At 45.7% G+C, this 144179-nt stretch overlaps 3 protein-coding genes across 3 annotated transcripts; all 3 read left to right on the forward strand.

The window, feature by feature from the left end:
• Window positions 1-1628: 1628 nt before the first annotated feature.
• LOC306940219 (extracellular calcium-sensing receptor-like) lies at window positions 1629-33817 on the forward strand (the record flags this gene model as incomplete). Its single annotated transcript, XM_079525242.1, has 15 exons — window positions 1629-1919; window positions 3355-3441; window positions 4041-4316; window positions 5340-5558; window positions 12547-12642; window positions 13043-13165; window positions 13334-13447; window positions 25866-25999; window positions 26117-26342; window positions 27632-27718; window positions 28561-28759; window positions 29632-29852; window positions 32372-32599; window positions 32690-32813; window positions 32904-33817. Exons 1-15 carry the CDS (start codon window positions 1635-1637, stop codon window positions 33815-33817), a joined length of 3333 nt encoding a protein of 1110 aa, XP_079381368.1. The 5' UTR covers window positions 1629-1634.
• Window positions 33818-56448: 22631 nt separating this feature from the next.
• LOC306940220 (extracellular calcium-sensing receptor-like) lies at window positions 56449-60806 on the forward strand (the record flags this gene model as incomplete). Its single annotated transcript, XM_079525243.1, has 6 exons — window positions 56449-56454; window positions 56556-56717; window positions 59361-59588; window positions 59679-59802; window positions 59893-60378; window positions 60475-60806. The coding sequence occupies 6 exons, from the start codon at window positions 56449-56451 to the stop codon at window positions 60804-60806; spliced, it is 1338 nt and encodes a 445-aa protein (XP_079381369.1).
• Window positions 60807-110189: 49383 nt separating this feature from the next.
• LOC306940221 (extracellular calcium-sensing receptor-like) lies at window positions 110190-131332 on the forward strand (the record flags this gene model as incomplete). The annotated part of the gene is made up of 7 exons (XM_079525244.1): window positions 110190-110205; window positions 126900-127042; window positions 129706-129933; window positions 130024-130161; window positions 130309-130611; window positions 130714-130723; window positions 130820-131332. The coding sequence occupies 7 exons, from the start codon at window positions 110190-110192 to the stop codon at window positions 131149-131151; spliced, it is 1170 nt and encodes a 389-aa protein (XP_079381370.1). The 3' UTR covers window positions 131152-131332.
• Window positions 131333-144179: the final 12847 nt, after the last annotated feature.

Consider the following 144179-nt stretch of genomic DNA (forward strand, 5'->3'; position numbering starts at 1 on the left):
AATTGAACAAGGTGGACCCTCTTGTAAACAAGTGTAATGCTTAATTGGGTCGTCCACTCACAGTTAACAGTCTTTGTATTGAGTTTGTGCTTGAAATGTATACTGTAATTCTGCAAACTGCGTTCACTTCATGGGGCTTCAGTCCAATGGCGGCTCTCTTTCATAGACTTCTATTGAGAATGGGGACAACCAACTGGGCCGGAAGTTGGCAGTAATGCATTGGACTCAGGGCAACAGCCCAGCTTTAATGATCTTAAATCCCTTTATTTTAGATTGTTTTGTAGTAATAGTACAACATAAACATTAAAGAGACTTTAGTTGTTACTGTACAATACTTAAAAACAGTCATGTTGCACACACATGCCTAAATGGCTCTTATTTGCGCCGCCCTCGTTGAAAACCAGCTTGTCTCAGTTCAGGCTGCATGAACAGCGCTCGAGCGCTCGGTTTCTGCCCCCTCAATATCCTAACTCTTCTATTAGATGGCTCTGGAAAGGAGGAAGCAGAGGTACAGTACACACACACACACACACACACACACACACACACACACACACACACACACACACACACACACACACACACACACACACACACACACACACGCAACATATTGTTGCATCACAGGACATCATCAAATTTGGTATGACAGGAATTTCTATATGTTTAGCCCTGCCCCTATTTCTGCCTCTGCCCATGCAAGATTACATAGTGGCATTAAGGTGGCACAGGGGATGGCACAGCGCTGGGTATAAAAGGTAGCAACTGGACAAAGGGTTTAGACAGAGGAGAGGAGTCAGAGGACGCATAGAGTCATGAGGGTTTCTCTAGACACACACCTCCTGTACCTGACCTCGATGATGTTGTTCTCTTCAGTCTCTTCTTTGTCTTCCTCACCTAATTCTTGTGAGTTGCAGGCACAGTTTGATCTCAACAGAGTGTACAAGGCTGGGGACTTGGTTCTGGGCGGCCTGTTCACTATACACTCCTTCTCTGTCTTCCCCGAGCTGTCTTTCACCGCCAAGCCACAGGACCCCACGTGCTATGGGTGAGTATGTGTATGGGGACGCGAGTTATCCTACAGATACTTTTATAGGGGGTATTATTATGTATGGGACGCGAGTTATCATACAGATACTTTTATAGGGGTGTTATTCAATGTTTACTCCTCATTTCAAGTATCGCACAATAATACAACAACAAGCATGCGAACAGGGAACTTGTTTTGATAGTTCCAGAGGATTATCTGATTGATTGATTGATTGATTGATTGATTGATTGATTGATTGAAGTATGTATTAATTAACAGTATGCAGAATGGGTGCATTTCAAATGAAAGCACAACTCAGTACAAAGACTGTGGACGGCACACTGATAAAGCATTACACTTGTTTACAACATGGTCCACCTTTTTCAATGCATCAGAACATTTCGATACTGTATGTACAAATATACACTTCTATATAAACAAAAAAGGTGGACGTAAAAAGGGGGAAAAACATATACATTAAGAGGAAACGGGGGTGGGGGGGGGGGGATTTTACTGATTATCTGATTTCTACAACAATAAACATATTCATGGTGTAAAAGTGACATGTTGTGTTGTGTTGTGTTGTGTTAGATTTGACGTGGAAATGTTCAGGTACGGCCAGACCATGGCTTTCGCCATCGCAGAGATCAACGGCAGCCCCAGCCTGCTGCCCGACGTCACCCTGGGATACAGTCTCCACGACACCTGCTACTCGCTCGGAGTCGCATTCCGCGCGGCGTTGTCGTTGGTCAGCGGCAGAGAGGAGCGGATTCGATTGGACGAGAGCAGCTGCGCCGGGTCGCCTCCGGTGCTCGGTATCGTGGGCGCCGATTCCTCGACACATTCTATCGCCACCTCTAGTGTTTTAGGTTTGTACAGAGTGCCCCTGGTAAGTTTGATTGATTGATTGATTGATTGATTGATTGATTGATTGATTGATTGATTGATTGATTGATTGATTGATTGATTGATTGAGTGATTGATTGAGTGATTGATTGATTGAATAGTGTATTGAACATACATGTATAAACAGCAACAGAGTTCAGTCAAGCACTCAGTTCAAAAGGGATGGCACCAAAAAGAAAGTCCTTGCGGTCTTGTTTCCATTTATGCCCTATATGCAATCAATTCATAGACATGACATGAAGAACAACAACATAATTCAATATCATCAATTACAACAAAAAAATCTAAATCATTTCAGCTTGCTACTGTACTTGAATCCCATGGTACCATCACCACTTTTTGACGTGCTTGGTTATAACAATGTATATTTGTTCCTGTTTGAAATGATTAGCCCACTCGTATAGGCAGTGCATGTGAGCAGAGAGGGCAGATGTTGTTGTTTTTTATGTTTACGGGTGCGGCAGGTTTTCTCCAACATAGTGCATTTGTGTTGGAGGTTTGAATCTCTGCCCATAAGGCTGAAAGTAGGAAATATGAACCGGAGTCAACAATGTGGGAAACTCAGTGTTGACTAAATAATTAAAATAAGTCAATCATTTTAAAATTAAAATAAAAACCATGGGCCTCACTGGCCCCAAAATACTATATTCTTTTACATGTTTGAAGTGTGAAATAAGTGTACATGCTTTGAACATATGCTTTAAACATTTGACATTAGTTTTTCTATACAGTATGTTAATGTATAGCTCCCTATGTTATATTTTTAGTTTAAGAAGATGTGTGGTAGAAATTGCATTGTATTTGTAGCAGCGAGCGAAATCTACACGAGTAGTATTGAGTGATTTTGAGCAGAGCACGGAATAATGTATTTGGGCAGTGAGGCGTACAGTAGCATTTGCTGTGTGTTTTAAAACCCATTTTGGGCGGGAACCCCTTTTGGTGTTTCAAGCATTATGTTATACTTTAGCTATTGAAAAATAGCAGATCTACAAGCTTTGAGTTAAAAATGTTCGCTCTGAAAGAATATACAGTATATTCAAAGATTTGCGCCACATTTTCACGATTTTTCAAAAATAGCAGACCTACAAGTTCATAGCACGGCAACGTCTGCTATTTTTGAAAAATCGTAAAAATGTGGCGCAAATCTTTGAATATATATTCTTTCAGAGCGAAATTTTTTAACTCAAATCTTTGCTTCTGGGGGGGGGGGGGGGGTCCCTGGAACAACATATTTTCAGATGGGGGTCGGTGGCCAATTATATATAATTTTGAGGGTACTTGACATGAAAATGCTTGAGCACCACTGATATAGAAACATGAGGTATTTCAGAAAATTGTCAAGATTTAGAAGACTTTTTTTTTTTTCCGACGTCAGATCGAAATGGGTTAATTACATAACAGATGTTTTGTTTTCGCAGGTGAGTTACTATGCCATGTGTTCCTGTCTGAGTGACAGGAATAAGTACCCGTCCTTCTTTAGGACAATTCCAAGTGGGGCCTTCCAGGTGAATTTCTCCAGACAAAATATTATGATGGCATAATATCAAGCAGTACATTTTCCCACTGACACACACATGACAAAAGAGTCCCTCGAGTGCAGGGGTGTCCAAACGCTTTTAAAATGATTGAAAATATTGAAGTCCTAATAAGTCATACAGTGTACAAATATCAAAGCAATAGCAGTATCAATATTTTGTTGTTGTCAGTGTAGCCAAATGTAAGTCACTGGTTTTTTTCCCAGGCTTTTTTCTCACATGCACTGCATGGCTATTATGTTTACAGTTTAATCATTTGTATTATAGGCTACAGTATATATTCTTTCTTTTCTTCTTCTTTTTTTTCAAATGGCAGTGTAGTCAAATGCAACCAGATGTCAAAAGGTCTCTGTATTACAATAAATATGCTTCTTTCACCTCTAGAGAATGAAACAACACGAGGAACAAGCCGTTTATATAGGAATATATATATATATATATATTATATTGAGAAATAGCCTATTCGTGCAGGTCAATTTCAAAACACTGACTATACTGGTGGGCCATTAAAAACCAACAAACAAACAAATAATTCAGGAAGGAGGCCATATATAAAATCTGCCCACCAGGTGCGAGCTGTGCTCCAGATCCTGCGGCGGTTCCAGTGGACCTGGGCTGGACTGCTGATAGGCGACGACGCCTACGGCCGCAACGCCGCCCGCATCTTCCAGTCCGAGCTGCGCGACGCCCGCTCCAGTTCTGGCTGTCTGGCCTACCTGGAGGTCCTGCCCTGGGACAGCGACCCCGCGGAACTCCAGAGGATCGTCACTGTGATGAAGACCTCCACGGCCCGCGTGGTCATGGTGTTTGCATACGGGATCCACATGTTCAACCTGTTGCAGGAGGTTCGGTTCGGGGGGGTTTGATACGTGTTTGATACGTAAGGGTCCATATGTGACCAAATTTGACTGAGGGACTGCCATTAGATTCTTTTGAATTTTCGCTTTTTCATGTCATAGCTTCAAATTGACATATTGGTTTTGGCAGTTTTGGAGATATGGCTTATAGAGTAATGTCTTGCAGAAAACAGCGAGTTGAGAAAACAGGCTTGAAAGGTTCACTTCTGTGGACTCTAAGCTACATGTTTAAGCATTTATGTATGTACATTCGTCGAATTCAGCTTTGACACTTATTTCAGACATGCTCTAGTATGTGAAGAATCTGCCTGTGCTATTAACTCAGAAAAAAATAATAATAAGTTTTTCTCTCTGGTGAAAAGCTGGAATTTGAGCGATGGCAGTCTCTCAGTCAAATCTGGTCACATATGTTCAACCTGTTGCAGGAGGTTCGGTTCGGGGGGTTTGATTGATACGTGGGAATTTAGGGATTCATAAGGCTGTCTTCAGATGAAGCGTGTGCACGAGCGTGAAGTCCAACGTATCGTGGTACCAAACCCGGCAGTGACCGCCCGGGTCTGTCGAACATTGGTGCAACAGACCCGGCAGTTTTGTTTTAGATTATATTGTTATAATGGCGGCGGTGGCGGTTGCTCAGGGGTAGAGTGGCCGGATGGCAACCGCAAGGTTGCCAGTTCGAACCCGGGCTCCCCCAGATAGTGTTGAAGTGTCCTTGAGCAAGAGACTGAGCCTCTGAGCCCCTAATTGCTCCTGATGTGCTGGATGGTGCCTTGCATGGTTTCCGCCGCCATCGGTGTATAAATGTGTGGGTGAATGTAATGCACAATTTATGTAAAGCGCCTTGGATAACGGCGCTATATAAATGCCCCATTTACCATTTATAATGTATAATATGTCTTTGATATAACTTATGTTTCTGGGAAGTTTATAGAACACTGGATTATATAGCTGTGCCATTTGCCTTTTTAATATATTACTAATACATTATTTTCCCAACAACACACTCAACAGGTGGTGAAGCAGGACGTGAGCGGTCTGCAGTGGATAGCCGATGTGTGCTGGAGCACAGACCCCAACCTCCAGACGCCTGGCCTCAGGCCCTACCTGGGGGGAACGCTGGGCATCGCGGTCCGTCGTGGAGAGATACCAGGTCTCAAGGACTTCTTGTTAGAAATACACCCTGACAATGACCCTGGCAACAGCCATGAACATAGCATAGTGAGTCCCACGGTACTGTTCTTAGTTCTTGAACATAGCATAGTGAGTCCCACGGTACTGGTCTTAGTTCTTGAACATAGCATAGTGAGTCCCACGGTACTGTTCTTAGTTCTTGAACATAGCATAGTGAGTCCCACGGTACTGTTCTTAGTTCTTGAACATAGCATAGTGAGTCCCACGGTACTGTTCTTAGTTCTTGAACATAGCATAGTTAGTCCCACGGTACTGTTCTTAGTTCTTGAACATAGCATAGTGAGTCCCACGGTACTGTTCTTAGTTCTTGAACATAGCATAGTGAGTCCCACGGTACTGTTCTTAGTTCTTGAACATAGCATAGTGAGTCCCACGGTACTGTTCTTAGTTCTTAAACATAGCATAGTGAGTCCCACGGTACTGTTCTTAGTTCTTGAACATAGCATAGTGAGTCCCACGGTACTGTTCTTAGTTCTTGAACATAGCATAGTGAGTCCCACGGTACTGTTCTTAGTTCTTAAACATAGCATAGTGAGTCCCACGGTACTGTTCTTAGTTCTTGAACATAGCATAGTGAGTCCCACGGTACTGTTCTTAGTTCTTGAACATAGCATAGTGAGTCCCACGGTACTGTTCTTAGTTCTTGCACATAGCATAGTGAGTCCCACGGTACTGTTCTTAGTTCTTGAACATAGCATAGTGAGTCCCACGGTACTGTTCTTAGTTCTTGCATAGCATAGTGAGTCCCACGGTACTGTTCTTAGTTCTTGCATAGCATAGTGAGTCCCACGGTACTGTTCTTAGTTCTTGAACATAACATAGTGAGTCCCACGGTACTGTTCTTAGTTCTTGCATAGCATAGTGAGTCCCACGGTACTGTTCTTAGTTCTTGCATAACATAGTGAGTCCCACGGTACTGTTCTTAGTTCTTGAACATAGCATAGTGAGTCCCACGGTACTGTTCTTAGTTCTTGCATAGCATAGTGAGTCCCACGGTACTGTTCTTAGTTCTTGCATAGCATAGTGAGTCCCACGGTACTGTTCTTAGTTCTTGAACATAGCATAGTGAGTCCCACGGTACTGTTCTTAGTTCTTGCATAGCATAGTGAGTCCCACGGTACTGTTCTTAGTTCTTGAACATAGCATAGTGAGTCCCACGGTACTGTTCTTAGTTCTTGAACATAGCATAGTGAGTCCCACGGTACTGTTCTTAGTTCTTGCATAGCATAGTGAGTCCCACGGTACTGTTCTTAGTTCTTGAACATAGCATAGTGAGTCCCACGGTACTGTTCTTAGTTCTTGAACATAGCATAGTGAGTCCCACGGTACTGTTCTTAGTTCTTGCACATAGCATAGTGAGTCCCACGGTACTGTTCTTAGTTCTTGCACATAGCATAGTGAGTCCCACGGTACTGTTCTTAGTTCTTGCATAGCATAGTGAGTCCCACGGTACTGTTCTTAGTTCTTGCATAGCATAGTGAGTCCCACGGTACTGTTTTTAGTTCTTGAACATAGCATAGTGAGTCCCACGGTACTGTTCTTAGTTCTTGCATAGCATAGTGAGTCCCACGGTACTGTTCTTAGTTCTTGCATAGCATAGTGAGTCCCACGGTACTGTTCTTAGTTCTTGAACATAGCATAGTGAGTCCCACGGTACTGTTCTTAGTTCTTGCATAGCATAGTGAGTCCCACGGTACTGTTCTTAGTTCTTGAACATAGCATAGTGAGTCCCACGGTACTGTTCTTAGTTCTTGAACATAGCATAGTGAGTCCCACGGTACTGTTCTTAGTTCTTGCATAGCATAGTGAGTCCCACGGTACTGTTCTTAGTTCTTGCATAGCATAGTGAGTCCCACGGTACTGTTCTTAGTTCTTGAACATAGCATAGTGAGTCCCACGGTACTGTTCTTAGTTCTTGCATAGCATAGTGAGTCCCACGGTACTGTTCTTAGTTCTTGCATAGCATAGTGAGTCCCACGGTACTGGTCTTAGTTCTTGAACATAGCATAGTGAGTCCCACGGTACTGTTCTTAGTTCTTGAACATAGCATAGTGAGTCCCACGGTACTGTTCTTAGTTCTTGAACATAGCATAGTGAGTCCCACGGTACTGTTCTTAGTTCTTGCATAGCATAGTGAGTCCCACGGTACTGTTCTTAGTTCTTGCATAGCATAGTGAGTCCCACGGTACTGTTTTTAGTTATTGAACATAGCATAGTGAGTCCCACGGTACTGTTCTTAGTTCTTGAACATAGCATAGTGAGTCCCACGGTACTGTTCTTAGTTCTTGAACATAGCATAGTGAGTCCCACGGTACTGTTCTTAGTTCTTGCATAGCATAGTGAGTCCCACGGTACTGGTCTTAGTTCTTGAACATAGCATAGTGAGTCCCACGATACTGTTCTTAGTTCTTGAACATAGCATAGTGAGTCCCACGGTACTGTTCTTAGTTCTTGAACATAGCATAGTTAGTCCCACGGTACTGTTCTTAGTTCTTGAACATAGCATAGTGAGTCCCACGGTACTGGTCTTAGTTCTTGCATAGCATAGTGAGTCCCACGGTACTGTTCTTAGTTCTTGAACATAGCATAGTGAGTCCCACGGTACTGGTCTTAGTTCTTGAACATAGCATAGTGAGTCTCACGGTACTGTTCTTAGTTCTTGAACATAGCATAGTGAGTCCCACGGTACTGGTCTTAGTTCTTGAACATAGCATAGTGAGTCTCACGGTACTGTTCTTAGTTCTTGAACATAGCATAGTGAGTCCCACGGTACTGTTCTTAGTTCTTGAACATAGCATAGTGAGTCTCACGGTACTGTTCTTAGTTCTTGCATAGCATAGTGAGTCCCACGGTACTGTTCTTAGTTCTTGAACATAGCATAGTGAGTCCCACGGTACTGTTCTTAGTTCTTGCACATAGCATAGTGAGTCCCACGGTACTGGTCTTAGTTCTTGAACATAGCATAGTGAGTCCCACGGTACTGTTCTTAGTTCTTGCATAGCATAGTGAGTCCCACGGTACTGTTCTTAGTTCTTGAACATAGCATAGTGAGTCCCACGGTACTGTTCTTAGTTCTTGAACATAGCATAGTGAGTCCCACGGTACTGTTCTTAGTTCTTGAACATAGCATAGTGAGTCCCACGGTACTGTTCTTAGTTCTTGAACATAGCATAGTGAGTCCCACGGTACTGTTCTTAGTTCTTGCATAGCATAGTGAGTCCCACGGTACTGTTCTTAGTTCTTGCATAGCATAGTGAGTCCCACGGTACTGGTCTTAGTTCTTGCATAGCATAGTGAGTCCCACGGTACTGTTCTTAGTTCTTGAACATAGCATAGTGAGTCCCACGGTACTGGTCTTAGTTCTTGAACATAGCATAGTGAGTCCCACGGTACTGGTCTTAGTTCTTGAACATAGCATAGTGAGTCCCACGGTACTGTTCTTAGTTCTTGAACATAGCATAGTGAGTCCCACGGTACTGTTCTTAGTTCTTGAACATAGCATAGTGAGTCCCACGGTACTGTTCTTAGTTCTTGAACATAGCATAGTGAGTCCCACGGTACTGTTCTTAGTTCTTGAACATAGCATAGTGAGTCTCACGGTACTGTTCTTAGTTCTTGCATAGCATAGTGAGTCCCACGGTACTGTTCTTAGTTCTTGAACATAGCATAGTGAGTCCCACGGTACTGTTCTTAGTTCTTGCACATAGCATAGTGAGTCCCACGGTACTGTTCTTAGTTCTTGCACATAGCATAGTGAGTCCCACGGTACTGTTCTTAGTTCTTGCACATAGCATAGTGAGTCCCACGGTACTGTTCTTAGTTCTTGCACATAGCATAGTGAGTCCCACGGTACTGTTCTTAGTTCTTGCACATAGCATAGTGAGTCCCACGGTACTGTTCTTAGTTCTTGCACATAGCATAGTGAGTCCCACGGTACTGTTCTTAGTTCTTGAACATAGCATAGTGAGTCCCACGGTACTGTTCTTAGTTCTTGAACATAGCATAGTGAGTCCCACGGTACTGTTCTTAGTTCTTGAACATAGCATAGTGAGTCCCACGGTACTGTTCTTAGTTCTTGCATAGCATAGTGAGTCCCACGGTACTGTTCTTAGTTCTTGCATAGCATAGTGAGTCCCACGGTACTGGTCTTAGTTCTTGAACATAGCATAGTGAGTCCCACGGTACTGGTCTTAGTTCTTGAACATAGCATAGTGAGTCCCACGGTACTGGTCTTAGTTCTTGAACATAGCATAGTGAGTCCCACGGTACTGTTCTTAGTTCTTGAACATAGCATAGTGAGTCCCACGGTACTGTTCTTAGTTCTTGCATAGCATAGTGAGTCCCACGGTACTGGTCTTAGTTCTTGCATAGCATAGTGAGTCCCACGGTACTGGTCTTAGTTCTTGAACATAGCATAGTGAGTCCCACGGTACTGTTCTTAGTTCTTGAACATAGCATAGTGAGTCCCACGGTACTGTTCTTAGTTCTTGCATAGCATAGTGAGTCCCACGGTACTGGTCTTAGTTCTTGCATAGCATAGTGAGTCCCACGGTACTGTTCTTAGTTCTTGAACATAGCATAGTGAGTCCCACGGTACTGTTCTTAGTTCTTGAACATAGCATAGTGAGTCCCACGGTACTGGTCTTAGTTCTTGAACATAGCATAGTGAGTCCCACGGTACTGTTCTTAGTTCTTGCATAGCATAGTGAGTCCCACGGTACTGTTCTTAGTTCTTGAACATAGCATAGTGAGTCCCACGGTACTGTTCTTAGTTCTTGCATAGCATAGTGAGTCCCACGGTACTGTTCTTAGTTCTTGCATAGCATAGTGAGTCCCACGGTACTGTTCTTAGTTCTTGCATAGCATAGTGAGTCCCACGGTACTGTTCTTAGTTCTTGAACATAGCATAGTGAGTCCCACGGTACTGTTCTTAGTTCTTGCATAGCATAGTGAGTCCCACGGTACTGTTCTTAGTTCTTGCATAGCATAGTGAGTCCCACGGTACTGTTCTTAGTTCTTGCATAGCATAGTGAGTCCCACGGTACTGTTCTTAGTTCTTGAACATAGCATAGTGAGTCCCACGGTACTGTTCTTAGTTCTTGCATAGCATAGTGAGTCCCACGGTACTGTTCTTAGTTCTTGCATAGCATAGTGAGTCCCACGGTAATGGTCTTAGTTCTACACCCAGAAATGAAGCTTGGTTAGCATAATATGTGACCATACCATTAACAACCTGTAGGCCTATAAGGCAAAAATAATCTACATTTCATCATTCTTTAAGTATATAAGTATAGCATGTGACGTGTCAAACTAGGGATTTTTCGTCATTCTGAATCCACTCCAAGCATTAGTTTCTTTTGCACAAAAAACACTCCTTGGGCTAAAAACGCCCATAGCCGTCATCACAAATGTGATGAGGTCAGCACATTTATTTGGGCAGGTGCTACTTGTAGCTACTCCTACAGTTTTCACACGAGTTATATTATGTAAAGTCGACTTCATATAGGGAATCATGTGCTTGCATTTTGCTTAACAATATTATGGTTTGTAATTTAATTGATATTACGGTAATTTAGGCTAAAGTGTTCCCATAGTAGACATGAACATATGTGACAGTTCCCATTCAAGTATTCTTTTCTTCTTGGATGACAATACAAGGGCTACACACTCTTGGTAGGGAGTAAACTTGGATGACACTACAAGGGCTACACACTCTTGGTAGGGAGTAAACTTGGATGACACTACAAGGGCTACACACTCTTGGTAGGGAGTAAACTTGGATGACACTACAAGGGCTACACACTCTTGGTAGGGAGTAAACTTGTATATGACACTCAATGTAATTCTTCCGCAAGAAGTATTCTACAAGTTTAAGTGTATACATAAAGAGAGAGAAAGAGAGAGAGGTGGGTGTGTGTCTTCATTGTGTTTCTTCAGGTGAGGCAGTTTTGGGAGCACACATTTCGGTGTAAATTTGCGCCCCTTCCGCCAGAGTGGGTGCATGCAGGTGGAAGGGTGTGTAGTGGACAAGAGGACCTGGCGACATCAGGAACTACCCTTTTCGATGTGTCTGACCTCAGGCTAGAGTACAATGTGTACAAGGCTGTGTACGCTCTGGCCCACGCCCTCCATGACATGCTGCAGTGTGTCCCAGGAAGAGGGCCTTTCCCTGGGCACAGCTGTGCCACTCTGCAGACCATACAGCCATGGCAGGTGGGATATGACTTCACAGTTTACCTATAACTATATGTATAGTTTGAATTAGGGATGTAATTACATAATTACATAATTAGGGATGTAATTACCACAATTTCTGTGTTAGCCGATACCGGATACCGATACCAGAGAATAATAATACAAAAATAAAAAATATCTTATTTTGAAGTCCACTAACCGGGAATAGTGTTTATAGCTATATATATATATCTTGTGTTGTGTTTATAGCAGACTCCTCACTCAAATGTGCACAAGCAGTTTGGGCAACTCCAAAGCAAACTCCACAGGAGTCATATATATATATATATAGTCATATATATATATATATATATGACCAAATAAGGGCAGATCCGATTACCGATACAGTATCGGGAAATCTCTAGTTTGAATCTAACTTAGACATTTTCTCTTTTCTCTTACACTTATACCGCTTGACACTAACTGTAGTAATGTTTGAAGCAGTAGTTCCACGGAAGCCTTAGTACGTGAAGGCCAATATTTTAATATGCTGAAAAAAGTCCAGAAAATGAATGATTCCCCCTGAGCCAAAGTTGAATAGTCCATATAGACAGAGGCTTCGACATAATAGAGTTGAACACTAAATACTAAATATTGAATACAATTCCTGTCAATGTAACTGTTGTGTATATATTGTATACATTTTTATGTATCGTCATAGCTTGTTTATTACTTGGAAAAGATCAACTTCACCACAACATTTGGTGATCGTGTGTATTTTGATGAAAATGGGGATTCTTTACCAACCTATGATGTCATGAACTGGGCGTGGCTCCCTGGCGGAAGCGTACAGGTTCACAGTGTGGGCGTGGTCAAGAAAACTGCCTCCGCTGGTGAAGAGCTCATCCTCGATGAAGACCGGATCTTCTGGAACTTTGAATCCAAAAAGGTCACTTTTAGCATCCTTACGTAACTATAATGTCAAGCTCATGCTGGAAATGCAATTTAGTTTACACTGAACATTGATCATTGCTACGGTGCCCTGTAGCCTCCACGGTCGGTGTGCAGTGAGAGCTGTTCCCCTGGAACCCGCATGGCCAGAAGGAAAGGAGAACCTGTCTGCTGTTTTGACTGCATTGCTTGTTCTGAGGGAGAGATCAGCAATGAGACTGGTAGGTTTAAATCATGTATACAATGTGCGGTTACAATGACTTTAAAACATAAATAACAATAATAATATTTCCATCCAATGATACTGGTACGTGTCTGTAATGTTAGACTCTACAGAGTGCACCAGTTGTCCAGAGGACTTCTGGTCCAGTCTCCAGCGTGATCACTGTGTCCCTAAGATCATGGAGTTCCTCTCCTACCATGAGGGCCTGGGTATCTCCTTGACAACCATCTCATTGCTAGGCACACTTATCTGTGCCATTGTCCTGGGAATCTTCATCCATCATCGGAACACACCTATGGTGCGCGCGAACAACTCAGAACTCAGTTTTCAACTTTTGCTTTCACTCAAACTCTGTTTCTTGTGTTCACTTCTGTTCATTGGCCGTCCCAGACTCTGGACTTGTCAGCTGAGACATGCAGCATTCGGGATCAGCTTTGTGTTGTGTATCTCGTGCATCCTGGTAAAGACTATGGTGGTGTTGGCTGTGTTCAAGGCCTCAAAGCCTGGGGGTGCAGACATCATCAAGTGGTTTGGTCCTATGCAGCAGAGAGGAACAGTCCTGGTTCTTACTTCCATCCAGGCAATAATCTGCATAGCCTGGCTTGTGTCTGCCTCACCAACTCCTCATAAAAACACACAATACCACAATGATAAGATAGTCTATGAGTGTGAAGTGGGATCAACAGTTGGTTTTGGAGTGTTGTTAGGTTACATTGGTTTACTGGCACTCCTCAGTTTCCTCCTAGCATTCATGGCACGGAATCTTCCAGACAACTTCAATGAAGCAAAGTTAATCACGTTCAGCATGTTGATCTTCTGTGCCGTGTGGATAGCCTTCATCCCTGCATATATCAGCTCTCCAGGCAAATATGCAGATGTAGTGGAGATATTTGCTATTTTAGCGTCTAGTTTTGGCATTCTGGTGGCACTGTTTGGACCAAAGTGTTATATAATCCTTTTGAAACCCGAGAAAAACACCAAGAAGTCCATCATGGGTCGAGGTGCCACCAAGACATAGAAACACACATTCAATGACAAAATTATGTTTCTCTGTCTGCATTTTATACCAATAATACCAAGTGCATAATTTATGTTTTATTGCTGGTAACTAGAGGTGCTCCGATCAGGTTTTTTGGGACCAATCCTGATCACTGATTGTTTCTCTCACGATCGCCGGATGCCGATCTTGTGCATAATGTAATAAAATGTAATATTTCCAAAATTATTATATGTCAAAACCCACGTCAAAACTTTTCCTGTGTGTGGGGGGGAGGAAGGGGAGACTGGTTAGGCCTGTTCCTGTGTGTGGGGGGAGGAAGGGGGGAATGGTTAGGCCTGTTCCTGTGTGTGGGGGGAGGAGGAAGGGGGGAATGGTTAGGCCTGTTCCTGTGTGTGGGGGGAGGAAGGGGAGAATGGTTAGGCCTGTTCCTGTGTGTGGGGGGAGGAAGGGGAGAATGGTTAGGCCTGTTCCTGTGTGTGGGGGGAGGAAGGGGAGACTGGTTAGGCCTGTTCCTGTGTGTGGGGGGGAGGAAGGGGAGAATGGTTAGGCCTGTTCCTGTGTGTGGGGGGAGGAGGAAGGGGAGAATGGTTAGGCCTGTTCCTGTGTGTGGGGGGGAGGAAGGGGAGAATGGTTAGGCCTGTTCCTGTGTGTGGGGGGAGGAAGGGGAGAATGGTTAGGCCTGTTCCTGTGTGTGGGGGGAGGAAGGGGAGAATGGTTAGGCCTGTTCCTGTGTGTGGGGGGGAGGAAGGGGAGAATGGTTAGGCCTGTTCCTGTGTGTGGGGGGAGGAAGGGGAGAATGGTTAGGCCTGTTCCTGTGTGTGGGGGGAGGAAGGGGAGAATGGTTAGGCCTGTTCCTGTGTGTGGGGGGAGGAAGGGGGGAATGGTTAGGCCTGTTCCTGTGTGTGGGGGGAGGAAGGGGAGAATGGTTAGGCCTGTTCCTGTGTGTGGGGGGGAGGAAGGGGAGAATGGTTAGGCCTGTTCCTGTGTGTGGGGGGAGGAAGGGGGGAATGGTTAGGCCTGTTCCTGTGTGTGGGGGGAGGAAGGGGAGAATGGTTAGGCCTGTTCCTGTGTGTGGGGGGGAGGAAGGGGAGAATGGTTAGGCCTGTTCCTGTGTGTGGGGGGGAGGAGGAAGGGGAGAATGGTTAGGCCTGTTCCTGTGTGTGGGGGGAGGAAGGGGAGAATGGTTAGGCCTGTTCCTGTGTGTGGGGGGGAGGAAGGGGGGAATGGTTAGGCCTGTTCCTGTGTGTGGGGGGGAGGAAGGGGAGAATGGTTAGGCCTGTTCCTGTGTGTGGGGGGAGGAAGGGGAGAATGGTTAGGCCTGTTCCTGTGTGTGTGGGGGGAGGAAGGGGAGAATGGTTAGGCCTGTTCCTGTGTGTGGGGGGAGGAAGGGGGGAATGGTTAGGCCTGTTCCTGTGTGTGGGGGGAGGAAGGGGAGAATGGTTAGGCCTGTTCCTGTGTGTGGGGGGGAGGAAGGGGAGAATGGTTAGGCCTGTTCCTGTGTGGGGGGAGGAAGGGGAGAATGGTTAGGCCTGTTCCTGTGTGTGGGGGGAGGAAGGGGGGAATGGTTAGGCCTGTTCCTGTGTGTGGGGGGAGGAAGGGGAGAATGGTTAGGCCTGTTCCTGTGTGTGGGGGGAGGAAGGGGAGAATGGTTAGGCCTGTTCCTGTGTGTGGGGGGAGGAAGGGGAGAATGGTTAGGCCTGTTCCTGTGTGTGGGGGGAGGAAGGGGGGAATGGTTAGGCCTGTTCCTGTGTGTGGGGGGAGGAAGGGGGGAATGGTTAGGCCTGTTCCTGTGTGTGGGGGGAGGAAGGGGAGAATGGTTAGGCCTGTTCCTGTGTGTGGGGGGAGGAAGGGGAGAATGGTTAGGCCTGTTCCTGTGTGTGGGGGGGAGGAAGGGGAGAATGGTTAGGCCTGTTCCTGTGTGTGGGGGGAGGAAGGGGAGAATGGTTAGGCCTGTTCCTGTGTGTGGGGGGAGGAAGGGGAGAATGGTTAGGCCTGTTCCTGTGTGGGGGGAGGAAGGGGAGAATGGTTAGGCCTGTTCCTGTGTGTGGGGGGGAGGAAGGGGAGAATGGTTAGGCCTGTTCCTGTGTGTGGGGGGGAGGAAGGGGAGAATGGTTAGGCCTGTTCCTGTGTGGGGGGAGGAAGGGGAGAATGGTTAGGCCTGTTCCTGTGTGTGGGGGAGGAAGGGGAGAATGGTTAGGCCTGTTCCTGTGTGTGGGGGGAGGAAGGGGAGAATGGTTAGGCCTGTTCCTGTGTGTGTGGGGGGAGGAAGGGGAGAATGGTTAGGCCTGTTCCTGTGTGTGGGGGGGAGGAAGGGGAGAATGGTTAGGCCTGTTCCTGTGTGTGGGGGGGAGGAAGGGGAGAATGGTTAGGCCTGTTCCTGTGTGTGGGGGGAGGAAGGGGAGAATGGTTAGGCCTGTTCCTGTGTGTGGGGGGAGGAAGGGGAGAATGGTTAGGCCTGTTCCTGTGTGTGGGGGGGGAGGAAGGGGAGAATGGTTAGGCCTGTTCCTGTGTGTGGGGGGGAGGAAGGGGGGAATGGTTAGGCCTGTTCCTGTGTGTGGGGGGGAGGAAGGGGGGAATGGTTAGGCCTGTTCCTGTGTGTGGGGGGAGGAAGGGGAGAATGGTTAGGCCTGTTCCTGTGTGTGGGGGGAGGAAGGGGAGAATGGTTAGGCCTGTTCCTGTGTGTGGGGGGAGGAAGGGGAGAATGGTTAGGCCTGTTCCTGTGTGTGGGGGGAGGAAGGGGAGAATGGTTAGGCCTGTTCCTGTGTGTGGGGGGAGGAAGGGGAGAATGGTTAGGCCTGTTCCTGTGTGTGGGGGGGAGGAAGGGGAGAATGGTTAGGCCTGTTCCTGTGTGTGTGGGGAGGAAGGGGAGAATGGTTAGGCCTGTTCCTGTGTGTGTGGGGAGGAAGGGGAGAATGGTTAGGCCTGTTCCTGTGTGTGGGGGGAGGAAGGGGAGAATGGTTAGGCCTGTTCCTGTGTGTGTGGGGGAGGAAGGGGGGAATGGTTAGGCCTGTTCCTGTGTGGGGAGAGGAAGGGGAGAATGGTTAGGCCTGTTCCTGTGTGTGGGGGGAGGAAGGGGAGAATGGTTAGGCCTGTTCCTGTGTGTGGGGGGAGGAAGGGGAGAATGGTTAGGCCTGTTCCTGTGTGTGGGGGGAGGAAGGGGAGAATGGTTAGGCCTGTTCCTGTGTGTGGGGGGAGGAAGGGGAGACTGGTTAGGCCTGTTCCTGTGTGTGGGGGGAGGAAGGGGAGAATTAGGCCTGTTCCTGTGTGTGTGGGGAGGAAGGGGAGAATGGTTAGGCCTGTTCCTGTGTGTGGGGGGAGGAAGGGGAGAATGGTTAGGCCTGTTCCTGTGTGTGGGGGGAGGAAGGGGGGAATGGTTAGGCCTGTTCCTGTGTGTGTGGGGAGGAAGGGGAGAATGGTTAGGCCTGTTCCTGTGTGTGGGGGGAGGAAGGGGAGACTGGTTAGGCCTGTTCCTGTGTGTGGGGGGAGGAAGGGGAGAATGGTTAGGCCTGTTCCTGTGTGTGGGGGGAGGAAGGGGAGAATTAGGCCTGTTCCTGTGTGTGGGGGGAGGAAGGGGAGAATGGTTAGGCCTGTTCCTGTGTGTGGGGGGAGGAAGGGGGGAATGGTTAGGCCTGTTCCTGTGTGGGGGGGGAGGAAGGGGGGAATGGTTAGGCCTGTTCCTGTGTGTGGGGGGGGAGGAAGGGGAGAATGGTTAGGCCTGTTCCTGTGTGTGGGGGGAGGAAGGGGAGAATGGTTAGGCCTGTTCCTGTGTGTGGGGGGGGGAGGAAGGGGAGAATGGTTAGGCCTGTTCCTGTGTGTGTGGGGAGGAAGGGGAGAATGGTTAGGCCTGTTCCTGTGTGTGGGGGGAGGAGGAAGGGGAGAATGGTTAGGCCTGTTCCTGTGTGTGTGGGGAGGAAGGGGAGAATGGTTAGGCCTGTTCCTGTGTGTGTGGGGAGGAAGGGGAGAATGGTTAGGCCTGTTCCTGTGTGTGGGGGGAGGAAGGGGAGAATGGTTAGGCCTGTTCCTGTGTGTGGGGGGGAGGAAGGGGAGAATGGTTAGGCCTGTTCCTGTGTGTGGGGGGAGGAAGGGGAGAATGGTTAGGCCTGTTCCTGTGTGTGGGGGGAGGAAGGGGAGAATGGTTAGGCCTGTTCCTGTGTGTGGGGGGAGGAAGGGGAGAATGGTTAGGCCTGTTCCTGTGTGTGGGGGGAGGAGGAAGGGGAGAATGGTTAGGCCTGTTCCTGTGTGTGGGGGGGAGGAGGAAGGGGAGAATGGTTAGGCCTGTTCCTGTGTGTGGGGGGAGGAAGGGGAGAATGGTTAGGCCTGTTCCTGTGTGTGGGGGGGAGGAGGAAGGGGAGAATGGTTAGGCCTGTTCCTGTGTGTGGGGGGAGGAAGGGGAGAATGGTTAGGCCTGTTCCTGTGTGTGGGGGGAGGAAGGGGAGAATGGTTAGGCCTGTTCCTGTGTGTGGGAGGAGGAAGGGGAGAATGGTTAGGCCTGTTCCTGTGTGTGGGAGGAGGAAGGGGAGAATGGTTAGGCCTGTTCCTGAGTGTGGGGGGAGGAAGGGGAGAATGGTTAGGCCTGTTCCTGTGTGTGGGAGGAGGAAGGGGAGAATGGTTAGGCCTGTTCCTGTGTGTGGGAGGAGGAAGGGGAGAATGGTTAGGCCTGTTCCTGTGTGTGGGAGGAGGAAGGGGAGAATGGTTAGGCCTGTTCCTGTGTGTGGGAGGAGGAAGGGGAGAATGGTTAGGCCTGTTCCTGTGTGTGGGGGGAGGAAGGGGAGAATGGTTAGGCCTGTTCCTGTGTGTGGGAGGAGGAAGGGGAGAATGGTTAGGCCTGTTCCTGTGTGTGGGGGGAGGAAGGGGAGAATGGTTAGGCCTGTTCCTGTGTGTGGGGGGGGGGAGGAAGGGGAGAATGGTTAGGCCTGTTCCTGTGTGTGGGGGGAGGAAGGGGAGAATGGTTAGGCCTGTTCCTGTGTGTGGGGGGGAGGAAGGGGAGAATGGTTAGGCCTGTTCCTGTGTGTGGGGGGAGGAAGGGGAGAATGGTTAGGCCTGTTCCTGTGTGTGGGGGGAGGAAGGGGAGAATGGTTAGGCCTGTTCCTGAGTGTGGGGGGGAGGAAGGGGAGAATGGTTAGGCCTGTTCCTGAGTGTGGGGGGAGGAAGGGGGGAATGGTTAGGCCTGTTCCTGAGTGTGGGGGGGGAGGAAGGGGAGAATGGTTAGGCCTGTTCCTGTGTGTGGGGGGAGGAAGGGGGGAATGGTTAGGCCTGTTCCTGTGTGTGGGGGGAGGAAGGGGAGAATGGTTAGGCCTGTTCCTGAGTGTGGGGGGAGGAAGGGGGGAATGGTTAGGCCTGTTCCTGAGTGTGGGGGGGAGGAAGGGGAGAATGGTTAGGCCTGTTCCTGTGTGTGGGGGGAGGAAGGGGAGAATGGTTAGGCCTGTTCCTGTGTGTGGGGGGAGGAAGGGGAGACTGGTTAGGCCTGTTCCTGTGTGTGGGGGGAGGAAGGGGAGAATGGTTAGGCCTGTTCCTGTGTGTGGGGGGAGGAAGGGGAGACTGGTTAGGCCTGTTCCTGTGTGTGGGGGGAGGAAGGGGGGAATTAGGCCTGTTCCTGTGTGTGGGGGGAGGAAGGGGAGACTGGTTAGGCCTGTTCCTGTGTGTGGGGGGAGGAAGGGGAGAATGGTTAGGCCTGTTCCTGTGTGTGGGGGGAGGAAGGGGGGAATGGTTAGGCCTGTTCCTGTGTGTGGGGGGAGGAAGGGGGGAATTAGGCCTGTTCCTGTGTGTGGGGGGAGGAAGGGGAGACTGGTTAGGCCTGTTCCTGTGTGTGGGGGGAGGAAGGGGGGAATGGTTAGGCCTGTTCCTGTGTGGGGGGGGAGGAAGGGGAGAATGGTTAGGCCTGTTCCTGTGTGGGGGGGGAGGAAGGGGAGAATGGTTAGGCCTGTTCCTGTGTGGGGGGGGGAGGAAGGGGGGAATGGTTAGGCCTGTCACAAAGATGCAAACGATATTAAAGCAATAAGCTACAAGAGGTCTCAGGTTACCGTGTATTTTATAAAACCTTCTCAGCCATTATAAAATACACGGTAAGCTGGGACCTCTCGTGGCTTATTGCTTTTCTAAAAGGGTTCAAAACATAGCAATATTAATATCATAGAACTATTCCTAATTCACACAAGTAGTTACACTTTGTGTCCACCAGAGAGCCGCTTCCTTGTTTACTCAGGGAGTCCAGCCAGGCTTTGTGCTTGACAAATTTAGCCAAAAAGCAAAGCAAAGTTACTATATTTACCCAGGGTATCTGGGCTAAACTCAAGAACTTGTTTCCAGCCAGGCCCTGCTCATAGAACATTTCATGGTAGTGGTTCAATGCCTTGCTCAAGGGCACTTCAGCGGTGGTAATTTTAACGTGTCAGACCGCTGATTCGAACTGGCGACCTTCCGGTATCAAGACCGCTCCGCAATCCGTTCGGCCACCGCTGCCAAACAAACACTTAGAGGAAAAACAACTTACGTGTTAGGTCAGTCTCATGGTAGCCTACCTGTCATATTTGATTGAAATTCATAATCTTTTAATCCAGATTTAGCTGATTATGTCTGTGAACATCACCTCAAAAACGGTAGCATAGCAACTTAACGAACAGCTGTTCTCAGAGCGAGGGAATTAATAGGAGGCGCTTGCTGTCTTTACAAGGCCGCCTGGAGACACCCATTTACAGTCATATGAGCGTGGGCGGTGCTTAGACACCTGCACGGCCAGGGTTTGTAAAGCAATCAAGCGCTTCCCTTCCCTATAGTTCAGCTACAGAGTTGCGGGATCACTGTAACACACCTGGGATTGATCTAAACTGATTTAAGGTGTGGATTATCCTGAGATTTACTACGTGGTCTAATCAGAAACCAGCCAATCAGAATCAAGTATTGGGACTAACCGTTTCAGACGGTACTACATAGGCCTACTGTATTAGATTGACTTTTATACCACTTAAAACGTATCAAATATCGTTTTCTCCAGATTGGGTAAATTGCAGATCACCGATCGAGTCATTTGGAGTGAAAATCTGTCGATCACCGATTGGTGGCCGATCGATCAGGGCATCTCTACCCTTGTCAATAGATTCAGCTGTCTGCCAGCAGTGGCGTGCACAGATAGACACTAGGGGGTGCTAGAGCACCCCCTGCCCTTTTGGCAATGTGCCCTTTTGAAAAAAGAAAAAAAAACTTTTCAAAAATAGCAGACCTACAAGCTCATAGCGCGCCACTCGGTGGCGCGCTATGAGCTTGTAGATCTGCTATTTTTCAATAGCTAAAGCATAACATAATGCTAACACCAAAAGGGGTTCCCGCCCAAAATGGATTAAGGCAACCGGCCGGTTCCACGCGCTGCACAAGGTGCCCTTTTTTAACTTGAGCACCTGCCCCTCTAAATGTCTGTGCACGCCACTGTCTGCCAGATTAAACTAAAAGCAGTAATCCAGTAGATTACATTCAGATGTCTCAGTCAGCCAGATTAAACTCAAAGCAGTAATCCAGTAGATTAGATTCAGCTGTCTCAGTCAGCCAGATTAAACTAAAAGCAGTAATCCAGTAGATTAGATTCAGCTGTCTCAGTCAGCCAGATTAAACTAAAAGCAGTAATCCAGTAGATTAGATTCAGCTGTCTCAGTCAGCCAGATTAAACTCAAAGCAGTAATCCAGTCAGAGATGCAAACATGTTACATCATTAAAATAATCATTACCCTCCCTTAAATGTGTTGATTTCAGACCTACAGTACATGCATATTAACCAAAACATTGCTCTCCTCCATTCTCAAAGTACCACCTCGGCCAGGTAAGAGGCATCCTATGTGTTACCATAAGATTGGACAAATAGTTCTTCATTCTCAAAGTACCACCTCGGCCAGGTAAGAGGCATCCTATGTGTTACCATAAGATTGGACACATAGTTCTTCATTCTCAAAGTACCTCGGCCAGGTAAGAGGCATCCTATGTGTTACCATACGATTGGACAAATAGTTCTTCATTCTCAAAGTACCTCGGCCAGGTAAGAGGCATCCTATGTGTTACCATAAGATTGGACAAATAGTTCTTCATTCCAAAGCACCATTGGTTGGACAGCACTCAAAAATATACACTACTGTGTGTGTGTGTGTGTGTGTGTGTGTGTGTGTGTGTGTGTGTGTGTGTGTGTGTGTGTGTGTGTGTGTGTGTGTGTGTGTGTGTGTGTGCCGTGCCGTGTGCCGTGCCGTGCCGTGCCGTGCCGTGCCGTGTGCGTGCGTGCGCGCGCCATTTGTCAGACTGTACTGGAATCCTAACCACACAAACCTATAATGTTTCTGATTATAGGGAATTCTGAATTATAGGCATTGGGCATGAGATGAAAGCATCATGTAAACTGGCTAAACCAGTTTCAAAGCCCTCTCTGTCTGCCTGGGACAGAGCATGTTTTGGGTGGGAATGCAGTTGGCAGAATGCAGTATTTTTACGATCTGTACCACGTGGAATTAATGGACAACTTTAGTTTTTTTTTTCAACCATTAGACAAAGTAAAAGATCAGTGTTATTTTTTTTTTCATTTGCTGCTTTCTTTCGTTTTAGCGATTTTAGCTATTTTTGACAGGGCATTCGAACATGGGGCTAAATACGTTATTTTTTACTTTTACGGTGATTTCTTTATTATTATTTACTATAGTCCTACTAGACCCCAGGAAATTACATCTGGCCACAAAAGATCAGAGGATCTACTGAATGTGAAAGGGGAGGTGCTAGCGGGCTCCCATACTGTGTGTAATATAGGCTCAATAACCTCCCTTTCACATTCAGTAGATCCTGTGATCTGCTGTGGCCAGATGTAATTTCCTGGGGTCTAGTAGGACTATAGTAAATAATAATAAAGAAATCGCCAGCACATTTAGTAAAAAAGGACGTATTTAGCCCCATTTTCGAATGCCCCCGCCCCCCTGTCAAAAATAGCTAAAATCGCTAAAACAAAAGAAAGCAGCAAATGAAAAAAACACACTGATCTTTTACTTTGTCTAATAACAACCTAAAACATGAGCCTTGGTTGAAAACAACTAAAGTTGTTCTTTAAAGGGATAGTTCAGATTTTTTAAACTTAAGTTGTATGAAATACTTGCCATTAATATAGTGGTTGCAACTGTATTAATTGATTGGCCGAGTCCCGTGGTGGGAGTTCTGCTCTGGTTTTGGTGAAATATCAAGTAGTTCCGGTCATTTTGTGGGGGGCACTGGGGGCCACGCAGTAAAAGTAAATTAATCCACAAAACTAACGTAATTTGTATTGTTGACCTATTTCTAAAATATTAGTGCAACTTGCGTTCTTTTTTTACCCCTCTATCACACAGAACTATGTTTTTTGTGTCCATATCACTACGCCCAAAAAATAGTTCCATGTGATAGAGGGGTCAAAGTTGAACGAAAGTCGCGCTAATATTTTAGAAATAGGTCAACAATACAAATTACGTTCGTTTTGTGGATTCATTTACTTTTGTGCCCCCCCACAAAATGAACGGAACTACTTAATATTGACCAAAACCAGAGCAGAACTCCCACCATGGGACTCGGGCAATCAATTAATACAGTTGCAACCACTATATATTAATGGCAAGTATTTCATACAACTTAAGTTCAAAAAATCTGAACTATCCATTTAAACTCTAAAAGCAAGTGGCTGTCTGAGGAACAACTACAGTTGGAGGCCATCGATATTGTCCTTTTCTTTTTGCTGAGGTTTGCGTGATCTGCGCAAAAGGACAGTTAACCCATTTTGGGCGGGAACCCCTTTTGGTGTTTTAAACATTGTTATAATTTAGCTATTGAAAAATAGCAGATCTACAAGCTCATAGCGCGCCACCGCGCTACGAGCTTGTAGGTCTGCTATTTTTGAAAAATTGTGAAAATATTTATTTCAGAAAACTGGAGGATTTAGAAGGATTTTTTTAAATTTTGAGGTCAGGCCTAAATGGGTCAAATGATAAGGGACAATATCGGTGGCACCCAACTGTATATACATATAAGACTCTAAGGGCAGTATTATGCGTGTCTTAAGTACCAGGTCTTATTACTTAACTTAAGACCTGCATGGAGGCGTGATCAATGCCATTTGGCTATTCTGAGTGGCCAAACAGCATTGACCACGCCTCCAGGTCAATGCCTCCCGAGTCCACACGTTGTCGAGTCCGTCGGCCCTACGGTTGTATTTTTTTTTTTTTTTTTATTCAGCACAGTATAAAATCAATACAGTGAACATATAAATATAAGAAGGGTAAAGTGCTAGGCTGAGGCAAAAAATCCCAAGGGGCTTATACGAGGCCTCTACCTGTAAAACACAATGAACCATCTTATACGAGGCCTCTACCTGTAAAACACAATGAAACATCTTATACGAGGCCTCTACCTATGTAAATCACAATGAAACATCTTATACGAGGCCTCTAGCTGTAAAACACAGTGAACCATCTTATACGAGGCCTCTACCTGTAAAACACAATGAAACATCTTATACGAGGCCTCTAGCTGTAAAACACAATGAACCATCTTATACGAGGCCTCTACCTATGTAAATCACAATGAACCATCTTATACGAGGCCTCTACCTGTAAAACACAATGAAACATCTTATACGAGGCCTCTAGCTGTAAAACACAATGAACCATCTTATACGAGGCCTCTACCTATGTAAATCACAATGAAACATCTTATACGAGGCCTCTAGCTGTAAAACACAATGAAACATCTTATACGAGGCCTCTAGCTGTAAATCACAATGAAACATCTTATACGAGGCCTCTACCTGTAAAACACAATGAACCATCTTATACGAGGCCTCTACCTATGTAAATCACAATGAACCATCTTATACGAGGCCTCTAGCTGTAAATCACAATGAACCATCTTATACGAGGCCTCTAGCTGTAAAACACAATGAACCATCTTATACGAGGCCTCTACCTATGTAAATCACAATGAACCATCTTATACGAGGCCTCTAGCTGTAAATCACAATGAACCATCTTATACGAGGCCTCTAGCTGTAAAACACAATGAACCATCTTATACGAGGCCTCTACCTATGTAAATCACAATGAACCATCTTATACGAGGCCTCTAGCTGTAAAACACGAGGAAAGTGCGTGAAAGATTTCACGTAAATTGCACGCTGTGTTCATGATTTGAGGCTTTTTGTTCAAAACGGGCCAATCCTGCAAACTAGTAGCCTATATGTGAAGAGTCTGCCTGTGCTATTAACTCATTTTGGATAAAAAAAATAATACATGTTTTTTTCTCCTCTGGTGAAAAGCTGGAGGTTGCGCGGTGGCAGGCTCTCAAATCTCACGTCAAGTAAATAATATAGATTGTGGATATAGACTAGTGAAGCAGGTTTTTAGTGCAACACATCTGCGTTATATTTAAAATGTAGTTTATTTGCCCGGATCTGAGTGCAGCAATCTTGGGCTGGTCCCATGGTCACTTTTATTTTCTTTCATTTCATTTTAAGGCATGGGTATTAAAAATATTTAGTATGGGCCTGGGCCGTGGCATAGACTGTACATTACATTCACCCATACAACGATGGCGGAGGAAACCATGCAAGGCACCAACCTGCACAACGGGAGCAATTAGGGGTTCAGTGTCTTGCTCGAGGACACTTAGGGCCCTATTTTCCTTACCTACAGTATAGAGTGGGTGAATAGTTGTCGGTGTAATCCCACGGTGAGATAGTGTCATTGACATTCCTACTGTATGCTTAGCCCTGCCCCTACTTCTGGCTCTGCCCCATATGTTTGTTGTGAAAGACTGCATATACTGGCACGGGGGATGGCATAGCACTGTGTATAAAAATGAACCAAATGGACCAAAGGACCTGGGTTAGACAGAGGAGGACATGTATACAGTCATGAGGGTTTCTCTAGACACACACCTGTACTTGACCTTGATGTTGTTCTCTTCAGTCTCCGCTTTGTCTTCCTCGCCTAATTCCTCTTCTTCTTGTGAGTTGCAGGCACAGTTTAATAATCTCAACAGAATGCACAAGACTGGCGACTTCATTCTGGGTGGCTTGTTTTATATCAACCTGTATCCCGTCTACCCCGAGATGTCTTTCACCGCCAAGCCACAGGACCCCACCTGCTACGGGTGAGTATATCACACGTACAGTAGGCAAGCAACAGAACAGGTAACTTGCTTTCATGGTGTATATTTTATGCAAAGACAATATTATTTGTGGTTACAGTGTCATTTTGCCTGTTATAGTTTTAACATCGAAGGCTTCAGATGGGCCCAGACCATGGCTTTCGCCATTACCGAGATCAACGGCAGCCCCAGCCTGCTGCCCAACATCACCCTGGGATACAGTCTCTACGACACCTGCTACTCACTCGGAGTCGGATATCGTGCGGCGTTTTCGATGATCAGCGGCAGAGAGGAGCGCTTTCAACTGGACGAGAGCTGCGTCGGGTCGCCTCCATCGCTGGGAATCGTAGGTCCCGATTCCTCAACAAACGCTATCGCTATCTCTAAAATATTAGGTTTGTACAGGGTGCCCCTGGTAAGTTCCATAGCCGAACCCAGTTTTACCATCACCGATTTTATATATCTCTGCTGTCGGGAAGATACCACCTAACTCCAAAATGTTCAGGAAATCATGAAATTAAGAAAACCATATATTTTTTTTAAACAAAGCAAAACAGCCTCATCAAAGTTGGTGTTTGTGACTTTGTATATTGTCAATTACTTCCATGAGAGGGAGAGAGGTGGTGGAGTTAGCTGCTTTAGCAGACAGTTTGAGGGTACAATGGAGTTAAGAGGTTTTGTCCCAAGCGCTTTATACTATACTTTCCATTGGTTCAATACTTTTGAAACAACACACAGGGTGTTCAATAGCACTGATTTATGCAAAAAAAGGTCAAAAACCTAAAAAATGGAGTAAGGTGGTTTCCTCCCGCCAGCATGGTTAATGGTATATTACTTGTTGTTTACAGATCTAAAACACAATGTACTGTATATACAACTTTAAAGGCAGACTATAACCTTCTTTCATTTGAGCGTACAGTGAAGAGGACACAGAAATTGAATGTAGGGTACCGCGCTATGAGCTTGTAGATCTGCTATTTTTGTTGCGGCCGGGTGCTCAAAAGGTTAGAGTGCAGTGCGTGTTAAACATTAATTCTTTGCCTGGAAACTAAAGAGTCAGGTTGGCATCGAGGTCTATAATGTAACGTCTCTTTTATTTTAACCTGTGTGGATTTTCTCATTTCTGTGTAATCCACAGTTGCATTGTTTATTCCTGTATGTTTTCATCAAATGAAAACGGGGATAGATTTATACTTACGCGCTCTGACCGATACCGACAATATGCCTCCCCGACCCACTTAATTAAATTGTATTTCATTTGGAGCAGTGAGTGAAATCTATACAGAAGCGATGACAATTTACAATTCAGGCATTTAGCAGACGCTCTTAATCCAGAGCAATTTACAGTAAGCAAGAACAACACATGGTAATACATCACGTGCATAGAAATATATCTGAATAGAATATATCTGTACATTGAAACCAACTAGACATTATAGAATGATATAGAATGCCAGGTCAATAATGACATGGCATCTGTCTACACATGCATGCTATCGACATTAGGAGTGATTTTTTTAGGGCTGTACCGATGAGACATTTTGGCCGATATAATTCATTGCTGTTATGGAAAATGTGTGGAAAAGAAACGTGGTATTCCAGGACAAAACGTGTTGTGGTTGTTGCCACTTGCAGGTGAGCTACTATGCCATGTGTTCCTGTCTGAGTGACCGGAAACACTTCCCTTCCTTCTTTAGAACAACCCCAAGTAACGCCGTCCAGGTGAACCTCAGACAATAGATCTACCATTCTTCTTGCTATCACGTATAGTATTAGGGCATTCACTTCTAGTCATTTTTACTAGTTGACTAGTCGTTTAACTACCTATTATGTAAAAATAAAAAACTGTGTACATATAACTATATAACTATAACTATACTAACTATATAACATATAACTACGTGACTAACATATAACTACGTGACTATAACTATAATCTACCTGATCCTGAGGCCTACAAAATCGTGTTTTACTATAGTCAACTAGTACCAACAAGGTCGACTAGTGGATCTACTAGTCGACTAGTTGAATAGTGGACTAGTTGCTTAAAGGAGAATTCCATGCTAGAAGGCTTTCTTACCTTTCTTACCTTTCTTTGTAGTCGTTACGTCCCCACCAAAGAGGTCCAGGTGTTTTTTTGTGCAAAAACTCCTTATTGGCTATTTCCCCTACCATAAGCCCTCAATTAATTGCATTGAATTGAATGGGAATTGAATGGGGCTATGGGGTGTTGTGCAAATTCGCTTATTTCCATCGAAATAAGTAGTAAAGTGTGCCGCTTGGGATATTATTTACATTATGAAGAGAGGATATATACAAAAAAATTATAATTTTGAGCGATGGAAATAAGCAAATTAGCACAACACCCCACCTCCTCTAGTCAGTGAGTGTCATTGATACAGAATATCAGCGCTCATTTGTGTGTGTGTGTGTATTCCTGCTGGAGAGCAGGAGAAGGCCTTTGTGCAAATCTACAGTACGTACAGTATAGGAGATTCATTGTGAATAGCCTCAGCACTTATTATATCCCTCCATTCTTTATCCAGGCGCGATCAATACTCCAGATCATGAGGCAGTTTGAGTGGACCTGGGTAGGATTCCTGTTCATGGATAATGACTATGGCCACGACTATGCCCGGATCTTCCAGACAGACCTGGCCCAGTCTGGACTGGGTTGTCTGGCCTACCTGGAGGTCCTGCCCTGGGACCACGAGCAGTCGGAACTCCGGAGGATTGTCACTGTGATGAAGACCTCCACAGCCCGTGTGGTCGTTCTAATTGTATACGGGAGCTATTTGGTGAATCTCATGAAGGAGGTTAGGGCTTTTGTTTCATGTTAACTTAAGGAGTAATGTGGAATCTGAAATGAGTCTTGATTATTGAAGACATGGTTTTATTGTTTTAATAGGTTGACATTAACCCATTCTGGACGGGAACCCCTTTTGGTGTTTTAACTAAGCATTATGTTATACTTTAGCTATTGAAAAATAGCAGATTTACAAGCTCATAGCGCGCCACCGAGTGGTTTTATCTCAATACTTCTCTGCACAAAAAAAACTGAATCTCATATCACTGCTATAACGAATAGTTATATTGTTATAATGATAGTATTGTCTTGTCTTATGAACTACAGTGTAGGACGCGTATCGTGGATTTAAGCTGTGCTCATTATTGGCCTTTACATTTCCTTTTCAAACACAACCAACAGGTGGTGAAGCAGAATCTAACGGGTCTGCAGTGGATCACAAACGAGCCTTGGACCGCTTACATCGGACCCCAGAATCCTCACTTCACTCCGTCACTAGGGGGCAGCCTGGGTCTTGCCATCCATCGTGGAGAGATACCGGGTCTCAAGGAGTTCTTGTCGGAAGTGCACCCTGAAAAGGACCCTGACAACAGCCATGAGAATACCTTAGTGATTACTTCCTTTAATTTAGTATTTAAGCTGCCATCTTATTTCAGTCTATTATTATTATTATTATTATTAATAATATTATAGTTATTCACTTTGTCATAATGATGTTTGTCTCTTGTTTCTTGTGTACATTCATTCAAAGTTTCTTAATCGTGTTTTCTTCAGGTGAGGCAGTTTTGGGAGCAAACGTTTCGGTGTAAATTCGTGCCCCTTCCGCCAGAGTGGGTGGACGCTGGTGGAAGGGTGTGTAGTGGACAAGAGGACCTGGCGACGGCAGAAACTACCCTGTTGGATGTGTCTGACCTCAGGCCAGAGTACAATGTGTACAAGGCTGTGTACGCTCTGGCCCACGCCCTCCATGACATGTTGCAGTGTGTTCCAGGAAGAGGGCCTTTCACTGGGCACAGCTGTGCCACTTTACAGACAATTAAGCCATGGCAGGTGGGACATTAATTCACAGTTTACATGTTTCTAGATCAATTTGATCATTGGACATTGGTCAAAATGAATAAATGAAAGAAAAACCTAGCAGGATGAAAACGGTATTAATTGCCTTAGTGATGGTGATGTACGTGTGACACTAATATGATTTGCCTGAGTGACATTCTTCAGTGTTAAAGCAGAGAGAGGGTGTGAAGCACACTTGGGCTTCCATGATGCGCGGCAAAAAGCCGCTCGTGGCAGGCGTCGCTTCCTGGTTTTCAGACAGCTGGTGGATGGAAATGAAGCTCCACCCATGCGGCGGCAGAATGCCGCGTCGGCCAGATTCCCCGGAAGCGGCATTCTGCCGCGTGGGTGAAGTTTCATATCCATCCAGCGGCTGTCTAAAGACCCGGGAGAGACGCTACTGTGTGCCTGCACTGACAGCAAACGAGTCTCTTCCAGCGGGATGGCGTGGTCATTATTCTGAGCACACTCCATGGTGTTGACCATACCATAAGGCAGGGGTTCTCAACCCGTGGGTCGCGACCCCTCGGGGGGTCGCCAAATTATTTTAGGGGGTCCCCAAATTATTTTCAAAAAAATGTGGGGGTCGGGAGGGGGCGGGGCGGGGGTCCCGAGACATTGCCAAAGCATTTCCGGGGGTCCCCGGCCAAAAACGTTGAGAACCCCTGCCATAAGGGATGGCATGGTCATTATTCTGAGCACACTCCATGGTGTTGACCATACCATAAGGGATTAACACATTTTGTGCCCAAAACGTCTGTGGACATCCTGGGTATTACCGCACGTGCATAGCCCAAGACGTCTGTGGACGTCTTTGAAAAAAAAAGATATATATATTTTATTTTTATTTTTATTTATTTATTATTAAAAAAAATCAGAAAAATCAAGACACTTTTTTTTTTTTTTTTAACATGTGGTGCCAAAGTTTGTGTTTTCGCCATTGAGAATGCATTTGGCGTTTAAATTAAATAACTCAGAAACTATAAAACATTTCAAAGTAAAAAGTTCCAGCATGTGTCTCCACAGTCAGCTGAATTATAAAAAATGTGAATGGATTTTCTAGGTGAAAGTGATTTTGGGCAGTTTTGCATGGGCTCTCAATGTGGTCATTATTCTGAGCACACTCCATGGTGTTGACCATACCATAAGGATACCATGGTCATTACTCTGAGCACACTCCATGGTGTTGACCATACCATAAGGATGGCATGGTCATTATTCTGAGCACACTCCATGGTGTTGACCATACCATAAGTGTTGACTCTATTGAAGGGTTGCTCTAGGATCCATCCTGAAGGAAATGGAGTGTATGTTTGAACATACTTACTTTTACTTTAAGGGTTTTAATTCTTTTTTCACCTAAACATCATCATTGATGTTCATTGTTTAGTCTTGCAATGCCATTGGTCATGATATTTGCATATAAATACCCCCCACAGAGGCACAAATTTACACCACTTCAAAATCTCTGGACTCAGTGCAATTTCTAATCAAAATTGACCTATGACCTTTAATCTTTAACCCTGATAAAAGTAACTAAAATGCATGTAATACATATATTTGTGTGATCATTAGAATGTCTAGAACATGTATCATGTATTATTGTGAAAGATATCCACCGAATGTAAATTATTAATTTATTATTATTATTTTAATAATTATTATAAATTTGCATAAAATGTTCATTAAACTTTTTTTTTTTTTTTTTTAACATATTTTTTTAACATAAGTCCTAGTAGTACAAAGTAGTAGTAAGGTTGAAATCTATTTTTTGCAAGTAGTCTTAAGTCGGGTCTTACAGGGTTAACCTCACTAATACTATGCCCAAACAGAACCTTATAACTTCACAAAAACAATGCCCTAAACTATAACCTTACTCCTAACATTGAAGGGCAAAACCACTTTTTGAGGTTTGAGTTGAGTTGAGTTACCTTGTCATGATGTATAGCTCTGAAGGTGGACAATACCTTCAAAATAATTGCTCCATTGATTAGAAATTGATAATTCTCTCAAAGTCACTCTCTTACATGTGACTTACATAAACAAACACAAAGTTGATTCTGACAATATAGAACATCATCAAACCCAGTACTGGACTTTTTTTAAACTTCCTATTGATTTGACTAATTGAAGATCTGGATCTGGATCTGGATCCGGATCCGGATCCACTGATAATAATAAAAATCAATGAGGAGCATATTTTGAATTATCAATTTCTAATCACTAGGAGCACCAATGCACAACCTACCGGGCCCACCGGCCTTTTGCAGGCCGGGTCATGGCTGGGGGCTACACACAGGTTGTAAATACTATTTACCGTACATTTTAACTTTTTCTTTTACAATACAACGAGGAATCAAATTCCGAACCAGAATCAGAATTGGAATCAATCATACTGATTTGCTGTAGTTAATAGAACAACAGTTCCGGTTCATTTGTTATACATTTCAGGCTATGTACAGTATGTACATTAGGCCTAAGTAAAAGTATCTTGCTCCTCCTTTTTGCTCTAGCTTGTGCATTACCTGGACAAGATCAACTTCACCATGGAATTCGGCGAACAAGTATCATTTGATGAGAACGGTGACCCATTACCGATCTTTGACGTCATAAACTGGGCGTGGCTCCCCGATGGAAGCACAACGGTTCTCGCAGTAGGCGTGTTCAAGACGTCGGATTCTGCAGGCGAAGAACTCATCCTTGAGGAAGACAGAATCGTCTGGAACCATGAACCCAAAAAGGTAACGGCTTTCTAACTAATATTGTGGACCTCATGATGTCAATGTGATATAGCTTAGACTGAGTTTGATTACAGTTTGTTTACCCTGTAGCCTCCTCGGTCGGTGTGCAGTGAGAGCTGTTCTCCTGGAACCCGTGCGTCCAGAAGGAAAGGAGAACCTGTCTGCTGCTTTGACTGCATTGCTTGTTCTGAGGGAGAGATCAGCAATGAGACTGGTAGTTTAAATCATGTATAGCTATACAGTATGTATACAGCGGATTATCTTTAGAATGATAATGTGCTTCTAATCTTGTCATTTTTGTCAGACTCTACAGAGTGCACCAGTTGTCCAGAGGACTTCTGGTCCAGTCCCCAGCGTGACCACTGTGTCCCTAAGATCATGGAGTTCCTCTCCTACCACGAGGCCCTTGGTATCTCCTTGACAACCATCTCATTGGTAGGCACACTTATCTGTGCCATTGCCCTGGGAATCTTCATCTATCACCAAAGCACACCCATGGTGCGCGCCAACAACTCAGAACTCAGTTTCCTTCTCTTGATGTCACTCAAACTATGTTTCTTGTGTTCACTTCTGTTCATTGGCCGTCCGAGGCTCTGGACTTGTCAGCTGAGGCATGCAGCATTTGGGATCAGCTTTGTGTTGTGTGTCTCGTGCATCCTGGTAAAGACTATGGTGGTGTTGGCTGTGTTCAAGGCCTCCAAGCCTGGGGGTGCAGACATCATGAAGTGGTTTGGTGCCATGCAGCAGAGAGGAACAGTCCTGGTTCTTACTTTCATCCAGGCAATAATCTGCATAGCCTGGCTTGTGTCTGCCTCACCAACTCCTCATAAAAACACACAATACCACAATGATAAGATAGTGTATGAGTGTGCGGTGGGATCAACAGTTGGTTTTGGAGTGTTGTTAGGTTACATTGGTTTACTGGCACTCCTCAGTTTTGTCCTAGCATTCATGGCACGGAACCTTCCAGACAACTTCAACGAAGCAAAGTTAATCACGTTCAGCATGTTGATCTTCTGTGCCGTGTGGATAGCCTTCATCCCTGCATATATCAGCTCTCCAGGCAAATATGCAGATGCAGTGGAGATATTTGCTATCTTGGCGTCTAGTTTTGGCATTCTGGTGGCACTGTTTGGACCAAAGTGTTATATAATCCTTTTGAAACCCGAGAAAAACACCAAGAAGTCCATCATGGGTCGAGGTGCCACCAAGACATAGAAACACACATTCAATGACAAATCTGTTTCTCTGTGGGTATTTGACAACAATAAGTGTATGTTATATTGCTGATGAACTTCATAGTAGTAGATTTTTTTTTCTACCAGATTAAACTAAAAGCAGTAATCCTGTGAGAGATGCAAACATGTATTATCTATACTGCAACGTTTATAAAACTTGAATTACCCTCCCTTACATTTGGTGATTTCAGACCCACAGTATGCGGGCCATTCCATTTTATATGACCAATACAGAATTCATTCCATATGTTGATCTGACCTAATAAAACCCTGTACACTCAAGACACGCTCCATATATGGCGCGTGTCATGGAGAGGATCATCACCAGATTCATAGTTCAACTCCTGCTTCTTAACTGTGTCATATTAAGAAGCCCATTTTTTCACCCGTTATCTAATGTAATCCTGGGCACTACACTCCTTCTGCCAAACCGGGGAGAGCAACGGACTGACCTCATACTGACATACACGAGGAGTCCCGACCGAGTTTCCCTGGTTGGACGTAGCGCGTGGAAGGAACACGTTATTCCGACCAGTTCCTTTTCCCTCCATCAGGCGCCCCAGGCTGGCCAGGGGGAGGCAGTTTAGAGACCAGGATTACTGCATGTTTTTTGTGAGGGTACCTACCCTATAGGGGACACGGGGAGCACATGCACACTCCACACATGGGCCCTTTCGCCAACACCACCACTGGTCCATTATCACTACTAGCCTGTAACCCTAACCTCACACCAACCCAACATTTTTGGGATTATCGGGACGTCAGAATAATAAGACGTTGCATATCGGCCAGCTCCCTGGGGATGACAGCAATAGGTAAACGGGACGAACCGGTTTCCAATGTCCTTGTTGTTCTGTCTGTGACTGGGAGGAAGGCAGGGCGAGAACACAGTTGGACCTCCAATTATAAGAACCATGTTTTTGAGCCTATATACAGGTTTAATGTTTGTTTTAATAACGCCATTGACAATGAAGGGAACATTTACGTCATCTTGTCCCTAAACACAAACATTAAATGCCATTAACAATAAAGAGAATTGAATGTTCGTTTAGTCACCGTTTGTTTAACATCACCATTACATCACCTAATCATAGCAACATGAGTTAGATGATAAGATGATAAGTAAATGCATTACTTTTCAGGAGTCAAATTTAAAAAAATGTGCAAAAATAGTGGATCTACAGTACAAGCTTTGACGAGATTGACTATTTTTGCTATTTTTGTGTGAGATAAAATTAAGTACCTATACAGGGCATTAATTTACCTTTGTTTTTTAAATAAGGCGTTAAGAGGTTTCTGCCCAGAAGTATATGCAAGGAGGCCCTCTGGTGGTGAGTGTGTGATACTGCCCTCTGGTGGTGAGTGTGTGATACTGCCCTCTGGAGTGAGTGTGTGATACTGCCCTCTGGTGGTGAGTGTGTGATACTGCCCTCTGGTGGTGAGTGTGTGATACTGCCCTCTGGTGGTGAGTGTGTGATACTGCCCTCTGGTGGTGAGTGTGTGATACTGCCCTCTGGTGGTGAGTGTGTGATACTGCCCTCTGGAGTGAGTGTGTGATACTGCCCTCTGGAGTGAGTGTGTGATACTGCCCTCTGGAGTGAGTGTGTGATACTGCCCTCTGGAGTGAGTGTGTGATACTGCCCTCTGGAGTGAGTGTGTGATACTGCCCTCTGGAGTGAGTGTGTGATACTGCCCTCTGGAGTGAGTGTGTGATACTGCCCTCTGGAGTGAGTGTGTGATACTGCCCTCTGGAGTGAGTGTGTGATACTGCCCTCTGGAGTGAGTGTGTGATACTGCCCTCTGGAGTGAGTGTGTGATACTGCCCTCTGGAGTGAGTGTGTGATACTGCCCTCTGGAGTGAGTGTGTGATACTGCCCTCTGGTGGTGAGTGTGTGATACTGCCCTCTGGAGTGAGTGTGTGATACTGCCCTCTGGAGTGAGTGTGTGATACTGCCCTCTGGAGTGAGTGTGTGATACTGCCCTCTGGAGTGAGTGTGTGATACTGCCCTCTGGAGTGAGTGTGTGGTACTGCCCTCTGGAGTGAGTGTGTGATACTGCCCTCTGGAGTGAGTGTGTGGTACTGCCCTCTGGAGTGAGTGTGTGATACTGCCCTCTGGAGTGAGTGTGTGATACTGCCCTCTGGAGGGAGTGTGTGATACTGCCCTCTGGAGTGAGTGTGTGATACTGCCCTCTGGAGTGAGTGTGTGATACTGCCCTCTGGAGTGAGTGTGTGATACTGCCATGCACATACATGTGTGAAGAAATGTATTTCCAGTCTGGTAGGAGTATTGAAAGAAAATGAAACCTAACATACTGGGTGATAACAAGGGAATATATTGGTTAAAATATGGTTGAATATTTAACCCCGACATGTAGTGTACAGAAAGTATGTTTTGTTTTGAGCATGTGGGGACAAAAGCATGCTATCAATAGTTCCAGGAAGTGAGTTACCAGGAACATCTATAAGAGTACAGGAGGTGAGGTGGCCATTTTAGGTATATCAGAAGGAGTGTTTGGTGTTAGACTCTTTTTAAGGCCAATACTGAACCATAGTCAGAAATGTATAAACCACAGAGTAGTGGGGCTGGGAAACCATGAGATCTGGAAGGAGAAAAGTTTGGTCAAGGAACATTTCTGAGGGTTTAGCTTTAGGGTCCTTTCAGAGCTTTTGGACAAAGGGGAACCTGCTGTGGTCTCGGTCCTGGCTTGAAGGCTGGGTGAGAGATATCATTTGTTACCTTTTTGAGCAATGCATTGCCCTTTTATTTGCTGACTTTATGGATTACTTGATTTTTGGGAAAATATAAGATATGCAATGTTTGGTTCAATTACTTTTGGATTAGGCCTACTTGGCTTTGTTGACATTTAAAATAATTTAAAGAAACTTTGCATTGCGGGACACCCTCTGGGGTAAGTGTGGAAATATAGTGGCCCTCTGGCGTGAGTGTGGAAATATATAGTGGCCCTCTGGAGTGAGTGTGGAACTAGTGGCCCTCTGGAGCGAGTGGCCCTCTGGAGTGAGTGTGGAAATGTAGTGGCCCTCTGGAGTGAGTGTGGAACTATAGTGGCCCTCTGGAGTGAGTGGCCCTCTGGAGTGAGTGTGGAAATGTAGTGGCCCTCTGGAGTGAGTGTGGAACTATAGTGGCCCTCTGGAGCGAGTGGCCCTCTGGAGTGAGTGTGGAAATGTAGTGGCCCTCTGGAGCGAGTGGCCCTCTGGAGTGAGTGTGGAAATGTAGTGGCCCTCTGGAGTGAGTGTGGAAATGTAGTGGCCCTCTGGAGTGAGTGTGGAAATATAGTGGCCCTCTGGAGTGAGTGTGGAACTATAGTGGCCCTCTGGAGTGAGTGTGGAAATGTAGTGGCTCTATGGAGTGAGTGTGGAAATATAGTGGCCCTCTGGAGTGAGTGTGGAAATGTAGTGGCTCTATGGAGTGAGTGTGGAAATGTAGTGGCCCTCTGGAGTGAGTGTGGAAATATATAGTTGCGGTGTGTGTGGAATTAGCACCTTTCGGGACCCTCGGTTACCGTTTCTGAATTTTGGTCGACGGTAGTCGTAGGGTCCCTGAGTGCTTATTCCACTCTCTATGGGAGGCAGATGTACATACCCTCCGCTCACGCCGAGCGGCGCTCCGCTTGAGTGTTGGTGAGATGTTTCAAAGATGCAGAAAGCGGCTATAGGAGACAGCGGAAACATGGGAGAAATCGCATTAAGCGCCAATGCCGCTGCACTGTACTATTTAGCAAACTGCTGATTGTGATGATTAAAGACAGAGAAGTTTAAAAGGCTTAGCCACCTCAGGGTGCCTCTGTTCTCATTCTGCGGTCTGTGTCACCCTCAAGTGGACAAAGTCATTTTCCTCCACGCTTTCACTCATCAATGTCCTCTCTTAGCCGCTTCAGGACTTCCCTGTATTCACTAGTCTAAGATTTAGACTATACATCTACAAGAGTCTAAATCTTTAGGCTATGTATTCACATCTCCAAAACAACCGGTTTATTTCTAACTTTGATACACGCAAATAAATAGTACTGTTTTCTCCATTCTTTCTATACATAAATGAGTTGAGGGCGGGGGGTGTGGGTGGGTCTTGTGTATCTGTACTGTAGGCTGTGTTATGTTGCACATATGGCTATGTGTGTGTGTGTGTATTATACTGTGTACTTGCGCTGTATGTAATGTTGTAGTAATGTGTACACAGGAACGGTTGCAAGGGAGGTCCTTTGGTGTGGATTTGGACCAATTGAACCAGTTGATTCACTTGGGATGACTTGGGACGACGTGCGTCAACGTGCAACAGGACATATCACACCACTGGGACAACGCTAAAACCGTCTCGACCCTTTGGTGTGTTTATAGGGCTTAAAACGAGATGCTGCGCAGGGGCCATCCTCAATACAATTCTGACCAAACATCTGACAATATTCTTGCAGTCATGTAAAGACCTGTACAGTAGCCCAGGGGTTCTCAACGTTTTTGGCCGGGGACCCCCGAAAATGCTTTGGCAACGTCTCGGGACCCCCCTCCCCGCCCCCTCCCGACCCCCAATATAAATTGACTGCTACAATAACCTTAACCCATTTTGGACGGGAACCCCTTTTGGTGTTTTAAGCATTATGTTATAATTTAGCTATTGAAAAATAGCAGATCTACAAGCTCATAGCGTGCCAACGAGTGGCGCGCTACGAGCTTGTAGATCTGCTATTTTTGATTATTATTATTTATTTATTTTGAAAATAATTTGGGGACCCCCTAAAATAATTTGACGACCCACGGGTTGAGAACCCCTGCAGTAGCCTACTAGGCTGTTATTTTGTTCATCTTAATCACTTGTTGTTTTATTCATGTGGGGGGTCTCCAGGGGGGGGGGGGGGGGGGGGGATTCACAGAGGTTGAGATAAGCAGTGGACTAGGTGACACCAGCTGGGGACTGCCGTCCACTCCCGTCCACACACCATCAGAGTGACCGCCGGTGATAATGACATGTCTGTCTCTGGCTGACTGTCCCCTTTGTTGAGACTCAAAGCTTTGTTTGACAAGGGATATCTCTCTCTCTCTCTCTCTCTCTCTCTCTCTCTCTCTCTCTCTCTCTCTCGTCCATCTATTCCCTGAACATGGTGCAGTAGAACCAAGGCAAGGCCCGGCAGGCTCCAGTGTTGTAACGGTACAGTAGTAGCAATAATAATAATAATAATAATGTGTAATTTACCAGACTTACTGACCCTGATTGGCTCAAATGTATTTACGGCAACCAGCCTCTGTATGTGTCTAACTTGAATGTGTGTTTGCAGACTGTTTATACTGGGCGGTGATGCTGTTTTTAACACATGTTTGATATTAGATTTTCCTCTTATTGGCTGCATTAATCTGTGTGTTTGTTTCAAAAATACATCTTTTTTTAAATACCAATTATTGTAAGTTGACAATACAATCGATATGTCAATGTGGGATACCCTTTTTCTGTTCTGTCATAACATGTAAAGGTAAGAGCAGTAGCCTCTACTTGCATGTGCTTGTACTATATACAGTAGCCTACTTGTATACTTGTAGTAGTTTTGCGTGTACCAGTGCAGGGTTTCTCAATGTGTGTTCCCGAGGCCCGGGCCCGTCATGCAGGTCCAGGGGTGCCACAGAACACTTTGATATTATTTGGGATTCATCAATATCACTTCAGTTTATACTTTTTCAATCTCCTCGCCAAAAATAGCAGATCTTGAGAACAGTGAATGCGAGCTCTTCATTAGATGGTTGTGTCAGGGACGTAGCTGACCATTTGGTTGCCCTACAGGGACGTAGCTGACCATTTGGTTTCCCTACAGGGACGTAGCTGACCATTTGGTTGCCCTACAGGGACGTAGCTGACCATTTGGTTTCCCTACAGGGACGTAGCTGACCATTTGGTTGCCCTACTCGTATGATATTTGTGCTGCCCCCCCTCCCGACGAGAGTGCTGCTATTCCTCATCCAGATCGGCTATTTTCGCTGTTTGTGAGGACGCACGCACGGCCGCTTGTTGAAATTTGTTATATTTTGAGGGTCGGCTTGGCACTTTTTGGCACATTTTGTTGCCCTACTCACAGTGCATATTGTGCGTATAGGTAGCGACGGCACTGGGTTGTGTTGTTCTGTGTGTGTTGGATAGATCACAATGGGCCTCATTCACTAAAGCTTCGTTTCCGCTCATATTTTGGACGTATGCACATTTACACAACTTCCCACGTTAACGCTCTGATTCATCAATCTTGTTTTTTTCGTCCCTGGATTTTGATCAATGTGTACGCCGGCTCGGAGGCAGACTTACACGGCACCAAAGCTTGCGTATGTCATGTCCCGTACTGTATACCTCGGGGTGCAGTGGCAGCTGCTCTCTTATACGTATACCTCTTCCTGTTGGGGTGCAGTGGCAGCTGCTCTCTTATACGTATACCTCTTCCTGTTGGGGTGCAGTGGCAGGTGTTCTCTTATACGTATACCTCTTCCTGTTGGGGTGCAGTGGCAGCTGCTCTGGACGCATGATGGACAGATGCATGGTGTGTGGTCTACTCTGTGCCGTCACAGGAGCCTTCCTGATGCTCCCCGTGGCTATCAATCAAAACTGTAAGTACTTCACAACGCAATGTTGTGTGTACACACACAACATAGTCAGTGGTTAATTCAGTTTCCTGTTACACTCATTGGCTATCGCCCAATCGCCCACTATTGCCGGGCGACGTCGCCCAAAAGAGGTTTCTTTTTGTATCTTTTCGGCCGAAGTTCCTCCGCCCACTTTTCGACCCTCGCCTGTTCGCCTGCTATCACCTCTATCGCCAGTAGGGTCCCATTGACAAATAATGCACTTCCGGAAAATTCGCCCGCTGTTAAAACGTACTGTTAGCCCGTAGCACTTGATTGCCCTAGCCTCGACGACAGGCGTATGCAAAGGCTCAACTTATGTAACTTAGATAGCTTTTTATGTAGACAGCACTATATAGTATATGCATAGTTCGTTATATAGATATTCCAATGTTAGGTTCTTAGCTTACGTATGATTCATGATGACTATTTTTATGTATTTGATGTATTACCTTGTCTTTTGTTCCTGCTTACTGTAAATCGCTTTGGATTAAGAGTTTCTGCTAAATGCCTAAATTATTTTCTAATGTAGTGAATCAGGATGGAACCCAGGCTATCATCACTGATGGTTTCTTCCATGTTGTCGTCTGTCTGTCTGTCTGTCTGTCTGTCTGTCTGTCTGTCTGTCTGCCTGCCTGCCTGCCTGCCTGCCTGCCTGTCTGTCTGTCTGTCTCCTCCCACCAGACAACAATACAACCTTCATAGTGTTTTCGACAGGGATGAGCGTCCTGACCATCGTCTTTGGACTGTCGTGCTGTCATGCCTGCAAGGGGATGAATCTGCTGGCCGCAGGGATTCTGGCTTTTGCTTCCAGTGAGTCTCTGCATGCACTCACGCACGCACGCACGCACGCACACACGCACGCACGCACGCACGCACACACGCACGCACGCACGCACGCATATTCACAGCAAAATCAGTAAAGTAAAGTAAAAAAGTGGGTGAAATATTTCGTGCATAGTTCCCATCATGTCATGAAGATGGGAGGGGGGTTTGTTAAGGAGATCAAGGCAGGAAAAAAGAAAGTTTAAGCGCTTTTACCACACAAAGTACAAGTGAAGGGTTTCAGATAACTTAGAAGCTTGTTTCACAAGCGGCACAATCCTCTGTGAGAACAGAGAAGGTGCAAATGGAACCTTGATGGTCCAAAAAGGGACCTTTAGAGAGTGGGTCCAATTCAACTCTCTGCATTACACTCATCTTGTAACTCTCTCTCACCTTTCTCAGCGTTCTTTGGCGTGGTGGCCATGCTCATTTACAACGTCAAGGATGTCGGCCACAACATCACTTTCATTTGCGGATTGGGCTGGACGTCTGTGCTCATCACCTCGCTATCGGGTAAGGATGGAGGAGGAAACCCCCCCATGGTCAAATCTGAACCAATGAGGATGGAGGAAACCCCCCATGGTAAAATCTGAACCAATGAGGATGGAGGAAACCCCCCATGGTAAAATCTGAACCAATGAGGATGGAGGAAACCCTCTGAACCACTGAGGATGAAGGAAACCCCCCATGGTAAAATCTGAACCAATGAGGATGGAGGAAACCCCCCATGGTAAAATCTGAACCAATGAGGATGGAGGAAACCCCCCAATGGTCAAATCTGAACCAATGAGGCACGAAGGCAGACACTCATGGTTTCCTTAAAGTGTATCTATATTGATGATTTGTGTTGAATTTATGAGAGTAAATCTGTCAGCATAGGGTGATTCAAATCAGAGGAAAGGCCCGTTTGGCCGAATCGCGTCCGCTGTTTGTTCGCGGTAAATAGAGCATGTGGTTCCCAAAAATGTTCACGTCAAGGACCCCCACATTGACACTAATTAGCCCGAGGACCCCCCATTTGAAAATATATGCCAGGGACCCCCATAAGAGACGATCTTTACGGCTCTAGCAGTGATTCTCAACCATTTTCATTTCCAAGGGTCCCTGGGTTGACCTGAATTAGGCTACGACGCCCCATTTAATGGCATTTCTATCTCTGGGACCCCCAATTTATATTGTAAAATCACTGTTTATTTAACTCTGAGAGTATACAAATGTAAACCAAATGGACCCTAATGGGTCTGACCCAAAAGGGTCTATTTGGTTCCTAGCAATTAGCTGGGGACCCCCCTGGAACTCCCTCAAGGACCCCTGGGGGTCCCTGGACCCCACTTCCAAACCACTGAAATAAAGCATGTGAAAAGGACATTTTAAACATGTTATAATTTAGCTATTGAAAAATAGCAGATCTACAAGCTCATAGCGCGCCACCGAGTGGCGCGCTACGAGCTTGTAGGTCTGCTATTTTTCAAAAATAGCAGACCTAAGTGGCGCGCTACGAGCTTGTAGGTCTGCTATTTAATAGCAGACCTACAAGTGGCGCGCTACGAGCTTGTAGATCTGCTATTTTTCAAAAATAGCAGACCTACAAGTGGCGCGCTACGAGCTTGTAGGTCTGCTATTTTAGACTGTCAGACAGACAGACAGACAGACAGACAGACAGACAGTGGCCCCCAAAAATAGCAGACCTACAAGCTCGTAGCGCGGCACTCGGTGCCGCGCTACGAGCTTGTAGGTCTGCTATTTTAGACAGACAGACAGACAGACAGACAGACAGACAAGACAGATTGTTAGACAGACAGACAGACAGACAGACAGACAGTGGCCCCCAAAATAGCAGACCTACAAGCTCGTAGCGCGGCACTTACGAGCTTGTAGATCTGCTATTTTAGACAGACAGACAGACAGACAGACAGACAGACAGACAGACAGTGGCCCCCAAATAGCAGACGAGTGCCGCGCTACACGCTTGTAGGTCTGCTATTTTAGACAGACAGACAGACAGACAGACAGACAAGACAGATTGTTAGACAGACAGACAGACAGACAGACAGTGGCCCCCAAAAATAGCAGACCTACAAGCTCGTAGCGCGGCACTCGGTGCCGCGCTACGAGCTTGTAGATCTGCTATTTTAGACAGACAGACAGACAGTGGCCCCCAAAATAGCAGACCTACAAGCTCGTAGCGCGGCACTCGGTGCCGCACTACGCGCTTGTAGATCTGCTATTTTAGACAGACAGACAGACAAGACAGATTGTCAGACAGACAGACAGACAGACACACATTGGCCCCCAAAAATAGCAGACCTACAAGCTCGTAGCGCGGCACTCGGTGCCGCGCTACGAGCTTGTAGATCTGCTATTTTAGACAGACAGACAGACAGTGGCCCCCAAAATAGCAGACCTACAAGCTCGTAGCGCGGCACTCGGTGCCGCGCTACGCGCTTGTAGATCTGCTATTTTAGACAGACAGACATGTCTGTCTTAGAATTTATGCCAGTGCTTCTCAATTCGGGGTCCGGTGACCCCCAGGGGCCCTTGGGGGTTGTCCAGGGGGTCCCCAGTAAACGTAGGTAATGCAACATCACAATGGTTTGAACACGACTAGACAGCAGCGAAGTCTGTTTTCACGTTTAAAGTGACATTTATAAAAGCTAACTGAGCATAAATGCTTAGAATGTATGCCAGTGCTTCTCAATTCGGGGTCCGGTGACCCCCAGGGGCCCTTGGGGGTTGTCCAGGGGGTCCCCAGTAAAAGTAGTTGAATGCGGCATCACAGTGGTTTGAAGCACACGACCAGACAGCAGCACGCAACAGTCTGTTTTCACGTTTAAAATGACATTTATAAAAGCTGACTGAATACAAGTGTTTAGAATGTATACCAGTGCTTCTCAATTCAGGGTCCGTGGACCACCAGGGGCCCTTGTGGGATTTCCAGGGGGTCCCCAGTAAACGTTTAAAACACCAAAAGGGGACCTTGCAACAGGTGTGTGTAGTTGCTAATAAAATGTCTTGACACACATACGCGCGGCGTATGGGGCGGCTGTGGCTCAGGAGGTAGAGCAGGTCGTCCAATGATCCATGGGTCGGCGGTTGGAATCCCGGCTCCTCCTGTCTACATGTCGAAGTGTCCTTGGGCAAGACACTGAACCCCAAATTGCTCCCGATGTGCTGGTTGGTACCTTGCATGGCTTCCGCCGAAATCGGTGTATGAATGGGTGAATGTAATGCACAATCTATGTAAAGTGCCTTGGATAAAGGCGCACACACACACACACACACACACACACACACACACGCACATGTGCGCGTGCACACACACACACATATCTATATACTCAAAGATTTGAGCCGCATTTTCACGATTTTTCAAAAATAGCAGACCTACAAGTTTGTAAATGAATCAATCAGTGACTCGCTGAGTGTCTGACCGACTGACTCTCTGTCTGTCTGTCAGTCGGAATGACCTTTGACCTGACCTGTCCTGTGGGGACCGTGTCTGCTCTCTGGGGAAATAAAGAACGGAGGTGACATCATGCAGTGTTGTGTTTTTGGCAGCAAACTCACTTCAGTCCCTTGAATAGTTTTAATTTAGTCACATTTTAGTCACCTGGAATGTTTGAGTGTTTTAATGTGTTTTAGGCAATGCCTCTGTGTGTACACGTGTGGTGCTGTCATATTATATGTGTAACTCCCTCCGAGCACAGACAGACACAAGTGGTTTCCTTGAAACTGATTTATTTGAAGACTTGTGGATCCTCCAAATTCACCGTGAAAACAATACAATAAAACAAGCACGTTACAATTAACATAAAATAAATACGACATGCAAACATTTTACCAAAGTAAAATACAGACATAAAACAAACACCTTGTTGGCTGCGTGCAAATAACAAAGAAGGGAATCTCTTCAGTCTTAGGTCCTTATAACCTTTCTTATGACAGTCTCTTGTAACTTAGTCTCTTTGTGTGACCACTAGTGCAAACGGAGCTGCTGCACCCTGCTTGCTGCTTGTGGCTTGATTGCTTACACAAAAAACCTGTGTACCCAATTTACATGAGCAGACCAAAGGAGACACGGAACATGACTTTAACTCTTCAAAATAAAAGCATTACAACAACTTGAAAAATAATGTTTTAAACGTAAATGTGACTTAATTATGAACTTCTTCATTATGAACTTGTACCTTTTAGGAATAAAGCAAACTATATCACCTATAGTGGCAACAGTTACAATATGAATGTGTTTAAATGCCAGTGTAGCTGGTTCACACACACACACACACACACACACACACACACACACACACACACACACACACACACACACACACACACACACACACACACACACACAATGCAGCAGGCATTAGACAACCTGACAGCCACCAACCTGGCAACCCTGGATGAGCCAATCAGCTGCCAGTCTCTGGTGTGTGTGTGTGTGTGTGTGTGAGTGTCACAAGTACTGTGTGGTATCAAATCCCTTTGATGTGTGTGTGTCGTCTCGGACGAGGAGCAGGAGAAAAGAACAAACTCTACCCTAACGTCACTAAAAAGTACATTAAACACTTTTTCCTTTCCAAAACAAACACAACGTACATTATGACAATATTTCACCCTTTGCATTGGTAAAATAGACTTTTTCTTTTTTTTTTCCTTCCCTTCCAAAAAAACAAAAAGATAAAATTACCCAAAATCCATGGTTAAGAGTATTCCACGATGGCTCAGTGGTTTGGGCAGCTTCCTACGGTGCCTGCCAGAGGACGCTGGTTCGAGTCAAGATTCGTGACCTCGGACCAAGGACTAAGGATCCAGAATAAATAAATCAAAATAAATCACTCTTTACCTTTTGGTCAAGTAAATGTAGCCATTGGAATGTATTTTGGCGGACATAATCCAAGATAATCCACTCTTTTCTCTTTTTAGTCAATTTGTAACAGTCAGCAGTGCCAGTTGGTGCCACAGGGTGGTGCACTGCTCCCTTTTGTTTTGCTTTGTGTAGAAGATCTGGCGTCAATTCCACCTCTTGCTATAGATAGACATGACATGACATGATGTCTTGATGTGTGTCAAACAATTGTCACACATGGATGGATGATTAGCCGTGTTTATTTATTTATTTCCGGGGGGAATGAATGAATGAATGAATGACTAACCCTGTAAAACCCGGATTAATTTCTACTTGCAAAAAAACGATTTCAACCTTACTACTACTTTTTACTACTAGGACTTATCAGAGGAAATCATGTAAAATAAATTATTTTTTGCACATTTATAATAATTATTAAAATAATAATAATAAATTAATAATTTACATTTGGGGGACCTCTTTCACAATAATAAGGATAAATCCAAATAAATCACACTTTACCTTTTAGTCAAAGGACTGAGATAAATCAAAAATAAATCACACTTTACCTTTTAGTCAACAAGTCAAAAGTCAAGACAAGGACTAAGGACTAAGGACTAAGGATAAATCAATCCCGGCCCCTCCATAGGGCCGGGGGTCCGCCGGGGGTCCGCGGAGGGGGTCCGCCGGGGGTCCGCGGAGGGGGTCCGCGGGGGTCCCCGGCCCTATCTCGGCCGTCCCTTGTCCGTTTCGGACGGGGGGAATCTCGTTCGAACCGGGCCGCCGTCCCGGACGCGCTCCCGGGGCTCTCGCGGTGGCAATAGTTGGAAATGACACGTCCACCAGGGGGAAACCTTGACCAGGCAATGTTGAGTATGCCAGTATGGCCACTATATGCGTGTACTATGTTGGCAGCAGCTTTGGCGCCCCCCCCCCCCACCTCTTGCTATAGACTGACATGACATGACATGACATGACATGACATGACATGACATGACATGACATGACATGATGTGTGTCAAACAATTGTCACACATGGATGGATGATTAGCCTTGTTTATTTATTTATTTCCGGGGGGAATGAATGAATGAATGAATGAATGAATGAATGAATGAATGAATAAATAAATAAATAAATAAATAAATAAATAAATAAATAAATAAATAAATAAATAAATAAATAAATGGATGGATGGATGGATGGATGGATGATGGATGGATGATGGATGGATGGATGGATGGATGGATGATGGATGGATGATGGATGGATGATGGATGGATGGATGATGGATGATGGATGGATGGATGATGGATGGATGGATGATGGATGGATGGATGATGGATGGATGATGGATGGATGGATGGATGATGGATGGATGGATGATGGATGGATGGATGGACGATGGATGATGGATGGATGGATGATGGATGGATGATGGATGGATGATGGATGGATGGATGGATGATGGATGGATGATGGATGGATGGATGGATGGATGGATGGATGGATGATGGATGGATGATGGATGGATGGATGGATGGATGATGGATGGATGGATGATGGATGGATGGATGGATGATGGATGGATGATGGATGGATGGATGATGGATGGATGGATGATGGATGGATGGATGATGGATGGATGATGGATGGATGGATGGATGGATGGATGATGGATGGATGGATGATGGATGGATGGATGGATGGATGATGGATGGATGGATGATGGATGGATGGATGGATGATGGATGGATGATGGATGGATGAAGGATGGATGGATGATGGATGGATGATGGATGGATGGATGATGGATGGATGATGGATGGATGGATGATGGATGAATGGATGATGGATGGATGGATGATGGATGATGGATGGATGGATGATGGATGGATGGATGATGGATGAATGGATGATGGATGGATGATGGATGAATGGATGATGGATGGATGGATGATGGATGGATGGATGGATGGATGGATGGATGGATGATGGATGGATGATGGATGGATGATGGATGGATGGATGATGGATGGATGGATGGATGAATGAATGAATGAATGAATGAATGAATGAATGAATGAATGAATAGATGGATGGATGGATGGATGGATGGATGAATGAATGAATGAATAGATGGATGGATGGATGGATGATGGATGGATGGATCATATTTCCGGGGGCATTTCACACACCTCACATTTTGCTTATGCAAATTAGTGGGCTGCGTCCCACCTGCTTTGTGGGTGTGGTTTCGACTACTTTGTGGGAGTGGCTTATGCAAATGAAGGGGCGTGGTTCCGGCTACTTTGTGGAATTAGTTTATGCAAATGAAGGGGCGTGGTATGCAAATGAAGGGGCGTGGTATGCAAATGAAGGGGCATGGTTCCGGCTACTTTGTGGAATTAGTTTGTGCAAATGAAGGGGCGTGGTATGCAAATGAAGGGGCGTGGTATGCAAATGAAGGGGCATGGTATGCAAATGAAGGGGAGTGGTATGCAAATGAAGGGGCATGGTATGCAAATGAAGGGGCATGGTATGCAAATGAAGGGGAGTGGTATGCAAATGAAGGGCGTGTTTCGGCTACTTTGTGGGATCGGCTTATGCAAATAAAGGGGCGTAGTATGCAAATGAAGGGGCGTGGTATGCAAATGAAGGGGAGTGGTAGGCAAATGAAGGGGCATGGTTCCGGCTACTTTGTGGGATTAGCTTATGCAAATGAAGGTGCGTGGTATGCAAATGAAGGGGAGTGGTATGCAAATGAAGGGCGTGTTTCGGCTACTTTGTGGGAGCGGCTTATGCAAATGAAGGGGCGTAGTATGCAAATGAAGGGGCATGGTATGCAAATGAAGGTGCGTGGTATGCAAATGAAGGGGAGTGGTAGGCAAATGAAGGGGCATGGTTCCGGCTACTTTGTGGGATTAGCTTATGCAAATGAAGGTGCGTGGTATGCAAATGAAGGGGCGTATTATGCAAATGAAGGGGCATGGTATGCAAATGAAGGGGCATGGTATGCAAATGAAGGGGAGTGGTATGCAAATGAAGGGCGTGTTTCGGCTACTTTGTGGGATCGGCTTATGCAAATGAAGGGGCGTAGTATGCAAATGAAGGGGCATGGTATGCAAATGAAGGGGCATGGTATGCAAATGAAGGGGAGTGGTATGCAAATGAAGGGCGTGTTTCGGCTACTTTGTGGGATCGGCTTATGCAAATGAAGGGGCGTAGTATGCAAATAAAGGGGCGTGGTATGCAAATGAAGGGGAGTGGTAGGCAAATGAAGGGGCATGGTTCCGGCTACTTTGTGGGATTAGTTTATGCAAATGAAGGTGCGGGGTATGCAAATGAAGGGGCGTATTATGCAAATGAAGGGGCATGGTATGCAAATGAAGGGCGTGTTTCGGCTACTTTGTGCGATCGGCTTATGCAAATGAAGGGGAGTGGTATGCAAATGAAGGGGATTGGTATGCAAATGAAGGGGCATGGTATGCAAATGAAAGGCGTGGTATGCACATGAAGGGGCATGGTATGCAAATGAAGGTGTGTGGTATGCAAATGAAGGGCGTGGCAACACCCACTAATTTGCATAAGCGACACCCACTAATTTGCATAGCCCTCACCCACAAAGTAGCCGAAACAACGCCCTTCAAATTTTCATAACCCACTCCCACAAAGTAGCGGGAACCACGGCCCTTCATTTGCATGAACCGCTCCCACAAAGTAGCCGGAACCACGCCCTTCATTTGCATACCACACCCCTTCATTTGCACAAGCCAATCCCACAAAGTAACCGAAACACGCCCTTCATTTGCATACCAGTCCCCTTCATTTGCATACTACTCCCCTTCATTTGCATACCATGCCACTTCATTTGCATACCACTCCCCTTCATTTGCATACCATGCCCCTTCATTTGCATACCACTCCCCTTCATTTGCATACCATGACCCTTCATTTGCATACCACTCCCCTTCATTTGCATACTACGCCCCTTCATTTGCATAAGCCGCTCCCACAAAGTAGCCGAAACACGCCCTTCATTTGCATACCACTCCCCTTCATTTGCATACCATGACCCTTCATTTGCATACCACTCCCCTTCATTTGCATACTACGCCCCTTCATTTGCATAAGCCGCTCCCACAAAGTAGCCGAAACACGCCCTTCATTTGCATACCACTCCCCTTAATTTGCATACCACGCACCTTCATTTGCATAAACTAATCCCACAAAGTAGCCGGAACCATGCCCCTTCATTTGCATACCACGCACCTTCATTTGCATACAACTCCCCTTCATTTGCATACCATGCCCCTTCATTTGCATACCATGCCCCTTCATTTGCATACCACTCCCCTTCATTTGCATACACGCACCTTCATTTGCATAAAGTAATCCCACAAAGTAGCCGAAACACGCCCTTCATTTGCATACCACGCACCTTCATTTGCATACAACTCCCCTTCATTTGCATACCATGCCCCTTCATTTGAATACCATGCCCCTTCATTTGCATGCCACGCACCTTCATTTGCATACCACGCACCTTCATTTGCATAAACTAATCCCACAAAGTAGCCGAAACACGCCCTTCATTTGCATACCACTCCCCTTAATTTGCATAATACGCCCCTTCATTTGCATACCACGCACCTTCATTTGCATAAACTAATCCCACAAAGTAGCCGGAACCATGCCCCTTCATTTGCATACCACGCACCTTCATTTGCATACCACTCCCCTTCATTTGCATACCACCCACCTTCATTTGCATAAACTAATCCCACAAAGTAGCCGGAACCATGCCCCTTCATTTGCATACCACGCCCCTTAATTTGCATACCATACCCCTTCATTTGCATAAAATAATCCCACAAAGTAGCCGGAACCATGCCCCTTCATTTGCATACCACGCACCTTCATTTGCATACCACGCACCTTCATTTACATACCACTCCCCTTCATTTGCATACCACTCCCCTTCATTTGCATACCACGCACCTTCATTTGCATAAAATAATCCCACAAAGTAGCCGGAACACGCCCTTCATTTGCATACCACTCCCCTTCATTTGCATACCACTCCCTTCATTTGCATACCACTCCCCTTCATTTGCATACCACGCACCTTCATTTGCATACCACTCCCTCCATTTGCATACCACTCCCCTTCATTTGCATACCACGCACCTTCATTTGCATACCACACCCTTCATTAGCATAAACTGCTCCCACAAAGTAAGTTAGCGAGAAAAGTCGCGAAATTCGACAGAACAAATCCGAGACCACAACCGGGTCGCGGCCCCGATCGCAGCCGTATAGGGTTTGGGCCAAACGGACATACGGTCGCGACAGTAGCCCTGCACGAAAGCCTCGAAATTTGCGAATTTGACACGAAAGTCGCAGAACAAATCCGAGACCATCACCGCGGCCGGGTCGCGGCCCCGATCGCAGCCGTATAGGTTTCGGGCCAAACGGACATACGGCCGCGGCGGTAGCCTTGAACGAACGCCTACAAATTGCCGACTTTGACGCGCTACACCGCGCCAACGATAAAACATCACGGTCCGACGTTCGGATATGTCGGAGAGCCAGCCGAGACGAACGGTTAGGTGTCTCGGACGTACGCCTCCGACAGTCGTACAAAACGTCCTTCACTTTGGCTCTGTGCATGCAGACACGTCATAGACCCATAGACTCTAACAGCGTCCTGGCTGAAAAAGTGAAGCGAGACCGTGCCTCTTAGAAAGGTCGCCCGAGGACATTCTATAGATCCATGCGTGCGTCTCCGGGAGCTCTATAACATATCCGAAAATCATCCCGGAAGGCCTCACCGTCGTGGCGTTCCAGTGAAGCAAAGTTTGACGTTCACGCGCGCCTACGACGACGATCGTAAGTCTGTTCGGGATGGGCCGAACACCTCTGCGATCGCGGCGACGAGCCGATCTTCGTGATGGTCTGAGTTTTTTTCTGCGACCTTGGGAACCTCAAATCTGACCCGAGGCCTAGCATTGCAGTGTAGTTCCCTTTATCGGACGCTTGTAAGAGTCCCACAAAATCGAGACCAACGCCATTTTATTCGCCATGGCCTGAATATGGATATTCGGGGGTGTTACATATTTAAAAAAATATCTATCACTTAATTGTTAAGGCATTTGGCCCAAAGGTCACCGTGGCAGTCTTTCGGCTGACCTTTGACCTTTGCAAACGTCGTGGAAATTCGAGACCGGTTCCATTGGATTCGACATGTCCTGAATATGGATATTGGAGGTTCTTACATATTTTTAAAAATATATATCACCCCGTTTTTTTAAGAATTTGGCCCAAAGGGTCACCGTTGCAGTATTTTTGCTGACCATGGACCTTTGCAAACGTCCTGGAAAGTCGAGACCGGCCCCATTGAATTTGGGACGCTCTAAATATGAATAAAATGTCTCGTTTGCGAAGAATAGGGTTAGGGAACATGTGTGTTTTGTCTGTTTTCACTTCTGTGGAGAGAGGGGAGAGAGGAGGCAGTCTTTTTGCTGACCATTGACCTTTGCAAACGGCGTGGAGAGCCCAGACCGACGCCATTGGATTCTGCATTTTCTAAATATGAATAAAATGTCTAGTTTGTGAAGAATAACATTAATGAACATGTTGTGTTTTGTGTTTTGTCTGTTCATTCAAAAAGAGAGGAGAGGAGAGGAGGGGAGAGGCATATGCCTTCATACATGTGGATGGGCTGTGGCGCTGTTCTGAATTCCACTGGCAGATGACGGTCTTTTCTTTGATTCGTTTCTCTGACTTCCTATGTAAGTGCTGCTATTAAAATGCTTACTTTAAAAAGACTAAAATAGCTAAAATACAACAATTCATGGTCATAAGTTCATAAAGCATAATTCATAATAATGTCATGATACAATAATAAATATGTGGTTCATAATTGATTTCATATGAGGTTAAAAATGTAAACATTTTGTGATGATAACTTTCTGAGGCAGAACCAAGTTCCCTGTCTGTCAGTAGCAACACTGGACCATGATTGATTGACTGATTGATGCATGATTGCCTGGCATTGCACACAGGTGGTACAAACATTTCTCTCACTCATTCAGACTCTGGTCTGCACAAGGAAGCACACTCGCAGCAGAGTAGTGTGTTTGAACTGTTTAAAGTTATTAAACACGGTCAAAAGGACATTCAAAGGACTGTATGAAACTCAAGAAGCATCAAGAACCTCTTTACACAACAAGCGGCCAACGAGGTATTATTATTTGAGAGTTATCTTTGTTGTGTTGTATTGTGGTGTTTTGACGGACACGTTCACCTGCGCATCGCGCATTTCTACATGTTTTGTATTTCTTTGTTTGATCAATATTATGTATTGCGACGTCATTTGTTGATTGTTTATGTGTTTATTATTTTGTGTGAACATAGTTCTCACGGCATGGAACAGCAGAGGGATGAGAAGAATGCCCAATAAATGCCCGTTTATAAAGAACCGACCTGTGTCGTCAATGTTGTGAGAAGAGCTACATCCTACGTGTGTGTGTTTCGTGTCGTGTCATTCATCATCACTTTGTTTACTTTATCACAGCTAACAGTCACATCAAGGTCTGTGAAATAGTTAGTAATGAATGAATAGCTGACTCTGTCGCGATTTTGGCTTTTATGGTGAATGTTTTACAACTATATGAACTTCAACTTTGGCCAGTAGTTGTACAAAGCCATGGGTCTGAATGTAAACAAAGTATATTGTTAGAAAGGTTCCAAAGATTACCACCTTAAGAACTGTTCAGCGCAACATGTACCTGCCACCTTAAGTGCGCAATGCATTGTGTGTCATTATTCCAGTCAGAGCGGAGCGGTGAATGCAAGTCTCACAAGTTCACTCGTCTCCTAATTCTTTCTTCATTGTGCAGCACTGCAGTGCCAGTGTGCGTCTTTGACTACTGTAAGTGTATTATTTAGTTCAGTGATGCCTGCTGATTGTCATCTCTGTATGCTGTTTAGTCACCGCTGTTTCTGTGTGTTTAGTCCGTCGCTGGTTTGAGTGACAGTGATTGATTACTTGGTTCCTTCATTCAATGTCCTACATTGCGTGCCTTCGGCACGTCACTTCATTATATTTCCCTATGTTTCCGTAACATGTAGGAGAGTGCATTTAGGAAGAACCGACGTGTATGTATATTTTAAGCTCCGTGTTCAGCACGTTAGGTCTGTGAATTGTTTGGTCATGTGTATATCACGGGCGCCGCCATTGTGCAACGTCCCGCAGCTGCGGTCGGCCCTTTGATGTTCAATTAAGCCAATTTAGTGCAGATTTGGGCCGCAGAGACTTATTAATGGAGTCATTGATACATGGTTGATCTTATTGGGCAGCTTACATAGAAAGGTGTAGTGTGTACTAATGTTATGATGATATTAATGTGCTCCAGTATCCTGTTATAGTGTATGGTAATTCTGTACTCATACTTATTATTGTTTGTGTCTGTATTTATTGCAGAAACCACATTGACACGCACTCAGTGCTGTATACCACCACATTGCCATGCCTGTATGCCTGTGCCTACAACTATACAGTAAACTACCATAAACCCCCTTCACTCTCCTGTCCATTGTGTTCTGACCGACGCCCCGGGGGCGAATGACTTACAACTAACACAGAACTAGTCCATATATTACAGTCCTTTCAAATCCTCTCCAACATATATGCTGCTTTATAAGACAACGTTTTATTTTTATATTGAGTGGTGGTGTGATTTGCATGTTATGTAATGAGTCCGAGTTTGTATTGTGCTAAACCAGTCACCAGTAGCATGGATAAGAAGCTAACTATGCTAATCGGAATTAGCATTAAGCTAACTGCATCCACTATAATGTTACACATTATATTAATGTGCTCTGTGTGTTCAGCCATGGCCAGGACGTCGAGGCACGACCGAGAGATGGCGCTGGACGCCAAGAGACGTCTGTGTGTGAGTTCAGATCCCGTGGAGAGGCTGAGGATGCAGTGCCTGGCCCGAGGGTCGTCTGGCATCAATGGCCTGGGCAGGTGAGTGTGTGCGCGTGTGTGTGCGCGCGTGCCTCCCTCAGGCACAGCAGAGGCGTACATACAGACAGTTGGACTGTGAGGTGACGTGGCAGCCCTCCTCCTCCTCCTCGCCATCACCCAGGAAGCCTTGGAGGTGTCGGCCGGTGTTGCTGGGCTCTATAACATATGAAAATCAGACCGGAAGGCCTTACCGTTGTGGCGTTCTACAGAAGCAAAGGTTTTAAATAGCAGACCTACAAGCTCGTAGCGCGCCACTCGGTGTAGTGGAACGTTCGCGCGCGCCATGTCGACTAGAAAGGTCGCCCGAGGACGTACTACAGTTCCACGCATGCGTCTCGTGGAGCTCTATAACATATCCGTAAATCACACCGGAAGGCCTTACCGTTGTGGCGTTCTACAGAAGCAAAGGTTTTAAATAGCAGATCTACAAGCTCGTAGCGCGCCACTCGGTGTAGTGGAACGTTCGCGCGCGCCATGTCGACTAGAAAGGTCGCCCGAGGACGTACTACAGTTCCACGCGTGCGTCTCGTGGAGCTCTATAACATATCCGTAAATCACACCGGAAGGCCTTACCGTTGTGGCGTTCTACAGAAGCAAAGGTTTTAAATAGCAGACCTACAAGCTCGTAGCGCGCCACTCGGTGTAGTGGAACGTTCGCGCGCGCCATGTCGACTAGAAAGGTCGCCCGAGGACGTACTACAGTTCCACGCGTGCGTCTCGTGGAGCTCTATAACATATCCGTAAATCACACCGGAAGGCCTTACCGTTGTGGCGTTCTACAGAAGCAAAGGTTTTAAATAGCAGATCTACAAGCTCGTAGCGCGCCACTCGGTGTAGTGGAACGTTCGCGCGCGCCATGTCGACTAGAAAGGTCGCCCGAGGACGTACTACAGTTCCACGCGTGCGTCTCGTGGAGCTCTATAACATATCCGTAAATCAGACCGGAAGGCCTTACCGTTGTGGCGTTCTACAGAAGCAAAGGTTTTAAATAGCAGATCTACAAGCTCGTAGCGCGCCACTCGGTGTAGTGGAACGTTCGCGCGCGCCATGTCGACTAGAAAGGTCGCCCGAGGACGTACTACAGTTCCACGCGTGCGTCTCGTGGAGCTCTATAACATATCCGTAAATCAGACCGGAAGGCCTTACCGTTGTGGCGTTCTACAGAAGCAAAGGTTTTAAATAGCAGATCTACAAGCTCATAGCGCGCCACCGAGTGGTTTTATCTCAATACTTCTCTGCACAAAAAAACTGAATCTCATATCACTGCTATAACGAATAGTTATATTGTTATAATGATAGTATTGTCTTGTCTTATGAACTACAGTGTAGGACGCGTATCGTGGATTTAAGCTGTGCTCATTATTGGCCTTTACATTTCCTTTTCAAACACAACCGACAGGTGGTGAAGCAGAACCTAACGGGTCTGCAGTGGATCACAAACGAGCCTTGGACCGCTTACATCGGACCCCAGAATCCTCACTTCACTCCGTCACTAGGGGGCAGCCTGGGTCTTGCCATCCATCGTGGAGAGATACCGGGTCTCAAGGAGTTCTTGTCGGAAGTGCACCCTGAAAAGGACCCTGACAACAGCCATGAGAATACCTTAGTGATTACTTCCTTTAATTTAGTATTTAAGCTGCCATCTTATTTCAGTCTATTATTATTATTATTAATAATATTATAGTTATTAATTTTTTTATATGTACTTTGTCATAATGATGTTTGTCTCTTGTTTCTTGTGTACATTCATTCAAAGTTTCTTAATCGTGTTTTCTTCAGGTGAGGCAGTTTTGGGAGCAAACGTTTCGGTGTAAATTCGTGCCCCTTCCGCCAGAGTGGGTGGACGCTGGTGGAAGGGTGTGTAGTGGACAAGAGGACCTGGCGACGGCAGAAACTACCCTGTTGGATGTGTCTGACCTCAGGCCAGAGTACAATGTGTACAAGGCTGTGTACGCTCTGGCCCACGCCCTCCATGACATGCTGCAGTGTGTTCCAGGAAGAGGGCCTTTCACTGGGCACAGCTGTGCCACTTTGCAGACAATTAAGCCATGGCAGGTGGGACATTAATTCACAGTTTACATGTTTCTAGATCAATTTGATCATTGGACATTGGTCAAAATGAATAAATGAAAGAAAAACCTAGCAGGATGAAAACGGTATTAATTGCCTTAGTGATGGTGATATACGTGTGACACTAATATGATTTGCCTGAGTGACATTCTTCAGTGTTAAAGCAGAGAGAGGGTGTGAAGCACACTTGGGCTTCCATGATGCGCGGCAAAAAGCCGCTCGTGGCAGGCGTCGCTTCCTGGTTTTCAGACAGCTGGTGGATGGAAATGAAGCTCCACCCATGCGGCGGCAGAATGCCGCGTCGGCCAGATTCCCCGGAAGCGGCATTCTGCCGCGTGGGTGAAGTTTCATATCCATCCAGCGGCTGTCTAAAGACCCGGGAGAGACGCTACTGTGTGCCTGCACTGACAGCAAACGAGTCTCTTCCAGCGGGATGGCATGGTCATTATTCTGAGCACACTCCATGGTGTTGACCATACCATAAGGCAGGGGTTCTCAACCCGTGGGTCGCGACCCCTCGGGGGGTCGCCAAATTATTTTAGGGGGTCCCCAAATTATTTTCAAAAAAAAAAAAAGAGAAAAATCTTTTTTTAATTTTTTTTTTCACGATTTTTCAAAAATAGCAGACCTACAAGCTCGTAGCGCGCCACTCGGTGGCGCGCTATGAGCTTGTAGATCTGCTATTTTTCAATAGCTAAATTATAACAATGCCAAAAGGGGTTCCCGCCCAAAATGGTTTAAGGTTATTGTAGCAGTCAATTTATATTGGGGGTCGGGAGGGGGCGGGGCGGGGGTCCCGAGACATTGCCAAAGCATTTCCGGGGGTCCCCGGCCAAAAACGTTGAGAACCCCTGCCATAAGGGATGGCATGGTCATTATTCTGAGCACACTCCATGGTGTTGACCATACCATAAGGGATTAACACATTTTGTGCCCAAAACGTCTGTGGACATCCTGGGTATTACCGCACGTGCATAGCCCAAGACGTCTGTGGACGTCTTTGAAAAAAAAAGATATATATATATTTTTTTTTATTTTATCTTTATTTTTATTTATTTCTTATTAAAACAAAATCAGAAAAATCAAGACACTTGGTGTCAAACACGTGGTGCCAAAGTTTGTGTTTTCGCCATTGAGAATGCATTTGGCGTTTAAATTAAATAACTCAGAAACTATAAAACATCTCAAAGTAAAAGGTTCCAGCATGTGTCTCCACAGTCAGCTGAATTATAAAAAATGTGAATGGATTTTCTAGGTGAAAGTGATTTTGGGCAGTTTTGCGTGGGCTCTCAATGTGGTCATTATTCTGAGCACACTCCGTGGTGTTGACCATACCATAAGTGTTGACTCTATTGAAGGGTTGCTCTAGGATCCATCCTGAAGGAAATGGAGTGTATGTTTGAACATACTTACTTTTACTTTAAGGGTCCTTAACCTCACTAATACTATGCCCAAACAGAACCTTATAACTTCACAAAAACAATGCCCTAAACTATAACCTTACTCCTAACATTGAAGGGCAAAACCACTTTTTGAGAGTTGAGTTGAGTTACCTTGTCATGATGTATAGCTCTGAAGGTGGACAATACATTACAAATAATTGCTCCATTGATTAGAAATTGATAATTCTCTCAAAGTCACTCTCTTACATGTGACTTACATAAACAAACACAAAGTTGATTCTGACAATATAGAACATCATCAAACCCAGTACTGGACTTTTTTTAAACTTCCTATTGATTTGACTAATTGAAGATCTGGATCTGGATCTGGATCCGGATCCGGATCCACTGATAATAATAAAAATCAATGAGGAGCATATTTTGAATTATCAATTTCTAATCAATGGAGCACCAATGCACAACCTACCCGGCCCACGGGCCTTTTGCAGGCCGGGTCATGGCTGGGGGCTACACACAGGTTGTAAATACTATTTACCGTACATTTTAACTTTTTCTTTTACAATACAACGAGGAATCAAATTCCGAACCAGAATCAGAATTGGAATCAATCATACTGATTTGCTGTAGTTAATAGAACAACAGTTCCGGTTCATTTGTTATACATTTCAGGCTATGTACAGTATGTACATTAGGCCTAAGTAAAAGTATCTTGCTCCTCCTTTTTGCTCTAGCTTGTGCATTACCTGGACAAGATCAACTTCACCATGGAATTCGGCGAACAAGTATCATTTGATGAGAACGGTGACCCATTACCGATCTTTGACGTCATAAACTGGGCGTGGCTCCCCGATGGAAGCACAACGGTTCTCGCAGTAGGCGTGTTCAAGACGTCAGATTCTGCAGGCGAAGAACTCATCCTTGAGGAAGACAGAATCGTCTGGAACCATGAACCCAAAAAGGTAACGGCTTTCTAACTAATATTGTGGACCAAATGATGTCAATGTGATATAGCTTAGACTGAGTTTGATTACAGTTTGTTTACCCTGTAGCCTCCTCGGTCGGTGTGCAGTGAGAGCTGTTCTCCTGGAACCCGTGCGTCCAGAAGGAAAGGAGAACCTGTCTGCTGCTTTGACTGCATTGCTTGTTCTGAGGGAGAGATCAGCAATGAGACTGGTAGTTTAAATCATGTATTACTATACAGTATGTATACAGTGGATTATCTTTAGAATGATAATGTGCTTCTAATCTTGTCATTTTTGTCAGACTCTACAGAGTGCACCAGTTGTCCAGAGGACTTCTGGTCCAGTCCCCAGCGTGACCACTGTGTCCCTAAGATCATGGAGTTCCTCTCCTACCATGAGGCCCTTGGTATCTCCTTGACAACCATCTCATTGGTAGGCACACTTATCTGTGCCATTGCCCTGGGAATCTTCATCTATCACCAAAGCACACCCATGGTGCGCGCCAACAACTCAGAACTCAGTTTCCTTCTCTTGATGTCACTCAAACTATGTTTCTTGTGTTCACTTCTGTTCATTGGCCGTCCGAGGCTCTGGACTTGTCAGCTGAGGCATGCAGCATTTGGGATCAGCTTTGTGTTGTGTATCTCGTGCATCCTGGTAAAGACTATGGTGGTGTTGGCTGTGTTCAAGGCCTCCAAGCCTGGGGGTGCAGACATCATGAAGTGGTTTGGTGCCATGCAGCAGAGAGGAACAGTCCTGGTTCTTACTTTCATCCAGGCAATAATCTGCATAGCCTGGCTTGTGTCTGCCTCACCAACTCCTCATAAAAACACACAATACCACAATGATAAGATAGTGTATGAGTGTGCGGTGGGATCAACAGTTGGTTTTGGAGTGTTGTTAGGTTACATTGGTTTACTGGCACTCCTCAGTTTTGTCCTAGCATTCATGGCACGGAACCTTCCAGACAACTTCAACGAAGCAAAGTTAATCACGTTCAGCATGTTGATCTTCTGTGCCGTGTGGATAGCCTTCATCCCTGCATATATCAGCTCTCCAGGCAAATATGCAGATGCAGTGGAGATATTTGCTATTTTAGCGTCTAGTTTTGGCATTCTGGTGGCACTGTTTGGACCAAAGTGTTATATAATCCTTTTGAAACCCGAGAAAAACACCAAGAAGTCCATCATGGGTCGAGGTGCCACCAAGACATAGAAACACACATTCAATGACATCTGTTTCTCTGTGGGTATTTGACAACAATAAGTGTATGTTATATTGCTGATGAACTTCATAGTAGTAGATTTTTTTTTCTACCAGATTAAACTAAAAGCAGTAATCCTGTGAGAGATGCAAACATGTATTATCTATACTGCAACGTTTATAAAACTTGAATTACCCTCCCTTACATTGGTGATTTCAGACCCACAGTATGCGGGCCATTCCATTTTATATGACCAATACAGAATTCATTCCATATGTTGATCTGACCTAATAAAACCCTGTACACTCAAGACACGCTCCATATATGGCGCGTGTCATGGAGAGGATCATCACCAGATTCATAGTTCAACTCCTGCTTCTTAACTGTGTCATATTAAGAAGCCCATTTTTTCACCCGTTATCTAATGTAATCCTGGGCACTACACTCCTTCTGCCAAACCGGGGAGAGCAACGGACTGACCTCATACTGACATACACGAGGAGTCCCGACCGAGTTTCCCTGGTTGGACGTAGCGCGTGGAAGGAACACGTTATTCCGACCAGTTCCTTTTCCCTCCATCAGGCGCCCCGGCTGGCCAGGGGGAGGCAGTTTAGAGACCAGGATTACTGCATGTTTTTTGTGAGGGTACCTACCCTATAGGGGACACGGGGAGCACATGCACACTCCACACATGGGCCCTTTCGCCAACACCACCACTGGTCCATTATCACTACTAGCCTGTAACCCTAACCTCACACCAACCCAACATTTTTGGGATTATCGGGACGTCAGAATAATAAGCCGTTGCATATCGGCCAGCTCCCTGGGGATGACAGCAATAGGTAAACGGGACGAACCGGTTTCCAATGTCCTTGTTGTTCTGTCTGTGACTGGGAGGAAGGCAGGGCGAGAACACAGTTAGACCTCCAATTATAAGAACCATGTTTTTGAGCCTATATACAGGTTTAATGTTTGTTTTAATAACGCCATTGACAATGAAGGGAACATTTACGTCATCTTGTCCCTAAACATTAAATGCCATTAACAATAAAGAGAATTGAATGTTCGTTTAGTCACCGTTTGTTTAACATCACCATTACATCACCTAATCATAGCAACATGAGTTAGATGATAAGATGATAAGTAAATGCATTACTTTTCAGGAGTCCAATTTAAAAAATTTAAAAAATGTGCAAAAATAGTGGATCTACAGTACAAGCTTTGACGAGATTGACTATTTTTGCTATTTTTGCTATTTTTGTGTGAGATAAAATTAAGTACCTATACAGGGCATTAATTTACCTTTGTTTTTTAAATAAGGCGTTAAGAGGTTTCTGCCCAGAAGTATATGCAAGGAGGCCCTCTGGTGGTGAGTGTGTGATACTGCCCTCTGGTGTGAGTGTGTGATACTGCCCTCTGGAGTGAGTGTGTGATACTGCCCTCTGGAGTGAGTGTGTGATACTGCCCTCTGGAGTGAGTGTGTGGTACTGCCCTCTGGAGTGAGTGTGTGATACTGCCCTCTGGTGGTGAGTGTGTGATACTGCCCCCTGGAGTGAGTGTGTGATACTGCCCTCTGGAGTGAGTGTGTGATACTGCCCTCTGGTGGTGAGTGTGTGATACTGCCCTCTGGAGTGAGTGTGTGATACTGCCCTCTGGAGTGAGTGTGTGATACTGCCCTCTGGAGTGAGTGTGTGATACTGCCCTCTGGAGTGAGTGTGTGATACTGCCATGCACATACATGTGTGAAGAAATGTATTTCCAGTCTGGTAGGAGTATTGAAAGAAAATGAAACCTAACATACTGGGTGATAACAAGGGAATATATTGGTTAAAATATGGTTGAATATTTAACCCCGACATGTAGTGTACAGAAAGTATGTTTTGTTTTGAGCATGTGGGGACAAAAGCATGCTATCAATAGTTCCAGGAAGTGAGTTACCAGGAACATCTATAAGAGTACAGGAGGTGAGGTGGCCATTTTAGGTATATCAGAAGGAGTGTTTGGTGTTAGACTCTTTTTAAGGCCAATACTGAACCATAGTCAGAAATGTATAAACCACAGAGTAGTGGGGCTGGGAAACCATGAGATCTGGAAGGAGAAAAGTTTGGTCAAGGAACATTTCTGAGGGTTTAGCTTCAGAGCTTTTGGACAAAGGGGAACCTGCTGTGGTCTCGGTCCTGGCTTGAAGGCTGGGTGAGAGATATCATTTGTTACCTTTTTGAGCAATGCATTGTCCTTTTATTTGCTGACTTTATGGATTACTTGATTTTTGGGAAAATATAAGATATGCAATGTTTGGTTCAATTACTTTTGGATTAGGCCTACTTGGCTTTGTTGACATTTAAAATAATTTAAAGAAACTTTGCATTGCGGGACACCCTCTGGGGTAAGTGTGGAAATATAGTGGCCCTCTGGAGTGAGTGTGGAAATATATAGTGGCCCTCTGGAGTGAGTGTGGAACTAGTGGCCCTCTGGAGCGAGTGGCCCTCCCGACCCCCAATATAAATTGACTGCTACAATAACCTTAACCCATTTTGGGCGGGAACCCCTTTTGGTGTTTTAAGCATTATGTTATAATTTAGCTATTGAAAAATAGCAGATCTACAAGCTCGTAGCGCGGCACTTACGAGCTTGTAGATCTGCTATTTTAGACAGACAGACAGACAGACAGACAGTGGCCCCCAAATAGCAGACGAGTGCCGCGCTACGCGCTTGTAGGTCTGCTATTTTAGACAGACAGACAGACAGACAGACAGACAGTGGCCCCCAAAATAGCAGACCTACAAGCTCGTAGCGCGGCACTTACGAGCTTGTAGATCTGCTATTTTAGACAGACAGACAGACAGACAGACAGTGGCCCCCAAAATAGCAGACCTACAAGCTCGTAGCGCGGCACTTACGAGCTTGTAGGTCTGCTATTTTAGACAGACAGACAGACAGACAGACAGACAGACAGACAGACAGACAAGACAGATTGTTAGACAGACAGACAGACAGACAGACAGTGGCCCCCAAAATAGCAGACCTACAAGCTCGTAGCGCGGCACTTACGAGCTTGTAGATCTGCTATTTTAGACAGACAGACAGACAGACAGACAGACAGACAGTGGCCCCCAAATAGCAGACGAGTGCCGCGCTACGCACTTGTAGGTCTGCTATTTTAGACAGACAGACAGACAGACAGACAGACAGACAAGACAGATTGTTAGACAGACAGACAGACAGACAGACAGTGGCCCCGAAAAATAGCAGACCTACAAGCTCGTAGCGCGGCACTCGGTGCCGCGCTACGAGCTTGTAGATCTGTTCGTTTTAATAACGCCATTGACAATGAAGGGAACATTTACGTCATCTTGTCCATAAACACAAACATTAAATGCCATTAACAATAAAGAGAATTGAATGTTCGTTTAGTCACCGTTTGTTTAACATCACCATTACATCACCTAATCATAGCAACATGAGTTAGATGATAAGATGATAAGTAAATGCATTACTTTTCAGGAGTCCAATTTAAAAATTTAAAAAAATGTGCAAAAATAGTGGATCTACAGTACAAGCTTTGACGAGATTGACTATTTTTGCTATTTTTGTGTGAGATAAAATTAAGTACCTATACAGGGCATTAATTTACCTTTGTTTTTTAAATAAGGCGTTAAGAGGTTTCTGTGATACTGCCCTCTGGAGTGAGTGTGTGATACTGCCCTCTGGAGTGAGTGTGTGATACTGCCCTCTGGAGTGAGTGTGTGATACTGCCCTCTGGAGTGAGTGTGTGATACTGCCCTCTGGAGTGAGTGTGTGATACTGCCCTCTGGAGTGAGTGTGTGATACTGCCCTCTGGAGTGAGTGTGTGATACTGCCCTCTGGAGTGAGTGTGTGATACTGCCCTCTGGAGTGAGTGTGTGATACTGCCCTCTGGAGTGAGTGTGTGATACTGCCCTCTGGAGTGAGTGTGTGATACTGCCCTCTGGAGTGAGTGTGTGATACTGCCCTCTGGAGTGAGTGTGTGGTACTGCCCTCTGGAGTGAGTGTGTGATACTGCCCTCTGGAGTGAGTGTGTGATACTGCCCTCTGGAGTGAGTGTGTGATACTGCCCTCTGGAGTGAGTGTGTGATACTGCCCTCTGGAGTGAGTGTGTGATACTGCCCTCTGGAGTGAGTGTGTGATACTGCCCTCTGGAGTGAGTGTGTGATACTGCCCTCTGGAGTGAGTGTGTGATACTGCCCTCTGGAGTGAGTGTGTGATACTGCCCTCTGGAGTGAGTGTGTGGTACTGCCCTCTGGAGTGAGTGTGTGATACTGCCCTCTGGAGTGAGTGTGTGATACTGCCCTCTGGAGTGAGTGTGTGATACTGCCCTCTGGAGTGAGTGTGTGATACTGCCCTCTGGAGTGAGTGTGTGATACTGCCCTCTGGAGTGAGTGTGTGATACTGCCCTCTGGAGTGAGTGTGTGATACTGCCCTCTGGAGTGAGTGTGTGGTACTGCCCTCTGGAGTGAGTGTGTGATACTGCCCTCTGGAGTGAGTGTGTGATACTGCCCTCTGGAGTGAGTGTGTGATACTGCCCTCTGGAGTGAGTGTGTGATACTGCCCTCTGGAGTGAGTGTGTGATACTGCCCTCTGGAGTGAGTGTGTGATACTGCCCTCTGGAGTGAGTGTGTGATACTGCCCTCTGGAGTGAGTGTGTGATACTGCCCTCTGGAGTGAGTGTGTGATACTGCCCTCTGGAGTGAGTGTGTGATACTGCCCTCTGGAGTGAGTGTGTGATACTGCCCTCTGGAGTGAGTGTGTGATACTGCCCTCTGGAGTGAGTGTGTGATACTGCCCTCTGGAGTGAGTGTGTGATACTGCCCTCTGGAGTGAGTGTGTGGTACTGCCCTCTGGAGTGAGTGTGTGATACTGCCCTCTGGAGTGAGTGTGTGATACTGCCCTCTGGAGTGAGTGTGTGATACTGCCCTCTGGAGTGAGTGTGTGATACTGCCCTCTGGAGTGAGTGTGTGATACTGCCCTCTGGAGTGAGTGTGTGATACTGCCCTCTGGAGTGAGTGTGTGATACTGCCCTCTGGAGTGAGTGTGTGATACTGCCCTCTGGAGTGAGTGTGTGATACTGCCCTCTGGAGTGAGTGTGTGGTACTGCCCTCTGGAGTGAGTGTGTGATACTGCCCTCTGGAGTGAGTGTGTGATACTGCCCTCTGGAGTGAGTGTGTGATACTGCCCTCTGGAGTGAGTGTGTGATACTGCCCTCTGGAGTGAGTGTGTGATACTGCCCTCTGGAGTGAGTGTGTGATACTGCCCTCTGGAGTGAGTGTGTGATACTGCCCTCTGGAGTGAGTGTGTGATACTGCCCTCTGGAGTGAGTGTGTGATACTGCCCTCTGGAGTGAGTGTGTGATACTGCCCTCTGGAGTGAGTGTGTGATACTGCCCTCTGGAGTGAGTGTGTGATACTGCCCTCTGGAGTGAGTGTGTGATACTGCCCTCTGGAGTGAGTGTGTGATACTGCCCTCTGGAGTGAGTGTGTGATACTGCCCTCTGGAGTGAGTGTGTGATACTGCCCTCTGGAGTGAGTGTGTGATACTGCCCTCTGGAGTGAGTGTGTGATACTGCCCTCTGGAGTGAGTGTGTGATACTGCCCTCTGGAGTGAGTGTGTGATACTGCCCTCTGGAGTGAGTGTGTGGTACTGCCCTCTGGAGTGAGTGTGTGATACTGCCCTCTGGAGTGAGTGTGTGATACTGCCCTCTGGAGTGAGTGTGTGATACTGCCCTCTGGAGTGAGTGTGTGATACTGCCCTCTGGAGTGAGTGTGTGATACTGCCCTCTGGAGTGAGTGTGTGATACTGCCCTCTGGAGTGAGTGTGTGATACTGCCCTCTGGAGTGAGTGTGTGATACTGCCCTCTGGAGTGAGTGTGTGATACTGCCCTCTGGAGTGAGTGTGTGGTACTGCCCTCTGGAGTGAGTGTGTGATACTGCCCTCTGGAGTGAGTGTGTGATACTGCCCTCTGGAGTGAGTGTGTGATACTGCCCTCTGGAGTGAGTGTGTGATACTGCCCTCTGGAGTGAGTGTGTGATACTGCCCTCTGGAGTGAGTGTGTGATACTGCCCTCTGGAGTGAGTGTGTGATACTGCCCTCTGGAGTGAGTGTGTGGTACTGCCCTCTGGAGTGAGTGTGTGATACTGCCCTCTGGAGTGAGTGTGTGATACTGCCCTCTGGAGTGAGTGTGTGATACTGCCCTCTGGAGTGAGTGTGTGATACTGCCCTCTGGAGTGAGTGTGTGATACTGCCCTCTGGAGTGAGTGTGTGATACTGCCCTCTGGAGTGAGTGTGTGATACTGCCCTCTGGAGTGAGTGTGTGATACTGCCCTCTGGAGTGAGTGTGTGATACTGCCCTCTGGAGTGAGTGTGTGATACTGCCCTCTGGAGTGAGTGTGTGATACTGCCCTCTGGAGTGAGTGTGTGATACTGCCCTCTGGAGTGAGTGTGTGATACTGCCCTCTGGAGTGAGTGTGTGATACTGCCCTCTGGAGTGAGTGTGTGGTACTGCCCTCTGGAGTGAGTGTGTGATACTGCCCTCTGGAGTGAGTGTGTGATACTGCCCTCTGGAGTGAGTGTGTGATACTGCCCTCTGGAGTGAGTGTGTGATACTGCCCTCTGGAGTGAGTGTGTGATACTGCCCTCTGGAGTGAGTGTGTGATACTGCCCTCTGGAGTGAGTGTGTGATACTGCCCTCTGGAGTGAGTGTGTGATACTGCCCTCTGGAGTGAGTGTGTGATACTGCCCTCTGGAGTGAGTGTGTGGTACTGCCCTCTGGAGTGAGTGTGTGATACTGCCCTCTGGAGTGAGTGTGTGATACTGCCCTCTGGAGTGAGTGTGTGATACTGCCCTCTGGAGTGAGTGTGTGATACTGCCCTCTGGAGTGAGTGTGTGATACTGCCCTCTGGAGTGAGTGTGTGATACTGCCCTCTGGAGTGAGTGTGTGATACTGCCCTCTGGAGTGAGTGTGTGATACTGCCCTCTGGAGTGAGTGTGTGATACTGCCCTCTGGAGTGAGTGTGTGATACTGCCCTCTGGAGTGAGTGTGTGATACTGCCCTCTGGAGTGAGTGTGTGATACTGCCCTCTGGAGTGAGTGTGTGGTACTGCCCTCTGGAGTGAGTGTGTGATACTGCCCTCTGGAGTGAGTGTGTGATACTGCCCTCTGGAGTGAGTGTGTGATACTGCCCTCTGGAGTGAGTGTGTGATACTGCCCTCTGGAGTGAGTGTGTGATACTGCCCTCTGGAGTGAGTGTGTGATACTGCCCTCTGGAGTGAGTGTGTGATACTGCCCTCTGGAGTGAGTGTGTGATACTGCCCTCTGGAGTGAGTGTGTGATACTGCCATGCACATACATGTGTGAAGAAATGTATTTCCAGTCTGGTAGGAGTATTGAAAGAAAATGAAACCTAACATACTGGGTGATAACAAGGGAATATATTGGTTAAAATATGGTTGAATATTTAACCCCGACATGTAGTGTACAGAAAGTATGTTTTGTTTTGAGCATGTGGGGACAAAAGCATGCTATCAATAGTTCCAGGAAGTGAGTTACCAGGAACATCTATAAGAGTACAGGAGGTGAGGTGGCCATTTTAGGTATATCAGAAGGAGTGTTTGGTGTTAGACTCTTTTTAAGGCCAATACTGAACCATAGTCAGAAATGTATAAACCACAGAGTAGTGGGGCTGGGAAACCATGAGATCTGGAAGGAGAAAAGTTTGGTCAAGGAACATTTCTGAGGGTTTAGCTTTAGGGTCCTTTCAGAGCTTTTGGACAAAGGGGAACCTGCTGTGGCCTCGGTCCTGGCTTGAAGGCTGGGTGAGAGATATCATTTGTTACCTTTTTGAGCAATGCATTGCCCTTTTATTTGCTGACTTTATGGATTACTTGATTTTTGGGAAAATATAAGATATGCAATGTTTGGTTCAATTACTTTTGGATTAGGCCTACTTGGCTTTGTTGACATTTAAAATAATTTAAAGAAACTTTGCATTGCGGGACACCCTCTGGGGTAAGTGTGGAAATATAGTGGCCCTCTGGAGTGAGTGTGGAAATATAGTGGCCCTCTGGAGTGAGTGTGGAACTATATAGTGGCGGTGTGTGTGGAATCAGCACCTTTCGGGACCCTCGGTTACCGTTTCTGAATTTTGGCCGACGGTAGTCGTAGGGTCCCTGAGTGCTTATTCCACTCTCTATGGGAGGCAGATGTACATACCCTCCGCTCACGCCGAGCGGCGCTCCGCTTGAGTGTTGGTGAGATGTTTCAAAGATGCAGAAAGCGGCTATAGGAGACAACGGAAACATGGGAGAAATCGCATTAAGCGCCAATGCCGCTGCACTGTACTATTTAGCAAACTGCTGATTGTGATGATTAAAGACAGAGAAGTTTAAAAGGCTTAGCCACCTCAGGGTGCCTCTGTTCTCATTCTGCGGTCTGTGTCACCCTCAAGTGGACAAAGTCATTTTCTTCCACGCTTTCACTCATCAATGTCCTCTCTTAGCCGCTTCAGGACTTCCCTGTATTCACTAGTCTAAGATTTAGACTATACATATACAAGAGTCTAAATCTTTAGGCTATGTATTCACATCTCCAAAACAACCGGTTTATTTCTAACTTTGATACACGCAAATAAATAGTACTGTTTTCTCCATTCTTTCTATACATAAATGAGTTGAGGGCGGGGGGTGTGGGTGGGTCTTGTGTATCTGTACTGTAGGCTGTGTTATGTTGCACATAGGCTATGTGTGTGTATTATACTGTGTACTTGCGCTGTATGTAATGTTGTAGTAATGTGTACACAGGAACGGTTGCAAGGGAGGTCCTTTGGTGTGGATTTGGACCAATTGAACCAGTTGATTCACTTGGGATGACTTGGGACGACGTGCGTCAACGTGCAACAGGACATATTATCACACCACTGGGACAACGCTAAAACCGTCTCGACCCTTTGGTGTGTTTATAGGGCTTAAAACGAGATGCTGCGCAGGGGCCATCCTCAATACAATTCTGACCAAACATCTGACAATATTCTTGCAGTCATGTAAAGACCTGTACAGTAGCCCAGGGGTTCTCAACGTTTTTGGCCGGGGACCCCCGGAAATGCTTTGGCAACGTCTCGGGACCCCCGCCCCGCCCCCTCCCGACCCCCAATATAAATTGACTGCTACAATAACCTTAACCCATTTTGGGCGGGAACCCCTTTTGGTGTTTTAAGCATTATGTTATAATTTAGCTATTGAAAAATAGCAGATCTACAAGCTCATAGCGCGCCACCGAGTGGCGCGCTACGAGCTTGTAGGTCTGCTATTTTTCAAAAATAGCAGACATAAGTGGCGCGCTACGAGCTTGTAGGTCTGCTATTTAATAGCAGACCTACAAGTGGCGCGCTACGAGCTTGTAGGTCTGCTATTTTTCAAAAATAGCAGACCTAAGTGGCGCGCTACGAGCTTGTAGGTCTGCTATTTAATAGCAGACCAACAAGTGGCGCGCTACGAGCTTGTAGGTCTGCTATTTTTCAAAAATAGCAGACCTACAAGTGGCGCGCTACAAGCTTGTAGGTCTGCTATTTTAGACTGTCTGACAGACAGACAGACCGACAGTGGCCCCAAAAATGGCAGACCTACAAGCTCGTAGCGCGGCACTCGGTGCCGCGCTACGAGCTTGTAGGTCTGCTATTTTAGACAGACAGACAGACAGACAGACAGACAAGACAGATTGTTAGACAGACAGACAGACAGACAGACAGTGGCCCCCAAAATAGCAGACCTACAAGCTCGTAGCGCGGCACTTACGAGCTTGTAGATCTGCTATTTTAGACAGACAGACAGACAGTGGCCCCCAAATAGCAGACGAGTGCCGCGCTACGCGCTTGTAGGTCTGCTATTTTAGACAGACAGACAGACAGACAGACAAGACAGATTGTTAGACAGACAGACAGACAGACAGACAGTGGCCCCCAAAAATAGCAGACCTACAAGCTCGTAGCTCGGCACTCGGTGCCGCGCTACGAGCTTGTAGATCTGCTATTTTAGACAGACAGACAGACAAGACAGATTGTCAGACAGACAGACAGACACACATTGGCCCCCAAAAATAGCAGACCTACAAGCTCGTAGCGCGGCACTCGGTGCCGCCCTACGAGCTTGTAGATCTGCTATTTTAGACAGACAGACAGACAGTGGCCCCCAAAATAGCAGATCTACAAGCTCGTAGCGCGGCACTCGGTGCCGCGCTACGCGCTTGTAGATCTGCTATTTTAGACAGACAGACATGTCTGTCTTAGAATGTATGCCAGTGCTTCTCAATTCGGGGTCCGGTGACCCCCAGGGGCCCTTGGGGGTTGTCCAGGGGGTCCCCAGTAAACGTAGGTAATGCAACATCACAATGGTTTGAACACGACTAGACAGCAGCGAAGTCTGTTTTCACGTTTAAAGTGACATTTATAAAAGCTAACTGAGCATAAATGCTTAGAATGTATGCCAGTGCTTCTCAATTCGGGGTCCGGTGACCCCCAGGGGCCCTTGGGGGTTGTCCAGGGGGTCCCCAGTAAAAGTAGTTTAATGCGGCATCACAGTGGTTTGAAGCACACGACCAGACAGCAGCACGCAACAGTCTGTTTTCACGTTTAAAATGACATTTATAAAAGCTGACTGAATACAAGTGTTTAGAATGTATACCAGTGCTTCTCAATTCAGGGTCCGTGGACCACCAGGGGCCCTTGTGGGATTTCCAGGGGGTCCCCAGTAAACGTTTAAAACACCAAAAGGGGACCTTGCAACAGGTGTGTGTAGTTGCTAATAAAATGTCTTGACACACATACGCGCGGCGTATGGGGCGGCTGTGGCTCAGGAGGTAGAGCAGGTCGTCCAATGATCCATGGGTCGGCGGTTGGAATCCCGGCTCCTCCTGTCTACATGTCGAAGTGTCCTTGGGCAAGACACTGAACCCCAAATTGCTCCCGATGTGCTGGTTGGTACCTTGCATGGCTTCCGCCGAAATCGGTGTATGAATGGGTGAATGTAATGCACAATCTATGTAAAGTGCCTTGGATAAAGGCGCACACACACACACACACACACACACACACGCACATGTGCGCGTGCACACACACACACATATCTATATACTCAAAGATTTGAGCCGCATTTTCACGATTTTTCAAAAATAGCAGACCTACAAGTTTGTAAATGAATCAATCAGTGACTCGCTGAGTGTCTGACCGACTGACTCTCTGTCTGTCTGTCAGTCGGAATGACCTTTGACCTGACCTGTCCTGTGGGGACCGTGTCTGCTCTCTGGGGAAATAAAGAACGGAGGTGACATCATGCAGTGTTGTGTTTTTGGCAGCAAACTCACTTCAGTCCCTTGAATAGTTTTAATTTAGTCACATTTTAGTCACCTGGAATGTTTGAGTGTTTTAATGTGTTTTAGGCAATGCCTCTGTGTGTACACGTGTGGTGCTGTCATATTATATGTGTAACTCCCTCCGAGCACAGACAGACACAAGTGGTTTCCTTGAAACTGATTTATTTGAAGACTTGTGGATCCTCCAAATTCACCGTGAAAACAATACAATAAAACAAGCACGTTACAATTAACATAAAATAAATACGACATGCAAACATTTTACCAAAGTAAAATACAGACATAAAACAAACACCTTGTTGGCTGCGTGCAAATAACAAAGAAGGGAATCTCTTCAGTCTTAGGTCCTTATAACCTTTCTTATGACAGTCTCTTGTAACTTAGTCTCTTTGTGTGACCACTAGTGCAAACGGAGCTGCTGCACCCTGCTTGCTGCTTGTGGCTTGATTGCTTACACAAAAAACCTGTGTACCCAATTTACATGAGCAGACCAAAGGAGACACGGAACATGACTTTGACTCTTCAAAATAAAAGCATTACAACAACTTGAAAAATAATGTTTTAAACGTAAATGTGACTTAATTATGAACTTCTTCATTATGAACTTGTACCTTTTAGGAATAAAGCAAACTATATCACCTATAGTGGCAACAGTTACAATATGAATGTGTTTAAATGCCAGTGTAGCTGGTTCACACACACACACACACACACACACACAAGGCAGCAGGCATTAGACAACCTGACAGCCACCAACCTGGCAACCCTGAATGAGCCAATAGCTGCAGTCTCTGGTGTGTGTGTGTGAGAGAGAGAGTCCTCACAAGTACTGTTAAACAAAATCTACCCTAACGTCACTAAAAAGTACATTAAAACAGTTTTTCCTTTCCAAAACCAACACAACGTACATTATGACAATATTTCACCCTTTGCATTGGTAAAATAGACTTTTAAATGTTTTTCTTCCCTTCCTTCCAAAAAAACAAAAAGATAAAATTACCCAAAATCCATGGTTAAGAGTATTCCACGATGGCTCAGTGGTTCTGGCAGTTGCTGATGGTGTGAGAGGACGCTCGTTCGAGACAAGTCAAGATTCGTGACCTCGGACCAAGGACTAAGGATCCAGAATAAATAAATCCAAATAAATCACTCTTTACCTTTTGGTCAAGTAAATGTACTATTGGAATGTATTTTGGCGGACATAATCCAAGATAATCCACTCTTTTCTCTTTTTAGTCAATTTGTAACAGTCAGCAGTGCCAGTTGGTGCCACAGGGTGGTGCACTGCTCCCTTTTGTTTTGCTTTGTGTAGAAGATCTGACGTCAATTCCACCTCTTGCTATAGATAGACATGACATGACATGATGTGTGTCAAACAATTGTCACACATGGATGGATGATTAGCCGTGTTTATTTATTTATTTCCGGGGGGAATGAATGAATGAATGACTAACCCTGTAAAACCCGGATTAATTTCTACTTGCAAAAAAACGATTTCAACCTTACTACTACTTTTTACTACTAGGACTCATCAGAGGAAATCATGTAAAATAAATTATATATATATTTTTTATTTTTTAATAATAAATTAATAATTTACATTTGGGGGACATCTTTCACAATAATAAGGATAAATCCAAATAAATCACACTTTACCTTTTAGTCAACAAGTCAAAAGTCAAGACAAGGACTAAGGACTAAGGATAAATCAATCCCGGCCCCTCCATAGGGCCGGGGGTCCGCCGGGGGTCCGCGGAGGGGGTCCGCGGGGGTCCCCGGCCCTATCTCGGCCGTCCCTTGTCCGTTTCGGACGGGGGGAATCTCGTTCGAACCGGGCCGCCGTCCCGGACGCGCTCCCGGGGCTCTCGCGGTGGCAATAGTTGGAAATGACACGTCCACCAAGGGGAAACCTTGACCAGGCTATGGTGAGTATGCCAGTATGGCCACTATATGCGTGTACTATGTTGGCAGCAGTGCTCCGTTCACGTTTGTTTATTATATTAGTGCTGTCTGCCGTGATACCTGGCTTAATATGGTCAATACTGAATCAGTCTAAAATATGCTTTGGCGGACCCCCCCCCCCCCCCACCTCTTGCTATAGACAGACATGACTTGACATGATGTGTGTCAAACAATCGTCACACATGGATGGATGATTATCCTTGTTTATTTATTTATTTCGGGGGGAATGAATGAATGAATGAATGAATAAATGAATGAATGAATAAATAAATAAATAAATAAATAAATAAATAAATAAATAAATAAATAAATAAATAAATAAATAAATAAATAAATGGATGGATGGATGGATGGATGGATGGATGGATGATGGATGGATGGATGATGGATGGATGGATGGATGGATGATGGATGGATGATGGATGGATGGATGGATGATGGATGGATGATGGATGGATGATGGATGGATGATGGATGGATGGATGGATGATGGATGGATGGATGGATGGATGGATGATGGATGGATGGATGATGGATGGATGGATGGATGATGGATGGATGGATGGATGGATGGATGATGGATGGATGGATGATGGATAGATGGATGGATGGATGATGGATGGATGGATGATGGATGGATAATGGATGGATGGATGATGGATGGATGGATGGATGATGGATGGATGATGGATGATGGATGGATGGATGGATGATGGATGGATGGATGGATGGATGGATGATGGATGGATGGATGATGGATAGATGGATGGATGATGGATGGATGGATGATGGATGGATGGATGGATGATGGATGGATGGATGGATGGATGATGGATGGATGGATGATGGATGGATGGATGATGGATGGATAATGGATGGATGGATGATGGATGGATGGATGATGGATGGATGGACGATGGATGGATGGATGATGGATGGATGGATGATGGATGGATGATGGATGGATGATGGATGGATGGACGATGGATGGATGGATGATGGATGGATGGATGATGGATGGATGGATGATGGATGGATGGATGATGGATGGATAAAGGATGGATGGATGATGGATGGATGGATGATGGATGGATGATGGATGGATGATGGATGGATGATGGATGGATGATGGATGGATGGATGATGGATGGATGGATGGATGATGGATGGATGGATGGATGGATGGATGGATGGATGATGGATGATGGATGGATGATGGATGGATGGATGATGGATGGATGGATGATGGATGGATGGACGATGGATGGATGGATGATGGATGGATGGATGATGGATGGATGATGGATGGATGATGGATGGATGGATGATGGATGGATGATGGATGGATGATGGATGGATGATGGATGGATGATGGATGGATGGATGATGGATGGATGGATGATGGATGGATGATGGATGGATGGATGGATGATGGATGGATGATGGATGGATGGATGATGGATGGATGATGGATGGATGGATGATGGATGGATGATGGATGGATGGATGGATGATGGATGGATGGATGATGGATGGATGATGGATGGATGGATGGATGGATGGATGGATGGATGGATCATATTTCCGGGGGCATTTCACACACCTCACATTTTGCTTATGCAAATTAGTGGGCTGCGTCCCACCTGCTTTGTGGGTGTGGTTTCGACTACTTTGTGGGAGTGGCTTATGCAAATGAAGGGGCGTGGTTCCGGCTACTTTGTGGAATTAGTTTATGCAAATGAAGGGGCGTGGTATGCAAATGAAGGGGCATGGTTCCGGCTACTTTGTGGGATTAGTTTATGCAAATGAAGGGGCGTGGTATGCAAATGAAGGGGCATGGTTCCGGCGACTTTGTGGAATTAGTTTATGCAAATGAAGGTGCGTGGTATGCAAATGAAGGGGCGTGGTATGCAAATGAAGGGGCATGGTATGCAAATGAAGGGGAGTGGTATGCAAATGAAGGGGCGTGGTATGCAAATGAAGGGAAATGGTTCCGGCTACTTTGTGGGATTAGTTTATGCAAATTAAGGGGCGTGGTATGCAAATGAAGGGGCATGGTTCCGGCTACTTTGTGGAATTAGTTTATGCAAATGAAGGTGCGTGGTATGCAAATGAAGGGGAGTGGTATGCAAATGAAGGGGCATGGTTCCGGCTACTTTGTGGGATTATCTTATGCAAATGAAGGTGCGTGGTATGCAAATGAAGGTGCGTGGTATGCAAATGAAGGGGAGTGGTATGCAAATGAAGGGGAGTCGTATGCAAATGAAGGTGCGTGGTATGCAAATGAAGGGGCATGGTTCCGGCTACTTTGTGGGATTAGTTTATGCAAATGAAGGTGCGTGGTATGCAAATGAAGGGGAGTGGTATGCAAATGAAGGGCGTGTTTCGGCTACTTTGTGGGAGCGGCTTATGCAAACGAAGGGGCGTAGTATGCAAATGAAGGGGAGTGGTATGCAAATGAAGGGGAGTGGTATGCAAATGAAGGGGCATGGTATGCAAATGAAGGGGAGTAGTATGCAAATGAAGGGGACTGGTATGCAAATGAAGGGCGTGTTTCGGTTACTTTGTGGGATTAGTTTATGCAAATGAAGGTGCGTGTATGCAAATGAAGGGGAGTAGTATGCAAATGAAGGGGAGTGGTAGGCAAATGAAGGGGCATGGTTCCGGCTACTTTGTGGGATTAGTTTATGCAAATGAAGGTGCGTGGTATGCAAATGAAGGGGAGTGGTATGCAAATGAAGGTGCGTGGTATGCAAATGAAGGTGCGTGGTATGCAAATGAAGGGGAGTGGTATGCAAATGAAGGTGCGTGGTATGCAAATGAAGGGGCGTGGTATGCAAATGAAGGGGCATGGTATGCAAATGAAGGGGAGTGGTATGCAAATGAAGGGGCGTGGTATGCAAATGAAGGGGCATGGTTCCGGCTACTTTGTGGAATTAGTTTATGCAAATGAAGGTGCGTGGTATGCAAATGAAGGGGCGTGGTATGCAAATGAAGGGGCATGGTATGCAAATGAAGGGGAGTGGTATGCAAATGAAGGGGCGTGCTATGCAAATGAAGGGAAATGGTTCCGGCTACTTTGTGGAATTAGTTTATGCAAATGAAGGTGCGTGGTATGCAAATGAAGGGGCGTGGTATGCAAATGAAGGGGCATGGTATGCAAATGAAGGGGAGTGGTATGCAAATGAGGGTGCGTGGTATGCAAATGAAGGGGCATGGTTCCGGCTACTTTGTGGGATTATCTTATGCAAATGAAGGTGCGTGGTATGCAAATGAAGGGGAGTGCTATGCAAATGAAGGGCGTGTTTCGGCTACTTTGTGGGATTATTTTATGCAAATGAAGGGGCATGGTATGCAAATGATGGGGCATGGTTCCGGCTACTTTGTGGGATTAGTTTATGCAAATGAAGGTGCGTGGTATGCAAATGAAGGGGAGTGGTATGCAAATGAAGGGCGTGTTTCGGCTACTTTGTGGGAGCGGCTTATGCAAATGAAGGGGCGTAGTATGCAAATGAAGGGGAGTGGTATGCAAATGAAGGGGCATGGTATGCAAATGAAGGGGAGTGGTATGCAAATGAAGGGGCATGGTATGCAAATGAAGGGGAGTAGTATGCAAATAAAGGGGACTGGTATGCAAATGAAGGGCGTGTTTCGGTTACTTTGTGGGATTAGTTTATGCAAATGAAGGTGCGTGGCATGCAAATGAAGGGGAGTGGTATGCAAATGAAGGGCGTGGCAACACCCACTAATTTGCATAAGCGACACCCACTAATTTGCATAGACCTCACCCACAAAGTAGCCGAAACAACGCCCTTCAAATTTTCATAACCCACTCCCACAAAGTAGCGGGAACCACGCCCCTTCATTTGCATGAACCGCTCCCACAAAGTAGCCGGAACCACGCCCTTCATTTGCATACCACTCCCCTTAATTTGCATACCACGCCCCTTCATTTGCATACCACACCCCTTCATTTGCACAAGCCAATCCCACAAAGTAACCGAAACACGCCCTTCATTTGCATACCAGTCCCCTTCATTTGCATACTACTCCCCTTCATTTGCATACCATGCCCCTTCATTTGCATACCACTCCCCTTCATTTGCATACCATGACCCTTCATTTGCATACCACTCCCCTTCATTTGCATACTACGCCCCTTCATTTGCATAAGCTGCTCCCACAAAGTAGCCGAAACACGCCCTTCATTTGCATACCACTCCCCTTAATTTGCATACCACGCACCTTCATTTGCATAAACTAATCCCACAAAGTAGCCGGAACCATGCCCCTTCATTTGCATACCACGCACCTTCATTTGCATACAACTCCCCTTCATTTGCATACCATGCCCCTTCATTTGCATACCATGCCCCTTCATTTGCATACCACTCCCCTTCATTTGCATACCACGCACCTTCATTTGCATAAACTAATCCCACAAAGTAGCCGGAACCATGCCCCTTCATTTGCATACCACGCACCTTCATTTGCACACAACTCCCCTTCATTTGCATACCATGCCCCTTCATTTGCATACAACTCCCCTTCATTTGCATACCATGCCCCTTCATTTGCATACCATGCCCCTTCATTTGCATACCACTCCCCTTCATTTGCATACCATGCCCCTTCATTTGCATACCACTCCCCTTCATTTGCATACTACGCCCCTTCATTTGCATAAGCCGATCCCACAAAGTAGCCGAAACACGCCCTTCATTTGCATACCACTCCCCTTCATTTGCATACCATGCCCCTTCATTTGCATACCATGCCCCTTCATTTGCATACCAATCCCCTTCATTTGCATACCATGCCCCTTCATTTGCATACCACTCCCCTTCATTTGCATAATACGCCCCTTCATTTGCATACCACACACCTTCATTTGCATAAGCTGATCCCACAAAGTAGCCGGAACCATGCCCCTTCATTTGCATACCACTCCCCTTCATTTGCATACGACTCCCCTTCATTTGCATACCACTCCCCTTCATTTGCATACCACTCCCCTTCATTTGCATACCACGCACCTTCATTTGCATAAGATAATCCCACAAAGTAGCCGGAACCATGCCCCTTCATTTGCATACCACGCACCTTCATTTGCATACCACTCCCCTTCATTTGCATTAACTAATCCCACAAAGTAGCCGGAACACGCCCTTCATTTGCATACCACTCCCCTTCATTTGCATACCACTCCCTTCATTTGCATACCACTCCCCTTAATTTGCATACCACGCCCTTCATTAGCATAAACTGCTCCCACAAAGTAAGTTAGCGAGAAAAGTCGCGAAATTCGACAGAACAAATCCGAGACCATCACCGCAACCGGGTCGCGGCCCCGATCGCAGCCGTATAGGGTTTGGGCCAAACGGACATACGGTCGCGACAGTAGCCCTGCACGAAAGCCTCGAAATTTGCGACTTTGACGCGAAAGTCGCAGAACAAATCCGAGACCATCACCGCGGCCGGGTCGCGGCCCCGATCGCAGCCGTATAGGTTTCGGGCCAAACGGACATACGGCCGCGGCGGTAGCCTTGAACGAACGCCTACAAATTGCCGACTTTGACGCGCTACACCACGCCAACGATAAAACATCACGGTCCGACGTTCGGATATGTCGGAGAGCCAGCCGAGACGAACGGTTAGGTGTCTCGGACGTACGCCTCCGACAGTCGTACAAAACGTCCTTCACTTTGGCTCTGTGCATGCAGACACGTCATAGACCCATAGACTCTAACAGCGTCCTGGCTGAAAAAGTGAAACGAGACCGTGCCTCTTAGAAAGGTCGCCCGAGGACATTCTATAGATCCATGCGTGCGTCTCCGGGAGCTCTATAACATATCCGAAAATCATCCCGGAAGGCCTCACCGTCGTGGCGTTCCAGTGAAGCAAAGTTTGACGTTCACGCGCGCCTACGACGACGATCGTAAGTCTGTTCGGGATGGGCCGAACACCTCTGCGATCGCGGCGACGAGCCGATCTTCGTGATGGTCTGAGTTTTTTTCTGCGACCTTGGGAACCTCAAATCTGACCCGAGGCCTAGCATTGCAGTGTAGTTCCCTTTATCGGACGCTTGTAAGAGTCCCACAAAATCGAGACCAACGCCATTTTATTCGCCATGGCCTGAATATGGATATTCGGGGGTGTTACATATTTAAAAAAATATCTATCACTTAATTGTTAAGGCATTTGGCCCAAAGGTCACCGTGGCAGTCTTTCGGCTGACCTTTGACCTTTGCAAACGTCGTGGAAATTCGAGACCGGTTCCATTGGATTCGACATGTCCTGAATATGGATATTGGAGGTTCTTACATATTTTTAAAAATATATATCACCCCGTTTTTTTAAGAATTTGGCCCAAAGGGTCACCGTTGCAGTATTTTTGCTGACCATGGACCTTTGCAAACGTCCTGGAAAGTCGAGACCGGCCCCATTGAATTTGGGACGCTCTAAATATGAATAAAATGTCTCGTTTGCGAAGAATAGGGTTAGGGAACATGTGTGTTTTGTCTGTTTTCACTTCTGTGGAGAGAGGGGAGAGAGGAGGCAGTCTTTTTGCTGACCATTGACCTTTGCAAACGGCGTGGAGAGCCCAGACCGACGCCATTGGATTCTGCATTTTCTAAATATGAATAAAATGTCTAGTTTGTGAAGAATAACATTAATGAACATGTTGTGTTTTGTGTTTTGTCTGTTCATTCAAAAAGAGAGGAGAGGAGAGGAGGGGAGAGGCATATGCCTTCATACATGTGGATGGGCTGTGGCGCTGTTCTGAATTCCACTGGCAGATGACGGTCTTTTCTTTGATTCGTTTCTCTGACTTCCTATGTAAGTGCTGCTATTAAAATGCTTACTTTAAAAAGACTAAAATAGCTAAAATACAACAATTCATGGTCATAAGTTCATAAAGCATAATTCATAATAATGTCATGATACAATAATAAATATGTGGTTCATAATTGATTTCATATGAGGTTAAAAATGTAAACATTTTGTGATGATAACTTTCTGAGGCAGAACCAAGTTCCCTGTCTGTCAGTAGCAACACTGGACCATGATTGATTGACTGATTGATGCATGATTGCCTGGCATTGCACACAGGTGGTACAAACATTTCTCTCACTCATTCAGACTCTGGTCTGCACAAGGAAGCACACTCGCAGCAGAGTAGTGTGTTTGAACTGTTTAAAGTTATTAAACACGGTCAAAAGGACATTCAAAGGACTGTATGAAACTCAAGAAGCATCAAGAACCTCTTTACACAACAAGCGGCCAACGAGGTATTATTATTTGAGAGTTATCTTTGTTGTGTTGTATTGTGGTGTTTTGACGGACACGTTCACCTGCGCATTGCGCATTTCTACATGTTTTGTATTTCTTTGTTTGATCAATATTATGTATTGCGACGTAATTTGTTGATTGTTTATGTGTTTATTATTTTGTGTGAACATAGTTCTCACGGCATGGAACAGCAGAGGGATGAGAAGAATGCCCAATAAATGCCCGTTTATAAAGAACCGACCTGTGTCGTCAATGTTGTGAGAAGAGCTACATCCTACGTGTGTGTGTTTCGTGTCGTGTCATTCATCATCACTTACTTTATCACAGCTAACAGTCACATCAAGGTCTGTGAAATAGTTAGTAATGAATGAATAGCTGACTCTGTCGCGATTTTGGCTTTTATGGTGAATGTTTTACAACTATATGAACTTCAACTTTGGCCAGTAGTTGTACAAAGCCATGGGTCTGAATGTAAACAAAGTATATTGTTAGAAAGGTTCCAAAGATTACCACCTTAAGAACTGTTAAGCGCAACATGTACCTGCCACCTTAAGTGCGCAATGCATTGTGTCATTATTCCAGTCAGAGCGGAGCGGTGAATGCAAGTCTCACAAGTTCACTCGTCTCCTAATTCTTTCTTCATTGTGCAGCACTGCAGTGCCAGTGTGCGTCTTTGACTACTGTAAGTGTATTATTTAGTTCAGTGATGCCTGCTGATTGTCATCTCTGTATGCTGTTTAGTCACCGCTGTTTCTGTGTGTTTAGTCCGTCGCTGGTTTGAGTGACAGTGATTGATTACTTGGTTCCTTCATTCAATGTCCTACATTGCGTGCCTTCGGCACGTCACTTCATTATATTTCCCTATGTTTCCGTAACATGTAGGAGAGTGCATTTAGGAAGAACCGACGTGTATGTATATGTTAAGCTCCGTGTTCAGCACGTTAGGTCTGTGAATTGTTTGGTCATGTGTATATCACGGGCGCCGCCATTGTGCAACGTCCCGCAGCTGCGGTCGCCCCTTTGATGTTCAATTAAGCCAATTTAGTGCAGATTTGGGCCGCAGAGACTTATTAATGGAGTCATTGATACATGGTTGATCTTATTGGGCAGCTTACATAGAAAGGTGTAGTGTGTACTAGAGACTGACACGGGAGTGGATTTTCACTCCTGTCCCATCCCACTCCTGCAGAAAAAATCCTGTCCTGTCCCAATCCTGGGCCAGAGTAAAAAACAAAATCCCATCCTGTCCCACTCCTGTAGAATGACTCCTGATCCCATCCCGCTCCCACTCGAAATTACTCCCGCTCCCATCCCGCTCCTGTTTTTTTTTTTCTAGGAAAAGTTATTCTATATCTATCCATCTATCCATCTACCGGTATCTATCTATCGCTTCCTGCTTCTCAAGACAGATAGCCTACCAATACAAAAAAATAAAATAAAGTGGGCAATGGTGGATTTAACTTTGACTACCAAATACAGTATATCCTATTCATATCAATATTAAAACAAAACCAAGAACAGTTCTGACTGTTGACAAGTGCTTTGTCAATTGTTGAGATATATAATAGCCAATAAAAACATATATAAATAATTTTTACACACAGTAATAAACGTAATACAGATCTTCTCTTATGGGGGTCCCTGGCATATTTTCAAATGGGGGTCCGCGGGCTAATAAATGTTGATTTAGGGGTCCTTGACATGAAAATGTTTGGGAACCACTGGTGTATGGGACTCGTTTGTGAGAAAGAAGGGAGACGATGTATTGAACATTCGCTCAGCCTAAGACAGCTGTTCAGGGAGCCAAGCAAGTGCCAACAGTAACAGCGTTAGCATGTAGCTAACGTAGCATCACAATTGCAAGTTGCAACGTTGCCACTGCCAGGGGAAACAAATGCATCAGGATGATCTGGCTATAAATAATCGATTATATCACATCACCGGCGCGATGCAGAATCATGCAAGGCCGCACTGCGATGTCTTCATATTAAACTTTATGAAACGTCCACTGGATTGCATGAAGGAAGTTTTCATCCTCTCCCGGTTGGAGCGGACTCAGCGGAGCCTGGAAGCATTAGCACTGCTGGGGTATGTAGTTCTTTTGACTTGCGTCAGCAAGTCAAAAGAGTGTTGGCTCACTGAAAGATGACTACAACAAAGATGGGCGCTTCTGTTCTTTTGGTTGGCAGCGCGACCAGTTGAAAATGTCATTCACAATCCTGCACGCTCCTGTTGATTTACATTCCCGTCCCGTCCCGATCACGGGATTAATACAAATATTAATCCCATCCCGCGTGAATCCTGCGGGAATCCCGTGACCCGCGGGAGTCCCGACAAAATGTCAGTCTCTAGTGTGTACTAATGTTATGATGATATTAATGTGCTCCAGTATCCTGTTATAGTGTATGGTAATTCTGTACTCATACTTATTATTGTTTGTGTCTGTATTTATTGCAGAAACCACATTGACACGCACTCAGTGCTGTATACCACCACATTGCCATGCCTGTATGCCTGTGCCTACAACTATACAGTAAACTACCATAAACCCCCTTCACTCTCCTGTCCATTGTGTTCTGACCGACGCCCCGGGGGCGAATGACTTACAACTAACACAGAACTAGTCCATATATTACAGTCCTTTCAAATCCTCTCCAACATATATGCTGCTTTATAAGACAACGTTTTATTTTTATATTGAGTGGTGGTGTGATTTGCATGTTATGTAATGAGTCCGAGTTTGTATTGTGCTAAACCAGTCACCAGTAGCATGGATAAGAAGCTAACTATGCTAATCGGAATTAGCATTAAGCTAACTGCATCCACTATAATGTTACACATTATATTAATGTGCTCTGTGTGTTCAGCCATGGCCAGGACGTCGAGGCACGACCGAGAGATGGCGCTGGACGCCAAGAGACGTCTGTGTGTGAGTTCAGATCCCGTGGAGAGGCTGAGGCTGCAGTGCCTGGCCCGAGGGTCGTCTGGCATCAATGGCCTGGGCAGGTGAGTGTGTGTGCGCGTGTGTGTGCGCGCGTGCCTCCCTCAGGCACAGCAGAGGCGTACATACAGACAGTTGGACTGTGAGGTGACGTGGCAGCCCTCCTCCTCCTCCTCGCCATCACCCAGGAAGCCTTGGAGGTGTCGGCCGGTGTTGCTGGGCTCTATAACATATGAAAATCAGACCGGAAGGCCTTACCGTTGTGGCGTTCTACAGAAGCAAAGGTTTTAAATAGCAGACCTACAAGCTCGTAGCGCGCCACTCGGTGTAGTGGAACGTTCGCGCGCGCCATGTCGACTAGAAAGGTCGCCTGAGGACGTACTACAGTTCCACGCGTGCGTCTCGTGGAGCTCTATAACATATCCGTAAATCAGACCGGAAGGCCTTACCGTTGTGGCGTTCTACAGAAGCAAAGGTTTTAAATAGCAGATCTACAAGCTCGTAGCGCGCCACTCGGTGTAGTGGAACGTTCGCGCGCGCCATGTCGACTAGAAAGGTCGCCCGAGGACGTACTACAGTTCCACGCGTGCGTCTCGTGGAGCTCTATAACATATCCGTAAATCAGACCGGAAGGCCTTACCGTTGTGGCGTTCTACAGAAGCAAAGGTTTTAAATAGCAGATCTACAAGCTCGTAGCGCGCCACTCGGTGTAGTGGAACGTTCGCGCCCGCCATGTCGACTAGAAAGGTCGCCCGTTGTGGCGTTCTACAGAAGCAAAGGTTTTTACGTTTGCGCGCGTTTGTATTGCATCACCAGCTGAGGTTTGCAAACAACTAGTCGACTAGTAAACTAGTCAACTAGTTGTTTGTTTAACTACCTAATTATTTTTTTGGAAATAAATATTTGTACATTTAAAAACTGTGTACATTGGTGACTATAATCTACCTGATCTTGAGGCCTACAAAATCTGGGGAAAAAAACTAGTTGACTATCAACTAGTCAACTAGTACCAACACGGTCGACTAGTGGATTTACTAGTCGACTAGTTGAATAGTCGACTAGTTGCTTAATGCCCTATGACCAAACAGAGCTTGTGCTGTAGATGAGGTGACCAGATCCAAACCGTTAGTTTGAGCAAAGCAAAGCAAGACCGCCTGGAGACACCCATTTACAGTCATATGAGCGTGGGCGGTGCTTAGGCGCCGTTCACACCTATCAGACAGCCGTCTTATCAAAGTCTTGTCGTCTCATCTGTCTTATCGTTTTGCCGCATCAATTTCCCACAATGCTTTGCGGGTGTGGGCGGTGCGAGGGCGGTGCGAGGACATGCGGAAACAGATCCACGTGAGACTGCGGAACAACAACAACACCCCCCACGCTTCTCTCCCCCACAAAGTTACAGTAAAGTTGTTCTGCTCGGCGACGGTGAATTGTGACACAAAAAAGATCTCTAGTACACAAAAGGGGGCTTTGGTGCTACTTGGCGTTGTTACTGGTGATTGAATACTTTACAGTTTGCAGAAAAGTGCCCAGGAATGTACTTCAAACGGAAGCAACAGACATCAGCTACGCTACGGTAACATTTCTATCCTGCTAGAGTTTAGTAGGCCTAGTAGCCTACTGCTAGCAAACTTCCTAACTCAAGCTGTGCACTGCATGTTGGTTAAATTTTGTATGCTGTATAATAATACTAGCGAAATTAATGTCGCAATAATACTAATCAGTAGCAGTGCTTCTCAAAGTGTAGTCTATGCCCTGGTCCAGTATAGCGAGGGGATTTTTTTTCACTGCTGTGCGAGGGGTCCAACTTTGCCGATAATAAACAAAACTACGTCTCTGTTCCCCATCTTCTCTCTAAAATGCACTATTTTTGTCATGAAATAAAATGCATCCAAGTGGAATGGCAACAGGTACATTGCTTTATTAAAATGGCACAACGTACATTTATAGAGAAACTGGGTACCTGAGACGCTTCCCAGCCTGGAGAATATACTTTTTCCTAGGTCTATAGGCTTGGTTTCGGTGAGTAGCAACGTGGTTTTGTTTATTTTCTGTAAAGTATAATCACTCGCATGGCCGTGCTAAAGCACTGGATCATGGCTAAGTGGACCCCAGGGACGCTTGCGGGAGATCCCTCGGTAAATACGTCCGAAATACAGAAAACTAGGGTCCCGAAAGGACTAAAGGGGGTCCCCAGGTGAATGATAGGCTATTAGTAATAGTTAGGAACCAAATGTACCCGTATTGGTTTGGTCTGTTACTCAGAGAGTGTATAAATGGAACGAAATGATATTTATTGTAGCATAATGCATGGCAAACTGTACCTGGGTCCTTGAAATGAAAATAGTTAAATCACTCACTGCTAGATCAGTTAAAAAAAACAGCTCATGGGGTAACTAGCTTATCTTTTCAAATGGGGGTCCGTGGGTGGGTGTCAAGAGGTACTAGCTGCAGCCTCCTCCTTAATTGTCACACATCTGTAAATGTAATGCATGTATCACATGCATACTGTAAAGCAGCGGTTCTCAAACCTTTTCATGTCAAGGAAACCCAACTACTATGAATTTCGTTTTATAGTAGGCTTGTTGATTATTTTTACAATATACAATTTAGGCATTTAGCAGATGCTCTTAATCCAGAGCGATTTACAGTAAGCAATAATCAAACATGGTAATATATCAAATGCATGATAATACGCTATGCTAAGAACCTAACAGTGGAATATCTATATAATGAAACGTGTACAATAGGGTGCTATATCTACATAAAATGCTATCTATTGTTACATAAGTTGAGCCTTTGCATACGCCTGTAAGGTCGCCGAGGCTACGGGCATAATGCAGTAATGGTCTTTTTTTTCTTTTTGCAGGTATTACAAAGGTCTTAAAAGTCCTTAAATCATCACTTTACTGTTACCGTGACCTGGGGAGTGGGGACCCTCCCAAACATGTGTGGACCCACAGTTTGAGAACCACTGACTTGGATCACCGGAGACCTCCTGGCTGGAGACAGGCAAATCCGGCTGACGACGGCAACCTTTTTTTACATTAAAGAGCCATGTTTTAATTTTCTTGATAGTGTGCCAGATCAACATTATGTTTAATTGTCAAATTTGTCACCACATCGAAATCAAATATGTCCAACTGAGGCTAGGGGCCAACGTTCCATTTGTACACTCAGTTACAGACCCATAAGGGACCATTTGGTTCCAATCTATCATTTAGCGGCGGACCCCCTGGCACTCCCTCAAGGAAGGAAATTTAGATTTTAGTTTTAGTCATAGTCTCTTGAATAGTTTTCATTTAGTTTTAGTCACATTTTAGTCACCTACATCTACAGTTGATTTAGTCGAACAAAATGTATTTTGGCGGGCCTTGATGCCGTCGTAATGACTGTTTTTACACTTGCTGAAAATAGCTGATCTACAAGCCCACAACGCACCGCAGCGACGCGTTGTGGGCTTGTAGATCGGCTATTTTCAGCATGCACCTCATTGTAAAATGACTTATACTGGATCTCTTGTCCACTAGTCCCTTCCTAACATTTTAGTCTAGTTTTTATTTGTTGATGAAATTGTCAGTATATTTAGTCTTAGTTTTAGTCATCATAGCTTAGGTTTTATTTAATTTCCATTTAGTTTGTCAGTGGTAAAAGGTAGTCGACGAACATTGTTCGTCTTAGTTTTAGTCGACGGAATCAACACTGGGAACCACTGATGTATAAATGTGAGGGCGGGGACTTCATGTAACTTTTTTGAATGCTTAATTTTAAATGAAAAAACCTCTCCCAGCAGGAGCTGATGCAGGAGAGATGGGAGATGGACGACAATTGGGCCATCGCATGTGACGGCTACGCATCAGGAAGAAAGCCAGCTAACACCATGCACCAAATGCCTTATTCTTTATAATTACATACAGTATTAACCCATTTAGACCTGAGGACGATTCTACAAATGTTTTCTAAATCCTGACAGTTTTCAGAAATGTTTCTATGTCAGCGGTTCTCAACGTTTTTCATGTCAAGGTCCCCAACAACTATATGTAATTGGCAGCCGACCCCATCTGAAAATATGTTCCAGGGACCCCACAGAAGCAAAGATTTGAGTTAAAAGCGTTCGCTCTGAAAGACTATATATTAAAAGATTTGAGACACGATCTTTAAAAAATAGCAGATCTACAATCTGCTATTTTTCAATAGCTAAAGTATAACATAATGCAATGTATTTATTAATTCAATTATTCTGAATAAGGTTATATTTTAGATTTTTGGATTGATTTGTATTTTATATTTGTATTATCTTATTATAGGATAATATTAGAGGAAACACCCTAAAGGCTCATACATAGTCTGGATTTTCGGTGCCGAACTACAACATGACGTCACGAGCCGCGGTGAAGAGTAAACCACCGCCACCGCTCTTCGCTCTGTTTTTACTCACCACCGTTCAACGTTATTTCAGCTCCGGTGGTCACCTCACCCTCCGGTGGTCACCTCACCACCGAAAATCCAGACTATGAATGAGCCTTTAATGGGTCCAGACCCACTGTTAGAGAAGATTGAAAACTCAACTGTTTTTCGATGTGACAAATATTTAGAAAATTGGATTGAGTACGTTAGCCCATCAAGGGTCAGGGGATCTTAGTATAATCTGATCGACATGAGGAATTTACTTTAAAGAAACATGTTTTTGTCTTCTGTCAATGTGTAATGATGCATGCATATAGAAATGTGGACTGCTTTCAGTCCACATTTATCACAAACACATTTATCTGTTCTGCCAAATCACAAAAAAAAAAAAAGGTAGGTTCAACATGAATTGCATTATTGATTCGGTGTTGTAGTAGGCTAATATTAGTTATATTACATATACTGTATATGTATACATATAAGAAGTCATGGCTGGAATAGCTGCTGCTTTCATCTAGTGAGAGGTTCTGAATCCAAAATATTCTGTACCATGTGTTAGCTTTTAATAGTTTGGTTTAAACAGTCCTTTTAACAGATGGGCCTACTGTATATGTACACATCAAAACGTCAATGAATGAATCACTCAAACAACATGGTTTGTATTTTATTGCATGGAGTTGCCTGATCACTACATCCCTGGTTCATATTCTGATATGATAAAGTCAAGTGTTGAACTTAACTTACAGTACAAATGGTTCCATTTGTACACTGAGTTACAGACCCAAAAGGTCCATTTGGTTCCTAATTATTATATAGCTGGGGACCCCCTGGAACACTCAAGGACCCCTGGGGGTCCCCAGACCCCACTGTGGGAACCACTGGGCTAATGTGCATTACCACTGTCACATGACTGACAGTTGGAATCATAGCTGCTGGCTGTCATTATTGAGAGGTTCCAAAATGTACTGTATATGTGCTCTATTCAAAGTACCTCTATTGACCGGGCTACTGGCGGCCTGAGGGCCACATGTGGCCCCCACCTTCACTTAATGCAGCCTGCAGGTTAATATCAACTGGCGGCCTGGGGGCCACATGTGGTTTATACCATCCCTCTACACTGGGGGCGCTGTTTATACCATCCCTCTACACTGGGGGTGCTGTTTATTCCATCCCTCCCCACTGGGGATGCTGTTTATACCAGTCTCTCTGTCATAGCATCCCTCCCCACTGGGGGCGCTGTTTATACCAGTCAGTCTGTCATACCATCCCTCCCCACTCGGGGCACTGTTTATACCAGTCTGTCATACCATCCCTCCCCACTGGGGGCGCTGTTTATACTAGTCTGTCATACCATCCCTCTACGCCGGGGGCGCTGTTTATACCAGTCAGTCTGTCATACCATCCCTCCCCACTGGGGGCGCTGTTTATACCGGTCAACCTGTCATACCATCCCTCCCCACTGGGGGCGCTGTTTATACCGGTCAACCTGTCATACCATCCCTCCACACTGGGCCCCCACATGTGGCCCCCACCTTCACCTAATGCGGCCCGCAGGTTAATATCAACTGGCGGCCTGATTTTTTTTTGGCGGCCCCCTATGGTCGCGGCCCACCGGGAAAATGCCCGGTATGACCTGTGGCCAGTCCAGCCCTGCAGTACACCTTGACACTCAGCCTGTGGACCCCCATTACAAATTATATGCCAGGGACCCCCATAAAGTTTGACCTGAATTAGGCTACGGGCGGCCATTTAATGGCATTTCTATCTCTGGGACCCCAATGTATATTGTAAATTCAAAGTTAACTTAACTCGGTGTACAAATGGGTCCATTTGGTTCCATTTGTACACTGAATCCATTTGGTTCCTAATTATTATTTAGCTGGGGACACCCTGGAACACTCAAGGGCCCCTTGGGGGTCCCCGAACCCCACTGTGGGAACCACTAAGCTAATGTGCATATTACCACTGTCACTGACAGTTGGAATCATAGCCTGGCTTTCATTAGTGAGAGGTTCCAAATAGGTTCCAAATGGGCCTATATGTACACATATCAAAACGTCAATGAATGAATCACTCCAACAGGGTTTGTATTTTGAGAGAACTGATCTCTGCTTCATATTTTGACATATGCAGAAACATGGCAGATTTTATTTGTCAAGCTTGGGAAAGAGTACTGTATAAATCTGAGTTGTAATGTAATGTAAACATGCTGTAAATGCAATTGTGAAAAAGTGTCTTATAAATCCATGAGGGTTGGGCAGATTGTGTGCAGGACACGGAAATAAATAAACAATAATAAAAAAGTCAAGTCTAGTAGTACAGTAGGCCTATACATGACTTGGGCATAGAGCCAACATGGTACAATTGCATCATTAACAGACCTACATTTATCCCTCAACGTATTGTTTATATGCCCAAAATGATTAGCTCTAGGTTTTGGAAAATATAATAGTCATGCATAGCCGACTTTACATTTAAATTACTAGGCTACGATCATAATCTCCAGTCATCTCCATGAACATGGCATTCATATTAACTTTGTTATATAACTACCAAAGCATATGGGGTGGTTTAAAGTATGCTTACTTCATTTATAGCCTAATCTCGCATCCTCTGTGTAAAGCACTGATGTCCTTTTATATCTTTGGTCTGTGGTCAGGCGGATTATTTATTATGGGTCGGGTGGATTAACAAATTAATGCGAGGGGGAACGAGAGATCCCAAACTTCACGGAGTCGACGTGACACCTGAAGTATTTGATGGCTTGCATGCAATCTCTTTTGATATGCTACTGTACTGTTTCTGGGTTAGGAGTAGCTCTGGTCCATAGCCTAAAATGCTTCTATGATTCTGCCAATGCAGGGCAGAATCATAGAAGCATTAGGCTATGGACCAGAGCTAGGTTAGGAGTGAATGACAAAATGCATGCACCTTGAATTATAATGTTTGTTTTAATTTTCTGTTCGGCCACGACGGGCAGGGATTCTATTTTCCTGTTGAATTGCTTACTGTACCAGACCAAACTACTTTACTTTACAATAAAATCCGTTTCGTTCCGCGAAAGTGCCTCTTTCCTCTTCCGTGACTGTGCAGCAAAAAAAAAGTACAAGTGTGAAAAGACCGCCCAGTGTAGCGTCACAAACGGACCTTCTCTCCTATTAGTTGGCGGGTAAACCCAACCCCTTTTGTCTTGTCTGAAGTCCCACCCAGGTCTTTCAATGTTTCGCCTACAGCTCGCTTCATGCCTTGTGTCTTGCCCCCCGCACCCCATGTAACAAGTTTGTCTCATCAAACCACGTGACTCCCATTGGAAATGAATTGGAGCTGTTTCACCGCTCCGTTTTTGATGAGACTTTCATAAGACGGCTGTCTGATAGGTGTGAACGGCGCCTTAGACGCCTGCACGGCCAGGGTTTGTAAAGCAATCAAGCGCTTCCCTTCCCTATAGTTCAGCTACAGAGTTGCGGGATCACTGTAACACACCTGGGATTGATCTAAACTGATTTAAGGTGTGGATTATCCTGAGATTTACTACGTGGTCTAATCAGAAACCAGCCAATCAGAATCAAGTATTGGGACTAACCGTTTCAGAAGGTACTACATAGGCCTACTGTATTAGATTGACTTTTATACCACTTAAACGTATCAAATATCGTTTTCTCCAGATTGGGTAAATTGCAGATCACCGATCGAGTCATTTGGAGTGAAAATCTGCCGATCACCGATTGGTGGCCAATCGATCGGAGCACCTCTACCCTTGTCAATAGATTCAGCTGTCTGCCAGCAGTGGCGTGCACAGATAGACACTAGGGGGTGCTAGAGCACTGTGCCCTTTTGATTTTTCAAAAATAGCAGACCTACAAGTTCATAGCGCGCCACTCGGTGGCGCGCTATGAGCTTGTAGATCTGCTATTTTTCAATAGCTAAAGCATAACATAATGCTAACACCAAAAGGGGTTCCCGCCCAAAATGGATTAAGGCAACCGGCCGGTTCCACGCGCTGCACAAGGTGCCCTTTTTTAACTTGAGCACCTGCCCCTCTAAATGTCTGTGCACGCCACTGTCTGCCAGATTAAACTAAAAGCAGTAATCCAGTAGATTAGATTCAGCTGTCTCAGTCAGCCAGATTAAACTAAAAGCACTAATCCAGTAGATTAGATTCAGCTGTCTCAGTCAGCCAGATTAAACTAAAAGCACTAATCCAGTAGATTAGATTCAGCTGTCTCAGTCAGCCAGATTAAACTAAAAGCAGTAATCCAGTAGATTAGATTCAGCTGTCTCAGTCAGCCAGATTAAACTAAAAGCAGTAATCCAGTCAGAGATGCAAACATGTTACATCATTAAAATAATCATTACCCTCCCATAAATGTGTTGATTTCAGACCTACAGTACATGCATATTAACCAAAACATTGCTCTCCTCCATTCTCAAAGTACCACCTCGGCCAGGTAAGAGGCATCCTATGTGTTACCATAAGATTGGACAAATAGTTCTTCATTCTCAAAGTACCACCTCGGCCAGGTAAGAGGCATCCTATGTGTTACCATACGATTGGACAAATAGTTCTTCATTCTCAAAGTACCACCTCGGCCAGGTAAGAGGCATCCTATGTGTTACCATAAGATTGGACAAATAGTTCTTCATTCTCAAAGTACCACCTCGGCCAGGTAAGAGGCATCCTATGTGTTACCATACGATTGGACAAATAGTTCTTCATTCTCAAAGTACCACCTCGGCCAGGTAAGAGGCATCCTATGTGTTACCATAAGATTGGACAAATACTTCTTCATTCTCAAAGTACCACCTCGGCCAGGTAAGAGGCATCCTATGTGTTACCATAAGATTGGACAAATAGTTCTTCATTCTCAAAGTACCACCTCGGCCAGGTAAGAGGCATCCTATGTGTTACCATAAGATTGGACAAATACTTCTTCATTCTCAAAGTACCACCTCGGCCAGGTAAGAGGCATCCTATGTGTTACCATAAGATTGGACAAATAGTTCTTCATTCCAAAGCACCATTGGTTGGACAGCACTCAAAAATATACACTACTGTGTGTGTGTGTGTGTGTGTGTGTGTGTGTGTGTGTGTGTGTGTGTGTGTGTGTGTGTGTGTGTGTGTGTGTGTGTGTGTGTGTGTGTGTGTGTGTGTGTGTGTGTGTGTGTGTGTGTGTGTGTGTGTGTGTGTGTGTGTGTGTGTGTGTGCCGTGCCGTGCCGTGCCGTGCCGTGCCGTGCGTCATTTGTCAGACTGTACTGGAATCCTAACCACACAAACCTATAATGTTTCTGATTATAGGGAATTCTGAATTATAGGCATTGGGCATGAGATGAAAGCATCATGTAAACTGGCTAAACCAGTTTCAAAGCCCTCTCTGTCTGCCTGGGACAGAGCATGTTTTGGGTGGGAATGCAGTTGGCAGAATGCAGTATTTTTACGATCTGTACCACGTGGAATTAATGGACAACTTTAGTTTTTTTTTTCAACCATTAGACAAAGTAAAAGATCAGTGTTATTTTTTTTTTCATTTGCTGCTTTCTTTCGTTTTAGCGATTTTAGCTATTTTTGACAGGGCATTCGAACATGGGGCTAAATACGTTATTTTTTACAACATTTTACGGTGATTTCTTTATTATTATTTACTATAGTCCTACTAGACCCCAGGAAATTACATCTGGCCACAAAAGATCAGAGGATCTACTGAATGTGAAAGGGGAGGTACTAGCGGGCTCCCATACTGTGTGTAATATAGGCTCAATAACCTCCCCTTCACATTCAGTAGATCCTGTGATCTGCTGTGGCCAGATGTAATTTCCTGGGGTCTAGTAGGACTATAGTAAATAATAATAAAGAAATCGCCAGCACATTTAGTAAAAAAGGACGTATTTAGCCCCATGTTCGAATGCCCCTGCCCCCCTGTCAAAAATAGCTAAAATCGCTAAAACAAAAGAAAGCAGCAAATGAAAAAAACACACTGATCTTTTACTTTGTCTAATAACAACCTAAAACATGAGCCTAGGTTGAAAACAACTAAAGTTGTTCTTTAAAGGGATAGTTCAGATTTTTTAAACTTAAGTTGTATGAAATACTTGCCATTAATATAGTGGTTGCAACTGTATTAATTGATTGCCCGAGTCCCGTGGTGGGAGTTCTGCTCTGGTTTTGGTGAAATATCAAGTAGTTCCGGTCATTTTGTGGGGGGCACTGGGGGCCACGCAGTAAAAGTAAATGAATCCACAAAACTAACGTAATTTGTATTGTTGACCTATTTCTAAAATATTAGTGCAACTTGCGTTCTTTTTTTACCCCTCTATCACACAGAACTATGTTTTTTGTGTCCATATCACTACGCCCAAAAAATAGTTCCATGTGATAGAGGGGTCAAAGTTGAACGAAAGTCGCGCTAATATTTTAGAAATAGGTCAACAATACAAATTACGTTCGTTTTGTGGATTCATTTACTTTTGTGCCCCCCCACAAAATGACCGGAACTACTTAATATTGACCAAAACCAGAGCAGAACTCCCACCATGGGACTCGGGCAATCAATTAATACAGTTGCAACCACTATATATTAATGGCAAGTATTTCATACAACTTAAGTTCAAAAAATCTGAACTATCCCTTTAAACTCTAAACGCAAGTGGCTGTCTGAGGAACAACTACAGTTGGAGGCCATCGATATTGTCCTTTTCTTTTTGCTGAGGTTTGCGTGATCTGCGCAAAAGGACAGTTAACCCATTTTGGGCGGGAACCCCTTTTGGTGTTTTAAACATTGTTATAATTTAGCTATTGAAAAATAGCAGATCTACAAGCTCATAGCGCGCCACCGAGTGGCGCGCTACGAGCTTGTAGGTCTGCTATTTTTGAAAAATTGTGAAAATATTTATTTCAGAAAACTGGAGGATTTAGAAGGATTTTTTAAAATTTTGAGGTCAGGCCTAAATGGGTCAAATGATAAGGGACAATATCGGTGGCACCCAACTGTATATACATATAAGACTCTAAGGGCAGTATTATGCGTGTCTTAAGTACCAGGTCTTATTACTTAACTTAAGACCTGCATGGAGGCGTGATCAATGCCATTTGGCTATTCTGAGTGGCCAAACAGCATTGACCACGCCTCCAGGTCAATGCCTCCCGAGTCCACACGTTGTCGAGTCCGTCGGCCCTACGGTTGTATTTTTTTTGTATTTTATTTATTCAGCACAGTATAAAAACAATACAGTGAACATATAAATATAAGAAGGGTAAAGTGCTAGGCTGAGGCAACAAATCCCAAGGGGCTTATACGAGGCCTCTACCTGTAAAACACAATGAACCATCTTATACGAGGCCTCTACCTGTAAAACACAATGAAACATCTTATACGAGGCCTCTACCTATGTAAATCACAATGAAACATCTTATACGAGGCCTCTAGCTGTAAAACACAGTGAACCATCTTATACGAGGCCTCTACCTGTAAAACACAATGAAACATCTTATACGAGGCCTCTACCTGTAAAACACAATGAACCATCTTATACGAGGCCTCTACCTATGTAAAACACAATGAAACATCTTATACGAGGCCTCTACCTGTAAAACACAATGAACCATCTTATACGAGGCCTCTACCTGTAAAACACAATGAAACATCTTATACGAGGCCTCTAGCTGTAAAACACAATGAAACATCTTATACGAGGCCTCTACCTGTAAAACACAATGAAACATCTTATACGAGGCCTCTACCTGTAAAACACAATGAACCATCTTATACGAGGCCTCTACCTGTAAATCACAATGAAACATCTTATACGAGGCCTCTAGCTGTAAAACACAATGAACCATCTTATACGAGGCCTCTACCTATGTAAATCACAATGAACCATCTTATACGAGGCCTCTAGCTGTAAAACACGAGGAAAGTGCGTGAAAGATTTCACGTAAATTGCACGCTGTGTTCATGATTTGAGGCTTTTTGTTCAAAACGGGCCAATCCTGCAAACTAGTAGCCTATATGTGAAGAGTCTGCCTGTGCTATTAACTCATTTTGGATAAAAAAAAAATACATGTTTTTTTCTCCTCTGGTGAAAAGCTGGAGGTTGCGCGGTGGCAGGCTCTCAAATCTCACGTCAAGTAAATAATATAGATTGTGGATATAGAGTGAAGCAGGTTTTTAGTGCAACACATCTGCGTTATATTTAAAATGTAGTTTATTTGCCCGGATCTGAGTGCAGCAATCTTGGGCTGGTCCCATGGTCACTTTTATTTTCTTTCATTTCATTTTAAGGCATGGGTATTAAAAATATTTAGTATGGGCCTGGGCCGTGGCATAGACTGTACATTACATTCACCCATACAACGATGGCGGAGGAAACCATGCAAGGCACCAACCTGCACAACGGGAGCAATTAGGGGTTCAGTGTCTTGCTCGAGGATTAGGGCCCTATTTTCCTTACCTACAGTATAGAGTGGGTGAATAGTTGTCGGTGTAATCCCACGGTGAGATAGTGTCATTGACATTCCTACTGTATGCTTAGCCCTGCCCCTACTTCTGTCTCTGCCCCATATGTTTGTTGTGAAAGACTGCATATACTGGCACGGGGGATGGCATAGCACGGTGTATAAAAATGAACCAAATGGACCAAAGGACCTGGGTTAGACAGAGGAGGACATGTATACAGTCATGAGGGTTTCTCTAGACACACACCTGTACTTGACCTTGATGTTGTTCTCTTCAGTCTCCGCTTTGTCTTCCTCGCCTAATTCCTCTTCTTCTTGTGAGTTGCAGGCACAGTTTAATAATCTCAACAGAATGCACAAGACTGGCGACTTCATTCTGGGTGGCTTGTTTTATATCAACCTGTATCCCGTCTACCCCGAGATGTCTTTCACCGCCAAGCCACAGGACCCCACCTGCTACGGGTGAGTATATCACACATACAGTAGGCAAGCAACAGAACAGGTAACTTGCTTTGATGGTGTATATTTTAGGCAAAGACAATATTATTTGTGGTTACAGTGTCATTTTGCCTGTTATAGTTTTAACATCGAAGGCTTCAGATGGGCCCAGACCATGGCTTTCGCCATTACCGAGATCAACGGCAGCCCCAGCCTGCTGCCCAACATCACCCTGGGATACAGTCTCTACGACACCTGCTACTCACTCGGAGTCGGATATCGTGCGGCGTTTTCGATGATCAGCGGCAGAGAGGAGCGCTTTCAACTGGACGAGAGCTGCGTCGGGTCGCCTCCATCGCTGGGAATCGTAGGTCCCGATTCCTCAACAAACGCTATCGCTATCTCTAAAATATTAGGTTTGTACAGGGTGCCCCTGGTAAGTTCCATAGCCGAACCCAGTTTTACCATCACCGATTTGCTATATCTCTGCTGTCGGGAAGATACCACTTAACTCCAAAATGTTCAGGAAATCATGAAATTAAGAAAACCATATATTTTTTAAAACAAAGCAAAACAGCCTCATCAAAGTTGGTGTTTGTGACTTTGTATATTGTCAATTACTTCCATGAGAGGGAGAGAGGTGGTGGAGTTAGCTGCTTTAGCAGACAGTTTGAGGGTACAATGGAGTTAAGAGGTTTTGTCCCAAGCGCTTTATACTATGCTTTCCATTGGTTCAATACTTTTGAAACAACACACAGGGTGTTCAATAGCACTGATTTATGCAAAAAAAGGTCAAAAACCTAAAAAATGGAGTAAGGTGGTTTCCTCCCGCCAGCATGGTTAATGGTATATTACTTGTTGTTTACAGATCTAAAACACAATAAACAATGTACTGTATATACTCCTTTTACAACTTTAAAGACAGACTATAACCTTCTTTCATTTGAGCGTACAGTGAAGAGGACACAGAAATTGAATGTAGGGTGCCGCGCTATGAGCTTGTAGATCTGCTATTTTTGTTGCGGCCGGGTGCTCAAAAGGTTAGAGTGCAGTGCGTGTTAAACATTAATTCTTTGCCTCGAAACTAAAGAGTCAGGTTGGCATCGAGGTCTATAATGTAACGTCTCTTTTATTTTAACACATAGTGGATTTTCTCATTTCTGTGTAATCCACAGTTGCATTGTTTATTCCTGTATGTTTTCATCAAATGAAAACGGGGATAGATTTATACTTACGCGCTCTGACCGATACCGACAATATGCCTCCCCGACCCACTTCATTAAATTGTATTTCATTTGGAGCAGTGAGTGAAATCTATACAGAAGCGATGACAATTTACAATTCAGGCATTTAGCAGACGCTCTTAATCCAGAGCAATTTACAGTAAGCAAGAACAACACATGGTAATACATCACGTGCATAGAAATATATCTGAATAGAATATATCTGTACATTGAAACCAACTAGACATTATAGAATGATATAGAATGCCAGGTCAATAATGACATGGCATCTGTCTACACATGCATGCTATCGACATTAGGAGTGATTTTTTAGGGCTGTACCGATGAGACATTTTGGCCGATATAATTCATTGCTGTTATGGAAAATGTGTGGAAAAGAAACGTGGTATTGCGTATTAATATTCCAGGACAAAACGTGTTGTGGTTGTTGCCTCTTGCAGGTGAGCTACTATGCCATGTGTTCCTGTCTGAGTGACCGGAAACACTTCCCTTCCTTCTTTAGAACAACCCCAAGTAACGCCGTCCAGGTGAACCTCAGACAATAGATCTACCATTCTTCTTGCTATCACGTATAGTATTAGGGCATTCACTTCTAGTCATTTTTACTAGTTGACTAGTCGTTTAACTACCTATTATGTAAAAATAAAAAACTGTGTACATATAACTATATAACTATACTAACTATATAACATATAACTACGTGACTAACATATAACTACGTGACTATAACTATAATCTACCTGATCCTGAGGCCTACAAAATCGTGTTTTACTATAGTCAACTAGTACCAACAAGGTCGACTAGTGGATCTACTAGTCGACTAGTTGAATAGTGGACTAGTTGCTTAAAGGAGAATTCCATGCTAGAAGGCTTTCTTACCTTTCTTACCTTTCTTTGTAGTCGTTACGTCCCCACCAAAGAGGTCCAGGGGTTTTTTTGTGCAAAAACTCCTTATTGGCTATTTCCCCTACCATAAGCCCTCAATTAATTGCATGGAATTGAATGGGGCTATGGGGTGTTGTGCAAATTTGCTTATTTCCATCGAAATAAGTAGTAAAGTGTGCCGCTTGGGATATTATTTACATTATGAAGAGAGGATATATACAAAAAAATTATAATTTTGAGCAATGGAAATAAGCAAATTAGCACAACACCCCACCTCCTCTAGTCAGTGAGTGTCATTGATACAGAATATCAGCGCTCATTTGTGTGTGTGTATTCCTGCTGGAGAGCAGGAGAAGGCCTTTGTGCAAATCTACAGCATTCACAATCTCAAAAATATTAGACCTACAAGCTCGTAGCGCGCCACTCGGTGGCGCGCTACGAGCTTGTAGATCTGCTATTTTTCAATAGCTAAATTATAACAATGCCAAAAGGGGTTCCCGCCCAAAATGGTTTAAGGTTATTGTAGCAGTCAATTTATATTGGGGGTCGGGAGGGGGCGGGGCGGGGGTCCCGAGACATTGCCAAAGCATTTCCGGGGGTCCCCGGCCAAAAACGTTGAGAACCCCTGCCATAAGGGATGGCATGGTCATTATTCTGAGCACACTCCATGGTGTTGACCATACCATAAGGGATTAACACATTTTGTGCCCAAAACGTCTGTGGACATCCTGGGTATTACCGCACGTGCATAGCCCAAGACGTCTGTGGACGTCTTTGAAAAAAAAAGATATATATATATATATATTTTTTTTTTTTTATTTTTTTTTATTTCTTATTAAAAAAAATCATGTACAGTATAGGAGATTCATTGTGAATAGCCTCAGCACTTATTATATCCCTCCATTCTTTATCCAGGCGCGATCAATACTCCAGATCATGAGGCAGTTTGAGTGGACCTGGGTAGGATTCCTGTTCATGGATAATGACTATGGCCACGACTATGCCCGGATCTTCCAGACAGACCTGGCCCAGTCTGGACTGGGTTGTCTGGCCTACCTGGAGGTCCTGCCCTGGGACCACGAGCAGTCGGAACTCCGGAGGATTGTCACTGTGATGAAGACCTCCACAGCCCGTGTGGTCGTTCTAATTGTATACGGGAGCTATTTGGTGAATCTCATGAAGGAGGTTAGGGCTTTTGTTTCATGTTAACTTAAGGAGTAATGTGGAATCTGAAATGAGTCTTGATTATTGAAGACATGGTTTTATTGTTTTAATAGGTTGACATTAACCCATTCTGGATGGGAACCCCTTTTGGTGTTTTAACTAAGCATTATGTTATACTTTAGCTATTGAAAAATAGCAGATTTACAAGCTCATAGCGCGCCACCGAGTGGTTTTATCTCAATACTTCTCTGCACAAAAAAACTGAATCTCATATCACTGCTATAACGAATAGTTCTATTGTTATAATGATAGTATTGTCTTGTCTTATGAACTACAGTGTAGGACGCGTATCGTGGATTTAAGCTGTGCTCATTATTGGCCTTTACATTTCCTTTTCAAACACAACCAACAGGTGGTGAAGCAGAACCTAACGGGTCTGCAGTGGATCACAAACGAGCCTTGGACCGCTTACATCGGACCCCAGAATCCTCACTTCACTCCGTCACTAGGGGGCAGCCTGGGTCTTGCCATCCATCGTGGAGAGATACCGGGTCTCAAGGAGTTCTTGTCGGAAGTGCACCCTGAAAAGGACCCTGACAACAGCCATGAGAATACCTTAGTGATTACTTCCTTTAATTTAGTATTTAAGCTGCCATCTTATTTCAGTCTATTATTATTATTATTATTAATAATATTATAGTTATTCACTTTGTCATAATGATGTTTGTCTCTTGTTTCTTGTGTACATTCATTCAAAGTTTCTTAATCGTGTTTTCTTCAGGTGAGGCAGTTTTGGGAGCAAACGTTTCGGTGTAAATTCGTGCCCCTTCCGCCAGAGTGGGTGGACGCTGGTGGAAGGGTGTGTACTGGACAAGAGGACCTGGCGACGGCAGAAACTACCCTGTTGGATGTGTCTGACCTCAGGCCAGAGTACAATGTGTACAAGGCTGTGTACGCTCTGGCCCACGCCCTCCATGACATGCTGCAGTGTGTTCCAGGAAGAGGGCCTTTCACTGGGCACAGCTGTGCCACTCTGCAGACTATTAAGCCATGGCAGGTGGGACATTAATTCACAGTTTACATGTTTCTAGATCAATTTGATCATTGGACATTGGTCAAAATGAATAAATGAAAGAAAAACCTAGCAGGATGAAAACGGTATTAATTGCCTTAGTGATGGTGATGTACGTGTGACACTAATATGATTTGCCTGAGTGACATTCTTCAGTGTTAAAGCAGAGAGAGGGTGTGAAGCACACTTGGGCTTCCATGATGCGCGGCAAAAAGCCGCTCGTGGCAGGCGTCGCTTCCTGGTTTTCAGACAGCTGGTGGATGGAAATGAAGCTCCACCCATGCGGCGGCAGAATGCCGCGTCGGCCAGATTCCCCGGAAGCGGCATTCTGCCGCGTGGGTGAAGTTTCATATCCATCCAGCGGCTGTCTAAAGACCCGGGAGAGACGCTACTGTGTGCCTGCACTGACAGCAAACGAGTCTCTTCCAGCGGGATGGCATGGTCATTATTCTGAGCACACTCCATGGTGTTGACCATACCATAAGGCAGGGGTTCTCAACCCGTGGGTCGCGACCCCTCGGGGGGTCGCCAAATTATTTTAGGGGGTCCCCAAATTATTTTCAAAAAAAAAAAAAGAAAGAAATCTTTTTTTATTTTTTTTTCACGATTTTTCAAAAATAGCAGACCTACAAGCTCGTAGCGCGCCACTCGGTGGCGCGCTATGAGCTTGTAGATCTGCTATTTTTCAATAGCTAAATTATAACAATGCCAAAAGGGGTTCCCGCCCAAAATGGTTTAAGGTTATTGTAGCAGTCAATTTATATTGGGGGTCGGGAGGGGGCGGGGCGGGGGTCCCGAGACATTGCCAAAGCATTTCCGGGGGTCCCCGGCCAAAAACGTTGAGAACCCCTGCCATAAGGATGGCATGGTCATTATTCTGAGCACACTATTCTGACCATACCATAAGGGATTAACACATTTTGTGCCCAAAACGTCTGTGGACATCCTGGGTATTACCGCACGTGCATAGCCCAAGACGTCTGTGGACGTCTTTGAAAAAAAAAGATATATATATATATTTTTGTCTCCACCAGGCCGAAGGCATGGGGAGAGAGTATGTTTTGCACTCCGTCGGTGTGTGTGTGTGTCCTTCCTTCCGTCCGTTATCAGCTAATCTCCGGCACCGTTGGCCCGATCCATGCCAAACTTTGCAAACACACTCCCTGGATGCCAACGACGAACCTCTGCCCCAAATATTCGTCAACGGCCTGTTATAGCGCCACCATGAGGACGATTTAGGCAAAACACATTTCTGTAGATAACTCGTACACATTTTATCCATAGATCACACAATTCGGTATACACTATCTCCATAGTCATGTGATCAACACGGATCTGCACCATTTCCCATCTTCCATCCTGATTGGCTAAGATTGGCTTCCAAAGCTCACATGATTGGTCCGTTTCGAACAAAATGCCACAAATCACAAACACAGTGTCCAATTTCCATGAAATTATACACGCACATTTCCACTAGGCCGAGGACGACATGCCACTATTTTTTCCCCAAATCAGCCTCACGGTGGCGCTATAACAGGCCAATTCCTGTTTTACCTATAACTGCATCGACAGCTTATGTATGTGCACTCCCTAGAGGCCATGGAAAAACATTTTCCTTGCATCCCTCCACATCTGCCGGTTATAGCGCCACCATGAGGCCGATTTCTGCAAAACACATTGTTTATGTTAGTCGCACAGATTTCATCCAAATCTCACGCAAATCGGTACACATGATCTCTGTAGTCATGTGATCAAGACGAGCCTGTTGGATTTCTCAGATTCTACACTGATTAGCTAAGATTGCCTTCCAAAGTTTTCAGGAGTAGTCTGTTTTCTACAAAATGCTGCACATGTCCTGCTCATCCAGAATTCTATCCTCAGAGATGCTAATTGTTGCAAGAAACAAACAAACAAAAAAACATGTTTATATCACTCCTAAACATTTTGCCAAACATCACACACACTCCTATCCTCCTGGTGGAGACCTGTGCCCAGAAGGGCACTTTTTCTAGTTTTATTTTATTTTTATTTCTTATTAAAAAAAATCAGAAAAATCAAGACACGTGGTGTCAAACACGTGGTGCCAAAGTTTGTGTTTTCGCCATTGAGAATGCATTTGGCGTTTAAATTAAATAACTCAGAAACTATAAAACATCTCAAAGTAAAAAGTTCCAGCATGTGTCTCCACAGTCAGCTGAATTATAAAAAATGTGAATGGATTTTCTAGGTGAAAGTGATTTTGGGCAGTTTTGCGTGGGCTCTCAATGTGGTCATTATTCTGAGCACTCTCCGTGGTGTTGACCATACCATAAGGATACCATGGTCATTATTCTGAGCACACTCCGTGGTGTTGACCATACCATAAGGGATGGCATGGTCTTTATTCTGAGCACACTCCGTGGTGTTGACCATACCATAAGGATGGCATGGTCATTATTCTGAGCACACTCCGTGGTGTTGACCATACCATAAGGGATGGCATGGTCATTATTCTGAGCACACTCCGTGGTGTTGACCATACCATAAGGATGGCATGGTCATTATTCTGAGCACACTCCGTGGTGTTGACCATACCATAAGGATACCATGGTCATTATTCTGAGCACACTCCGTGGTGTTGACCATACCATAAGGATACCATGGTCATTATTCTGAGCACACTCCGTGGTGTTGACCATACCATAAGTGTTGACTCTATTGAAGGGTTGCTCTAGGATCCATCCTGAAGGTAATGGAGTGTATGTTTGAACATACTTACTTTTACTTTACGGGTCCTTAACCTCACTAATACTATGCCCAAACAGAACCTTATAACTTCACAAAAACAATGCCCTAAACTATAACCTTACTCCTAACTTTGAAGGGCAAAACCACTTTTTGAGGTTTGAGTTGAGTTACCTTGTCATGATGTATAGCTCTGAAGGTGGACAATACCTTAAAAATAATTGCTCCATTGATTAGAAATTGATAATTCTCTCAAAGTCACTCTCTTACATGTGACTTACATAAACAAACACAAAGTTGATTCTGACAATATAGAACATCATCAAACCCAGTACTGGACTTTTTTTAAACTTCCTATTGATTTGACTAATTGAAGATCTGGATCTGGATCTGGATCCGGATCCGGATCCACTGATAATAATACAAATCAATGAGGAGCATATTTTGAATTATCAATTTCTAATCACTAGGAGCACCAATGCACAACCTACCCGGCCCACGGGCCTTTTGCAGGCCGGGTCATGGCTGGGGGCTACACACAGGTTGTAAATACTATTTACCGTACATTTTAACTTTTTCTTTTACAATACAACGAGGAATCAAATTCCGAACCAGAATCAGAATTGGAATCAATCATACTGATTTGCTGTAGTTAATAGAACAACAGTTCCGGTTCATTTGTTATACATTTCAGGCTATGTACAGTATGTACATTAGGCCTAAGTAAAAGTATCTTGCTCCTCCTTTTTGCTCTAGCTTGTGCATTACCTGGACAAGATCAACTTCACCATGGAATTCGGCGAACAAGTATCATTTGATGAGAACGGTGACCCATTACCGATCTTTGACGTCATAAACTGGGCGTGGCTCCCCGATGGAAGCACAACGGTTCTCGCAGTAGGCGTGTTCAAGACGTCGGATTCTGCAGGCGAAGAACTCATCCTTGAGGAAGACAGAATCGTCTGGAACCATGAACCCAAAAAGGTAACGGCTTTCTAACTAATATTGTGGACCAAATGATGTCAATGTGATATAGCTTAGACTGAGTTTGATTACAGTTTGTTTACCCTGTAGCCTCCTCGGTCGGTGTGCAGTGAGAGCTGTTCTCCTGGAACCCGTGCGTCCAGAAGGAAAGGAGAACCTGTCTGCTGCTTTGACTGCATTGCTTGTTCTGAGGGAGAGATCAGCAATGAGACTGGTAGTTTAAATCATGTATAGCTATACAGTATGTATACAGTGGATTATCTTTAGAATGATAATGTGCTTCTAATCTTGTCATTTTTGTCAGACTCTACAGAGTGCACCAGTTGTCCAGAGGACTTCTGGTCCAGTCCCCAGCGTGACCACTGTGTCCCTAAGATCATGGAGTTCCTCTCCTACCATGAGGCCCTTGGTATCTCCTTGACAACCATCTCATTGGTAGGCACACTTATCTGTGCCATTGCCCTGGGAATCTTCATCTATCACCAAAGCACACCCATGGTGCGCGCCAACAACTCAGAACTCAGTTTCCTTCTCTTGATGTCACTCAAACTATGTTTCTTGTGTTCACTTCTGTTCATTGGCCGTCCGAGGCTCTGGACTTGTCAGCTGAGGCATGCAGCATTTGGGATCAGCTTTGTGTTGTGTATCTCGTGCATCCTGGTAAAGACTATGGTGGTGTTGGCTGTGTTCAAGGCCTCCAAGCCTGGGGGTGCAGACATCATGAAGTGGTTTGGTGCCATGCAGCAGAGAGGAACAGTCCTGGTTCTTACTTTCATCCAGGCAATAATCTGCATAGCCTGGCTTGTGTCTGCCTCACCAACTCCTCATAAAAACACACAATACCACAATGATAAGATAGTGTATGAGTGTGCGGTGGGATCTACAGTTGGTTTTGGAGTGTTGTTAGGTTACATTGGTTTACTGGCACTCCTCAGTTTTGTCCTAGCATTCATGGCACGGAACCTTCCAGACAACTTCAACGAAGCAAAGTTAATCACGTTCAGCATGTTGATCTTCTGTGCCGTGTGGATAGCCTTCATCCCTGCATATATCAGCTCTCCAGGCAAATATGCAGATGCAGTGGAGATATTTGCTATCTTAGCGTCTAGTTTTGGCATTCTGGTGGCACTGTTTGGACCAAAGTGTTATATCATCCTTTTGAAACCCGAGAAAAACACCAAGAAGTCCATCATGGGTCGAGGTGCCACCAAGACATAGAAACACACATTCAATGACAAATCTGTTTCTCTGTGGGTATTTGACAACAATAAGTGTATGTTATATTGCTGATGGACTTCATAGTAGTAGATTTTTTTTTCTACCAGATTAAACTAAAAGCAGTAATCCTGTGAGAGATGCAAACATGTATTATCTATACTGCAACGTTTATAAAACTTGAATTACCCTCCCTTACATTTGGTGATTTCAGACCCACAGTATGCGGGCCATTCCATTTTATATGACCAATACAGAATTCATTCCATATGTTGATCTGACCTAATAAAACCCTGTACACTCAAGACACGCTCCATATATGGCGCGTGTCATGGAGAAGATCATCACCAGATTCATAGTTCAACTCCTGCTTCTTAACTGTGTCATATTAAGAAGCCCATTTTTTCACCCGTTATCTAATGTAATCCTGGGCACTACACTCCTTCTGCCAAACCGGGGAGAGCAACGGACTGACCTCATACTGACATACACGAGGAGTCCCGACCGAGTTTCCCTGGTTGGACGTAGCGCGTGGAAGGAACACGTTATTCCGACCAGTTCCTTTTCCCTCCATCAGGCGCCCCGGCTGGCCAGGGGGAGGCAGTTTAGAGACCAGGATTACTGCATGTTTTTTGTGAGGGTACCTACCCTATAGGGGACACGGGGAGAACATGCACACTCCACACATGGGCCCTTTGTGAGGGTACCTACCCTATAGGGGACACGGGGAGAACATGCACACTCCACACATGGGCCCTTTCGCCAACACCACCACTGCTCCATTATAACTACTAGCCTGTAACCCTAACCTCACACCAACCCAACATTTTTGGGATTATCGGGACGTCAGAATAATAAGCCGTTGCATATCGGCCAGCTCCCTGGGGATGACAGCAATAGGTAAACGGGACGAACCGGTTTCCAATGTCCTTGTTGTTCTGTCTGTGACTGGGAGGAAGGCAGGGCGAGAACACAGTTAGACCTCCAATTATAAGAACCATGTTTTTGAGCCTATATACAGGTTTAATGTTTGTTTTAATAACGCCATTGACCATGAAGGGAACATTTACGTCATCTTGTCCCTAAACACAAACCATTAACAATAAAGAGAATTGAATGTTCGTTTAGTCACCGTTTGTTTAACATCACCATTACATCACCTAATCATAGCAACATGAGTTAGATGATAACAAGCTTTGACGAGATTGACTATTTTTGCTATTTTTGTGTGAGATAAAATTAAGTACCTCTACAGGGCATTAATTTACCTTTGTTTTTTAAATAAGGCGTTAAGAGGTTTCTGCCCAGAAGTATATGCAAGGAGGCCCTCTGGTGGTGAGTGTGTGATACTGCCCTCTGGAGTGAGTGTGTGATACTGCCCTCTGGAGTGAGTGTGTGATACTGCCCTCTGGAGTGAGTGTGTGATACTGCCCTCTGGAGTGAGTGTGTGATACTGCCCTCTGGAGTGAGTGTGTGATACTGCCCTCTGGAGTGAGTGTGTGATACTGCCCTCTGGAGTGAGTGTGTGATACTGCCCTCTGGTGGTGAGTGTGTGATACTGCCCTCTGGAGTGAGTGTGTGATACTGCCCTCTGGAGTGAGTGTGTGATACTGCCCTCTGGAGTGAGTGTGTGATACTGCCCTCTGGAGTGAGTGTGTGATACTGCCCTCTGGAGTGAGTGTGTGATACTGCCCTCTGGAGTGAGTGTGTGATACTGCCCTCTGGAGTGAGTGTGTGATACTGCCCTCTGGAGTGAGTGTGTGATACTGCCCTCTGGAGTGAGTGTGTGATACTGCCCTCTGGAGTGAGTGTGTGATACTGCCCTCTGGAGTGAGTGTGTGATACTGCCCTCTGGAGTGAGTGTGTGATACTGCCCTCTGGAGTGAGTGTGTGATACTGCCCTCTGGAGTGAGTGTGTGATACTGCCCTCTGGAGGCAGTGTGTGATACTGCCCTCTGGAGTGAGTGTGTGATACTGCCCTCTGGAGTGAGTGTGTGATACTGCCCTCTGGAGTGAGTGTGTGATACTGCCCTCTGGAGTGAGTGTGTGATACTGCCCTCTGGAGTGAGTGTGTGATACTGCCCTCTGGAGTGAGTGTGTGATACTGCCCTCTGGAGTGAGTGTGTGATACTGCCCTCTGGAGTGAGTGTGTGATACTGCCCTCTGGAGTGAGTGTGTGATACTGCCCTCTGGAGTGAGTGTGTGATACTGCCCTCTGGAGTGAGTGTGTGATACTGCCCTCTGGAGTGAGTGTGTGATACTGCCCTCTGGAGTGAGTGTGTGATACTGCCCTCTGGGGTGAGTGTGTGATACTGCCCTCTGGAGTGAGTGTGTGATACTGCCCTCTGGAGTGAGTGTGATACTGCCCTCTGGAGTGAGTGTGTGATACTGCCCTCTGGAGTGAGTGTGTGATACTGCCCTCTGGGGTGAGTGTGTGATACTGCCCTCTGGAGTGAGTGTGTGATACTGCCCTCTGGAGTGAGTGTGTGATACTGCCCTCTGGGGTGAGTGTGTGATACTGCCCTCTGGGGTGAGTGTGTGATACTGCCCTCTGGAGTGAGTGTGTGATACTGCCCTCTGGAGTGAGTGTGTGATACTGCCCTCTGGAGTGAGTGTGTGATACTGCCCTCTGGAGTGAGTGTGTGATACTGCCCTCTGGAGTGAGTGTGTGATACTGCCCTCTGGAGTGAGTGTGTGATACTGCCCTCTGGAGTGAGTGTGTGATACTGCCCTCTGGAGTGAGTGTGTGATACTGCCCTCTGGAGTGAGTGTGTGATACTGCCCTCTGGGGTGAGTGTGTGATACTGCCCTCTGGAGTGAGTGTGTGATACTGCCCTCTGGAGTGAGTGTGTGATACTGCCCTCTGGAGTGAGTGTGTGATACTGCCCTCTGGAGGGAGTGTGTGATACTGCCCTCTGGGGTGAGTGTGTGATACTGCCCTCTGGAGTGAGTGTGTGATACTGCCCTCTGGGGTGAGTGTGTGATACTGCCCTCTGGAGTGAGTGTGTGATACTGCCCTCTGGAGTGAGTGTGTGGTACTGCCCTCTGGAGTGAGTGTGTGATACTGCCCTCTGGAGTGAGTGTGTGATACTGCCCTCTGGAGGGAGTGTGTGATACTGCCCTCTGGAGGGAGTGTGTGATACTGCCCTCTGGAGTGAGTGTGTGATACTGCCCTCTGGAGTGAGTGTGTGATACTGCCATGCACATACATGTGTGAAGAAATGTATTTCCAGTCTGGTAGGAGTATTGAAAGAAAATGAAACCTAACATACTGGGTGATAACAAGGGAATATATTGGTTAAAATATGGTTGAATATTTAACCCCGACATGTAGTGTACAGAAAGTATGTTTTGTTTTGAGCATGTGGGGACAAAAGCATGCTATCAATAGTTCCAGGAAGTGAGTTACCAGGAACATCTATAAGAGTACAGGAGGTGAGGTGGCCATTTTAGGTATATCAGAAGGAGTGTTTGGTGTTAGACTCTTTTTAAGGCCAATACTGAACCATAGTCAGAAATGTATAAACCACAGAGTAGTGGGGCTGGGAAACCATGAGATCTGGAAGGAGAAAAGTTTGGTCAAGGAACATTTCTGAGGGTTTAGCTTTAGGGTCCTTTCAGAGCTTTTGGACAAAGGGGAACCTGCTGTGGCCTCGGTCCTGGCTTGAAGGCTGGGTGAGAGATATCATTTGTTACCTTTTTGAGCAATGCATTGCCCTTTTATTTGCTGACTTTATGGATTACTTGATTTTTGGGAAAATATAAGATATGCAATGTTTGGTTCAATTACTTTTGGATTAGGCCTACTTGGCTTTGTTGACATTTAAAATAATTTAAAGAAACTTTGCATTGCGGGACACCCTCTGGGGTAAGTGTGGAAATATAGTGGCCCTCTGGAGTGAGTGTGGAAATATATAGTGGCCCTCTGGAGTGAGTGTGGAACTAGTGGCCCTCTGGAGCGAGTGGCCCTCTGGAGTGAGTGTGGAAATGTAGTGGCCCTCTGGAGTGAGTGGCCCTCTGGAGTGAGTGTGGAACTATAGTGGCCCTCTGGAGCGAGTGTGGAAATATAGTGGCCCTCTGGAGCGAGTGTGGAAATATAGTGGCCCTCTGGAGTGAGTGTGGAAATATAGTGGCCCTCTGGAGTGAGTGTGGAAATATAGTGGCCCTCTGGAGTGAGTGTGGAACTATAGTGGCGGTGTGTGTGGAATCAGCACCTTTCGGGACCCTCGGTTACCGTTTCTGAATTTTGGCCGACGGTAGTCGTAGGGTCCCTGAGTGCTTATTCCACTCTCTATGGGAGGCAGATGTACATACCCTCCGCTCGCCGAGCGGCGCTCCGCTTGAGTGTTGGTGAGATGTTTCAAAGATGCAGAAAGCGGCTATAGGAGACAACGGAAACATGGGAGAAATCGCATTAAGCGCCAATGCCGCTGCACTGTACTATTTAGCAAACTGCTGATTGTGATGATTAAAGACAGAGAAGTTTAAAAGGCTTAGCCACCTCAGGGTGCCTCTGTTCTCATTCTGCGGTCTGTGTCACCCTCAAGTGGACAAAGTCATTTTCTTCCACGCTTTCACTCATCAATGTCCTCTCTTAGCCGCTTCAGGACTTCCCTGTATTCACTAGTCTAAGATTTAGACTATACATCTACAAGAGTCTAAATCTTTAGGCTATGTATTCACATCTCCAAAACAACCGGTTTATTTCTAACTTTGATACACGCAAATAAATAGTACTGTTTTCTCCATTCTTTCTATACATAAATGAGTTGAGGGCGGGGGGTGTGGGTGGGTCTTGTGTATCTGTACTGTAGGCTGTGTTATGTTGCACATAGGCTATGTGTGTGTGTGTGTGTGTGTATTATACTGTGTACTTGTGCTGTAGGCTGTGTTATGTTGCACATAGGCTATGTGTGTGTATTATACTGTGTACTTGTGCTGTAGGCTGTGTTATGTTGCACATAGGCTATGTGTGTGTATTATACTGTGTACTTGCGCTGTATGTAATGTTGTAGTAATGTGTACACAGGAACGGTTGCAAGGGAGGTCCTTTGGTGTGGATTTGGACCAATTGAACCAGTTGATTCACTTGGGATGACTTGGGACGACGTGCGTCAACGTGCAACAGGACATATCACACCACTGGGACAACGCTAAAACCGTCTCGACCCTTTGGTGTGTTTATAGGGCTTAAAACGAGATGCTGCGCAGGGGCCATCCTCAATACAATTCTGACCAAACATCTGACAATATTCTTGCAGTCATGTAAAGACCTGTACAGTAGCCCAGGGGTTCTCAACGTCTTTGGCCGGGGACCCCCGGAAATGCTTTGGCAACGTCTCGGGACCCCCGCCCCGCCCCCTCCCGACCCCCAATATAAATTGACTGCTACAATAACCTTAACCCATTTTGGGCGGGAACCCCTTTTGGTGTTTTAAGCATTATGTTATAATTTAGCTATTGAAAAATAGCAGATCTACAAGCTCATAGCGCGCCACCGAGTGGCGCGCTACGAGCTTGTAGGTCTGCTATTTTAGACAGACAGACAGACAGACAGACAGTGGCCCCCAAAATAGCAGACCTACAAGCTCGTAGCGCGGCACTTACGAGCTTGTAGATCTGCTATTTTAGACAGACAGACAGACAGACAGACAGTGGCCCCCAAATAGCAGACGAGTGCCGCGCTACGCACTTGTAGATCTGCTATTTTAGACAGACAGACAGACAGACAGACAGACAAGACAGATTGTTAGACAGACAGACAGACAGACAGACAGACAGACAGTGGCCCCCAAAATAGCAGACCTACAAGCTCGTAGCGCGGCACTTACGAGCTTGTAGATCTGCTATTTTAGACAGACAGACAGACAGACAGACAGACAGTGGCCCCCAAATAGCAGACGAGTGCCGCGCTACGCGCTTGTAGGTCTGCTATTTTAGACAGACAGACAGACAGACAGACAGACAAGACAGATTGTTAGACAAACAGACAGACAGACAGACAGTGGCCCCCAAAAATAGCAGACCTACAAGCTCGTAGCGCGGCACTCGGTGCCGCGCTACGAGCTTGTAGATCTGCTATTTTAGACAGACAGACAGACAAGACAGATTGTCAGACAGACAGACAGACACACATTGGCCCCCAAAAATAGCAGACCTACAAGCTCGTAGCGCGGCACTCGGTGCGGCGCTACGAGCTTGTAGATCTGCTATTTTAGACAGACAGACAGACAGACAGACAGACAGACAGACAGTGGCCCCCAAAATAGCAGACCTACAAGCTCATAGCGCGGCACTCGGTGCCGCGCTACGCGCTTGTAGATCTGCTATTTTAGACAGACAGACATGTCTGTCTTAGAATGTATGCCAGTGCTTCTCAATTCGGGGTCCGGTGACCCCCAGGGGCCCTTGGGGGTTGTCCTGGGGGTCCCCAGTAAACGTAGGTAATGCAACATCACAATGGTTTGAACACGACTAGACAGCAGCGAAGTCTGTTTTCACGTTTAAAGTGACATTTATAAAAGCTAACTGAGCATAAATGCTTAGAATGTATGCCAGTGCTTCTCAATTTGGGGTCCGGTGACCCCCAGGGGCCATTGGGGGTTGTCCAGGGGGTCCCCAGTAAATGTAGGTAATGTAACATCACAATGGTTTGATGCATGTTAGCATTATGTATGCTTTAGCAATTGAAAAATAGCAGATCTACAAGCTCATAGCGCGCCACCGAGTGGCGCGCTACGAGCTTGTAGGTCTGCTATTTTTCAAAAATAGCAGACCTAAGTGGCGCGCTACGAGCTTGTAGGTCTGCTATTTAATAGCAGACCTACAAGCTCGTAGCGCGCTACGAGCTTGTAGGTCTGCTATTTTTCAAAAATAGCAGACCTACAAGTGGCGCGCTACGAGCTTGTAGGTCTGCTATTTTAGACAGACAGACAGACAGACAGACAGACAGACAGACAGTGGCCCCCAAAATAGCAGACCTACAAGCTCGTAGCGCGGCACTTACGAGCTTGTAGATCTGCTATTTTAGACAGACAGACAGACAGACAGTGGCCCCCAAATAGCAGACGAGTGCCGCGCTACGCGCTTGTAGGTCTGCTATTTTAGACAGACAGACAGACAGACAAGACAGATTGTTAGACAGACAGACAGACAGACAGACAGACAGTGGCCCCCAAAAATAGCAGACCTACAAGCTCGTAGCGCGGCACCGAGTGCCGCGCTACGAGCTTGTAGATCTGCTATTTTAGACAGACAGACAGACAGACAGTGGCCCCCAAAATAGCAGACCTACAAGCTCATAGCGCGGCACTCGGTGCCGCGCTACGCGCTTGTAGATCTGCTATTTTAGACAGACAGACATGTCTGTCTTAGAATGTATGCCAGTGCTTCTCAATTCAGGGTCCGTGAACCCCCCGGGGCCCTTGGGGGATTTCCAGGGGGTCCCCAGTAAACGTAGGTAATGCAACATCCCAATGGTTTGCACATGACTAGACAGCAGCGCAGTCTGTTTTCACGTTTAAAATGACATTTCTAAAAGCTAACTGAGCATAAATGCTTAGAATGCATGCCAGTGCTTCTCAATTCGGGGTCCGGTGACCCCCAGGGGCCATTGGGGGTTGTCCAGGGGGTCCCCAGTAAACGTAGGTAATGCAACATCACAATGGTTTGAACACGACTAGACAGCAGCGCAGTCTGTTTTCACGTTTAAAGTGACATTTATAAAAGCTAACTGAGCATAAATGCTTAGAATGTATGCCAGTGCTTCTCAATTCGGGGTCCGGTAACCCCCAGGGGTCCTTGGGGGTTGTCCAGGGGGTCCCCAGTAAAAGTAGTTTAATGCGGCATCTCAGTGGTTTGAAGCACACGACTAGACAGCAGCACGCAACAGTCTGTTTTCACGTTTAAAATGACATTTATAAAAGCTGACTGAATACAACTGTTTAGAATGTATGCCAGTGCTTCTCAATTCAGGGTCCGTGGACCACCAGGGGCCCTTGTGGGATTTCCAGGGGGTCCCCAGTAAACGTTTAAAACACCAAAAGGGGACCTTGCAACAGGTGTGTGTAGTTGCTAATAAAATGTCTTGACACACATACGCGCGGCGTATGGGGCGGCTGTGGCTCAGGAGGTAGAGCAGGTCGTCCAATGATCCATGGGTCGGCGGTTGGAATCCCGGCTCATCCTGTCTACATGTCGAAGTGTCCTTGGGCAAGACACTGAACCCCAAATTGCTCCCGATGTGCTGGTTGGTACCTTGCATGGCTTCCGCCGAAATCGGTGTATGGGTGAATGTAATGCACAATCTATGTAAAGCGCCTTGGATAAAGGCGCTATATAAATGCACCATTTACGCGCGTGCGCGCACACACACACACACACACACACACACACACACACACACACACACACACACACACACACACACAACTTGTGTGTTTGTAAATTAATCAATCGAGTGACTCGCTGAGTTTCTGACCGACTGACTCTCTGTCTGTCTGTCTGTCTGTCAGTCGGAATGACCTTTGACCTGACCTGTCCTGTGGGGACCGTGTCTGCTCTCTGGGGAAATAAAGAACGGAGGTGACATCATGCAGTGTTGTGTTTTTGGCAGCAAACTCATTTCAGTCCCTTGAATAGTTTTCATTTAGTCACATTTTAGTCACCTGGAATGTTTGAGTGTTTTAATGTGTTTTAGGCAATGCCTCGGTGTGTGTGTGTGTGTGTGTATAGACAGTGTATGTGTATAGACAGACATGACTTGACATGATGTGTGTCAAACAATCGTCACACATGGATGGATGATTATCCTTGTTTATTTATTTATTTCCGGGGGGAATGAATGAATGAATGAATGAATGAATGAATGAATAAATAAATAAATAAATAAATAAATAAATAAATGGATGGATGGATGGATGGATGGATGATGGATGGATGGATGGATGGATGGATGATGGATGGATGATGGATGGATGATGGATGGATGGATGGATGGATGATGGATGGATGGATGATGGATGGATGGATGATGGATGGATGGATGATGGATGGATGGATGGATGGATGGATGATGGATGATGGATGATGGATGGATGGATGGATGGATGGATGGATGGATGGATGGATGGATGGATGGATGGATGGATGAATGAATGAATGAATGAATAGATGGATGGATGGATGGATGGATGATGGATGGATGGATCATATTTCCGGGGGCATTTCACACACCTCACATTTTGCTTATGCAAATTAGTGGGCTGCGTCCCACCTGCTTTGTGGGTGTGGTTTCGACTACTTTGTGGGAGTGGCTTATGCAAATGAAGGGGCGTGGTTCCGGCTACTTTGTGGAATTAGTTTATGCAAATGAAGGGGCGTGGTATGCAAATGAAGGGGCATGGTTCCGGCTACTTTGTGGGATTAGTTTATGCAAATGAAGGGGCGTGGTATGCAAATGAAGGGGCATGGTTCCGGCTACTTTGTGGAATTAGTTTATGCAAATGAAGGTGCGTGGTATGCAAATGAAGGGGCGTGGTATGCAAATGAAGGGGCATGGTTCCGGCTACTTTGTGGGATTAGTTTATGCAAATGAAGGTGCGTGGTATGCAAATGAAGGGGCGTGGTATGCAAATGAAGGGGCATGGTATGCAAATGAAGGGGAGTGGTATGCAAATGAAGGGCGTGTTCCGGCTACTTTGTGGGATTATTTTATGCAAATGAAGGTGCGTGGTATGCAAATGAAGGGGAGTGGTATGCAAATGAAGGGGAGTGGTATGCAAGTGAAGGGCGTGTTGCGGCTACTTTGTGGGATTATCTTATGCAAATGAAGGTGCGTGGTATGCAAGTGAAGGTGCGTGGTATGCAAATGAAGGGGAGTGGTATGCAAATGAAGGTGGGTGGTATGCAAATGAAGGGGAGTGGTATGCAAATGAAGGTGCGTGGTATGCAAGTGAAGGTGCGTGGTATGCAAATGAAGGGGAGTGGTATGCAAATGAAGGTGGGTGGTATGCAAATGAAGGGGAGTGGTATGCAAATGAAGGTGCGTGGTATGCAAATGAAGGGGCATGGTTCCGGCTACTTTGTGGGATTATTTTATGCAAATGAAGGTGCGTGGTATGCAAATGAAGGGGAGTGCTATGCAAATGAAGGGCGTGTTTCGGCTACTTTGTGGGATTAGTTAATGCAAATGAAGGTGCGTGGTATGCAAATGAAGGGGAGTGGTATGCAAATGAAGGGGCATGGTATGCAAATGAAGGGGCATGGTATGCAAATGAAGGGGAGTTGTATGCAAATGAAGGTGCGTGGTATGCAAATGAAGGGCGTGTTTCGGCTACTTTGTGGGATTAGTTTATGCAAATGAAGGTGTGTGGTATGCAAATGAAGGTGCGTGGTATGCAAATGAAGGGGAGTGGTATGCAAATGAAGGTGGGTGGTATGCAAATGAAGGGGAGTGGTATGCAAATGAAGGGGCATGGTTCCGGCTACTTTGTGGGATTATCTTATGCAAATGAAGGTGCGTGGTATGCAAATGAAGGGGAGTGCTATGCAAATGAAGGGCGTGTTTCGGCTACTTTGTGGGATTAGTTAATGCAAATGAAGGTGCGTGGTATGCAAATGAAGGGGAGTGGTATGCAAATGAAGGGGCATGGTATGCAAATGAAGGGGCATGGTATGCAAATGAAGGGGAGTTGTATGCAAATGAAGGTGCGTGGTATGCAAATGAAGGGCGTGTTTCGGCTACTTTGTGGGATTAGTTTATGCAAATGAAGGTGCGTGTATGCAAATGAAGGGGAGTGGTATGCAAATGAAGGGGCATGGTATGCAAATGAAGGGGCATGGTATGCAAATGAAGGGGAGTTGTATGCAAATGAAGGTGCGTGGTATGCAAATGAAGGGCGTGTTTCGGCTACTTTGTGGGATTATCTTATGCAAATGAAGGTGCGTGTATGCAAATGAAGGGGAGTGGTATGCAAATGAAGGGGCATGGTATGCAAATGAAGGGGAGTTGTATGCAAATGAAGGTGCGTAGTATGCAAATGAAGGGGCATGGTTCCGGCTACTTTGTGGGATTAGTTTATGCAAATGAAGGTGCGTGGTATGCAAATTAAGGGGAGTGGTATGCAAATGAAGGGCGTGTTTCGGCTACTTTGTGGGAGCGGCTTATGCAAATGAAGGTGCGTAGTATGCAAGTGAAGGGGAGTGGTATGCAAATGAAGGTGCGTGGTATGCAAATGAAGGGGAGTGGTATGCAAATGAAGGGGAGTCGTATGCAAATGAAGGGGAGTGGTATGCAAATGAAGGGCGTGGTTCCGGCTACTTTGTGGGAGCGGTTCATGCAAATGAAGGGGCGTGGTTCCCGCTACTTTGTGGGAGTGGGTTATGAAAATTTGAAGGGCGTTGTTTCGGCTACTTTGTGGGTGAGGGCTATGCAAATTAGTGGGTGTCGCTTATGCAAATGAGTGGGTGTTGCCACGCCCTTCATTTGCATACCACTCCCCTTCATTTGCATGCCACGCACCTTCATTTGCATAAACTAATCCCACAAAGTAACCGAAACACGCCCTTCATTTGCATACCAGTCCCCTTCATTTGCATACTACTCCCCTTAATTTGCATACCATGCCCCTTCATTTGCATACCACGCACCTTTATTTGCATAAAATAATCCCACAAAGTAGCCGGAACCATGCCCCTTCATTTGCATACCACGCACCTTCATTTGCATACCACTCCCCTTCATTTGCATACCACGCACCTTCATTTGCATAAGCCGCTCCCACAAAGTAGCCGAAACACGCCCTTCATTTGCATACCACTCCCCTTCGTTTGCATACCACGCACCTTCATTTGCATAAGCCGATCCCACAAAGTAGCCGAAACACGCCCTTCATTTGCATACCACTCCCCTTCATTTGCATACCACGCACCTTCATTTGCATACTACTCCCCTTCATTTGCATACCACGCACCTTCATTTGCATAAACTAATCCCACAAAGTAACCGAAACACGCCCTTCATTTGCATACCACTCCCCTTAATTTGCATACTACGCCCCTTCATTTGCATAAGCCGATCCCACAAAGTAGCCGAAACACGCCCTTCATTTGCATACCACTCCCCTTCATTTGCATACCATGCCCCTTCATTTGCATACCATGCCCCTTCATTTGCATACCACTCCCCTTCATTTGCATACCATGCCCCTTCATTTGCATACCACTCCCCTTCATTTGCATAATACGCCCCTTCATTTGCATACCACACACCTTCATTTGCATAATACGCCCCTTCATTTGCATACCACGCACCTTCATTTGCATAAACTAATCCCACAGAGTAGCCGGAACCATGCCCCTTCATTTGCATACCACTCCCCTTCATTTGCATACCACGCACCTTCATTTGCATAAACTAATCCCACAAAGTAGCCGGAACCATTTCCCTTCATTTGCATACCACGCCCCTTCATTTGCATACCACTCCCCTTCATTTGCATACCATGCCCCTTCACTTGCATACCACGCCCCTTCATTTGCATACCACGCACCTTCATTTGCATAAACTAATTCCACAAAGTAGCCGGAACCATGCCCCTTCATTTGCATACCACGCCCCTTCATTTGCATAAACTAATCCCACAAAGTAGCCGGAACCATGCCCCTTCATTTGCATACCACGCACCTTCATTTGCATACCATGCCCCTTCATTTGCATACCATGCCCCTTCATTTGCATACCACTCCCCTTCATTTGCATACCACGCACCTTCATTTGCATTAACTAATCCCACAAAGTAGCCGAAACACGCCCTTCATTTGCATAGCACTCCCCTTCATTTGCATACCACGCACCTTCATTTGCATAAGATAATCCCACAAAGTAGCCGGAACCATGCCCCTTCATTTGCATACCACGCACCTTCATTTGCATACCACTCCCCTTCATTTGCATACCACCTTCATTTGCATACCACTCCCCTTCATTTGCATACCACGCACCTTCATTTGCATACCACGCACCTTCATTTGCATAAGATAATCCCACAAAGTAGCCGCAACACGCCCTTCATTTGCATACCACTCCCCTTCATTTGCATACCACTCCCCTTCATTTGCATACCACGCACCTTCATTTGCATACCACTCCCCTTCATTTGCATACCACGCACCTTCATTTGCATACCACGCACCTTCATTTGCATAAAATAATCCCACAAAGTAGCCGGAACCATGCCCCTTCATTTGCATACCACTCCCCTTCATTTGCATACCACGCACCTTCATTTGCATACCACGCACCTTCATTTGCATAAAATAATCCCACAAAGTAGCCGCAACACGCCCTTCATTTGCATACCACTCCCCTTCATTTGCATACCACTCCCCTTCATTTGCATACCACGCACCTTCATTTGCATAAAATAATCCCACAAAGTAGCCGGAACACGCCCTTCATTTGCATACCACTCCCCTTCATTTGCATACCACTCCCTTCATTTGCATACCACTCCCCTTAATTTGCATACCACGCACCTTCATTTGCATACCACGCCCTTCATTAGCATAAACTGCTCCCACAAAGTAAGTTAGCGAGAAAAGTCGCGAAATTCGACAGAACAAATCCGAGACCATCACCGCAACCGGGTCGCGGCCCCGATCGCAGCCGTATAGGGTTTGGGCCAAACGGACATACGGTCGCGACAGTAGCCCTGCACGAAAGCCTCGAAATTTGCGACTTTGACGCGAAAGTCGCAGAACAAATCCGAGACCATCACCGCGGCCGGGTCGCGGCCCCGATCGCAGCCGTATAGGTTTCGGACCAAACGGACATACGGCCGCGGCGGTAGCCTTGAACGAACGCCTACAAATTGCCGACTTTGACGCGCTACACCGCGCCAACGATAAAACATCACGGTCCGACGTTCGGATATGTCGGAGAGCCAGCCGAGACGAACGGTTAGGTGTCTCGGACGTACGCCTCCGACAGTCGTACAAAACGTCCTTCACTTTGGCTCTGTGCATGCAGACACGTCATAGACCCATAGACTCTAACAGCGTCCTGGCTGAAAAAGTGAAACGAGACCGTGCCTCTTAGAAAGGTCGCCCGAGGACATTCTATAGATCCATGCGTGCGTCTCCGGGAGCTCTATAACATATCCGAAAATCATCCCGGAAGGCCTCACCGTCGTGGCGTTCCAGTGAAGCAAAGTTTGACGTTCACGCGCGCCTACGACGACGATCGTAAGTCTGTTCGGGATGGGCCGAACACCTCTGCGATCGCGGCGACGAGCCGATCTTCGTGATGGTCTGAGTTTTTTTCTGCGACCTCGGGAACCTCAAATCTGACCCGAGGCCTAGCATTGCAGTGTAGTTCCCTTTATCGGACGCTTGTAAGAGTCCCACAAAATCGAGACCAACGCCATTTTATTCGCCATGGCCTGAATATGGATATTCGGGGGTGTTACATATTTAAAAAAATATCTATCACTTAATTGTTAAGGCATTTGGCCCAAAGGTCACCGTGGCAGTCTTTCGGCTGACCTTTGACCTTTGCAAACGTCGTGGAAATTCGAGACCGGTTCCATTGGATTCGACATGTCCTGAATATGGATATTGGAGGTTCTTACATATTTTTAAAAATATATATCACCCCGTTTTTTTAAGAATTTGGCCCAAAGGGTCACCGTTGCAGTATTTTTGCTGACCATGGACCTTTGCAAACGTCCTGGAAAGTCGAGACCGGCCCCATTGAATTTGGGACGCTCTAAATATGAATAAAATGTCTCGTTTGCGAAGAATAGGGTTAGGGAACATATTTTAAAGGTGTGTTTTGTCTGTTTTCACTTCTGTGGAGAGAGGGGAGAGAGGAGGCAGTCTTTTTGCTGACCATTGACCTTTGCAAACGGCGTGGAGAGCCCAGACCGACGCCATTGGATTCTGCATTTTCTAAATATGAATAAAAGGTCTAGTTTGTGAAGAATAACATTAATGAACATGTTGTGTTTTGTGTTTTGTCTGTTCATTCAAAAAGAGAGGAGAGGAGAGGAGGGGAGAGGCATATGCCTTCATACATGTGGATGGGCTGTGGCGCTGTTCTGAATTCCACTGGCAGATGACGGTCTTTTCTTTGATTCGTTTCTCTGACTTCCTATGTAAGTGCTGCTATTAAAATGCTTACTTTAAAAAGACTAAAATAGCTAAAATACAACAATTCATGGTCATAAGTTCATAAAGCATAATTCATAATAATGTCATGATACAATAATAAATATGTGGTTCATAATTGATTTCATATGAGGTTAAAAATGTAAACATTTTGTGATGATAACTTTCTGAGGCAGAACCAAGTTCCCTGTCTGTCAGTAGCAACACTGGACCATGATTGATTGACTGATTGATGCATGATTGCCTGGCATTGCACACAGGTGGTACAAACATTTCTCTCACTCATTCAGACTCTGGTCTGCACAAGGAAGCACACTCGCAGCAGAGTAGTGTGTTTGAACTGTTTAAAGTTATTAAACACGGTCAAAAGGACATTCAAAGGACTGTATGAAACTCAAGAAGCATCAAGAACCTCTTTACACAACAAGCGGCCAACGAGGTATTATTATTTGAGAGTTATCTTTGTTGTGTTGTATTGTGGTGTTTTGACGGACACGTTCACCTGCGCATCGCGCATTTCTACATGTTTTGTATTTCTTTGTTTGATCAATATTATGTATTGCGACGTAATTTGTTGATTGTTTATGTGTTTATTATTTTGTATGAACATAGTTCTCACGGCATGGAACAGCAGAGGGATGAGAAGAATGCCCAATAAATGCCCGTTTATAAAGAACCGACCTGTGTCGTCAATGTTGTGAGAAGAGCTACATCCTACGTGTGTGTGTTTCGTGTCGTGTCATTCATCATCACTTTGTTTACTTTTATCACAGCTAACAGTCACATCAAGGTCTGTGAAATAGTTAGTAATGAATGAATAGCTGACTCTGTCGCGATTTTGGCTTTTATGGTGAATGTTTTACAACTATATGAACTTCAACTTTGGCCAGTAGTTGTACAAAGCCATGGGTCTGAATGTAAACAAAGTATATTGTTAGAAAGGTTCCAAAGATTACCACCTTAAGAACTGTTCAGCGCAACATGTACCTGCCACCTTAAGTGCGCAATGCATTGTGTGTCATTATTCCAGTCAGAGCGGAGCGGTGAATGCAAGTCTCACAAGTTCACTCGTCTCCTAATTCTTTCTTCATTGTGCAGCACTGCAGTGCCAGTGTGCGTCTTTGACTACTGTAAGTGTATTATTTAGTTCAGTGATGCCTGCTGATTGTCATCTCTGTATGCTGTTTAGTCACCGCTGTTTCTGTGTGTTTAGTCCGTCGCTGGTTTGAGTGACAGTGATTGATTACTTGGTTCCTTCATTCAATGTCCTACATTGCGTGCCTTCGGCACGTCACTTCATTATATTTCCCTATGTTTCCGTAACATGTAGGAGAGTGCATTTAGGAAGAACCGACGTGTATGTATATGTTAAGCTCCGTGTTCAGCACGTTAGGTCTGTGAATTGTTTGGTCATGTGTATATCACGGGCGCCGCCATTGTGCAACGTCCCGCAGCTGCGGTCGGCCCTTTGATGTTCAATTAAGCCAATTTAGTGCAGATTTGGGCCGCAGAGACTTATTAATGGAGTCATTGATACATGGTTGATCTTATTGGGCAGCTTACATAGAAAGGTGTAGTGTGTACTAATGTTATGATGATATTAATGTGCTCCAGTATCCTGTTATAGTGTATGGTAATTCTGTACTCATACTTATTATTGTTTGTGTCTGTATTTATTGCAGAAACCACATTGACACGCACTCAGTGCTGTATACCACCACATTGCCATGCCTGTATGCCTGTGCCTACAACTATACAGTAAACTATCATAAACCCCCTTCACTCTCCTGTCCATTGTGTTCTGACCGACGCCCCGGGGGCGAATGACTTACAACTAACACAGAACTAGTCCATATATTACAGTCCTTTCAAATCCTCTCCAACATATATGCTGCTTTATAAGACAACGTTTTATTTTTATATTGAGTGGTGGTGTGATTTGCATGTTATGTAATGAGTCCGAGTTTGTATTGTGCTAAACCAGTCACCAGTAGCATGGATAAGAAGCTAACTATGCTAATCAGAATTAGCATTAAGCTAACTGCATCCACTATAATGTTACACATTATATTAATGTGCTCTGTGTGTTCAGCCATGGCCAGGACGTCGAGGCACGACCGAGAGATGGCGCTGGACGCCAAGTGACGTCTGTGTGTGAGTTCAGATCCCGTGGAGAGGCTGAGGCTGCAGTGCCTGGCCTGAGGGTCGTCTGGCATCAATGGCCTGGGCAGGTGAGTGTGTGTGTGTGCGCGCGTGCCTCCCTCAGGCACAGCAGAGGCGTACATACAGACAGTTGGACTGTGAGGTGACGTGGCAGCCCTCCTCCTCCTCGCCATCACCCAGGAAGCCTTGGAGGTGTCGGCCGGTGTTGCTGGGCTCTATAACATATGAAAATCAGACCGGAAGGCCTTACCGTTGTGGCGTTCTACAGAAGCAAAGGTTTTAAATAACAGACCTACAAGCTCGTAGCGCGCCACTCGGTGTAGTGGAACGTTCGCGCGCGCCATGTCGACTAGAAAGGTCGCCCGAGGACGTACTACAGTTCCACGCGTGCGTCTCGTGGAGCTCTATAACGTATCCGTAAATCAGACCGGAAGGCCTTACCGTTGTGGAGTTCTACAGAAGCAAAGGTTTTAAATAGCAGATCTACAAGCTCGTAGCGCGCCACTCGGTGTAGTGGAACGTTCGCGCGCGCCATGTCGACTAGAAAGGTCGCCCGAGGACGTACTACAGTTCCACGCGTGCGTCTCGTGGAGCTCTATAACATATCCGTAAATCAGACCGGAAGGCCTTACCGTTGTGGCGTTCTACAGAAGCAAAGGTTTTAAATAGCAGATCTACAAGCTCGTAGCGCGCCACTCGGTGTAGTGGAACCTTCGCGCGCGCCATGTCGACTAGAAAGGTCGCCCGAGGACGTACTACAGTTCCACGCGTGCGTCTCGTGGAGCTCTATAACATATCCGTAAATCAGACCGGAAGGCCTTACCGTTGTGGCGTTCTACAGAAGCAAAGGTTTTAAATAGCAGATCTACAAGCTCATAGCGCGCCAAGTGACGTCTGTGTGTGAGTTCAGATCCCGTGGAGAGGCTGAGGCTGCAGTGCCTGGCCTGAGGGTCGTCTGGCATCAATGGCCTGGGCAGGTGAGTGTGTGTGTGTGCGCGCGTGCCTCCCTCAGGCACAGCAGAGGCGTACATACAGACAGTTGGACTGTGAGGTGACGTGGCAGCCCTCCTCCTCCTCGCCATCACCCAGGAAGCCTTGGAGGTGTCGGCCGGTGTTGCTGGGCTCTATAACATATGAAAATCAGACCGGAAGGCCTTACCGTTGTGGCGTTCTACAGAAGCAAAGGTTTTAAATAACAGACCTACAAGCTCGTAGCGCGCCACTCGGTGTAGTGGAACGTTCGCGCGCGCCATGTCGACTAGAAAGGTCGCCCGAGGACGTACTACAGTTCCACGCGTGCGTCTCGTGGAGCTCTATAACATATCCGTAAATCAGACCGGAAGGCCTTACCGTTGTGGCGTTCTACAGAAGCAAAGGTTTTAAATAGCAGATCTACAAGCTCGTAGCGCGCCACTCGGTGTAGTGGAACGTTCGCGCGCGCCATGTCGACTAGAAAGGTCGCCCGAGGACGTACTACAGTTCCACGCGTGCGTCTCGTGGAGCTCTATAACGTATCCGTAAATCAGACCGGAAGGCCTTACCGTTGTGGAGTTCTACAGAAGCAAAGGTTTTAAATAGCAGATCTACAAGCTCGTAGCGCGCCACTCGGTGTAGTGGAACGTTCGCGCGCGCCATGTCGACTAGAAAGGTCGCCCGAGGACGTACTACAGTTCCACGCGTGCGTCTCGTGGAGCTCTATAACATATCCGTAAATCAGACCGGAAGGCCTTACCGTTGTGGCGTTCTACAGAAGCAAAGGTTTTAAATAGCAGATCTACAAGCTCGTAGCGCGCCACTCGGTGTAGTGGAACCTTCGCGCGCGCCATGTCGACTAGAAAGGTCGCCCGAGGACGTACTACAGTTCCACGCGTGCGTCTCGTGGAGCTCTATAACATATCCGTAAATCAGACCGGAAGGCCTTACCGTTGTGGCGTTCTACAGAAGCAAAGGTTTTAAATAGCAGATCTACAAGCTCATAGCGCGCCACCGAGTGGTTTTATCTCAATACTTCTCTGCACAAAAAAACTGAATCTCATATCACTGCTATAACGAATAGTTATATTGTTATAATGATAGTATTGTCTTGTCTTATGAACTACAGTGTAGGACGCGTATCGTGGATTTAAGCTGTGCTCATTATTGGCCTTTACATTTCCTTTTCAAACACAACCGACAGGTGGTGAAGCAGAATCTAACGGGTCTGCAGTGGATCACAAACGAGCCTTGGACCGCTTACATCGGACCCCAGAATCCTCACTTCACTCCGTCACTAGGGGGCAGCCTGGGTCTTGCCATCCATCGTGGAGAGATACCGGGTCTCAGGGAGTTCTTGTCGGAAGTGCACCCTGAAAAGGACCCTGACAACAGCCATGAGAATACCTTAGTGATTACTTCCTTTAATTTAGTATTTAAGCTGCCATCTTATTTCAGTCTATTATTATTATTATTATTAATAATATTATAGTTATTCACTTTGTCATAATGATGTTTGTCTCTTGTTTCTTGTGTACATTCATTCAAAGTTTCTTAATCGTGTTTTCTTCAGGTGAGGCAGTTTTGGGAGCAAACGTTTCGGTGTAAATTCGTGCCCCTTCCGCCAGAGTGGGTGGACGCTGGTGGAAGGGTGTGTAGTGGACAAGAGGACCTGGCGACGGCAGAAACTACCCTGTTGGATGTGTCTGACCTCAGGCCAGAGTACAATGTGTACAAGGCTGTGTACGCTCTGGCCCACGCCCTCCATGACATGCTGCAGTGTGTCCCAGGAAGAGGGCCTTTCACTGGGCACAGCTGTGCCACTCTGCAGACAATTAAGCCATGGCAGGTGGGACATTAATTCACAGTTTACATGTTTCTAGATCAATTTGATCATTGGACATTGGTCAAAATGAATAAATGAAAGAAAAACCTAGCAGGATGAAAACGGTATTAATTGCCTTAGTGATGGTGATGTACGTGTGACACTAATATGATTTGCCTGAGTGACATTCTTCAGTGTTAAAGCAGAGAGAGGGTGTGAAGCACACTTGGGCTTCCATGATGCGCGGCAAAAAGCCGCTCGTGGCAGGCGTCGCTTCCTGGTTTTCAGACAGCTGGTGGATGGAAATGAAGCTCCACCCATGCGGCGGCAGAATGCCGCGTCGGCCAGATTCCCCGGAAGCGGCATTCTGCCGCGTGGGTGAAGTTTCATATCCATCCAGCGGCTGTCTAAAGACCCGGGAGAGACGCTACTGTGTGCCTGCACTGACAGCAAACGAGTCTCTTCCAGCGGGATGGCATGGTCATTATTCTGAGCACACTCCATGGTGTTGACCATACCATAAGGCAGGGGTTCTCAACCCGTGGGTCGCGACCCCTCGGGGGGTCGCCAAATTATTTTAGGGGGTCCCCAAATTATTTTCAAAAAAAAAAAAAGAAAGAAATCTTTTATTATTTTTTTTCACGATTTTTCAAAAATAGCAGACCTACAAGCTCGTAGCGCGCCACTCGGTGGCGCGCTATGAGCTTGTAGATCTGCTATTTTTCAATAGCTAAATTATAACAATGCCAAAAGGGGTTCCCGCCCAAAATGGTTTAAGGTTATTGTAGCAGTCAATTTATATTGGGGGTCGGGAGGGGGCGGGGCGGGGGTCCCGAGACATTGCCAAAGCATTTCCGGGGGTCCCCGGCCAAAAACGTTGAGAACCCCTGCCATAAGGGATGGCATGGTCATTATTCTGAGCACACTCCATGGTGTTGACCATACCATAAGGGATTAACACATTTTGTGCCCAAAACGTCTGTGGACATCCTGGGTATTACCGCACGTGCATAGCCCAAGACGTCTGTGGACGTCTTTGAAAAAAAAGGTATATATATATTTTTTTTTATTTTATTTTTATTTTTATTTATTTCTTATTAAAAAAAATCAGAAAAATCAAGACACGTGGTGTCAAACACGTGGTGCCAAAGTTTGTGTTTTCGCCATTGAGAATGCATTTGGCGTTTAAATTAAATAACTCAAACTATAAAACATCTCAAAGTAAAAAGTTCCAGCATGTGTCTCCACAGTCAGCTGAATTATAAAAAATCACACCCGTGTGAACTGAGTGGTGTAAGGTTTTATATAGCATGATCAGCTGTGGTCTGACGTAATGTCTGACGTAATGAAATCACACCCGGGTGAACTGAGTGACCACTTTCCTAGATCTAGGCTATTGAGTTCAGCATTCAGCATTGAGTTCAGCATTGCCTGATCAGCCCTGATCTGACGTAATGAAATCACACCTGGATGTGATTTCACAACTGGCTTTTTTTGAGTGACCACTTTCCTAGATCTAGGCTATTGAGTTCAGCATTCAGCATTGAGTTCAGCATTGCCTGATCAGCCCTGATCTGACATAATGAAATCACACCTGGATGTGATTTCACAACTGATTTCGCCACACAAAAGCCAGTTGTAGGAGTGGTTTACACCACTCAAAAATGTGAATGGATTTTCTAGGTGAAAGTGATTTTGGGCAGTTTTGCGTGGGCTCTCAATGTGGTCATTATTCTGAGCACACTCCATGGTGTTGACCATACCATAAGGATGGCATGGTCATTATTCTAAGCACACTCCGTGGTGTTGACCATACCATAAGTGTTGACTCTATTGAAGGGTTGCTCTAGGATCCATCCTGAAGGAAATGGAGTGTATGTTTGAACATACTTACTTTTACTTTAAGGGTCCTTAACCTCACTAATACTATGCCCAAACAGAACCTTATAACTTCACAAAAACAATGCCCTAAACTATAACCTTACTCCAACATTGAAGGGCAAAACCACTTTTTGAGGTTTGAGTTGAGTTACCTTGTCATGATGTATAGCTCTGAAGGTGGACAATACCTTAAAAATAATTGCTCCATTGATTAGAAATTGATAATTCTCTCAAAGTCACTCTCTTACATGTGACTTACATAAACAAACACAAAGTTGATTCTGACAATATAGAACATCATCAAACCCAGTACTGGACTTTTTTTAAACTTCCTATTGATTTGACTAATTGAAGATCTGGATCTGGATCCGGATCCGGATCCACTGATAATAATAAAAATCAATGAGGAGCATATTTTGAATTATCAATTTCTAATCACTAGGAGCACCAATGCACAACCTACCCGGCCCACGGGCCTTTTGCAGGCCGGGTCATGGCTGGGGGCTACACACAGGTTGTAAATACTATTTACCGTACATTTTAACTTTTTCTTTTACAATACAACGAGGAATCAAATTCCGAACCAGAATCAGAATTGGAATCAATCATACTGATTTGCTGTAGTTAATAGAACAACAGTTCCGGTTCATTTGTTATACATTTCAGGCTATGTACAGTATGTACATTAGGCCTAAGTAAAAGTATCTTGCTCCTCCTTTTTGCTCTAGCTTGTGCATTACCTGGACAAGATCAACTTCACCATGGAATTCGGCGAACAAGTATCATTTGATGAGAACGGTGACCCATTACCGATCTTTGACGTCATAAACTGGGCGTGGCTCCCCGATGGAAGCACAACGGTTCTCGCAGTAGGCGTGTTCAAGACGTCAGATTCTGCAGGCGAAGAACTCATCCTTGAGGAAGACAGAATCGTCTGGAACCATGAACCCAAAAAGGTAACGGCTTTCTAACTAATATTGTGGACCTCATGATGTCAATGTGATATAGCTTAGACTGAGTTTGATTACAGTTTGTTTACCCTGTAGCCTCCTCGGTCGGTGTGCAGTGAGAGCTGTTCTCCTGGAACCCGTGCGTCCAGAAGGAAAGGAGAACCTGTCTGCTGCTTTGACTGCATTGCTTGTTCTGAGGGAGAGATCAGCAATGAGACTGGTAGTTTAAATCATGTATAGCTATACAGTATGTATACAGTGGATTATCTTTAGAATGATAATGTGCTTCTAATCTTGTCATTTTTGTCAGACTCTACAGAGTGCACCAGTTGTCCAGAGGACTTCTGGTCCAGTCCCCAGCGTGACCACTGTGTCCCTAAGATCATGGAGTTCCTCTCCTACCACGAGGCCCTTGGTATCTCCTTGACAACCATCTCATTGGTAGGCACACTTATCTGTGCCATTGCCCTGGGAATCTTCATCTATCACCAAAGCACACCCATGGTGCGCGCCAACAACTCAGAACTCAGTTTCCTTCTCTTGATGTCACTCAAACTATGTTTCTTGTGTTCACTTCTGTTCATTGGCCGTCCGAGGCTCTGGACTTGTCAGCTGAGGCATGCAGCATTTGGGATCAGCTTTGTGTTGTGTATCTCGTGCATCCTGGTAAAGACTATGGTGGTGTTGGCTGTGTTCAAGGCCTCCAAGCCTGGGGGTGCAGACATCATGAAGTGGTTTGGTGCCATGCAGCAGAGAGGAACAGTCCTGGTTCTTACTTTCATCCAGGCAATAATCTGCATAGCCTGGCTTGTGTCTGCCTCACCAACTCCTCATAAAAACACACAATACCACAATGATAAGATAGTCTATGAGTGTGCGGTGGGATCAACAGTTGGTTTTGGAGTGTTGTTAGGTTACATTGGTTTACTGGCACTCCTCAGTTTTGTCCTAGCATTCATGGCACGGAACCTTCCAGACAACTTCAACGAAGCAAAGTTAATCACGTTCAGCATGTTGATCTTCTGTGCCGTGTGGATAGCCTTCATCCCTGCATATATCAGCTCTCCAGGCAAATATGCAGATGCAGTGGAGATATTCGCTATCTTAGCGTCTAGTTTTGGCATTCTGGTGGCACTGTTTGGACCAAAGTGTTATATAATCCTTTTGAAACCCGAGAAAAACACCAAGAAGTCCATCATGGGTCGAGGTGCCACCAAGACATAGAAACACACATTCAATGACAAATCTGTTTCTCTGTGGGTATTTGACAACAATAAGTGTATGTTATATTGCTGATGAACTTCATAGTAGTAGATTTTTTTTTCTACCAGATTAAACTAAAAGCAGTAATCCTGTGAGAGATGCAAACATGTATTATCTATACTGCAACGTTTATAAAACTTGAATTACCCTCCCTTACATTTGGTGATTTCAGACCCACAGTATGCGGGCCATTCCATTTTATATGACCAATACAGAATTCATTACATATGTTGATCTGACCTAATAAAACCCTGTACACTCAAGACACGCTCCATATATGGCGCGTGTCATGGAGAGGATCATCACCAGATTCATAGTTCAACTCCTGCTTCTTAACTGTGTCATATTAAGAAGCCCATTTTTTCACCCGTTATCTAATGTAATCCTGGGCACTACACTCCTTCTGCCAAACCGGGGAGAGCAACGGACTGACCTCATACTGACATACACGAGGAGTCCCGACCGAGTTTCCCTGGTTGGACATAGCGCGTGGAAGGAACACGTTATTCCGACCAGTTCCTTTTCCCTCCATCAGGCGCCCCGGCTGGCCAGGGGGAGGCAGTTTAGAGACCAGGATTACTGCATGTTTTTTGTGAGGGTACCTACCCTATAGGGGACACGGGGAGCACATGCACACTCCACACATGGGCCCTTTCGCCAACACCACCACTGCTCCATTATAACTACTAGCCTGTAACCCTAACCTCACACCAACCCAACATTTTTGGGATTATCGGGACGTCAGAATAATAAGCCGTTGCATATCGGCCAGCTCCCTGGGGATGACAGCAATAGGTAAACGGGACGAACCGGTTTCCAATGTCCTTGTTGTTCTGTCTGTGACTGGGAGGAAGGCAGGGCGAGAACACAGTTAGACCTCCAATTATAAGAACCATGTTTTTGAGCCTATATACAGGTTTAATGTTTGTTTTAATAACGCCATTGACAATGAAGGGAACATTTACGTCATCTTGTCCCTAAACACAAACATTAAATGCCATTAACAATAAAGAGAATTGAATGTTCGTTTAGTCACCGTTTGTTTAACATCACCATTACATCACCTAATCATAGCAACATGAGTTAGATGATAAGATGATAAGTAAATGCATTACTTTTCAGGAGTCCAATTTAAAAAATGTGCAAAAATAGTGGATCTACAGTACAAGCTTTGACGAGATTGACTATTTTTGCAATTTTTGTGTGAGATAAAAATTAAGTACCTATACAGGGCATTAATTTACCTTTGTTTTTTAAATAAGGTGTTAAGAGGTTTCTGCCCAGAAGTATATGCAAGGAGGCCCTCTGGTGGTGAGTGTGTGATACTGCCCTCTGGAGTGAGTGTGTGATACTGCCCTCTGGTGGTGAGTGTGTGATACTGCCCTCTGGAGTGAGTGTGTGATACTGCCCTCTGGAGTGAGTGTGTGATACTGCCCTCTGGAGTGAGTGTGTGATACTGCCCTCTGGTGGTGAGTGTGTGATACTGCCCTCTGGAGTGAGTGTGTGATACTGCCCTCTGGAGTGAGTGTGTGATACTGCCCTCTGGAGTGAGTGTGTGATACTGCCCTCTGGAGTGAGTGTGTGATACTGCCCTCTGGAGTGAGTGTGTGATACTGCCCTCTGGAGTGAGTGTGTGGTACTGCCCTCTGGAGTGAGTGTGTGATACTGCCCTCTGGAGTGAGTGTGTGATACTGCCCTCTGGAGTGAGTGTGTTATACTGCCCTCTGGAGTGAGTGTGTGATACTGCCCTCTGGAGTGAGTGTGTGATACTGCCCTCTGGAGTGAGTGTGTGATACTGCCCTCTGGAGTGAGTGTGTGATACTGCCATGCACATACATGTGTGAAGAAATGTATTTCCAGTCTGGTAGGAGTATTGAAAGAAAATGAAACCTAACATACTGGGTGATAACAAGGGAATATATTGGTTAAAATATGGTTGAATATTTAACCCCGACATGTAGTGTACAGAAAGTATGTTTTGTTTTGAGCATGTGGGGACAAAAGCATGCTATCAATAGTTCCAGGAAGTGAGTTACCAGGAACATCTATAAGAGTACAGGAGGTGAGGTGGCCATTTTAGGTATATCAGAAGGAGTGTTTGGTGTTAGACTCTTTTTAAGGCCAATACTGAACCATAGTCAGAAATGTATAAACCACAGAGTAGTGGGGCTGGGAAACCATGAGATCTGGAAGGAGAAAAGTTTGGTCAAGGAACATTTCTGAGGGTTTAGCTTCAGAGCTTTTGGACAAAGGGGAACCTGCTGTGGTCTCGGTCCTGGCTTGAAGGCTGGGTGAGGGATATCATTTGTTACCTTTTTGAGCAATGCATTGCCCTTTTATTTGCTGACTTTATGGATTACTTGACTTTTGGGAAAATATAAGATATGCAATGTTTGGTTCAATTACTTTTGGATTAGGCCTACTTGGCTTTGTTGACATTTAAAATAATTTAAAGAAACTTTGCATTGCGGGACACCCTCTGGGGTAAGTGTGGAAATATAGTGGCCCTCTGGAGTGAGTGTGGAAATATATAGTGGCCCTCTGGAGTGAGTGTGGAACTAGTGGCCCTCTGGAGCGAGTGGCCCTCTGGAGTGAGTGTGGAAATGTAGTGGCCCTCTGGAGTGAGTGTGGAACTATAGTGGCCCTCTGGAGTGAGTGGCCCTCTGGAGTGAGTGTGGAAATGTAGTGGCCCTCTGGAGTGAGTGTGGAACTATAGTGGCCCTCTGGAGCGAGTGGCCCTCTGGAGTGAGTGTGGAAATGTAGTGGCCCTCTGGAGTGAGTGTGGAAATGTAGTGGCCCTCTGGAGTGAGTGTGGAAATATAGTGGCCCTCTGGAGTGAGTGTGGAACTATAGTGGCCCTCTGGAGTGAGTGTGGAAATGTAGTGGCTCTATGGAGTGAGTGTGGAAATATAGTGGCCCTCTGGAGTGAGTGTGGAAATGTAGTGGCTCTATGGAGTGAGTGTGGAAATGTAGTGGCCCTCTGGAGTGAGTGTGGAAATATATAGTGGCGGTGTGTGTGGAATTAGCACCTTTCGGGACCCTCGGTTACCGTTTCTGAATTTTGGCCGACGGTAGTCGTAGGGTCCCTGAGTGCTTATTCCACTCTCTATGGGAGGCAGATGTACATACCCTCCGCTCACGCCGAGCGGCGCTCCGCTTGAGTGTTGGTGAGATGTTTCAAAGATGCAGAAAGCGGCTATAGGAGACAACGGAAACATGGGAGAAATCGCATTAAGCGCCAATGCCGCTGCACTGTACTATTTAGCAAACAACTGATTGTGATGATTAAAGACAGAGAAGTTTAAAAGGCTTAGCCACCTCAGGGTGCCTCTGTTCTCATTCTGCGGTCTGTGTCACCCTCAAGTGGACAAAGTCATTTTCTTCCACGCTTTCACTCATCAATGTCCTCTCTTAGCCGCTTCAGGACTTCCCTGTATTCACTAGTCTAAGATTTAGACTATACATCTACAAGAGTCTAAATCTTTAGGCTATGTATTCACATCTCCAAAACAACCGGTTTATTTCTAACTTTGATACACGCAAATAAATAGTACTGTTTTCTCCATTGTTTCTATACATAAATGAGTTGAGGGCGGGGGGTGTGGGTGGGTCTTGTGTATCTGTACTGTAGGCTGTGTTATGTTGCACATATGGCTATGTGTGCGTGTGTGTATTATACTGTGTACTTGCGCTGTATGTAATGTTGTAGTAATGTGTACACAGGAACGGTTGCAAGGGAGGTCCTTTGGTGTGGATTTGGACCAATTGAACCAGTTGATTCACTTGGGATGACTTGGGACGACGTGCGTCAACGTGCAACAGGACATATCACACCACTGGGACAACGCTAAAACCGTCTTGACCCTTTGGTGTGTTTATAGGGCTTAAAACGAGATGCTGCGCAGGGGCCATCCTCAATACAATTCTGACCAAACATCTGACAATATTCTTGCAGTCATGTAAAGACCTGTACAGTAGCGGCCTACTAGGCTGTTATTTTGTTCATCTTAATCACTTTGTTTTATTCATGTGGGGGGTCTCCAGGGGGGGGGGGGGGGGGGGGGGGGGGGGGGATTCACAGAGGTTGAGATAAGCAGTGGACTAGGTGACACCAGCTGGGGACTGCCGTCCACTCCCGTCCACACACCATCAGAGTGACCGCCGGTGATAATGACATGTCTGTCTCTGGCTGACTGTCCCCTTTGTTGAGACTCAAAGCTTTGTTTGACAAGGGATATCTCTCTCTCTCTCTCTCTCTCTCTCTCTCTCTCTCTCTCTCTCTCTCTCTCTCTCTCTCTCTCTCTCTCTCTCTCTCTCGTCCATCTATTCCCTGAACATGGTGCAGTAGAACCAAGGCAAGGCCCGGCAGGCTCCAGTGTTGTAACGGTACAGTAGTAGCAATAATAATAATAATAATAATAATAATGTGTAATTTACCAGACTTACTGACCCTGATTGGCTCAAATGTATTTACGGCAACCAGCCTCTGTATGTGTCTAACTTGAATGTGTGTTTGCAGACTGTTTATACTGGGCGGTGATGCTGTTTTTAACACATGTTTGATTTTAGATTTTCCTCTTATTGGCTGCATGGATCTGTGTGTTTGTTTCAAAAATACATCTTTTTTTTAATACCAATTATTGTAAGTTGACAATACAATCGATATGTCAATGTTTAGTGTTGTAGTCCAATTCATCGGGATTCGGAATGGGATACCCTTTTTCTGTTCTGTCATAACATGTAAAGGTAAGAGCAGTAGCCTCTACTTGCATGTGCTTGTACTATATACAGTAGCCTACTTGTATACTTGTAGTAGTTTTGCGTGTACCAGTGCAGGGTTTCTCAATGTGTGTTCCCGAGGCCCGGGCCCGTCATGCAGGTCCAGGGGTGCCACAGAACACTTTGATATTATTTGGGATTCATCAATATCACTTCAGTTTATACTTTTTCAATCTCCTCGCTAAAAATAGCAGATCTTGAGAACAGTGAATGCGAGCTCTTCATTAGATGGTTGTGTCAGGGACGTAGCTGACCATTTGGTTGCCCTACAGGGACGTAGCTGACCATTTGGTTGCCCTACAGGGACGTAGCTGACCATTTGGTTGCCCTACAGGGACGTAGCTGACCATTTGGTTGCCCTACAGGGACGTAGCTGACCATTTGGTTGCCCTACAGGGACGTAGCTGACCATTTGGTTGCCCTACAGGGACGTAGCTGACCATTTGGTTGCCCTACTCGTATGATATTTGTGCTGCCCCCCCTCCCGACGAGAGTGCTGCTATTCCTCATCCAGTTCGGCTATTTTCACTGTTTGTGAGGACGCACGCACGGCCGCTTGTTGAAATTTGTTATATTTTGAGGGTCGGCTTGGCACTTTTTGGCACATTTTGTTGCCCTACTCACAGTGCATATTGTGCGTATAGGTAGCGACGGCACTGGGTTGTGTTGTTCTGTGTGTGTTGGATAGATCACAATGGGCCTCATTCACTAAAGCTTCGTTTCCGCTCATATTTTGGACGTATGCACATTTACACAACTTCCCACGTTAACGCTCTGATTCATCAATCTTGTTTTTTTCGTCCCTGGATTTTGATCAATGTGTACGCCGGCTCGGAGGCAGACTTACACGGTCCCGTACTGTATACCTCGGGGTGCAGTGGCAGCTGCTCTCTTATACGTATACCTCTTCCTGTTGGGGTGCAGTGGCAGGTGCTCTCTTATACGTATACCTCTTCCTGTTGGGGTGCAGTGGCAGGTGTTCTCTTATACGTATACCTCTTCCTGTTGGGGTGCAGTGGCAGGTGTTCTCTTATACGTATACCTCTTCCTGTTGGGGTGCAGTGGCAGGTGTTCTCTTATACGTATACCTCTTCCTGTTGGGGTGCAGTGGCAGCTGCTCTCTTATACGTATACCTCTTCCTGTTGGGGTGCAGTGGCAGCTGCTCTGGACGCATGATGGACAGATGCATGGTGTGTGGTCTACTCTGTGCCGTCACAGGAGCCTTCCTGATGCTCCCCGTGGCTATCAATCAAAACTGTAAGTACTTCACAACGCAATGTTGTGTGTACACACACAACATAGTCAGTGGTTAATTCAGTTTCCTGTTACACTCATTGGCTATCGCCCAATCGCCCACTATTGCCGGGCGACGTCGCCCAAAAGATGTTTCTTTTTGTATCTTTTCGGCCGACGTTCCTCCGCCCACTTTTCGACCCTCGCCTGTTCGCCTGCTATCGTCCTCTATCGCCAGTAGGGTCCCATTGACAAATAATGCACTTCCGGAAAATTTGCCCGCTGTTAAAACGTACTGTTAGCCCGTAGCACTTAATTGCCCTAGCCTCGACGACAGGCGTATGCAAAGGCTCAACTTATGTAACTTAGATAGCCTTTTATGTAGACAGCACTATATAGTATATGCATAGTTCGTTATATATTCCACTGTTAGGTTCTTAGCTTACGTATGATTCATGATGACTATTTTTATGTATTTGATGTATTACCTTGTCTTTTGTTCCTGCTTACTGTAAATCGCTTTGGATTAAGAGTTTCTGCTAAATGCCTAAATTATTTTCTAATGTAGTGAATCAGGATGGAACCCAGGCTATCATCACTGATGGTTTCTTCCATGTTGTCGTCTGTCTGTCTGTCTGTCTGTCTGTCTGTCTGTCTGTCTGTCTGTCTGTCTGTCTGTCTGTCTGCCTGCCTGCCTGCCTGCCTGCCTGCCTGCCTGCCTGCCTGCCTGCCTGCCTGCCTCCTCCCACCAGACAACAATACAACCTTCATAGTGTTTTCGACAGGGATGAGCGTCCTGACCATCGTCTTTGGACTGTCGTGCTGTCATGCCTGCAAGGGGATGAATCTGCTGGCCGCAGGGATTCTGGCTTTTGCTTCCAGTGAGTCTCTGCATGCACTCACGCACGCACGCACGCACGCACGCACGCACGCACGCACGCACACACGCACGCACGCACGCATATTCACAGCAAAATCAGTAAAGTAAAAAAGTGGGTGAAATATTTTGTGCATAGTTCCCATCATGTCATGAAGATGGGAGGGGGGTTTGTTAAGGAGATCAAGGCAGGAAAAAAGAAAGTTTAAGCGCTTTTACCACACAAAGTACAAGTGAAGGGTTTCAGATAACTTAGAAGCTTGTTTCACAAGCGGCACAATCCTCTGTGAGAACAGAGAAGGTGCAAATGGAACCTTGATGGTCCAAAAAGGGACCTTTAGAGAGTGGGTCCAATTCAACTCTCTGCATTACACTAATCTTGTAACTCTCTCTCACCTTTCTCAGCGTTCTTTGGCGTGGTGGCCATGCTCATTTACAACGTCAAGGATGTCGGCCACAACATCACTTTCATTTGCGGATTGGGCTGGACGTCTGTGCTCATCACCTCGCTATCGGGTAAGGATGGAGGAGGAAACCCCCCATGGTAAAATCTGAACCAATGAGGATGGAGGAAACCCCCCATGGTAAAATCTGAACCAATGAGGATGGAGGAAACCCCCCAATGGTAAAATCTGAACCAATGAGGATGGAGGAAACCCCCCATGGTCAAATCTGAACCAATGAGGATGGAGGAAACCCCCCATGGTAAAATCTGAACCAATGAGGATGGAGGAAACCCCCCAATGGTAAAATCTGAACCAATGAGGCACGAAGGCAGACACTCATGGTTTCCTTAAAGTGTATCTATTGATGATTTGTGTTGAATTTATGAGAGTAAATCAGAATCAGAATCAGAATCAGTTTTATTGTCACATCACAGGTTTACAAGGTAAAGAAGTGGGTGAAATTCGTTTTTGTACATCGTTCCCATCGCAACGTTAATTTCCATAGAAAGAAGAGGGGGGGGGGGGGGGGGGGAGAAGAGGGGGTGGGGGGCAGGTGGGAAGGAGATCAAAACAAGAGAGCAACAGAATCTACATATTTACAAAAACCTGAGATAATAATTAAAAAAAAACTAACTAAGGTGCCTGAGCATAGCAGCAATGTATGTATACTGTGCATGTTATACTTATACTGTGCATATACATATGGACGTTAAGGTGCTTAGAGAAAAAAGAGCAATAACAACACAACAAGAGCAACAATAGAAAAACAAAAAGTCAGTGCGTTGTACATGGGATTAAGGTGCAAAAGGTCAGTGCGTGTCCACCTAGGGTGGACTGACCCTAGTATAATCCGCAGGTAGCTCCATGAGGGAGTGCAACAAAAAGTTTGGTGTGTCCGAGGGGGAGCTAAGTCCAAGTCCAAGTCCAAGTCATTGTCCCTGGTATAATCCACAGGTGTGTTCAGGAAGAGCCAGAAAAGTTTTTGCACTGCCTGCTGTCAGGCTGCTGAACAAGGCTTATGCCTCATTCAGCATCCTGACAGCAGCCGGATTAAAACTGCACCAGAGCCTGGTGGTGGAACTCTTGATACTGCGGTAGAGCCCCTTGCCCGGTCGCGGTCGTTGTAGGGGTTTGAACAGTTTGTGACTTGGGTGGTGCTTGTCCTTGATGATGCGCTTGGCTTTGACCACGCACCGCCTTTTGTACAGTTCCTGGAGCGCTGGGAGCTCGATTCCCATTATCCGCTCTGCCGATCGCACTACTCGTTGTAGGCTGATCTTTTCTCGGGCAGTGCAGTTCCCGTACCAGGCCGTGACACAGCCTGTTAGGATGCCTTCAACAGAACTGTTGTAGTACAGCCTGAGGATGCGGTTTCCTACTCCGAGCTTCTTCAGGCGGCGGAGCCAGTACAGTCGCTGCTGAGCCTTTTTCCTCACGTGTGTGGAGTGCGTCTCCCATTTGAGGTCTTCCTCGATGTGTACTCCGAGGAACTTGAACTCGCTGACCCTTTCCACTGCAGCACCGTCGATGAGGATGGGCGCATGGTCTCTCCGCGGCCTCCTGAAGTCCACGATCAGTTATTTGGTCTTGTCGACGTTAAGAGAGAGGTTGTTCTCCCGGCACCAGAGTGCCAGTGATTTGATCTCCTCTCTGTAGTCAGACTCGTCGTTGTTGACGATTCGGCCTATCACTGTTGTGTCGTCCGCGTACTTTATGATGGTGTTGGAGACATGTGTGGCTATGCAGTCATACGTGTACAGGGAGTAGAGGAGAGGGCTCAGCACGCATCCCTGGGGTGCTCCGGTGTTGAGGGTCAGGGGGTCGGATGTGATGCTGCCCATTCTCACCACCTGATGTCGGTTGGACAAGAAGTCCTGTATCCAGTCGCACATGCTTGGGTGTAGCCCTAGGTCTCTGAGCTTTTTGTCAAGTATTGCTGGGACAATTGTGTTGAATGCTGAGCTGTAGTCCACGAACAGCATACGTACATATTTGTCCTTCAGCAGCTTGTTGTCCATGTGCGAGAGGACGGTGTGGAGAGCCATGGCAATAGCGTCGTCGGTGGATCTGTTTTTGCGGTATGCATACTGCCACGGATCCAGCGAGGCAGGTAGCGTGGAGCTGATGTATTCCCTCACCAGTTTCTCGAAGCACTTGCTGACGATCGGGGTGAGAGCGACAGGTCTCCAGTCGTTCAGGCATGTCACTTTGGCCTTTTTGGGAATGGGCACAATGGTTGACATTTTGAACCCTGCAGGGACCACAGCCTGGGAGAGGGAGAGGTTAAAAATGTCAGCGAAGACACCCGCCAGCTGGTCTGCACATGCCTTAAGGACCCGGCCTGGAATCCCATCAGGTCCGGCTGCCTTGTGGATGTTGACCCGTGCGAAGGCTGTACGCACTTCTCTCTCCGAGATGGTTAGAGGGTTCTCCTCTGCTGGTGCTGCTGATGGCCCCGCTTGGCTGCCGCGGTTGGGGCTGATCTCAAACCGGCCGTAGAAAGTGTTCAGTTCGTTGGGGAGGGAGGCAGGCGGGTTCACCTCGCTTCTGGTTCTTGTTTTGCAGTCTGTCAAGGTGTGTACCGCCTGCCATGTGCTCCTGATGTCGCCATTGCTGAGTTTGTCCTGCATCTTTTTTGTGTAGGCCTTTTTCGCCTTCCTGATGGCGCTGTTTAGGGCCGCGCGCGTCGTGTTGCGCGTTTCCACGTCGCCAGATTTGAAACCAGCATCCCGTTCATGCAGATGTGCACGTACTCCGCTGTCCATCCATGGTTTCTGATTGGGATAGATCCGAACTGTCTTTTTTGGGACTATGTCATCTATGCACTTACTGATAAAGCCAGTGACTGAGTCTGAGAGTTCGTTGATGTTATTCCCAGCGGCGTTCTTAAACATCCCCCAGTCAGTCTGGTAGAAGCAGGATTGTAGCATAGCGTCTGTGTCCTCAGACCAGATTCGGATTTCCTTCTCAACGACCGGCTCCCTTTTTAGCCTCTGTTTGTAGGCAGGTAGCAGCTGGATGGCGTCGTGGTCAGAGCTTCCTAGCGGTGGGCGGCGGAGAGCTTTGTATCCATCCTTGAAGGGCGTGTAGCAGTGGTCAAGAGTATTGTCACCACGGGTACTGCAGGTGACATGCTGGTGGAATTTGGGAAAGACCTTTTTTAAGTCTGTCCGGTTGAAGTCGCCTAGGCAGATGACTGCGCAGTCCGGGTGGCGATTTTCTTGTGCACTGATTGCCTGGTGTAATTCCCTCATAGCTGTGTCCTTATTAGCTCCAGGATGAATGTAAACAACGGCTACAATCACAATGCTGAAGTCGCGTGGTAGGTAGAAAGGACGGCAGGCTATGATTAAAAGTTCAAGGTCTGGAGAGCAGTGACTATCTAGGATTTTAACATCTTTGCACCAGTTGTTGGTGATCAAGGCACAAACTCCCCCCCCACGTTGCTTACCGCTTAGTACAGGGTCTCTGTCTTTCCTATACACGGTGAAACCAGGGGGAGTGATGGAAGAATCAGATGCTAACTCCGTTAGCCACGTCTCTGTTAGCACAACAATAGACGTGATCCTCGTCTCTGCGTTGTATTTAACGCGCGCCAGTAAATCGTCCATAGTGGTCACTGTTCTTGATTCACACAGAGATCTCACGTTCGCTAGCAGGATTGAAGGCAGTGCAGGTTTATATCCACGTTTTGTTGTTCTTACGAGGAGACCCGCTCTTTTCCCTCGTCGACCTGGCCGTCTTCTTCGCCGTTTCCGTGCTAGTGTCCCGGCCGAACAAAGGGAAACAAAGGGAAGCTCTCCCCCCATCCAACCGAGTGGAGGTTTTTCCGCAAAAAAGTCCGGAATTCTGTGTGTGATCGCTGTGCTGATGTCCATAAGTGCTTGTCTGTCATAACTCCTCAGACACCCGACGGTGTAGGAAAAAAAGAGAAGGCTAAAAAATACTAAAAAGATGGAAAAACGTTGCGACGCTACGGAGCGATGACGAAAGCAGCCGTTCTCCATGGCGCTCCCATATCAATCTGTCAGCATAGGGTGATTCAAATCAGAGGAAGGCCCGTTTGGCCGAATCGCGTCCGCTGTTTGTTCGCGGTAAATAGAGCATGTGGTTCCCAAAAATTTTCACGTCAAGGACCCCCACATTGACACTAATTAGCCCGAGGACCCCCCATTTGAAAATATATGCCAGGGACCCCCATAAGAGACGATCTTTACGGCTCTAGCAGTGATTCTCAACCATTTTCATTTCCAAGGGTCCCTGGGTTGACCTGAATTAGGCTACGATGCCCCATTTAATGGCATTTCTATCTCTGGGACCCCCAATTTATATTGTAAAATCACTGTTTATTTAACTCTGAGAGTATACAAATGTAAACCAAATGGACCCTAATGGGTCTGACCCAAAAGGGTCTATTTGGTTCCTAGCAATTAGCTGGGGACCCCCCTGGAACTCCCTCAAGGACCCCTGGGGGTCCCTGGACCCCACTTCCAAACCACTGAAATAAAGCATGTGAAAAGGACATTAAGAGTGCTGGCGCTTTCTTCTGTTTTCCACTTTGATTAAAATCAGGAAAAAAATATATTATAGGCCTATACTTAACCCGTTGGTTGGCAAAAAAAAACACCAAAACAAATGAAAACCAATAACTGAAAAACCAAAAACAATGGGACATGCCAACTGCACAATCGTCAATACACTTTAGTGTACCGTATATAGTATACCGTATACAAAATACCACTGTGCATGACTATGATTAATATTCAAATCCATCACAAATATGCCTCGATAATATCCTTGAGAATGCGGCCACATGCAAGACTTCTAAAAGCCAAGAGAAGAAGTCTTCCTGGATCCGTCTCAGTGGAGCGCTGCGGGCACGTCTCCATCCTAACAGTCTGGTGGTCTCCCTCTAGCGCGGGCACGTCTTCACCCTAACAGTCTGGTGTGGTGGTCTCCCTCTAGCGCGGGCACGTCTTCCTCCTAACAGTCTGGTGTGGTGGTCTCCCTCTAGCGCGGGCACGTCTTCCTCCTAACAGTCTGGTGTGGTGGTCTCCCTCTAGCGCGGGCACATCTTCATCCTAACAGTCTGGTGTGGTGGTCTCCCTCTAGCGCGGGCACGTCTTCCTCCTAACAGTCTGGTGTGGTGGTCTCCCTCTAGCGCGGGCACGTCTTCCTCCTAACAGTCTGGTGTGGTGGTCTCCCTCTAGCGCGGGCACGTCTTCCTCCTAACAGTCTGGTGTGGTGGTCTCCCTCTAGCGCGGGCACGTCTTCCTCCTAACAGTCTGGTGTGGTGGTCTCCCTCTAGCGCGGGCACGTCTTCCTCCTAACAGTCTGGTGTGGTGGTCTCCCTCTAGCGCGGGCACGTCTTCCTCCTAACAGTCTGGTGTGGTGGTCTCCCTCTAGCGCTGCGGGCACATCTTCATCCTAACAGTCTGGTGTGGTGGTCTCCCTCTAGCGCGGGCACGTCTAGAGTGTTTATTAGTGTCTAGACGTCTATACACTACACTAATAAACACTACACTAATAAACACTACACTAATAAACACTACACTAATAAACACTATACTAATAAACACTATACTAATAAACACTACACTAATAAACACTACACTAATAAACACTATACTAATACACACTACACTAATAAACA

This window comes from Electrona antarctica (genome assembly GCF_951216825.1).
Source record: "Electrona antarctica genome assembly, chromosome: 16".
Lineage (NCBI taxonomy): Eukaryota > Metazoa > Chordata > Actinopteri > Myctophiformes > Myctophidae > Electrona > Electrona antarctica.